The sequence below is a fragment of the Aquarana catesbeiana genome, linkage group LG05, assembly GCF_042186555.1.
Source record: "Aquarana catesbeiana isolate 2022-GZ linkage group LG05, ASM4218655v1, whole genome shotgun sequence".
Lineage (NCBI taxonomy): Eukaryota > Metazoa > Chordata > Amphibia > Anura > Ranidae > Aquarana > Aquarana catesbeiana.
This window is the reverse complement of record NC_133328.1, coordinates 457261434-457405612: the sequence shown is the minus strand read 5'-3', so window position 1 is coordinate 457405612 and position 144179 is coordinate 457261434. Positions and strand designations below refer to the sequence as shown.

Genomic DNA, 144179 nt, shown 5'->3' with positions numbered 1-144179 from the left:
CTTGAATCTTTAGTGAAATGAGTGGTGAAAGAATCCTTACAGGAGAGGGAGGCTTGTGAACCCCCAAAGGAGCCATTATGCTCCCCAACTGGAGAAGGGTTGGTACAAGATACATGGGAATCTTCCCAGCCAAGCGGTTCATCCACTCCTCCCTTGGACAGCGAGTCGGAGGTGGAAGACCCGGGAATGGGCTTTGAGTAAGCCCTGGTCCCCTCTTTTTGGTGTAAGCAGTAAGGGAAGCCCTGAATTAGGAAGATTCTGTAAATTCTCCTCCGAAGCAGAGGAAGTTCTTCAAGCAGCTCAATAAGGAGTGTCAATATTTTCCCTTTCTCAATGAAGTGGGTGACATCATCTCTGATTGGGGTAAAATGGACAAGAAGAGTTCCATGCAGTCTAAAATTCTGAAGCTGAATCCCTTCAAGGAGGAAGAGGTTAAGCATCTCGAGTCGGCTCCTTTGGTGGACACAGCTCTGATGAGGCTGGTTAGATATGTGACCCTTCCCCTGGAAGACAAGGTCTCCTTTAAAGATCCCTTGAAAAGGCAGATCGATTCTGACCTGAAGCAGATCTACCTGATGGCGGGCATGGCCTGCAAGCCGGTCCTAGCCTTAGCCATAGTATCTAAAGCCATATAAACCTGGTCGGACAGCATTGACGGAGTGCTTACAGAGCCAGAGACACACCTTCTCAGGAAGACAGAATAACGATTGGGCCGGAGAGGTGCGCAGCTACAGGCCTGGCCGGGAGTTTACAAGATCCTGGAAAGCCAGGCAGTCTTCATTCAAGATACCCGCGAAGGACAGTTCTTCAGGCAACCGGGAATCCACAAAGTCTTTTTGAGATTGGGCCCACTCAGGCATGCCAGGTGGGGGTTCATTTTCTCCGCTTTTGGCATTTCTGGGCAGCCTCAATCCAGGACTTCTGGACCGTCAAAACGGTCTCCTCAGGTCACACTTGGGTCTTCAGCAGCACCACCAGACACAGATTCATCCCTACGACTCTTCCACAGTCAGAAGGAAAAAAGCAGATCCTATTAACTTATGTAAACTCTTTGTTGGAGCAAGGCGCAGCCATTCCTATTCCAGAGGGCGAACAAGGCCAAGGCATGTATTCTCCCCTGTTCATGGTACAAAAGAAGAATGGCACACGGAGACCGGTCATATATTTGACCCATCTCAATTGCTTCATCAGGAAAAAAAATTCAAAATGGAATCTTTATACACGATCCAGCAGTCGGTCCAACTGGGAGACTGGTTGGTGTCGATCGACCTAAAAGACGCCTATTTCCACGTCCCAGTGGCAATGGATTTCAAACCATTTCTTCGCTTTGCAGTAGGCCAGCGGGACTTACAATTCACCTGTCTCCCCTTCGGTCTAGCAACATCACCTTGTGTCTTCTCCTTGTTAGCTGTTGTGGCTTTTCTCCGGGTCAGGGGGGTTCATCTTCATCACTACCTAGACGACCTCCTTCTCCTAGCACAAGACAAAGGTCAACTCCTAGAACACAGGAGTCTGGTCATCTCCACCCTTCGAAAGTTCGGGTGACTCCTGAATCTAGAGAAGAGTCACCTGGAAGTCTCAAAGTCCCTTTTTTTTTCTCGGAGCCCACTTCAACACGGTAAAGGACACCATCTTGCTGCCCGAGGAAAAGATCGTAGTGGTCAGGGACAGAATCCGCTCAGCCCTCACTTCATCGCAACTCTCCACTATCCAGTGTCTAAAGGTGATTGGCACCATGGCGGCCACAATCCCCATGGTGAAGTGGGCACAGTGGTACTCACGACCCTCCCAGAAATGGTTCCTCCAAAAATGGAGGTCTGACAGCAGGAGCCAGCGCATCTGCCTTACTCCAGCTATGACAGTGTCCCTTTTTTGGTGGCTCCAGCGGAAAAGTCTTTGCAATTGCCATTCGACCGTTCCCATCGCACGGGTCACGATAACATCAGATGCCAGCAACAAGGCCTGGAGCGCTCATTGCCTATCAAAAGTAGCACAGGGCAACTCCCCTTCTCTCTGCATCGGTGTCCAACACACTTGAACTATGGGCCGCATTTCAGGGGCTTCTAGTGTTCCATCATTAACAAACAAATCCTCAGTTATGCTCAGGTTGGACAATCCAACCTCGGTGGCCTACATAAGGAGGCAGGGTGGAACCCACAGCTGGTGTTTGCTACAGGAAGTGGAGCCAATCATGAGCTGGGCTCAGAAGAACTTGTGAAACATCTCAGCAGTCTACATACCCGGGATCCAGAATGTATAGGCGGACTTCCTTCCTACAGATGAACAACGAGTGGTCTTTCCACAAAGGTGTGTTCAAGTGCCTCTTGACCCTGGGAGTTTCACCAGAACTTGACCTCTTTGCATCCCCATGCAACAACAATGTGGCCAAGTATTACTCAAGGTTCCGAGACCCTCTATGGGGTAGATGCCCTCACGGACCAGTGGAGGTTCTGCAAAGCTTTTGCCTTTCCACCAGTACCTGTAATACTCCAGTTTCTCCGGAGACTCAGAACAGAGAAGGTGGAAATGATAGTGGTAATTCCTTACTGGCTCAACAGGCCATGGTTTCCTCTCCTGACACTCCTCAGTTATTGGGACCCAGTTCCCTTGGCACTCAGGCCGGATCTATTGTCTCAGGGCACAACCCTGCATCCTTGTCCTCATCTGCACCTCAGGGCTTGGTTCTTGAGAGGGGAAGGCTCGAAGCCCTAGGTTGCCCAGAAGAGGTCACCCCTATCCTTCTGAACGCCAGAAGGAAAAGCACCAACAGGGTCTATGAACAGTTATGGTCCAGGTTCATGGATCACATGTCCTCCAGGTTCAACCCTTGTAGTACTCCGGCAGTCCAGGACATTATTAGCTTCCTGCAATCAGGTATAGTCCTATCCCTATCAGTTAGCTCACTTCGAGTACAGGTATCAGCTGTCTCGGCATTCACAGGTGCTTCATGGGCCAAACACTCCCTTGTTCACCAGTTCTTCAAAGGAGCTATCAGGCTTAGGCATCAGAGGAAGCCAAGGTTCCCCAAGTGGGACCTCCCTCTTGTTCTGAATTTTTTTTCCCAGTTTGGATCAGATCCTGGCAAGCCACTCTCAGTGAAGGGTCTTACACTCAAGACCACCTTCCTGGTGGCTGTTGCCTCAGCAAAAAGTGTCTGAAATCAGAAACCTGGGTTTGAAGGAGCCTTTTCTGACTTTCTTTCCAGACAGCAGTGTTAATTCCCATGATGGGGTCAAATCCTAAAGTGACCACAGTTTTCCACGAAAATCAGGAAATTGTGCTTCCACCTTCAGCTCAACAGAAAATTAAGATGTCCATCCCCTTGATGTGGCACATCACCTGGAGATCATGGCTCCCTCCTCCCTTGAGGAGATGCACACTATACCTTCACGAAAAATATCATACTTGCCATGTTTAGAGCGGTGCACTGACGCACCTATATATTGTGAGTACCCCTTTTGGGGAGAGTATCTATATCTTTTAATAAATTTTAAAAAGGTATTATACTATGTAGTTTTTTTCTTCCCATCCATATACTCTTTACTGCACTGGAGCCTGGGATCCTGTGATCTACTTAGAACCCAGGGTGGTTCACAAGCGTGGTTTGACTTTGTCTATCGACTTGGTCACATGCTCTGAGGTGAGTGCATTGCCTTTGGGGTCACCGAATCGCACCATTGCATGGTCTGTGGCACTTTGAGAGTTACTAGCAAGTTGATTGTATCACCAGTGTACATCACGTTTAGGCACCTTTATACCTTTTTATGGGACTTCATAGTGAACTATTTTTTGGTTCCATTGAGGACTTTTTTACACATGAACTGTGTGACACCAAATTATTTTTTGTTTTGTGTTTTTTGCACTTACCACTTTTTACATGCTTTTATATATATATATATATATATATATATATATATATATATATATATATATATATATATATATATATATATATATATATATATATATATATATAGCATTAAGTATGTTTATTTGCACATTTGCACTTTATGCGTTTTATATTTTGCACATTTGAGCAATATTGTCATTTAGTTATGCATATTGGCACATTTGCACTTTGATGCGTTTATATTCATTTATTCACTGCACTATCTAGTAATGCTGTGATTCAGTTATGCTTATTGGTACATGTGCACTTTGATGCGTTAATCTGTCTTATTTCACATTTGAATTTGCATTTATACTTTGATGCGTTTATATGCATTTGTCATTTTTCACATTTGTATTCAGAGTATTTATCTATTATTAGGTCCGCTTACCTTGTAGAGGTATTGTGTTTCCCACATCCACATGCGTTTATTTAGACGCAGTTGTTCTATCATGCTATAATTTAGTAGCATGTCTAACACACTCTACCGCAGCGTAATCATTTTTACACGCCGATGTACGCCAGCAGAATGGCACGGCTGGGCAAATGGACTTACAGGTACGTCCATTTGAATTTCCCGCCGTGCCATTGCGCGCGCGCCACCCGGAAGTTCCGTGAGTCGGATCGCGGGTCCCGCGGACTCGCTCGCCGCGGGGATACCCACGATCGCCTCACGGAGAGGAAGGACGGGGAGATGCTGATGTAAACAGTATCTCCCCGTTCTGCCTAGTGACAAGTGTCACTGATCACAGCTCCCTGTAATCGGGAGCAGTGATCAGTGTAATGACACTGCTAGCCCATCCCCCTACAGTTAGTAATCACTCCCCTAGGACATACTTAACCCCTCCCCGCCCCCTAGTGGTTAATCCCTTCACTGCCAGTGTCATTTACACAGGAATCAGTGCATTTTTATAGCACTGATTGCTGTATAATAATGGTCCCAAAAATGTGTCAAAAATGTCCGACATGTCCGCCATAATGTCGCAGTCACAATAAAAATCGCTGATCGCCGCCATTACTAGTAAAAAAAAAAAATGATTAATAAAAATGCCATAAAACTATCCCCTATTTTGTAAACGCTATAACTTTTACGCAAACCAATCAATAAACGCTTATTGAGATTTTTTTTTTTTTTTTTTTTACCAAAAATATGTAGAAGAATACGATTGGCCTAAACTGAGGAAAAACATTTTTTTAAATATATTTTTGGGGGATATTTATTATAGCAAAATGTAAAAAATAATGCATTTTTTTTCAAAATTGTCGCTCTTATTTTGTTTATAGCGCAAAAAAAAAATCGCAGAGGCGATCAAATACCACCAAAAGAAAGCTCTATTTGAGGGGAAAAAGGACGTCTATTTTGTTTAGGAGACACGTCGCACAACCGCGCAATTGTCAGTTAAAGCGATGCAGTGCCGAATCGCAAAAAACGCTCTGGTCAGGAAGGAGGTAAAATCTTCCGGGGCTGAAGCGATAATAGCGCAAAAAATAAAAACCACAGAGGTGATCAAATACCACCAAAAGAAAGCTCTATTTGTGGGGAAAAAAGGACGTCAATTTTGTTTGGGAGCCATGTCGCACGACCATGCAATTGTCAGTTAAAGCGACGCATCGCAAAAAGTGCTCTGGACAGGAAGGGGTAAATTCTTCCGGGGCTGAAGTGGTTAAATAGACCACCATCTTTTGTATCCTGTGCCTCTTAACAGGCTCCCGTGCCCTCCGGGGTGGGTCATCCTTTCCTGGGCTCCTAGAAATCCGACGCTCTTGGTAAGACAATTGATCATTGGGGGGGACTAACAGCAGACACTTTACTTACATAAAATGCTAGTATATGTACATATAAAGAATTTTTTTGTTTACTGTATCTTGTGATTAATATGTATTTTCTTTATTTTCATAGTTATGTGATCATCTTTTAATCGCCATCTAATTGTATAATAAAGCTCCTGAAGAAGCAGCTAATGTAAATCCGCGAAACATGTAGAGCAACCAATATACAGATGGTATCTATGTTCCAGTTGTCACAATGTGGTGCGACTATAGAATTTAATGTTCTATTTTGATTATCACTATTGGTTTTAATCTGTAAAAGACCATCATCATATGTATTTTTTGTAATAAATCTTTTCATGTATTTTACCTCTGACTATCTAGCATCAGTTGATATACGGTACCATTAAAGTCCAATATAGCTTCTTCCTTCCTATTTACACATTTTGTCGGGACAAAGGTACCATAAATAAAAAAATAAAAAAAACCTTATTGTCATGGAACTTCTCTATAATTCTTTAATAGAAGGCCAATTATTCCAATCTGCACAACTGTTTCAGGCTTATTAGTCTTCTTCAGGGCAGTGTATGAAAGTCATGGCTTGTATGGAGAAGGGCTTTCCAACCGCATTGAAAGTACAATCCAATATGTTATGATGCTATGGGTCTAAACTGTATGTCCAGATAAAATTGTGTTATTTTGGATAGATTGGGGAAGGATTAGAACCTGTGGATGGAACTGACAGATGTGTGCATACAGCTGCAGGCAAAAGGGGTTTATTTACTAAGACTGGAGAGTGCAAAATCTGGCACAGCTATGCATGGTAGCCAATTAGGTTCTAACTTCAGCTTGTTCAGTTAAGCTCTGGGAATAAAACCTGGAAGCTGATTGGTTTCTATGCAGAGCTGTACCAGATTTTGCACACTCTAGTTTTAGTAAATCAACCCCAAAGTGTGTCCAGCCACAATTACTACAGGTAATCAATGCCTGTGTGAACAGTCACCAATAGCTACAACCGCTGTCACTGCATTGTACAGACTCAGCAACTGAATTCTGTCACTGGAAGCGCAGTGTGTGTAATCTCCTGTGCAATGGATTTGTGCACAGAATACAGGAGAACTAGAAGAAAAACAACTTACAATCAACAAATTGTATAGATTGCGTCCTACTGATGGGTTTGGCCAGAAGAGGGCAGTACAATACAGAACTAAAAGCCACCAGGAAGATCTACAACAACCTAGCAGAAAAAGTCACTTACTGCAGTGAAATTTGCGAACCAGTGTCAGGATAGAACTGCATTTATAACAAATGGAAGTCTCCTTTGCTTATTACTATTATTATTATTACTATTCATCCTGATAAACATATACAACTTTCAAAGATCCCACAACCTAATAGCTAGTATGTAGTAATGAGCACCTATTTGGACCAGCACCCCCTAGTACCATGGGATAGCTTTACTTCTGGGCTGCACATGTGCAATGGGTACTCTCTTCTGCTGCAGCTGCTGAGCTCATCATAGGTAACAGGAAGGAGTACACATTGCACAGGACAGCAAAGTAAAATAACAAAAGGTCAACAAAAAGTGCCCTATGCAGTTCTTCTATCCTTTATAGTCCCCACTATAGTTTTCTGTAACATCTCTTATATATGATATCAATAAATTGAGGTGTATGCAGTACCTGTATCCAGCCTTGTATTGCCCTCCTGTGCAGTCTTCTGTAGGTAGAGCACTATCCTTGTCACAGACATTGGAGAACTTCTGGGCAAGAGGAGACACCGAAACCGTGTTCTAAAGATACATATTTACTACAGGTTATAGAGGTAAACATTAAAGTATTGATAAAACCCTCACAAGGTCTCTTTATTCTCTAAAATCAATGAACTGAGGGACATGGAGGACCTTACGGCCACTTTCCACAACCGGGAGGAGTCCTTCCGTGATACATGGGGACTGTGACAAAACTGGATGTGTTTTATAGCAGAAAGTAAAAAAAAATTTTTTTTTTTTTTTTCAAAATTGTCGGTCTTTTTATGTTTATAGCACAAAAAAATAAAACTGCAGAGATGATCAAATATCACCAAAAGAAAGCTCTATTTGTGGGGAAAAAAATGACATAAATTGTATGTGTGTACAGCGTTGGGGGTAAACCTTCTGGGACTGAAGTGGTTAAAAAAGTGTTAAAAGTGTGGTGCCTCAAGCATGTAAATGGATTCCATTGGCCAGAATAATAATCTATTCTTGCCATGGGAATGCATTCATGCCCAAATGCTAGATGCATCTAGCCAGCGTTTAGGCACGTTTAAACATGTTTAGGTGCATCTAGCATTTTTTTCTTCTCTTCAGCTCCTCTCCTTAACAAACCTTTGATATTTTGTGTGTTTTTTTCAGCCTGTAAACACTCCTCTTCGAATATGTCTGTAAAAGCCTACGTGTGCGTGGAGACATTGACTTGAACAGAAATGCTTTTACAAGCTAAAAAAAAAAAAAGAATGCCGAACACCTGTAAAAGCATTTTGTAAGTCCTGTGCTTGAGGCCTAAAACCTCGTACACACGGTCAGACTTTCCGACAACAAAACCGTGGAATTTTGTTTGAAGGGTGTTGGCTCCAACTTGTCTTGCATACACACGGTCACACAAATGTTGGCCAACAATTACGAACGTAGTGACGTACAAGGAGCCGATAAAAAGGAAATTCAATAGTTATGCACCACCCTTTGGGCTCCTTCTGCTAATCTCGTGTTTATCTCGTGTTAGTAGAAGTTTGGTGAGTGACGATTCACGCTTTTCAGCCTAGTGCTTTATAGTTCGTTTCTGCTTTTTAGGTTGTGCTTGTCAGTTCGTATCTGTTTTTCAGTGCGTGCTTGTCAGGTTGTTTCTGTTTTTCAGTGCGTTCTATTTATAGTTCGCTTCTGATTTTTAGTGCGTGCTTGTCCGGTTGTTTCTGATTTTCAGGTCATAATTGTCAGCGTTCTATCAGTTTGTTCTGAGAAGCCGTTCGTGGCGTTCTCGTGGGAGAGATCATGCTATTGTTGGGCTTGGAGTTATTGCTTTGACCCAAGTCCAGTCCATGAACAGGGGGAGGAGGAGTTCTTGGACCAAGAATTGGTTGCTTAATCTTGACCAATTCTGTCATATGCCTTTGCTGCGGGAGCTCCAGGAGAATAATCCTGATGATTTCAGGAATTATCTCCGGATGACGGACCCCGTCTTTCACCGTATATTGGCTTTGCTGTCCCCTTATATTACTAGAAAAAACACCTGAATCGTGCTAATGAATGAAAATTATTAAGTGATCAGTGATAAATGAAACCAATAAGTGTGGCCTTAATGAAATATACTCTATGCTCGTTATTAATAAACCTTGAGTGCACATATAAACAATAAGTAATAAAAAGAAAAAAAGTCTCTCAATAGGTAATAAATAATCCACCCGTGCAAAACACAAATTGCAAAAGTCCATCCATAAGAAATTCTTCAACTGTTGTGTAGCAAGAGATGTGAGCCACCACCAGTATAGAAGGGGTTACTTCTTACCGGACATAAATGATCCCCCATTACAGAGGATCATAGCAGGCATGTCAGCTGTATAACTCCCGTGCTGGGCTCCTGCGGCGGTGCCTCAGATCATCAAAGGGACCCGATCAGTGCAGTGGTAAGTATTGCATGTAACACAAAGTGGGAAACTCTGATCGTGTAAAACCTTTTATAATTTATTTGTATAAAAGTCAAAGACACACTTACATAGAACATCCGAAAAACAACCTTGAAGTCCGTTGTGTCGGCCGAACACACACGGACAAACCCGTCCTACTGGAAGAGAACACAGTCTGGAGGTGACGTCAACGCGTTGTCCAGCTCCGCCCTACGCGTTTTGTGATAGGTCACGTCATCCAGGGGCACGGGCGGCGAGCTGCATCACCTCCCTATATGTCAACAACATCGTACCAAGCCTCGTTCTGAGCCACGGACCACCAATGAGCATCCAAAACACCCAAAATAGACCGCAGGACCAGACGAGGGAGGTCGATGAATGACAACACATAATATCACTCCTAACAAACATGGAGTGTACGATGTTGTTGACATATAGGGAGGTGATGCAGCTCGCCGCCCGTGCCCCTGGATGACGTGACCTATCACAAAACGCGTAGGGCGGAGCTGGACGACGCGTTGACGTCACCTCCAGACTGTGTTCTCTGAGTTTCCCACTTTGTGTTACATGCAATACTTACCACTGCACTGATCGGGTCCCTTTGATGATCTGAGGCACCGCCGCAGGAGCCCAGCATGGGAGTTATACAGCTGACATACCTGCTATGATCCTCTGTAATGGGGGATCATTTATGTCCGGTAAGAAGTAACCCCTTCTATACTGGTGGTGGCTCACATCTCTTGCTGCACAACAGTTGAAGAATTTCTTATGGATGGACTTTTGCAATTTGTGTTTTGCACGGGTGGATTATTTATTACCTATTGAGAGACTTTTTTTCTTTTTATTACTTATTGTTTATATGTGCACTCAAGGTTTATTAAAGCGGGGTTCCACCCAAATTTTGAACAATATCTGTATGTATTCTCTTCCTTGCCTAGATGCTGACATGCCGTTTAAAAAAATTTAAATCGCTGTAATTACCTTTTATTCTTCTATTCTTCTTTGCACTTCCTGGTTCTCCTCCTGTGGGAGTAGGCGTGTTTCTAGCCTCTCCCAGACTCCTGGGAGCTAGTCTCAGGCTTCCCAGGATGCCACTGAGCATGTGCGGGAATGAGCGGTGAATGCTGGGAGCACAGCATTCACCACATCCAGGAAATAAATGCTTGTGGGCTTCAAATGCCCACAATGAAGATGGAAACCGCCTGCAGTGAATAATATAAGTTATTCTTTCCGACGAAATCTGACACAGGCGGACATATTACACACAATATGTGAGTATGTAATGCTAAGAAGAAAAGTTTGTGAATGAACTAAAAAAAAAAAAAAAATGATAGATAGGTGGACCCCCGCTTTAATAACGAGCATAGAGTATATATCAATAAGGCCACACTTATTGGCTTCATTTATCACCGATCACTTAATCATTTTCATTCATTAGCGTGATTCAGGTGTTTTTTCTATTTTGATTGGGTATATGTGTGTCATATATTTTGAATTGCAGCTCTTACGATTATTGGTTCACGGTATATGTTTTTGAATTTCTTTAGCGCAGTTTTATTTTTTCTTTCCCTTATATTACTAAGCAGGACACCTGCATGCGGCAAGCCATCTCTCCCAAGCAAAGGCTCGTCACCACCTAGCGATACTTGGCGACGAGAAGAAGTCTCCAGGACATCAAGTTCACGACTGGGATCTCCTCCCAGACTCTGGGAATCATTATTCCAGAGACTTGTTCTGCCATCATTCAAGTCCTACAGAAGGACTATATTCGGGTAAGTTTTATCCTTTAACATCACATTCTATGTATTTAATGTTTGCTAATGTATTGTATTAATTTCTTCATTCCATAATTCCCATGATTGTAATATGCTGTGAATGTCCTCTTTGTCTTCGTGCATGCTGTAAGCTTTTAACCACTTGCCGACCGCCTAACGTAGATATACGTCGGCAGAATGGCACGGGCAGGCAGAATCACGTATATATACGTGATCTGCCTCCCGCGGGCGGGGGGTCCGATCGGACCCCCCCCCCCGGTGCCAGCGGCGGTCGGCATCTGACTGGGAGCGTCGGGAGGCGAGGGGGAGACCATCCGATCGTGGCCCCCCCCTCGCGATCGCTCCCAGCCAATGGGAATCCTCCTCTGCCTGTGTGTAGTTTCACACAGGCAGAGGATGTGATGTCATCTCTCCTCGGTCTGGCAGTTTCCGTCCAGCGCCGAGGAGAGAAGACATGTAAGTGCACACAACACAAACACACACAGTAGAATATGCCAGGCATACCTTACACCCCCGATCCCCCCCCGATCGCCCCCCGACCCCCCCCCCAATCACCCCCCCCCCTGTCACAAACTGACATTAGCAGTATTTTTTTTTTTTTTTTTCTGATTACTGCATAGTGTCAGTTTGTGACAGTTACAGTGTTAGGGCAGTGAGTGTTACCCCCCTTTAGGTCTAGGATACCCCCCTAACCCCCCCTAATAAAGTTTTAACCCCTTGATCACCCCCTGTCACCAGTGTCACTAAGCGATCATTTTTCTGATCGCTGTATTAGTGTCGCTGGTGACGCTAGTTAGTGAGGTAAATATTTAGGTTCGCCGTCAGCGTTTTATAGCGACAGGGACCCCCATATACTACCTAATAAATGTTTTAACCCCTTGATTGCCCCCTAGTTAACCCTTTCACCACTGATCACCGTATAACTGTTACGAGTGACGCTGGTTAGTTCGTTTATTTTTTATAGTGTCAGGGCACCCGCCGTTTATTACCGAATAAAAGTTTAGCCCCCTGATCGCCCGGCGGTGATATGCGTCGCCCCAGGCAGCGTCAGATTAGCGCCAGTACCGCTAACACCCACGCACGCAGCATACGCCTCCCTTAGTGGTATAGTATCTGTACGGATCAATATCTGATCCGATCAGATCTATACTAGCGTCCCCAGCAGTTTAGGGTTCCCAAAAACGCAGTGTTAGCGGGATCAGCCCAGATACCCGCTAGCACCTGCGTTTTGCCCCTCTGCCCGGCCCACCCAAGTGCAGTATCGATCGATCACTGTCACTTACAAAACACTAAACGCATAACTGCAGCGTTCGCATAGTCAGGCCTGATCCCTGCGATCGCTAACAGTTGTTTTGGTAGTGTTTTGGTGAACTGGCAAGCACCAGCCCCAAGCAGTGTCAGGTTAGCGCCAGTACCGCTAACACCCACGCACGCAGCATACGCCTCCCTTAGTGGTATAGTATCTGATCGGATCAATATCTGATCCGATCAGATCTATACTGGCGTCCCCAGCAGTTTAGGGTTCCCACAAACGCAGTGTTAGCGGGATCAGCCCAGATACCTGCTAGCACCTGCGTTTTGCCCCTCCGCCCGGCCCAGCCCAGCCCACCCAAGTGCAGTATCGATCGATCACTGACACTTACAAAACACTAAACGCATAACTGCAGCGTTCGCAGAGTCAGGCCTGATCCTTGCGATCGCTAACAGTTTTTTTGGTAGCGTTTTGGTGAACTGGCAAGCACCAGCGGCCTAGTACACCCCGGTCGTAGTCAAACCAGCACTGCAGTAACACTTGGTGACGTGGCGAGTCCCATAAGTGCAGTTCAAGCTGGTGAGGTGGCAAGCACAAGTAGTGTCCCGCTGCCACCAAGAAGACAAACACAGGCCCGTCGTGCCCATAGTGCCCTTCCTGCTGCATTCGCCAATCCTAATTGGGAACCCACCACTTCTGCAGCGCCCGTACTTCCCCCATTCACATCCCCAACCAAATGCAGTCGGCTGCATGAGAGGCATTTTCTTTATGTCCTCCCGAGTACCCCTACCCAACGAACCCCCCCAAAAAAGATGTCGTGTCTGCAGCAAGCGCGGATATAGGCGTGACACCCGCTATTATTGTCCCTCCTGTCCTGACAATCCTGGTCTTTGCATTGGTGAATGTTTTGAACGCTACCATTCACTAGTTGAGTATTAGCGTAGGGTACAGCATTGCACAGACTAGGCACACTTTCACAGGGTCTCCCAAGATGCCATCGCATTTTGAGAGACCCGAACCTGGAACCGGTTACAGTTATAAAAGTTAGTTACAAAAAAAAGTGTAAAAAAAAAAAAAAACACATACAAAAATATAAAATAAAAAAAAATAGTTGTCGTTTTATTGTTCTCTCTCTCTCTATTCTCTCTCTATTGTTCTGCTCTTTTTTACTGTATTCTATTCTGCAATGTTTTATTGTTATTATGTTTTATCATGTTTGCTTTTCAGGTATGCAATTTTTTATACCTTACCGTTTACTGTGCTTTATTGTTAACCATTTTTTTGTCTTCAGGTACGCCATTCACGACTTTGAGTGGTTATACCAGAATGATGCCTGCAGGTTTAGGTATCATCTTGGTATCATTCTTTTCAGCCAGCGGTCGGCTTTCATGTAAAAGCAATCCTAGCGGCTAATTAGCCTCTAGACTGCTTTTACAAACAGTGGGAGGGAATGCCCCTCCCCCCCCAACGTCTTCCGTGTTTTTCTCTGGCTCTCCTGTCTCAACAGGGAACCTGAAAATGCAGCCGGTGATTCAGCCAGCTGACCATAGAGCTGATCAGAGACCAGAGTGGCTCCAAACATCTCTATGGCCTAAGAAACCGGAAGCTACGAGCATTTTATGACTTAGATTTCGCCGGATGTAAACAGCGCCATTGGGAAATTGGGAAAGCATTTTATCACACCGATCTTGGTGTGGTCAGATGCTTTGAGGGCAGAGGAGAAATCTAGGGTCTAATAGACCCCAATTTTTGCAAAAAAGAGTACCTGTCACTACCTATTGCTATGATAGGGGATATTTACATTCCCTGAGATAACAATAAAAATGATTAAAAAAAAAAAAAATGAAAGGAACAGTTTAAAAATAAGATAAAAAAATAATAATAATAAAGAAAAAAAAAAAAAAAAAAAAAAAAAAGCACCCCTGTCCCCCCTGCTCTCGCGCTAAGGCGAACGCAAGCGTCGGTCTGGCGTCAAATGTAAACAGCAATTGCACCATGCATGTGAGGTATCGCCGCGAAGGTCAGATCGAGGGCAGTAAGTTTAGCAGTAGACCTCCTCTGTAAATCTAAAGTGGTAACCTGTAAAGGCTTTTAAAGGCTTTTAAAAATGTATTTAGTTTGTCGCCACTGCACGTTTGTGCGCAATTTTAAAGCATGTCATGTTTGGTATCCATGTACTCGGCCTAAGATCATCTTTTTTATTTCATCAAACATTTGGGCAATATAGTGTGTTTTAGTGCATTAAAATGTAAAAAAGTGTGTTTTTTCCCCAAAAAATGCGTTTGAAAAATCGCTGCGCAAATACTGTGTGAAAAAAAAAAATGAAACACCCACCATTTTAATCTGTAGGGCATTTGCTTTAAAAAAAATATATAATGTTTGGGGGTTCAAAGTAATTTTCTTGCAAAAAAAAATTATTTTTTTATGTAAACAATAAGTGTCAGAAAGGGCTTTGTCTTCAAGTGGTTAGAAGTGTGGGTGATGTGTGACATAAGCTTCTAGATGTTGTGCATAAAATGCCAGGACAGTTCAAAACCCCCCCAAATGACCCCATTTTGGAAAGTAGACACCCCAAGCTATTTGCTGAGAGTCATGTTGAGTCCATGGAATAATTTATATTGTGACACAAGTTGCGGGAAAGAGACAATTTTTTATTTTTTTTATTTTTTTTTGCGCAAAGTTGTCACTAAATGATATATTGCTCAAACATGCCATGGGAATATGTGAAATTACACCCCAAAATACATTCTGCTGCTTCTCCTGAGTATGGGGATACCACATGTGTGAGACTTTTTGGGAGCCTAGCCGCGTACGGGACCCCGAAAACCAAGCACCGCCTTCAGGCTTTCTAAGGCCGTAAATTTTTGATTTCACTCTTCACTGCCTATCACAGTTTCGGAGGCCATGGAATGCCCAGGTGGCAAAAAAAACCCCCAAATCACCCCATTTTGGAAAGTAGACACCCCAAGCTATTTGATGAGAGGTATAGTGAGTATTTTGCAGACCTCACTTTTTGTCACAAAGTTTTGAAAATTGAAAAAAGAAAAAAAAAAAATTTTTTTTCTCGTCTTTCTTTATTTTCAAAAACAAATGAGAGCTGCAAAATACTCACCATGCCTCTCAGCAAATAGCTTGGGGTGTCTACTTTCCAAAATGGGGTCATTTGGGGGGGGTTTGTGCCACCTGGGCATTCCATGGCCTCCGAAACTGTGATAGGCAGTGAGGAGTAAAATCAAAAATGTACGCCCTTAGAAATCCTGAAGGCAGTGATTGGTTTTCGGGGTCCCGTACGCGGCTAGGCTCCCAAAAAGTCCCACACATGTGGTATCCCCATACTCAGGAGAAGCAGCTAAATGTATTTTGGGGTGCAATTCCACATATGCCCATGGCCTGTGTGAGCAATATATCATTTAGTGACAACTTTGTGCAAAAAAAAAAAAAAAAATTTGTCACTTTCCCGCAACTTGTGTCAAAATATAAAACATTCCATGGACTCAACATGCCTCAAAGCAAATAGCTTGGGGTGTCTACTTTCCAAAATGGGGTCATTTGGGGGGGTTTTATGTCATCTGGGCATTTTATGGCCTTCAAAACTGTGATAGGTAGTGAGGAGTAAAATCAAAAATGTACGCCCTTAGAAATCCTGAAGGCAGTGATTGGTTTTCGGGGCCCCGTACGCGGCTAGGCTCCCAAAAAGTCCCACACATGTGGTATCCCCATACTCAGGAGAAGCAGCTAAATGTATTTTGGGGTGCAATTCCACATATGCCCATGGCCTGTGTGAGCAATATATCATTTAGTGACAACTTTTTGTAATTTTTTTTTTTTTTTTTTGTCATTGTTCAATCACTTGGGACAAAAAAAATGAATATTCAATGGGCTCAACATGCCTCTCAGCAAATTCCTTGGGGTGTCTACTTTCCAAAATGGGGTCATTTGTGGGGGTTTTGTACTGCCCTGCCATTTTAGCACCTCAAGAAACGACATAGGCAGTCATAAATTAAAGGCTGTGTAAATTCCAGAAAATGTACCCTAGTTTGTAGACGCTATAACTTTTGCGCAAACCAATAAATATACACTTATTGACATTTTTTTTACCAAAGACATGTGGCCGAATACATTTTGGCCTAAATGTATGACTAAAATTGAGTTTATTGGATTTTTTTTAGAACAAAAAGTAGAAAATATCATTTTTTTTCAAAATTTTCGGTCTTTTTCCGTGTATAGCGCAAAAAATAAAAACGGCAGAGGTGATCAAATACTATCAAAAGAAAGCTCTATTTGTGGGAAGAAAAGGACGCAAATTTCGTTTGGGTACAGCATTGCATGACCGCGCAATTAGCAGTTAAAGCGACGCAGTGCCGAATTGTAAAAAGTGCTCTGGTCAGGAAGGGGGTAAAACCTTCCGGGGCTGAAGTGGTTAATGCACCTTTTTTGTCCTTCATGCATATTTGCCTTCACTAACATCTCCAGCATGCTATCCTGGGCCCAGACACACCGAGCCTAGTAACTTAACCACTTCAGCCCCGGAAGAATTTACCCCCTTCCTGACCAGAGCACTTTTTGCGATTCGACACTGCGTCGTTTTAACTGACAATTGCGCGGTCGTGCGACGTGGCTCCCAAACAAAATTGACGTCCTTTTTTTTCCCACAAATAGAGCTTTCTTTTGGTGGTATTTGATCACCTCTTCCTTTTTCCATTTTTTGCGCTATATATGCTTCAGCCCCAGAAGAATTTACCCCCTTCCTGACCAGAGCACTTTTTGCGATTCGGCACTGCGTCGTTTTAACTGACAATTATGCGGTCGTGCGACGTGTGTCCCAAACAAAATTGGCGTCCTTTTTTCCCCACAAATAGAGCTTTCTTTTGGTGGTATTTGATCACCTCTGCAGTTTTTATTTTTTGCGTTATAAACAAAAAAATAGGGACAATTTAAAAAAAAAGGAATTTTTTTTTACTTTATGCTATAATAAATATCCCCAAAAAATATTTAAAAAAACATTTTTTTCCTCAGTTTAGGCCGATACGTATTCTTCTACATATTTTTGGTAAAAAAAAAATTGCAATAAGCATTTATTGATTGGTTTGTGCAAAAGTTATAGCGTTTACAAAATAATTGTATTTTATGCAATTGCAATTTTATTATTATTTTTTTTTACTAGTAATGGCGGCGATCATCGATTTTTATCGTGACTGCGACATTATGGCAGGCACATCGGACATTTTTGACACATTTTTGGGACCGTTGTCATTTAAACAGCAATCAGTGCTGTACAAATGCACTGATTCCTGTGTAAATGACACTGGCAGTGAAGGGGTTAACCACTAGGGGGCAGTGTAAGGGTTAAGTATGTCCTGGGGAGTGTTTCTAAATGTGGGGGGGCGTGGCTACGTGTGAAACGTCACTGATCTCTGCTCCCGATCACAAGGAGCAGAGATCAGTGACACTGTTACTAGGCAGAACGGGGAGATGCTTGTTTACATTAGCATCTCCCTGTTCGACCTGCGACCCGACTCACAGAGCTCCCGGCCGATGCGCGCGCCACCGGCGGCGCACACGCAATGGCAGGGTGGCAAATTTAAAGGGACGTACGGGTACACCCATTTGCCCAGCCGTGCCATTCTGCCGACGTACATCGGCGTGCGCCAGTCGGGAACCAGTTAACAATGTTTTTTGTCAGCTACATTTTAGTGCTTACCCTGAACACCCCCTAAATGTGTCCAAATGTTATTGTTGCCCTTAAATTCAGGCAGAGTGCAAGAGGCTATTTTTTTGGGGCCCAAACTCATTTGGAACACCCCCCCCCAACCACTAAGTTAACCGATACCAATACTCTATCTGCTGACTTTGCCAAATACATACACACTATACCTACCTCTTTTGTGGTCATATTTATGGATGAATTTACCAAAGCATGTAGTGCAAGGTCCTGCCTGAATACTTTCAAATGGTACTGTTTAAAGTTTTGTTCTCCTATTATCTTGAGTTAATTGCAGAATGTAAAAATGTGCTTAAATTTGGACAGTGTGTATTCATATTTTTGGATTATGACACTTCTTACCTGTCCAGTGGGCTGCCAATAGTGTAAGTAAAGAGGGGCTGGCCAAAGAAACACACATTATTTATGCATTCAGCTCTCAATGAAGTGGAGAGGGTTACCTGTCCAAAACATCTACCCATCCCCCCTCCCCCCATAAAATGTTTCCAATGAGCCACCAGAGGGGGTGAGGAATCTGATAAGTTGACCTTATACTTTTGTCTTTAAATACTCATTTCAATAAATGTTATACTTATGTTGGGCAAGAATGTTTGTGTCTAATCTGCTTGCAATGTTATGTGCAAAAGTACTAATTATTATTTTCTTGTTTGACTCCACAGTTTCCTTCCAACCCACAGGAATGGCAGACTGTGGCTTCCCAGTTTCATCACCAGTGGGATTTTCCCAATTGTGGTGGTGCTATAGATGGGAAGCACATAAGGATTGTATCACCACCCAACTCGGGGTCTTACTACTATAATTATAAGGGGTTTAGTAGTATTGTGATGTTGGCGGTGGTGTCGGCCAATTATGAGTTACTCTACCTGGATGTTAGGAAGAACGGCAGAAACTCTGACGGAGGAATGATCGCCCACACCGTGTTCTACAGGCATCTTCAAAATGGCACATTGCAGTTGCTACCTCCAGAGGAGAATGTCGAGGGCCTCAATTTCGTATTTGACTGAGGCCGACTTTGCATTGGATACAGCAGCGATGACGGCTATTGAAAGTGGCCCTCCTGGCTTACCCCCCCCAGAGTGCCCGCGAAGTCAGGCAAAAATATGTAGAGTACTTCATGGGTAGAGGGGGCAATTGCTTTACAACAAAACGTTGCGGATGTGCAATAATTTATTTTTTAAATAAACTCATATTTCATTTGAATTACTGTTTGTGTTTCTTATCTGTCGCCTAGGTTCTCAAATGGCCTTTTAATTTTGGCCATTTTCTTCAATAGTGCAAACGTAACTTATTTGATACATGAGGTGACAATCTCTTCTTCAGCTAACTATTATGTTGTGCTGTGGGTCTGCTACACACACACACACACACAATGTTATTGTTGTTAATGTATGTAATGCATTAATGATAAAAATATTCATCCTTTTCAACTCCTTGAATTAATTGTTTGGAGTCCCTAAATGGCCTGATTTTGGCACATTATACAGCACATTGTCACTGTAACTACACCAACTTAACAAATACACTGGTATTGAGCATTGAAATAAGAAGCCACACATTGTTGAGTATAACATTTTTTCTCCAAGCACATTTACATACGCGTTATAAACGGTTTTTGAACAAACCAACATCTTGGTGTATAACATGTATGTTTGACATTAATTTGCCTTTTTTGGGGCTAAACAGGCATGTTTAAAAACATAACATACACATCCCCAACTCAGGAACTTACAAAGTTTGACTTTGCTAAAGTGAAGGCCTTATGAGACATTAGTAAAACTGTCAAAACTGTGTTGATCTTGCCTTCAACAGACTAAAGTAGGTGAGAGGAAGGGGTTGCACCCCTGAAACACATCCATTGATCCTCCATGATGGGAGCTAGTACATGTTGACTAAGTGGGGATTATTTCAGAAATGCCAATCCACTTTGCCCTACAAGTGCACTTGCATTGCAAAGTGGTTTTGCCTTTTTGAAATAAGCCTTAGTGTGTCAACATGTGCTAAATCCCATCATGGGGGATCAATGGACGTGTTTCGGGGGTGCAACCCCTTCCTCTCACCTACTTTAGTTAGGAGGAAGGGGTTGCACCCACAAAACACGTACATTGATATCCCATGATGGCAGATAGCACATGTTGACACACTGTGTGCATCTTCCAAATGTGGCTTTGCGATCCATTTAAAACTGTAAAACACGTACAACATAAAAACCATAAAAATTTTATTTTTGTTTAGATTTTTCCTAAAATATCTATGATGTTGCTCAGTCTTTTTTGAACATCATGGATGTTTTGTTTCATTTGTTCCAAATCACGATTGCACACCATGATCTCCCTGATCAGGATTTGTGCACTTGCACTGCTGAAGTGAGTTTCTTCTTCCACAACATCCACATCACCTAAAAATAAAAAAACACACCATGTATTATAAATATGCAGGCATCCATCTATTACCTGAAGCTGTGGTCTCAGACACTGACCTGTTGTCGACACCACTTCACCCAGCACTTCCTGAACATCTGCATCCACAGCTTCAGGGTGTGTGGTGAGTTGCCTTTCTTCATTCGGTGTTGGGTTACTGGTACAATAGGGAGCCGGAAAAGGGGATTATTGCAGTGCCAGAAAAACATCAATAAAAAGTCATAAAAAATAATGAAGTTTATTACAATTGATTAAAAGACAATTCATAGGAAACACATAAATTGAGGGAGCCTAAAACAGTATCTATACAACCAGTAGTAGATGGAGGTAGGTCAAGGTGTCCCTACTAGTTTCGCCAAGACATTGGCTTCATCAGGGTAACAAGACATGACATACAATAGTTGTAATTCCTGGGAGCCCAAAGGGGGATGGCCACCCTTCACTGCCAATAGTATGGCTGTAGGGGGCTTGGTAGGAAGGCCTTGTAAAAACAAAATGCACAGGTATAATAACTTATAGCTGGGACGCCGTAGGGATCGATAATGAGTGGTCAAACCATGTGGGGCATCTATGCTGGTAAATTCACAAAAGTCGCTCAGTGAGGGATGTTGGGAACATGCCCTTCAGCCTGAAATCAGACAGGAACAATGTAAAACTGCTGCGGACTTGAGCAAAGGACAAGGGTGAATGGGAAAGATATTCACACCAAGGAGGTGCATAAGCCTGGAGCGAACCAGTCCAACACAACAGCGTCCTGGTAAGTTATTACCAGGCATTCCTACCAAGCCCCCTACAGCCATACTTTTGGCAGTGAAGGGTGGTCATCCCCCTGACGGTGGATTGCATCCATCCTGCCCCATTGGGCTCCCAGGAATTACAACTATTGTATGTCATGTCTTGTTCCCCTGATGAAGCCAATGTCTTGGCGAAACTAGTAGGGACACCTTGACCTACCTATATCTACTACTAGTTATATAGATACTGTTTTATGCTCCCTCAATTTATGTGTTTCCTATGATTTGTCTTTTAATCAATTGTAATAAACTTAATAATTTTTTATGACTTTGTATTGATGTTTTTCTGGCACCGCAATAATCTCCATTCTCCGGCTCCCTATTGTATTCTATTATTGGGATGAGGTGCCTTATTTACTAAGGACATACCAACCACCATCTCTTCTCTTCGTCGGGTTACTGGTGTCCTCAGATGTCCCTATTCTTTCTTCCCCTATGTGAATACAAAAAAGGTATACTTAGCAGACAGGCATGTTAGGCTAGAAATAGTAATATGAAACATTGCTTGGAAATGTCTTCCAATTGTCTGTTTTGGCAGAGTTCCAAGCTGAATACATGATTTTTTCCCTTTCAAAAGCTGGAATACTTACCTGTTTTGTGCAAGTTTCACACATAGAGAGACTCCTAGTTTCCACTGGAGAACCTGCGTGGGACACCATATCAAGGGTGTTATGGTGTCCCACACTAGTGCTCCTGCATCCAGATATGTAAACAGCTTCTGAGTGTCCTTTCCTGACACTGAATAAAGTTGTCATTTCATTATAGTTTCAAACACATCTAGACAACAATGTAGTAAACTTATTTTTATCAAAATAGGCCTGAACAAATGTAGTTAACCTGCATCTACCAAAAAAGACGTATTAGTGGTCGAACGAATGATGTTTAATACAAACGATTTCTGTGTACACAAACCAAGAAGACGGAAGTTCATTCCTTTGATCTAAAAGTACCAAGTGTTACAATGTTTCTCCTTCTTAGCGATGTTGTCATAAACTTGGCAGGCTACCTGTTTTTTTTTTTTTTTTTTAGACAGCTGTCAGCAGAGGCACTGCATAGAGTCAGGAAAATGTTTTGTTAAGATTGAGAGGGGGGGAAGAATCACAATCTGATTCTTTAACGATTAATCGTACAGCTCTACTTTCCACACTACTGCATGGGGCAGAAAGATATTTTTGGGCCATTTTAGCCAGAGTTGGAAATCTCAGTTTATTAACCACAGGCCGACATTTTTACAGTAATCAATGCATTTTTAATCGCAATGATCGCTGTATTAATGCCAATGGTCCCAAAAATGTGTCAAAACTGTCCGAAGTGTCCGCCATAATGTCGCAGTCACGATAAAAATCGCAGATCGCCGCCATTACTAGTAAAAAAAAATAAAAATAAATAAATAATAAAAATTCTATAAATCTATCCCCTATTTTGTAGATGCTATAACTTTTGCGCAAACCAATCAATATTCGCTTATTGCGATTTTTTTTTTTTTTTTACCAAAAATACGTAGAAGAATACATATCGGCCTGAACTGAGAAAAAAAATAGCTCTATTTGTGGGAAAAAAAGGACGTCAATTTTGTTTGGGTGCAACGTCGCATGACCGCACAATTTTCAGTTAAAGCGACGCAGTGCCGAATCGCAAAACGTGCTTTGGTCAGGAAGGGGGTAAAATCTTCCGGGGGCTGAAGCGGTTAATTGCCCAGTACTTCAGGGGTTTCTCTGAAGGAGGTAAAGTGATCTGTACCAGATAAGCTTCCAGCTGCATAGTAGCGGCTTCTGCAAAGACACTGTCCAGACTGGTACCTGGCTGGTCACGGTGAGGCCTTTTGGAAGCTGGTTCTTCATGCTCCTCCTCAGATACAATTGCCTCTTCAGAAATTATATTATTTTGCCTCCCTGGAAGTGTCTGCGTTACAGAAAAATCGATCTTTATACCTAGAATTAACCACTTACCGACCGCCACACGAAGATGTACGTCCAAACTTTGAACGGGGATATCATTGTTATGGCAGCAGCTAGCTGCCATAACCCCGGTATCCCCGTTTTCGTGCGGCAGTCGGCTTTCAGATAAAAGTGGTCCCTGCGGCGGATTCACCACGAAATCACTTTTATCGGTGGCGGGAGAGGGCCCCCCCTCCCGCCGCAATGGCGTATGTCTACGTACTGTGTCTGGAGACGAGTGAGGCTAAGATGGCGCCCGTCCACGCCTCTTGAAGGCACATTTTTTCAAATGTCATTTTTTTAAATTACTTTTTTTTTTATTTTATTGCATTTTAGTGTAAATATGAGATCTGAGGTCTTTTTGACCCCAGATCTCATATTTAAGAGGTCCTGTCATGCTTTTTTCTATTACAAGGGATGTTTACATCCCTTGTAATAGGAATAAAAGTGACACAATTTTTTAAAAAAAAAAAAAACAGTGTAAAAATAGATAAAATAATGTAAAATAAATAATAAAAATTTTTTAAAAAATGTAAAAAAAAACTCCGTCCCGACGAGTTCGCGCGCAGAAGCGAACGCATACGCGAGTAGCGCCCGCATATGAAAACGGTGGTCAAACCACACACTTTTCTCTTCTGGCTAAAGTTTGCTGCAGAGTTGGCTACTGAGTGCTACTGCTAGCGATAGCAGTAAATTCTCTATGCTCACTTTTATGTTTTAATTTCAAATGCTTTATCAGATTACTGGCATTGTAAGAACTGATTTTTGTACCTCCTCTTGATAATTTTACAGAAAAAAGTTTGCAGTCTGCAATCCGTGGGTTGTCCTCATCAATTTTAAAATATTTACACACTGCTGACATTCTGCTGGTGTCTCTGTGCAGTGTGCAATGAAAGGCTCTGATAATTTGCTGGATTGAACTGAAATAAAAAATTACAAGTGCAAAATGTCCACTGTTTATTTAACAACTTCAATACAGGGCAGAGGGCACTTTCACCCCCTTCCTGCCCAGGCCAATTTTCAGATTTCAGTGCTATCACACTTTGATCTGCACAAACATGCTGCACTGTACCCAAATTATTACTTTTTTATAATTTTTTTTTCACACAAATAAAGCTTCTTTTGGTGGTATTTATTTAATCACTGCTGGGTTTTATTTTTTGAAAATAAGAACTTTTTCTCCTTCACTGATGTGCAGTAATGAGGCTGCACTGAGTAGCACTGATGAGGCCCTAATATGCAGCACTGATAGGATTAGGTGGCACTGATGAGGCAGGACTGAAGGGCACTGATGAGGCGGCACTGATGGGAAGGCACTATTATGCAGCACTGATAGGATTATGTGGCACTGATAAGGTGGCACTGATGAGGAAACCTTAATATGCAGCACTGATAGGATTAGGTGGCACTGATGAGGAGGCACTAATATGCAGCACTGAACTGATAGGTGGCAGTGTGCCACTGGTATGCACTGCAGCACTGACTGATGGGCACTGATGAGGAGGCACTAATATGCAGCACTGATATGCGGCACTGACTGATGGGCACTGATGAGCAGTGCACTGATTATGCAGCACTGATATGTGTAACTGACTGATGGGCACTGACTGGGCACTGATGGGCAGCACTTATGGGCCCTGTTAGGTGGCACTGATGGGTGGCAATTATGGGCGGCACTTATGGGCAGTGTTAGGTGGCACGGATAGGCAGCACGTATGGGCAATGATAGGTGGCACTGATAGGCGGCACTTATGGGCAAATATAGGTGGCACTGATGGGAATGCACTGATGGGCAATTTCTAGCATAATAATTGATGAGATGAGAGTGAGACAATAACAATTCAAACAACTTGGAAAAAGGAAGGATTTTGCAATGCTATTAGCCTAGTACAAATGCTGCGACGCCCATCTTGTTACACCCTGCACTCGGCCACAGTAAGCCTACAGTCAGAAGGCAGCAGCGGACATCTTGTTACACCCAGCCCATATAGATAGTGCACTATATGAACTGGGTGTAACGAGATGTCTGCTGCAGGCTTACTGGGGCCAAGTGCAGGGTGTACCAAGATGGGCGTCAGGGTGTTTAATCTCTGACGGAGACACGGAATGTCACTTCCGTTACCGAATGCGATGGCACGGGTCGCCGATCCTGACTGTACATGCGGCTGTGCCCCGAACCCCTGCCAGCTTACCTTCCGCTGATGGCAGCCTGTTGAGGACTCGCTCTCCTCTCCGCCCACTGACTTCTGGGAGCACCTCTTCACTCCCAGGTATAAAATTAGGCATCGGGAGCAAGTTATCGTGCAAATGCTCGGTATTGGCGCCGATACTAGTATTGGCATCGGTATAACCTTATAATACATTATGCAATTTTCTTTCCTTCACCCATGGATTGAAGGAAAGAAAATTGCTTCATTCCCCCATCAACACAGTCAATGTTGATGAGGGAATCCCTCCCACTGCAAAATTGTGTCCTTCCGACGGGGGTCTTCCCCATCGGAAGAATACAATGATCACTGCTGGTGCCTATAGATAGCCACTGGCAGTGATTGCGGAAGAAAACAACAGGCTGGTTGTACTGAATTGATTAATAAATCGACTTCAGTACAACCAGCCTGGTCATAGACGGGTTAAAAATTGGCCAGTTCCTGCTGAACTGGTTGAATTTTGATCTGTCAAAAGTATTGTCTATATATCTATCTACCTGTTATTTATCTATCAGCCAGTTCATCTACTTTGTTTAATACCTTTCTCTAAAATATCTAATCTTTCTTTGTATCTACCTCTTATCTACAGTATCTATCCATTTATCTATCTGTCATCGATCTGCCTATTATCTGTCTTTCTATCTATTATATATCCATCTGTTATCTATCTGTTATAAATCAATTTATCTGCTGGTTATCTATCTGTTATCAATCTATCTATTTATCTGCCTGTTATTTATCTATCTGTTATCTATCAGTTATTGATCTATTTTTCTGCCTGTTATCTATCTATCTGTCATTAATCAGTTTATCTGCCTGTTATCTATCAGTTATCAATCTATTTATCTGCCGGTTATCTATCTGTCATTAATCAATTTCTCTGCCTGTTATCTATCTATCTGTTATATACAGTATATATCTAACTGTTATCTATCAGTAATCAATCTATCTGTGTGTTATCTATCTATCTATCTGTTATCGATCTATTTATCTGTGTGTTCTCTATCTGTTATCAATCTATTTATCTGTGTTACAGTATAAGCTCTGTGAGAGGGAAACAGGCTATACATGTAATTTTCACATTTACGAGGGAAAAGATAGTCACGTGGAGCCCCCCGGATGCCCAGACTACATGGGGAGCAGTGGCAACATTGTTTGGGACTCGGTGTCACCCTTGTTCCGTAAGGAGTACCACGTGTACATGGACAATTTTTATACAAGTGTGACACTTTTTTAGACACCTTTTTAATTCTGGAATTGGCTCATGTGGCACCCTGCGACCTCATCACCGGGGCTTCCCCCAATGGCTTGTAAATACCCGACTTAGAAAGAAATTGCTCGCAGTGAAGTGGAAGGACAAACGGGATGTTTTTGTTCTGTCTTCCATTCATGCAGACACGACAGTCCAAATTACAATGGTGTCTGGTGTTGTTGAGAAGCCCCTCTGTGTCCGTGACTACAGCCAGATGATGAAGCTGTACTTATTTCAGGAAGAGATCATCATGGCCCTTTAGTATCCAGAAGGTGCTGTGGCCCAAACTCCCAATCCAGATGCAGTGAGCAGGCTGCATGAGAGCCATTTTCCAAATGACATTCCTGATACCCCAACCCAAAAGTCACTCCAAAAAAGATGTGTCTGTAGCGGAATAAGAAGAGACACCCACTTTTTCTGTCCCTCCTGTACTGGCCAACATGGTCTCTGCCTCAAGGACTGCTTACCTCACTACCACACACTAGTAAAGTATTAGTATAAGGTACAGCACAGTCTAGGGCACATATTCACAAAGGGTCTCGAAAGATGTTAGATAGTCAGGAAATTGGGTATCACATTTTGAGAGACCCTAGCCTGGAAAGTTTACAGTTTAGTCAAGTTACAAAAAAAGTTTAAAAAAGTAAAAAAAAAAAACATAAAGAATGACAAAGTCAGGAAAATAGTTGTTGTTTTATTGAGTTAATGTTCTGTACTTACTGTGTTTTGTTGTTAACCGTTGTTTGCTTTGCAGGAACGCCATTCAGCTGCAGCTCTCAGCATATTTATAAATCAACACACTGCAGGAGGAGATTTCTCATCAGTAGTTAAAAAAAAAGAACATATATGCACAAGCATGGGGGCTGGAGTGGTCAGTGGGTGGATCGCCCCTTTGCTTCAGCATACATTTTTTTCACTTTTTTTGGCAGAGATTTCTTCTTCAAAAAAAAAAAAAAAGGAATCTGTTAGGTTCTCTTTTTTTCATTGAGCCCACAGACTGCATGAAAAAAAGAACATTACATATATGCCCAACAAAGACCAGCCACATACTGGTAGGTTGCTGAAATTTTAGTGGTTATACCGGGATGATGCCTGTAGTATGGAAGGTTAACATGTTTCACACATTTTGTGCTAACCTTATGACTAAGCACAAAATTTGTGAAACGTGTTAACCTTCTGGTAATTTCTGTGACTGCATCTGTCTACATTACAATAAAGAAGTTTTTATTGGTATCCCGTTGGCTTGTGCGGCTGCCTATTCCAAGTTTCCAGAGAAAATGTGTATGCTGGCGTGTGGCCTAGGTGATTGGGCAATAATGGTTAAAAAGTTCCTAATGAATTTACAATAAAAGTTGGCAAACCCTGCAAATTTCTGAACATCCTTGCTGTCAGATTGTGCAGGCCAGTCCAGAATTGCAAAGACTTTCTGTGGGTCCATGGTGATTCCCTCTGTGGAGATTATTAGCCAAAAAAACTGAATAGGCTGCCTTTCAAACTCACATTTTTCTGCCTTCACATACACGCCATGTGTCTTTGGTGTAGTCAGTACTTTTCTGACATATCAATGGGATTCAAGTGAGGCAGAAAAAAATCAAGATATCATCTAGATAATTGGAAGAAGATCACAGTATTCTCTGAAAACGACATTTATGAAGCGCTGGAATGTCGCGGGGACATTACATAGTCTAATAGGACCAATGAGGTGGTAGTATATTGGCCTTTTTCTTGTTGATTACATCAAGGAACGCATGGTAAGCGGTGGAATGGATTGACTGGCATCTGATACTGGCTGAGCAGAGAGGCATACAGAAAGATAGATGGGTGTGGAGATGCAGAAATGCTGGAGGCAGTAGCTAGTATTGAAAGTAATTTCTCCCTTGGGCCAATCAATTTGCGGGTTGTGTGCCTGCAACCAGAGTATCCAGAGGATAGCCCGAAACATAGGAAACCTGATGACATTAAAACGAAGGAATTCCCAGTGATCAGTAGTAGCCAGGATAGGGATGGTCTCCTGAATAAGAAGTCCTAACTGGGAGTAGTGCCATCCGCTAGGTGCACATCAAGTCTATTTTTTCAAGTTAAGGGGAATGCCTAAGTCTGTGACAAGGTAATTGTCCAAAAAATAGATGCAGGCTCCAACATCAATGATTGCCCACAGCTTGATCTTCTTTCCAGCCACTTGTAATGAAATGGGGAGAATGACATGAGTGGACAAAGTCCCAAATAACTGGAGGTATGTAGGGTACAGCTGTCTGAACTTACTTGGTCTGACGAGGCAGTTGCATAGGAAGTGGCCCATGGCCACACAGTATAGGCAGAGGTTGACCTATTGTTGGCAAGCCCTTTCTTCAGGGGTCGGCAGTTTGGAGAAGGCCAGTTTGCATCGATTCCCCTTCAGATGTGCTGGACTGGTATGAACTGGCCTTAAGGTAGATTGAATCAGCAGAGATAAAATCACTGTTGTGTCTTTATGTAGTACAGTAGTGGGGACATGACCAATGCTTAGCTCTGTATAGCTGCTTCCTGTCTGGCCATTGTACGTAAATGGCCAGACAAGAGCAGCGCTAGTGCGGGTGGATGTGCTTGTCCTGTTTGTCCTCCTGCATCGCCCACTCATGAGCACTCGCAGGGGCAGGATTAGTGACCCACTGGGGTTGATTTACTAAAACTGAGCAGTGCAAAATCTTGTGCAGGTCTGCATAGAATCCAATCAGCTTCCAAGTTTTTGTTCTCAAAGCTTAATTGAACAAGCTGAAGTTAGAAGCTGATTGGCATGTACAGCTGAACCAGATATTGCACTCTCCAGCTTTAGTAAATCAACCCCACTGTGTCCACCAGAAACAGCAGATCACCGAACATTGTACCAGCTGCTGTGAGCGGCCAGGTATCGTGATCGCTATGACCAATGCATAGTTCACACCAGGGCAGTGAGTTCCAGTTCCAGAAAAAAAGAACATGCTGCATTTTTCCTGCACTGGACTGTAGTGAAACACATAAAAAACGCACTGGAACACATCAAAAATGCACTGGGCCCCAGTACAGCAAAAAAAAAAAAAAAAAAAACCTAGAAAAAAAGTGCATTTGGAAATGCATCAAAAATATGCATGCAGAAACGCAAAAAGACTGTATTTTTGTGGTGTGAACCAGCCCTTAAAGCAGAACTAAACCCTCATATGGTTTTCAGCCAAGGTGGCTGCCATCCTGGCCTCTGTTTGATCTGCAACTGCCATGATGATCAATTATGACACCAGCCATTTGATGGTTGACAGTTTGTGACCAATGCGACAATTTTTTTTTAAGCTGTTAAATCGATGGGTTTAGTTCTGCTGAAAGCGAAGCTCCACCCAAAAGGGCAAGCTTCGCTTGTTAGCTTCCTGCTCCCCGGGCAGAGAGCTGATGCCCGTCAATCAGCGGCCCTCCGCGACAGTGCCAATCAGAGCCCACCACAGTGCCCAGCAGTAACACCTGTCAATACCTCATCATCAGTCCTGCCCATCAGTGCCCATCACAGCTGCCTGTCAGTGCCCATCAGTGATACATATCAGTGCCACCTACTGGTGTCCATCAGTGCTACATATCAGTGCCGCCTATCAGTGTTCATTAATTGTACATATCAGTGCCTCCTCATCAGCGCCAACTCATCAGTGTCCGTCAGTGAAGGGGAAAACAAAATTTTATGACAGAAACTAAGAAAAACTTTTTTTTTTTCAAAAATGTTGGTCTTTTTTAGTTTGTTTAGCAAAAAATAAAAACCCCAGAGGTGATCAAATACTACCAAAAGAAAGCTCTATTTGTGGGAAGAAAATTATAAAAATGTAGTTTGGGTACAGTGTTGTATGACCGCTGAATTGTCATTCAAAGTGTGACAGCGCTGAAAGCTGAAAATTGTCCTGGGCAGGAAGGGTAAAAGTGCCCGGTATTGAAGTGGTTAAAGTGGGTGTAAACCCACTTTGAAAAAAAAAATAAAAATAACACCTGCCAAAGGCATAACGAGCTAGTATGCATAGCATACTAGCTCATTATGTAATACCCATCTGAGATCGAAGCCCTCGCTGCGGTGCCCATACAAAGCATCGGCCGGCGACATCACTCCCGGGGTTTACTTCCAGGTATCGCGGCTCCGGCGCTATGATTGACCGGAGCCGCGATGACGTCCCTACCGCGCATGCGTGCGGTAACACCACACTCACTGAAGCAACGGCACATACATGCCATTGCTTCAGTTTGTGTCAGTTCGCATGTGCTGATGATGTCGGGACACATGCAAATACACGGGATATCTCCTAAACCGTGCAGGTTTAAGAGATATCCAGGGTAGCTACAGGTAAGCCTAATTATAGGCTTACCTGTAGCGAAAAGTGGTCTGTAAGGGTTTACAACCACTTTAAGCTACATTTACACTCACTGTGTGTTGTGAAAGTGCACTTTCCCAACACGCACAGAAACATGCTGCCCTTTAGGCGCATGCAGACGTGCACTCCCAATGCGTCAAAACGTACAGTAAGGTGCATGCAGCAGTTTGAAATGAATGGATTTCCCTGTATGCAACATATGGAAACGCACCCCCTGCGCGGTATGAATGGAGCCTTAAGCTCCATTAACACCTGTGTGATCTGGATTGCGGGGCGGAAGTGCCGCAATTCCAGAATCGCGGCAAAATGCAGAATGTGTTTGCGATGCCATTATTTCTTAACAGCACCCGAGACATGATGCGATTTTGCCGCGATTGTTGTGCAACAAATCGTGGTAAAAAAATCGGCACCGCAAACGCTCCTGGCTCTGTGCTAGGGTTTGGTACATGAGCCATACCTCCCAACATTTTGAGATGTGAATGAGGGGCACCTATCAGCAAAAGTATGCAGGCATAGGGCACACCCCTTGCCACACCCCCTTAAAGGAGAATTATACAAAAAAAAAGAGTGGTTAAACTGACGAGTACTTTTTTTTACCACTACTATTCCTTTATATTGGCTTTCGGAATTTACAAATGCAGCCATTTAGAAATCAGATGAAAGGTTTTAGGTTTTAGCACTGGAAAACACTTTTTGATAGATAAAAATGCAATTTATATATAACTATATAGATCAGACCAAAATGAGGAGGAATGAGGGACATTGTTTCAAATCATGGACAGTCCCTCGAAATCAGGGACAGTTCATCGAAATCAGGGACAGTTCATCGAAATCAGGGACAGTCCCTCGAAATCAGGGACAGTTCATCGAAATCAGGGACAGTTCATCGAAATCAGGGACAGTCCCTCGAAATCAGGGACAGTTCATCGAAATCAGGGACAGTTCATCGAAATCAGGGACAGTCCCTCAAAATCAGGGACAGTTGGGAGGTATGACATGAGCTTCTTTTTTTGAGTGGTTTTGTAGGCCCATTCAAACGAATGGTGCTGCTTCAAAAACGCTCAACTAAAAAAACAAAGGCTAAAAAAAGCGAGCGGCTGCAGACCGCTCAGGTGTGAATGGAGCCTTGTAGTGTACAGGGGGTGTCAGCCTGAGCTGAGGTGGGGGGGTTGTCAGTGGTTGGGAGAGAGGATAATGAGCAATGCTCAGTATGTACAGAACTCCATAGGATAGTGAACTGTCTAGCTCTAATGTGTCCCCTCACTTAGCCTTATCCCTCCCCTTCCCTTCCTCTGCCACCTCATCTCCACTGCTTCTCTTCCCGCTCTGTTCCGGCGCTCACATGGCCCGGTCACATGACTGCCATGTCAGGAGGTCACATGGTACGGTCACATGGCCGTGACGTCACCTCCTCCTTCAAACCACTCCGATCTAGCATCTTCCCTGGTGTCATTTTGTGCCTGCCTCGGACTGGAGGCCTGTCGTCGCCTTTCCTTCCCCGCCGCGTCCCAGCTGTGAGGTGAATGTGTGCAGCCGGCGGGGCCAACATGTCCAAACACGAGCAGATCCTGGTCCTCGACCCGCCTCACGAGCTCAAATTCAAAGGTAAACGGTGTCCGGCAGTATGAGGAGGGAAGAAGGAGCGGGGAGTCCTGTCACAGGGGCTGTGTGTGTATTGTGAATGGCAGGAGGCCCACACCTCAGCCCTGTCACTTGCCTGTGTGCGGCTCTCCATTCCCGGTCTTCTCCCAGGGATCCCACCCCCAGAGAGAGGCCAGGACTCCTCAGACCTGGATGGCTCATTCACATGTGTGACCATTTCCAGTCTTCTCCTCCTGGGCTCTTGCTTTTCACGTGTGTTGGCCCTGAACGCCTTACCCTGTGTCGTGTTAGGGTGGCTCGTTCACATGAACGCCTGGCAACGGAGCAAAATGTCCCCCAGAAAAGTAAACCAAAGATCTGCGGCGGTTTCAGCAATGCAGCACCGTGCAACATGGAGTAAGGAGCTGCAACACAGGCACTGGAGCTGCGGTGCGCCATTTGATATGAATGGCACCGCAGTGCGCTAAAGCGGAAAACTGAATCCAATCTAAATAAGAGAAGACGTTTATAACTAGTGTGGTGTCACAATGTATGTGTGGCACGGATCTCTCCATTAAACCCCTTTCACACTGAGGCAGTTTTCAGGTGTTTTAGCGCTAGAAATATCGCCTGAAAACTGCCAGCCTGGGTGCTTTCACACGGCGGTGCACTTGTAGGATGGTAGAAAAAAGTCCTGCAAGCAGCATCTTTGGGGCGGTTTAGGAGTGTTGTATACAGCGCTCCCAGACCGCCACTGCCTATTGGAATCAATGGGCAGCGCTTCTGAAGGGGCTGAAAACCACTATAGGAGAGACGCAACAAGGGCGCTTTTAACCCCTTCTTGGGGGTTAAAAGTGCCCGAATAGTGTCGCTAAAGCGAGTTGCGATTTACCGCTAATGCTCGGGCGGCTGCAGTGTGACAGCAGCCTTACTAAACCTTTGTTTTTTTTTTTTGTCTTAGCTGTGCGCCTTCTTCCACCACAAATGTGCATGTCCTAGTGCAGGAGTGCTTGCTGTACACCGTCCCTTGCTGGCCTGTTCTCCCCTTGCTTGATTGGTTAATGTAGGAAGATGTCACTCCCGTGCTTGTGCAGGAGTCATTCATCCCAGCACGCTGGCACTGTGCTGCGCATGCGCAGCTCTGTGTACATTTTGAAAAGGACTGCGGACAGGCAGGTAAGTGTTTTTTATGACAGAAGAGACATTGCATGTCTTTTCTGCAATAACCTGTTCACTTTCTTTTTTTTTTTTTCACCCTTTTAGTTCCTCTTTTAAAGCGTCACTAAAGGCTTATGTGAATATTGGCACAAAGATAGGAGAATATGCTGCTTTCACACTGGGGCGGTGGGTCTGTTAGCGGTAAAGCACTGCTAGCAGGGCACTTTTTAACCCCTAAGGAGTTAACAAGGGGTTAAAAGGGCCCATGTTGCGGTGCTACCCATTCGTTCCAATGGGCAGGGGCGGTGTAGGAGCACTGTATATAGCACTTCTACACCGCACCAAAGATGCTGCTTGCAGGACTTTTTTTTCCCCATCCCGCCCCAGTGTGGAAGCACTTGGGCTTTCACACTGGGGAGGCACGAGAGGCAGTTTTCAGGTGCTATTTTTTTGCGCTAAAACGATGTGAAAGTAGCCTTATGTACATTGCACACACCCGACACGTGATTGGACGTTGCATGCTCCTGACACACACACACATACCCCCCGTGTGCGCGCGATTTGGACGTTGCACGCTCCCGACACCCCCCCCGTGCGCGCGCGATTTGGACGTTGCACGCTCCCGACACCCCCCCGTGCGCGCGCGATTTGGACGTTGCACGCTCCCGACACCCCCCCGTGCGCGCGCGATTTGGACATTGCACGCTCCCGACACCACCCCACGCGCGTGCGATTGGACATTGCACGCCCCCGACATCCCACCACGCGTGTGTTTGGACGTCGCACGCCCCCGACCCCCCCCCCCCCTTCCTGCGCGCGCGTGTGGACGCTGCGCTCCCCCTGATTCCCCCCACTTGCGCGTTTGGACGCTGCGCTCCCCCTGATTCCCCCCACTCGCGCGTTTGGACGCTGCGCTCCCCCTGATTCCCCCCACTCGCGCGTTTGGACGCTGCGCTCCCCCTGATTCCCCCCACTCGCGCGTTTGGACGCTGCGCTCCCCCTGATTCCCCCCACTCGCGCGTTTGGACGCTGCGCTCCCCCTGATTCCCCCCCACTCGCGCGTTTGGACGTTGCGCTCCCCCCTGATTCCCCCCACTCGCGCGTTTGGACGCTGCGCTCCCCCCTGATTCCCCCCACTCGCGCGTTTGGACGCTGCGCTCCCCCCTGATACCCCCCACTCGCGCGTTTGGACGTTGCGCTCCCCCCGATACCCCCCACTCGCGCGTTTGGACGTTGCGCTCCCCCCTGATACCCCCCACTCGCGCGTTTGGACGTTACGCTCCCCCCCCGATACCCCCCACTCGCGCGTTTGGACGTTACGCTCCCCCCCCGATACCCCCCACTCGCGCGTTTGGACGTTGCGCTTCCCCCCCCGATACCCCCCACTCGCGCGTTTGGACGTTGCGCTCCCCCCCGATACCCCCCACTCGCGCGTTTGGACGTTGCGCTCCCCCCCCCGATACCCCCCACTCGCGCGTTTGGACGTTGCGCTCCCCCCCGATACCCCCCACTCGCGCGTTTGGACGTTGCGCTCCCCCCCGATACCCCCCACTCGCGCGTTTGGACGTTGCGCTCCCCCCCCGACACCCCCCCACTCGCGCGTTTGGACGTTGCGCTCCCCCCGACACCTCCCCACTCGCGCGTTTGGACGTTGCGCTCCCCCCCGACACCTCCCCACTCGCGCGTTTGGACGTTGCGCTCCCCCCGACACCTCCCCACTCGCGCGTTTGGACGTTGCGCTCCCCCCGACACCTCCCCACTCGCGCGTTTGGACGTTGCGCTCCCCCCGACACCTCCCCACTCGCGCGTTTGGACGTTGCGCTCCCCCCGACACCTCCCCACTCGCGCGTTTGGATGTTGCGCTCCCCCCGACACCTCCCCACTCGCGCGCCTGGACGTTGCGCTCCCCCCCGCGCGCGCCTGGACGTTGCGCTCCCCCCCGCGCGCGCCTGGACGTTGCGCGGCCCCCGGCACCTCCCCCCGCGCGCGGTTGGACGCTGCGCGGCCCCCGGCACCTCCCCCCGCGCGCGGTTGGACGCTGCGCGGCCCCCGACACCTCCCCCCCGCGCGCGGTTGGAAGCTGCGCGGCCCCCGACACCTCCCCCCCCGCGCGCGGTTGGACGCTGCGCGGCCCCCGACACCTCCCCCCCCCGCGCGCGGTTGGAAGCTGCGCGGCCCCCGACACCTCCCCCCCGCGCGCGGTTGGAAGCTGCGCGGCCCCCGACACCTCCCCCCCCGCGCGCGGTTGGAAGCTGCGCGGCCCCCGACACCTCCCCCCCCGCGCGCGGTTGGAAGCTGCGCGGCCCCCGACACCTCCCCCCCCCGCGCGCGGTTGGAAGCTGCGCGGCCCCCGACACCTCCCCCCCCGCGCGCGGTTGGAAGCTGCGCGGCCCCCGACACCTCCCCCCCCCGCGCGCGGTTGGAAGCTGCGCGGCCCCCGACACCTCCCCCCCCCCGCGCGCGGTTGGAAGCTACGCGGCCCCCGACACCTCCCCCCGCGCGCGGTTGGAAGCTGCGCGGCCCCCGACACCTCCCCCCACGCGCGGTTGGAAGCTGCGCGGCCCCCGACACCTCCCCCCCGCGCGCGGTTGGAAGCTGCGCGGCCCCCGACACCTCCCCCCCGCGCGCGGTTGGAAGCTGCGCGGCCCCCGACACCTCCCCCCGCGCGCGGTTGGAAGCTGCGCGGCCCCCGACACCTCCCCCTCGCGCGCGGTTGGAAGCTGCGCGGCCCCCGACACCTCCCCCCCGCGCGCGGTTGGAAGCTGCGCGGCCCCCGACACCTCCCCCCCGCGCGCGGTTGGAAGCTGCGCGGCCCCCGACACCTCCCCCCCCGCGCGCGGTTGGAAGCTGCGCGGCCCCCGACACCTCCCCCCCCCCGCGCGCGGTTGGAAGCTGCGCGGCCCCCGACACCTCCCCCCCCGCGCGCGGTTGGAAGCTGCGCGGCCCCCGACACCTCCCCCCCGCGCGCGGTTGGAAGCTGCGCGGCCCCCGACACCTCCCCCCCGTGCGCGGTTGGAAGCTGCGCGGCCCCCGACACCTCCCCCCCCGCGCGCGGTTGGAAGCTGCGCGGCCCCCGACACCTCCCCCCCCCCCCGCGCGCGGTTGGAAGCTGCGCGGCCCCCGACACCTCCCCCCCCCGCGCGCGGTTGGAAGCTGCGCGGCCCCCGACACCTCCCCCCCGCGCGCGGTTGGAAGCTGCGCGGCCCCCGACACCTCCCCCCCGCGCGCGGTTGGAAGCTGCGCGGCCCCCGACACCTCCCCCCCCGCGCGCGGTTGGAAGCTGCGCGGCCCCCGACACCTCCCCCCCGCGCGCGGTTGGAAGCTGCGCGGCCCCCGACACCTCCCCCCCCCGCGCGCGGTTGGAAGCTGCGCGGCCCCCGACACCTCCCTCCGCGCGCGGTTGGAAGTTGAGCTGTCAAGTGTGTTTTTTTTTTTTTTGTTTTTATTCAGCTCGCTGGGTTAAACGAAATAAAGAAAAACTAGCAATGTGTAACTGGGTCCTGAAGACCACAGTGAGTGGTTGCTGATCTAAAAAAAATGTGCTATAGAGTGAATAACCAGGGCAGTTTCAATTCTACAGAGATGAGATCAGAGTGACGTAGGGATTTTGTGTTAAACTGTATAATTAAAAAAATAGACTTATTCTCATTGAAGAATTGGATATATCGGTTTAGTTTTATAATATTGTGATGGCCTATATATGGTACAGTGCTTTGATAAAGGATCTCTGCAGCTCCTCCAGAGTTACCATAGGCCTCTTGGTTTGGCTGCTTTTCTAAAAAAAATGCTCTCCTTGCCTGGCCTGTCAGTTTAGGTGGACGGCCATGTCTTGGTAGGTTTGCAGTTGTGCCATACTCTTTCCATTTTCAGGTGATGGATTGAGCAGTACTCCTCCATGAGATTGTCAAAGCTTGGGATATTTTTTTATAACCTAACCCTGCTTTAAACTTCTCCACAACTTTATCCCTGGCCTGCATGATGCTGTTTGTTCACTGAGTTTCTCTAACAAACATCTGAGGGCTTCACAGAAAAGCTGTATTTATACTGAGACTTACACACAAATGGACTCTATTTACTAATTGGGTGACTTCTGAAGGCAATTTGTTCCACTAGATTTTAGTTAGGGGTATCAGAGTAACGAGGGCATTTAACATCTGCAGTGTAGGTCCAATGCAAGCATAATGTTTTCCGCTGCCTAGAGTGGTGCTTTAAACTCTCATCACCTTTTTAGTAGTCTTCTTCACCTATTTTTAAATGCCTCAATGGTGGGCATTTAGAAGTTCTTGAATGGAATTTCAGAAAACGTCCTGTAACCTAAAATGATGTTTGCAAATGATGATTTATGTTCCCAAATTTGGCCTGTGGCCCACCTCCTTTTCTTTTACTATTGGTCCATCACAGTGACCAGTTAGACCCCATCCACACTATTAGAATTTCTGCAGATTTTTGTCTTCAGATTTACCAATACCATATAATATGAGGTCAAACCTTAAGCGTTTCAATTTTTATGCAATCAGGCAGGCCCTTGCACTACATGGTTTTGGTAAATCTGAAGACAAAAGTCTGCAGAAAATCTAATAGTGTGTATGGGGCCCAAGACACAGGAAGGAGTAGGTCAGAACATGACGTTGGGTACTCAAGCCAATATTTTTATAATTGATGACACTGGGCTTCAGGGATAGGCAGATTCACAAGTAGTATATTTCTTTACATGTTTGCATTGTGCCACATAGTGTGTCGTATAGAATGTTCTTTTTGCTTGTGGTCATATTGTTATTAGATTGATCTGTTTGGATTTTGACTGCAGGATATTTCCTATATTTTATAATTCCATTGTGTGTAAAGAGGAATAGCTTGCTGACTTCCTTCTCCAGTGTAATGGGGAATGGACAAAACAAATAGCGCACGTTAGTGCTTTAAAAGCTCCATTAACTCTGGGATGTTTGGGATCCATGGTTTGTGAAGAAGCAAATGTCATTAGTGGTTTGTGAGAAATATGTAATACGGTTTCATGCTTTTGTGTGTTCAGTTGAACATATGTTTCATCTTCAGTTAAAAAATTCAGCAGAGAATAGTAAAGTTCTAAATTGATGCTTGATGAAATGTATGGAATAAATCAAATAATAAAAAGAATAAGACTAATGCTCTATACCAGATCATTTTACAGTGTAGTGTGTGCGAAGAAGGTGTGAGAATTGTGTAATCCTTTTCCCACATCTGATATGGAAGGTTGAACTCGAGGAATATGCAGGGTGTGAGCGCCTAATGGCCACAAGCAAGGGTCAGGCTTCTAAGAATTAGAAAAAATGTTTCTAACCTGCTATTTTCTTCTCCTTGTTAAATAAATATTTGCCCTTTGACATCACACCATATTATTTATTTATATATATATATATATATATATATATATATATATATATATATATATATTTTCCCAATTTAAAAACTATGAAGTTAGTTAACATAGATCAAAATAATATGTTTTAACACGTTTTACTTTATTTTTTTTTTTTTTGTCTATTAGATTTATAATTCATTTTAGAAATTTAAGGAACTAATGCAAGGCCATATATGGGTCGAATTTCGAAAGCATTTTCTTTCAAAAATCTTATCTAAGTATTTTCGTTCGAATTTGGCACCATTAGAGGGCTGCAGAAGTAGCTGATTTTGGTACGGCCATAGAATTTGAGTAATCGGGCATGTTGGAATTTTTTTTTAAAACAAACGATTTTCTAATCAATTATGGGAAAATCGTTCGAAAAATATAATCAAAAAAGAAATGCGCGTGAGTGCAAAAAAAGAAAATTATTTTCTGTAGCAACATGAGATGAAATTGAAGGCTTGGTTGGTCGAATTTCGAAATCAATGGTGGCATCATCGGATCACAAAACGCACAAAATTTCTGATTTTCAAAAGAAAATTCTTTCTAAATTCGACCATGTATGGCCAGCCTAAAGCCTCGTACACACACTTAGATTGTCAGACGACCGAGCGTCTGTTTTTTGTAGCATGCTAGTCTCATGTCGAAAGTGAAGAGGTTACTCACAATATGAAAATTTTTGTACGACAGAACTGACGTAATGTGACAGATGTGACATTGAGTTCACATCTGCCAAATTCTATTTTCGCATGCGTGCGCGCGGGGTGTCAGGAGCGTGCAACGTTCAATTGCACGTGTGTGTGTGTGCGCGGCGCGCGCGCGCGCGCGCGTGTGTGTGTCAGGAGCGTGCAACGTTGAATTGTGTGCACGGGTGTCGGGAGCGTGCAACGTTGAATCGCGCGCAACGTCCATTTGTCTGCACATCCAGCTTTTGTCTGACGAAAAAGCAAAATCGACTGTCAAAAGCACCGTACTAACGATCTGAAAATTGCAGCTCGTCGTACAAATTTTTCCATCTGATTTTTGTATCGTGTGTATGGGCCTTAAAGCGGAATTCCACCCAGAGGTGGAACTTGCGCTCATTTGTCTCCTCTCCCTCTCCGGTGCCACAATTGGCACCTTTCGGGGGGGGGGCGACGACATATGTTACCTGTCTGACAGGTATCCTGTTTCCACGTCCGGGCTGCAGCCCCCAATTCCACCGCGGGGCTCCTCCCTCCTCCTCTCCCTGTCGCCGGGCCAGTAGGAGAGAGGAGCGGAGCCTCACACATGCACAGTAGGGTTACCAGCGTGAAGCTGTAAGGCTACACTGCCGGATACCCTTACCCACAATGGCGGCGGCAGCACCCGACAGCTGATGGAAACATCAGCTGCGGTGCCGACATCGCGGGACTCCAGGACAGGTAAGTGTCCTATTATTAAAAGCCAGCAGCTACAGTATGTGTAGCTGCTGGCTTTTAATTTTTTTTTTTTTTTTTTTTGGGCGGAACACCCATATATATATATATATATATATATATATATATATATATATATATATATATATATATATATATATATATATATATTATATGATCCGGCTGACAGCTGCCTACATGTAGCAGTAAAACTGCTATAGGGAAGTTCGGCAAGCGATTAAGCTTGACATTTTTAATCCCTTGCTTGTGTTCCTGGGTGATTGCTATGCGATTTGAGCACAGTGTGTTTTCAGCCAATTAATTTGAATGGACTCAAATCACACTGCACCACACCAAAAACAATGCATGTACTACTTTAAAAAACACTACTGCAACCAGATCACATGGTACTTCTGTGCAGGCAAACTTATTGCATTTGTGACATTGTTAGAATTGCATTGACACCTGCTGCAGACTGCAAGGGCAGTGCGTTTTGAACCTGGTGCGGGAAATACACATGGAAAATGTTAAGTTCATTGGCCAGAATAATAATTTATTCTGGCCATTGAAATGAATTGATCCATCTAGCATCTTTTTTTTCTGATAAAACGCTGCTGGTCCTGCACACACTAGCAGTAGGTGTTTTTATTTATTTATTTCTGCCCCTGCCTCTTACACATAGACTAACATGGAAAGGCATTTAGAGGAAAACAACACCAAACTCTCCTAAAAGCGGCATTTTAACACTCAGTTTGCATGAGGCCTTAATGTTTTCATATATGTTCTATATTTACAACAAAACTCACTGGGTCAGCATACAAGTAAGTATAATTTTGCATAGTTAACCTTGTGGTCATTGCACAGCAGAAAGGCATAGGAATCGGGTTGCCTCATCTGTTTATCTTGTCACCTTTGAACTTTTGCTGATCATTGCACTAAACAGGCGTGTTTTTTTTTATATTTTTTGTTAAAGCTGAACTCCAGCTTTTTATACACTTTACACACTATGTCCCTCACTAACGTGAGGCTACTGGATGTGTGGTATAAACTGTATGTAGCTATGGCTACATACAGCACTGTGTTCTGGGTTTGAGCCGAGACTTCCTGTCTCATACCTGGAACACAGTAGAGTCTTTCACAGCAGCGCTCAGCCATTCAGAGAAAGCAATGTATTCTAGCAATGAGTACAAAGCTTCCTCTGGCTGAGTCAGAGAGGTGGGCTAATGATGTCACAACTTCTGACTCAGCCAATCGAAGGAAGCTTTGTATTCATTGCTTCCTCTTAATGCTGAGCACTGCTGTGATAGACACTACTGTTTTCCGGGAATGAGACGAAGTCTCGGCTCCAACCCAGAATACATCGCTGTATGTAGCGTTTTACCTTTTTTTAGGCCCTTTTTACACTTGTGCGCTTTTGCTGTGCTTTTCAAGGGTGACAAAAGTACATGAAAGCTATTTCCCATTAAATCCTATATAACTGTTCACACTGCAGGTGCTCTGCACTTTGAAAAGTCCTGCATGCTCCATCTTTGGTGCAATGTTGCAAATGCGGACCAAAAGGCATCTTTCGTTATAAGCCAATGTGAATGCATAAAAAGCGCATCCGTGTGGAAGGGTCCTAAAATTCTTCTATGAGCTGTGGTGATCTTATTACCCGTGACTCACAGGTGCTGTCATCTGAATGCAGCACCAATTGCAGGTGAATGAATGACATCTCAAAACTGCATGTTGCCCACTAGTGTTAGGAATGTTACTTTTTACAGTGTTTCTTGCATTTAAAAAAATAACATACAGCAGTCTGCATCTACACTCGCTATGTTTTTTCTGTTTTCCCTATGTTTTCTTGCTGTAATTTCCATGCAATTTAAAGTTCGAAATTCCTTAATCTCTTACACACTTTTTTCAATTTTTATGGTGACTGCGCTTCCTTGCAGGGTCCTCTGGTGCCACCCTTCTGAGCGCACTTGTACCCAGCGTTGCAGCTTGATGTGCCAACGCTCCATGGGCCCACACAGTCGGGGGCAGCTCATAACCCTACAGATGGCTCAGTCACAAATTCTCCCTATGGGCATTCATGTACGGAAGTTTAGGGAAGTGAGACTAGGAAATTGGAAGCGGGATCCCAAATGGAATATGACTGGGGACATATTTTGGAAAACGTATTGCGGTTTACATTTGCTATATAGACATGATTATGTTGGTACTAAAAAGCAGGAAGGGTTGGTTTATTACTACTTAGTGAGTGTATGTATGTATGTATATATATATATATATATAGTGAACCAATATGTAGCGTGCTAACCTAATGCAGCAGCCAGGATACTGTATACATTGGTAAGGCTCAGTTTTTGTGCCTTGTGACCTCTGTTTAGATGGGAACAGTAAATTTTTAGTCATGTGTATTAAAATGAGGCCAACATCAGGTTGTGTTTTCCTCATGCACTTTCTCTTGTGTTAGCTTTGTACTGATCTGTCCTTTCTGAGAATGCTAAAAGTGCAGTATAAACAAAGGGCAATCAGCGCAAACTCAAAACCTAAATAATATGCAAGCTGGACACTAAAGGTAGCACCAACCTCAAAAATCAATCTTAAAACAAAATAAGTGCAGCGCAAAATATGAAAAATAATAAATACATGCAGAGTTCAATGATTATGGAGCAATACTATAATCTGAAGTCCATAAAATCCAATCTGAAAGCACACTCCTTCTGGGAACATACAGATAAAGCTCTTTCCACCCGATGTATAAGGAGAAGCAAATCAGTGTATGTGATTGCGCTTACCAGCTTCGGTGGACCCCTTAATTACAGGGGGTCAGAGACAGCATGAGTGAACCCAAGGAAGAACAGCTGGGCTAGTAGTCATCTGCTGGGGATACTCATCCAAAGGGCGGAGAATTCCGTCAGACACAGGGAGATCCGTATGTAAACTAGCAAGTTGCTCAGCGATGGTTTCACGAGGAGAAAATGAAAGTAAAAAGAATCTAAGAGCGATCCATCAATAAGTACTTCCAAAATTTATTTAAAGTTAATGCTGGGGTAAGTAATAATGAAGTTAAAAGGTGTTTCACAGTGCCAAATGATAAAACAAAGATCGAGCTGGCTAGGCAGAAGACAGGCTGTTCGCGTCCGAACAGCTGTCGGCAAGAGATGGCAGCGGGTGACGTCGGTACTGTAGCTCCGCCCCCGTATGCGGCGTTACGTCACTATGGACTTCGTCAGCGAGGGTGACAGAAAAGTGCAGTATAGGCAGAAAGCACAGGACATTAAATCAACTCACGAGATTTTTGGCAGGATCAATAGTTTTTTTTTTTTTTTTTTTTTTTTGTACTTAAAGAAATCATATAACCCTTACAATGGTATATTTTACAAACCAAAATGGAGCCAAAAAGATTGGATATACTGTACATACATTTTAAGCCTGTATGTCACTTAATTGATCTGTCTTCTCTGAACTAATGAAGGAACAGAAAGCATACCATTATAATTAAAGGAGCTTTGGCCCTACTTTTCCTGTGAGTCACACAAGTATACTTTGTTCTGCAAAGGCCCCTGGCTCTGGAGAGATTCTGGCTTTAATGTTGGGATCCACCCAGATGCTTGGCCGCCAGCTGGATCAGCTTCTTGAACCTGGATCAGCTGCTCCTTCTTCAGCCCTGTGCTCTGGTGAGTGCTGGAGGGGCAGAGCAGAGAGCTGGTGACTGACAGTCAGCAGTCTTTGCTTGGTTCTTAGTCTTGGAGGTGGTGGGGGACTGCTGTAGCATCAGTTCGATGGTGCATCCACCCCATCGAGTATGTATGTTTGTTTTCTTTATTTCTGAACTTCTCTTTTAAGAGTAGAATTGAGAGGTCTGCTATAACCTGAGATATGTTAGAGTGTGTTTTTCTGTCCTGAGTGAAAATGAAGGTAAAACTCCACATTTGGCTCATTAAAACCTGACAGTGACTTTATTCCTACCTTTTTGTTTTTAGTCTAGAACTGGGGTCTCCAAATTTTCTACACAAAGGGCCATTTTACTATCTTTCAGACTCTTCAGAGGGGTGGGACAGTGGACCCTTTGTTGGTGTCAGTGGGAGGAATATTGCACAATTTGTTGGTGTCAGTGGCAGGAATAGTACCTTGTATCCACATAGGTTGGACTTGCGTCTTTTTTCAACCTCACCTACTATGTAACTATGTAACTGTATCAGTGGGAAGAATGGTGCCCTAAGGGCCAGCTAAAGGCTAGCAAAGGGCCTCAGTTTGTGTATAGTGTAGAGCAGCAGATACATTGATGACTGTTTGAGTATTTGTATAAGATTATTTTACCTAGGCTGTCACCCCCAGTTACAGCCATAAGTAAGAAACCTTTGCTTAATTTTATGGATAACCCCTAGACATTCAGGTCATTGAAATTGGGAGGGCTCAGGAAATTTTGAAGCCTACGTAACTGATATAACTCTGTATAGTATACAATACACCAATTTCAAAAGGTGGCCATTTTAAAGTGTTACTAAACCCAGTAATATGATAATAGTTCATCTGCCCCCCACTTATAAATCTTCTTTTTACATTAAAATACTGCCACTATATACCTTTTTGGATGATCTGCATACCACAGTTACATGATAAACTGCACAGTTTCTCCAGTGCTGAGAGTTTAGGGAGGAGATTTCCACTACAACCTGTATACACTCCTACATGTCTGATGTCCATATCATGTGACCTGGCTATCTCTGAGAACATGTAAATGTTCTCTCCAGCATTAAAGACACAACTGAGCATGTGCAGGTTGGCTACCCTGCCTGTATTAGCTGGCCTTCCCCAGATAGAGCAGGAGGGGGGGGATCTGTGCATACATGATCAAACAGCCTTTTAACACAATGCAGAGGATTAACCCCTTAAGTTACACAGTGAGTATAACAAGCATGCTATGCTGCATATACAGACTGATTTTACTGTTGTGGGTTTAGTAACACTTTAATCTACTAAAGAAGTCCCCATGAGGTGTCTGGATTTTTTTCCAATTAATATTGAGGCATTCTCTGAATTGAATTATGACGTCTAGTGTATTGGTTATTGATGATCCACATTTACTAAATAAAATATTTTTTTAGTATTGTGACCAGTAGGCACTGCTTCCCAGGACGTTTAAACAGGCCGAAAGGGGCTTGATAGCTGATGCACATGCAAAGGGGGAAAGCTGGAGCTGCTCCTAAATATTTAAAGGATGCACAAGTGTATGTATAAACCTCAGGGTGTGTTTATAAGGTAAGTAGTAAGACCGCCTTTACAAATGTTATTGGTCCTTCACTAGCTTCTGGACTCCCCAATCCAAATGAATGCATTTAAAACTAAAAAAGTCTGGGGAAAATGCTCCGCTTATTTGCACCCTACCCCCCCGCCCCCCCCTGGCACATTTGCCACTTTTTGGGGGGAGGGGGAAGCTGGTACATGACTGATAGGTGCCGACTCCCACTTCCGGCTCAGATCGCCGCCCTTCATACCCCCGCAGTTTTCTAGGACACACCACAGGTCCCAGAAGACTACAGGACCATTCACAAGGTGCAACACGACTCGCGTATGTGCAGTAAACAGGCTGTGAGGCCACAAGGCTTCACTTCCTGTTCCCTTACTGGAGATTCCTGCACCTGAAGCCGATTGAAGAATTGGTTCAGGTGTGAGCATCGCAGTTAAAGTATTTGTAGCTGCTGACTTTTTTTTTTTTTTTTGGTGGAGCCTGGAGCTCCTCTTTAACCACTTAAAGACCAAGGCCAAAGACCAGAGCACTTTATGCGATTCGGCACTGCGTCGCTTTAACTGTCAATTGCGCGGTCATGCGACATGGCTCCCAAACAAAATTGACGTCCTTTTTCCCACAAATAGAGCTTTCTTTTGGTGGTATTTGATCTCCTCTGCGGTTTTTATTTTTTGCGCTATAAACAAAAAAATAGCGACAATTTTGAAAAGAACGCATTTTTTTTTACTATGATAAATATCCCCAAAAAATTTACAAAAAAAAACATATTTTTTCCTCAGTTTAGGCTGATACGTATTCTACATATTTTTGGTAAAAAAAAAATCGCTATTGATTGATTTGCACAAACGTTATAGCGTTTACAAAATAGGGGATATTTTATGGAATTTTTATTAATAATTTTTTTTAATAGTAATGGCGATCAGCGATTTTTATCGTGACTGCGACATTATGGCAGACAGATCGGACACTTTTGGTGCGATTTTTGGGAGCATTCACATTTATACAGGCGATCAGTGCAAATAAAAATGCATTGATTACTGTGTAAATGTGACTGATAGTAAAGGGGTTAACCACTAGGTGGCGCTGTAGGAGCTAAGTGTGTCCTAGGGAGTGATTCTAACTGGGGGGGGGGGTTGTGTGTGACACGACACTGATCACTGCTCCCGATTTACAGAGAGCTGTGATTAGTGACAGTGTCACTAGGCAGAATGGGGAAATGCTTGTTTACATCAGCATTTCCCCGTTCTTCCTCTCCGTGAGACGATCGCAGGTATCCCCATGGACATCGAGTCCGCGGGACCCCATGGTCCCGCGGATTTGCATGGTGAACTTGTATTTAGATTATGCTTAACTGTACAATTTATTTATGAATTGACTCATATTCATGGGAGCCACTAAAATCCTATATTTCATTTTTATGTGGCTTTCAGATGACATTCTGCCTTGAAATGTTGCTGTGATCTCCACTATACTTTTTATTATTCTTCTATCCTTCTATGTAGAAGCACACCTTAAGAAGAATTTGGCCACAGCATCTTGCTCATCTTGGTACTCTTCCATTCCTTGAACTCCATTCTTCAGCATTCTGGCTGCTGTCAGTTTTGATGAGTTGCTTAACCCTGTAGTCTACAAAGGCCCATGGAGAATTGGTCCAGTGCTTTTGGCTGCTCCTCCCTCCCTACCTGGATTTACCAAGTATTATTTTTATTTTATTTTATTTTTCTTTATTGCTTTTGCTTTCAACAGTTTCTAGGTGGGGGTGATCAAAACAAAAGTATTGCCTTGCGTGCAATGAGGCCTTAAAGTGGAACTATATTCACCTTGGATCAGCGATGCGGAGTCCAGGAGCTCCCCACTGGCCGCTGACCTCTTCGGCAGCCAGGAGTGGACAGGCAGGTAAGAAACTTTAGGGGGAATTACACTGGGGCTTTGGGGGCGTCGGCAGTAAACCGTCGTGTTAGCAGCGCATTTTGGCCACAAGTGGGGAGCTTTTAACCCCCGCTAGCGGCCGAAAAAGGGTTAAAAGTGCCGCTGCGCATTGATCTCAATGTATACACCGCTCCTAAAGCGCCTCAAAAGAAGCTGCTTCCAGGACTTTTTTTAGATTCCTTTCACACTGAGGCGCTTTACAGGCGCTATAGCGCTAAAAATAGCACCTGTAAAGCTCCTCTGCTTTCACTCCAATGTGAAAGCCCTCAGGCTTTCATACTGGAGCGGTGCGCTGGCAGGACGCTCAATGTCCTGCAAGCAGCAGCTCTAAGCAGTGGTGTATACACCATTCCTAAAGCGCCCCTGCCCATTAAAATCAATGGGCAGCTCCTCCGAAGCGCCGGCTTTGCGGGCGCTTTTAACCTTTGTTTGGCCATTAGTGAGGGTTAAAAGCACCCCACTAGCGGCCTAAAAGCGCCGCAAAAACGACGGTAAAGTGCCGCTAAAAATAGCGGTGCTTTACTGCTGATGCCCGGCATTGCACAGTGTGAAAGTGCCCTTAGCGTCCTGCCAGCACACTGCTCCAGTCTGAAAGCAAGACTGAAGTGACAGGAGAGGCTCTATTTTTAGCGCTAAGGCTCCATGTACACTAGCAGCTCCTAAACTTGAGTTTAGGAGCTTTTGGTGGTGGTTTTTTTTTTTTTTCTTTTTTTGCCAAAGCTCCTAAACACCAACTCAACGCCCATAAAAGCCTATGTGTCCATGTACATATAGGCTTTTGGGATCGTTTGGAAGCTGCTGCGGTTAGGAGAGTTTATACCTCCCTCTCTTGAAAGCGGAAGAATCGTGTTCAGGATAGGAACGGTTGACCACTGACTGTGAAATGCGCAAAATTTGCGTTTTCCAGCGGTTAAAGTAGTGTGCAAGAATCCTAATGCAGAAGGAACAAAGCATGCTGCTTCTGCATTAAAAATCCTGGCTGTTCGCCCATTTCATTTATTTATTTTTAAAGCTAAAGTTCCCCTTTAAGTCTACTTTATCATCCTTACCTAATTTTAATATGTTTGGAATTCATTGGCAAATGGACATATCTCTATTGAAGTGTTTGAATGGTTGTAGCACATCTTAGCTCATAGTATTACTGCAAACTGAGAAGGTTGCCGTGCAGCTAAAGATAGCTTACTGTAAAATGCTTCCTTGCAATCCTAGTTTGTTGCCAAAATTGGCAGAGAAATTTCCCTCACTAGAAGTGTGTCTACAAGTGAGTCCTTTTAAGTGATGGGGATCTGTTGCTCTCATACAAATCATAAGACACATTAGGCTTGCATTACTTTTAGCCTAGGTTTTTCCCAATGCTGTATTTGCATGCTAAATTACAGTGAATATTTCGAATTTATTGACAAAAGTGTTTACAACAGTATAATTATGTAAAGGGGAACCATTATGTGCGTGGTGTTGTGGTGGTTTTTTTTTTTCTTCCTCTTTCTTCGTACATGTTCAAGAGATGGGGCTGCACACAGATTAGCATACTTCTGTGGTGGATATCACCAGGTGTTTTTGGTCATCTGCGGACAGGAAGGCAGTATAAATCAATGACGGGTTGGCGCTGTCTGCAGCTGTTTGCATGTAATTGCTCATGGACTGATTATTTGAAATTGGGGACAGATGAACCCCCTGGATGCAAAAGGTTCACATCTAGGGGCACATATCTATCTCTAACCGTAGGTAGTCGATTTGTGTGTGACTTGTCATGTCACGTTTAGGAGATAGGCTTATACCTACAAATAAGCCTTATTATAGGCTTACCTGTAGGTAAAAATCACCAAGCGGGCTTTACTACCACTTAAGTAATGACTAATTTATCGGGACAAACTAGGCTTTTTGGCAATAGACTCTTGAAAAAATTATTTCGTTTTCAATGTAATTGACAGACTGAAAACCAGTGTTAATTTTGTCGACTAAAATATGTTAGTCGACTAAATGAATACTATTTTATTCGACTAAAATACGACTAAAATTAAAACAATTGAGATGACTAAAATATGACTAAAACTAAAATGGCACTTTAGTCAAAAGACTAAGACTAAAACTAAATTGAAATTTGACTTCAAAGTTAACACTGGTCTGTAGTGCAAGTTCAATACCTCAATACCTTAAATAATAACATATGAGATTTTTCACTCCAGCAGTATATAATGAGTTTGGAAATTGTAGATAAATGTTAACCAATGGATTATAATTTAATTACACCCATTAAATTTTAGACGCCTAAAATGAGTTTTAGTCGACTAAAATGTACTGGAGATTTAGTCGACTAAATACGACTAAAACTAAAACAATTGCAGAAGACTTTTTTTGTTTTTCTTTTCTTTCTCAATATTTTTTTCCGAAAATTTTGAAAAAGTACAAAATCAGCATTTGCCATTGTAACAAAGATCAGTTGCTTGTTATAAACCCGGATGATATTTGTTTGCGTCGCAGAAGTGTACATGTTGATATTAAACTTAGTATATCATCATCCACATATTTAGACTTATGTTAGAAAAAAAGTGAACATTAAAGAAACACTGTATAACATGTAAAAGAAGCATCAAACAATGAGATTACACAATTTTCCATTCCATCCCTGCACGTCTCACTAGAGAGATATTCATAACTGGAGGGGGAATGCACACATAATATAGTCTTAATTCCGGAATAACCCTTCTCTCTGTCAGTAATCCGCGGATGTACCATATTTAAATACAGAACAGGGGAAACATTGAGAGGTGAACTCCCCCTCTACTACATTTTGCTTGATACAAGATTCAAACTTAACTCCTGTGTAGTCCCAAAGACTACAACTGGCCGGAGGGCCCTTTGAGAGGTAAATTCAGACAGAAGGAAGAGAGAAAGAAAAAAGAGATAATAGAAGGAAGAAATAGAAAGCAGTGAAAAGAGAAAAAAGTGAAAAGAGAGGTGCACCCTTGCCCTGAAGAAGAGCACTCCAGAGTCGATCCCATCTCATAATACATCCAAAAGGTATTTAATCTAAGGGTCCCAAGTTTTGTCAAACAAAGCATTTTCCATGATGGCTTAGATTTCAGCAGGTGGAAAGGGACCATAGGGGACTTCCAAGACCTGGCTATGGATATTCTTGCTGCTACAAATATAAAGGCTATAATATAAGTCTCTTCATGTGTCTCGAAATGACGATTGTTGCAATATTTTATGACACTGTATTTGTGCAGCGGTCTTTCAAACGCATTTGTTTGGGTAAAATACACTTTAACTGCTTCCCGACCACCTCACGCAGATATACTGCGGCAGAAGGGCACGTACAGGCAGATTAATATACTTGTACGTTGCCCTTTAAGAGGCGACGCGCGCGCGCCGGAAACTCCGTGACCGCGGGTCCCGCGGACCCGATGTCTGCGAGGATACCCGCGATCATCTCGCGGTGAAGAAGAACGCGGAGACGCTAATGTAAACAAGCATCTCCCCATTCTGCCTAGTGACACTGTCACTGATCTCTGCTCCCTGTGATCGAGAGCGGTGATCAGTGTAGTGTAACACACAGCCCCTCCCTCCCACAGTTAGAAACACTCCCTAGGACACACTTAACCCTTACAGCGCCACCTAGTGGTTAACCCCTTCACTGCCAGTTAAATTTTTACAGTAATCAATGCAATTTTTTATCATTGATCGCTGTATTAATGCCAATGGTCCCAAGAATGTGTAAAAATTGTCCGATGTGTCCGCCATAATGTCGCAGTCACAATAAAAATCGCTGATCTCTGCCATTACTAGTTTAAAAAAAAATTATCAATAAAAATGCCATAAAACTATCCCCTACTTTGTAGACACTATAACTTTTGCGCAAACCAATAACCTTAATTGCGTTATTTTTGGTAAAAAAAAAAAAAAAAATGTAGAAGAATACGTATTGGCCTAAACTGAGGAAAAAAAAAAAAATTTAAAATATTTTTTGGGGATATTTATTATAGCAAAAAGTAAAAAAATAATGCATTTTTTTCAAAATTGTCGCTATTTTTTTGTTTATAGCGCAAAAAATAAACACCACAGAGGTCTTCAAATACCACCAAAAGAAAGCTCTATTTGTGGGAGAAAAAATGACATAAATTGTATGTGTGTACAGCTTTGCACGACTGCGCAATTGTCAGTTAAAGTAACACATTGCCGAATCGCAAAAAGTGCTCTGGTCAGGAAGGGGGTAAATTCTTCCATCAGCTGAAGTGGTTAATTAATTAAAAAACTAAACCGTAAACTAAGCCCATTTTTTTTGTATAATATAAAAGTTGATGTTATTCTGTGAGAATCGTGATCTTTATTCTAAGCAAGAAAAATCGTGATTCTCATTTTAGCCAGAATCGTGCAGCTCTAGCTAATCGCTGTATTAGAATATAGGGAGACTCCAGCGACATCCAGAGTGGTCTGGACTGTTTATGGACATGGATCAACTGGGCCAGCTGCGCTGTATGATAGTATTTAATAAAATCAGGTACTCCCAGACCTCCCCATATTTTCGTTGTGTACAATGTTTCGCTTGTTTACTCTGGGTCTTTTCTCTCCCCATATAAATTTCAACAATTTTGCTTGAAGCTTCCTCAAATCAGACATAACTATTGATATTGGAAGGGTTCTAAATAAGTATGTTCACTCTAGGCAAAATGGTCATTTTGATGGAGTATAATCAACCGAACCATGATGCGGGATTATTTGACCATCTTTTGAGATCCTCCAATAATTTTTTAAACATGGGAAGATAATTTTGTCTATAAAGTGATGGAGGGGGTGAAAAAGATACCTAAATACGGAAAAGGGCCTCAGGTTGCCATTTAAAGGAAAATGAGCTTTGTAAAGCTCTGACTATGTGTGTATGTAAGGATACGTTCAGTGCTTGAGATTTGAAATGGTTCACGCACAAGCCTGTAATAGCAGTAAATTGTCGTAGCACCAAATGTAAGTTGGGTAATAAGGTGACCGGGGAAGAAAGAAGTAGTAGTATGTCATTTGTGAACAAGGCGCACTTGTGCTCACGATTTCCACAGTAAACCCCCTGTATATGCGGATGACCCCAAGATTTTGATAGCCAATGGTTCCAACGCCATAATAAACAATAAGGGGGACACTTTGTGACTTCTAGCCTTCGACTATAAGGTGAGGTTCGCTATAGATCGTTCTAAGCATTGTAAAAAATTTCGAACCAAACCCGTAGCGCTCTAAAGTGAAGAAGAGATGATCCCAAGACAGGGAGTCAAAGGCCTTGTGAAGATCTAGTGATAACAATAGCGCTCCCTTTTTCCCCCTACCATCCCAGCCTGAGTTCAGAGCAGATATATCAATAACCCGTCTGATCTGGGGCTTGCCTATTGGGAACGAATCCTACCTGATCCGGATAGATATATTTTGATATGTGAAAAAGCGTTCATGCGAGTAGCCAAAATCTTTCATTATTTTGAGGTCAGCGTTGTGTGAATTATCGCCCAATTTCATAATTCCTATGATCTTTATTTGGTTTGGAAATAACATGGATAAAAGCGTTGTTTTCGTGTGGTGGCAAAGGGGAACCCTTTCTCAATTTGTTGTAAAAAGAGCATAAATGGGGAGTCAAAATCTCTGCATATTTTCGATAGTATTGACCAAAGAATCCGTCTGGGCCCGGCACTGTCGACGGATTTAAACCGTTGATGGCAGCTACTAATTTTTATTTCAGAAGAAAAAAAAAAAAAAAAAATCATGACAATCCTCCAAACATCATCAAAATAACATGGTGACAATACCCCAACAACAGGGCATAAAATCCTTTTCAAAGCTTAAGTTAATTTCGTTCACGTGCTAGACCCATATCAACCTATTTCTCGATATAGTCATCTCCCCTTGGTCATGAACTTAAAAACTCAACCTCAAATACAAAAATCTCAATTATCCCATCGCATGGGGAACCCCCATACAAGTAGTAAGATATCTACCCATTCCTCCTTCCATTTTAACCAACCCAACCAAAAACACAAAACAAGATCAAGAAAAGACAAAAGGGGAAAAATCCCCCCAATGTACCCCTCCTTCTTCTGAATTAATGATGAGATTCCATAGAGACCATGTTTTCAAATATGTCTCTCGTTTCTGTCGGGCTGTCCATATCAAGTCTTCCATTCGGTTCAGTTCCTCCACCTTCTTAAGCCAAAATCCCTCTGATGGGGGTTGTTTGCTTCTGGGTAAGAGGAATACATACTTTAGCCGCATTCAGAAGATGACATACTATAGATTCCTTATACTTCTTAACTGAAATTTTGAAATCGTGTAGTAGGAAGAGGGCCGGATCTTCAGGGATCTCATCTTCACAAAATTTCTGGGTAATTCTCTGAACCTCCCTCCAAAAACCCTCAATTTTGGAGCAGGACCAAAAGATATGCGATAGCGTCCCGCGCTCCTCACAGCATCGCCAGCAACTATCAGAAATATCTGGAAAATTTTAATGAAGAAGAACCAGGGTTCGATACCATTGAGACACAATCTTAAAATCAGTTTCCTGTATCTTCGTACAAATTCTTCAAATATAGTTAACTTACGCACAAAATTGCCAGGAGGTGGTAAGGTATGGAAAAAATGCCTCAGTTTTGTCGCCCGCCAAAAATTTAGTTGGTAGGGGTTTGGAACTGGATGTAAATATTTGCAAAGTAGGCCAAGATCCTGTTACATAACGGGAGGCCTGATATAGCCCCTGTTCTAGTAATGCCCCAAAGGTCTCCTTCCTCAGGCCTGGTGCAAATTGTGGGTTCCCCAAAATGGGGAATAATGGGGACTCTAATGATTAGAGCCTCCCTTTGGAAATTAGTCTGTAACACATACTTTAACACATACTGAAACACCAGGGTGCTCTATGTAATAGGGCACTACTCTGTGCTTGCTCCAAGCTCGGCCAGGTCTTTAGGTCCCCACATCGACACCAGTCAATTATACGACTCAATAGGGCTGCTTGATAGTATTTATACAGATCAGGTATTGCCAGTCCACCGTATTGTTTAGGAATGGTCAGCGAGGATCTTCTTATCCTTGGATGTTTCTGTGCCCAGATAAATCCGGTGAGGGGTGTGTCAATCTGTTTCAAATAATGCCTAGGAATAGCAATGGGTAATGCCTGAAATAAATATAGGCAAAATATTCATTTTGACTATATTACCTCCTCCAAACCCGGAATGGAACACCCTATGCCACCTCTCCAGGAGGCTCCGTACCTTTTGTAAAAGTGGTGGAAAATGAAGCTCGAATGTATGAGAGGTCTGCTAGGATACGGGTACCTAAAAAATTCAGAGCTTGATCAGTCCATTTAAATTTATAGCTGTATTTCAATAGTCTCAAAATTTCTTTAGGTATTTTTATTTCCATGGCCTCTGACTTAGGTTGATCTTAAAGTACGATAGAGAGCCATATCTCTCCATTTCATAGAGATTAGGAAGGGATATAATTGGGTTAGTCAGTGAAAAGAGCATCTCATGAGCATAAGCCAAAATCTTATACTGAGTTCTTTCAACTGTCAATCCCTGAATGTCTGGATTTGATTGAATCTTACAAAGGAAAGGCAAAAAGAAGGGTTTGATAGTGGGAAAAAAGAAACGAAAAAGAACAGCGCCCTCTAAGTGCAGTAAACAGGCTGGTTTAATCGATAGGTTTAAAAACACTCACAAAAGTGAAGAAACAGTAGGCATGAATTGTCATCCGCTCCCGATGGCTGGGTGAGAGTGGGAGAGGTCCGTAAGATGTGGCTGTGTCTCCTGGATCCGATCCTATGCTGGTCACACCGCTGGTTCACTGTGACCGGCATAGGATCGAATCCAGGAGACACAGCCACCGCCACATCTCACGGACCTCCCCCACTCTCACGCGGCCATCGGGAGCGGATGACAATTCATGCCTACTGTTTCTTCACTTTTGTGATTGGTTTTTAAACCTTTCTATCGATTAAACCAGCCTGTTTACTGCACTTAGAGGGCGCTGTTCTTTTTCGTTTCGTTCATTCCAGAGTTCTTGTTCATTCTCACTCCGAACTGGCAGCCCTCTGTGGACAGTTTCATCCCACTACATTTATTCTTTGTAATTCTTTGTATTTCTACATCTGGTTTTAACTGTTTTTATATCATTTTATAATATCTTTTATATCGCTTTCTACCATTGTGTTTTGTCGCTGTTCACCATACAGTGACAAAACACTGTCCGTAAATCACTGACACATTGCTTAATGGTTCTATTTTGGATCAATAGATATTTGATTGTTGTAACCAGAGAGCACCGTATTATCCTATTCCATTTATGCGATAGTGGGAAACCCTGCCTAGTCCCGTTGGTGTTCCTGAAGGAGGAAGACAGAACTCCATTTACCTTGACCTGAGTACTTGGTAAGGCATAAATGCTTAGAATCCATCGAAGCATATTGTCTCCTACCCCTACATTTCACAGGACCGAAAAAATAAACTGCCAGTTGACCCAATCAAGAGCCTTCTCTGCATCCGTCCCAAGAAACAGACACGGATCTTGGATAGATTAGCTACCTGTATTAAATTCAATGCCTTAATAGTATTGTCCCTTGCTTCCAGCGTCGGGACAAACCCTACTTGGTCCGGATGAATCAGAGAAGACAGTTGTCGCTGAAGCCTGGTCGCAAGGATTTTTAGCAAAAACATTCAGATCTGCATTTAGAAGGGATATTGGCATAAAGCTTCCACATTGCATGGGATCTTTTCCTTCTTTAGGAATTACCATGATAAGGGCCTTAAAGTGGTTGTAAACCCTTACAGACCACTTTTAACCTACAGGTAAGCCTAGATTAAGGCTTACCTGTAGGTGCAAGAAATATCTCCTAAACCTACACGGCTTAGGAGATATTTGCAAAAGACAGGCACCGATGTCAACGGCGCACTGAGCGTGCCGTTTCTAACGGCGATCATGCTGTTAATGGCGGCTCCCGCACGCATGCGTGGGAGTGATGTCATCACAGCTCCGGCCAATCACAGCGCCGGAGCCCCGATACCCGGAAGAAAGATGGACGCTTTGTGGAAGAGGGGACAGCGTTGACATCACAGGCTCCTGTGTCAGGTAAGTGACACATAATGGGTTACTATGCGATGCATAGTAGCCCATTATGCTTTACCTTTGCAGGGAGACAAAGAGGAAGTAAAACCCATCAGGGTTTACTTCCTCTTTAAGTGATTCCATATGGCGGGGACTCCGGTTGCCAAGACCATTACAAGATAAGGTCCAAGTATAGGCATGAAGTGTTTATAATATTGAACTGTAAAACCATCTGGGCCAGGTGTTTTACCCGTTTTAGCCCCATTCACTGCCTCCTGCACCTCCTCTAATGTAATTGGTACTTCCAATTCCTGTTGTGCAATAGACATTAGGCCGGACATTCCGGATGATGCTAAATAATCGTCTATCCCTGAATGTGTAGGGGGGTCTGACTTTAAATTATAAAGGAAAAAATAGTAATCTCCAAATCTTTGAGCAATTTGTCTAGGTAATGTGAGCTTTTCACCTTCAGCCCCTGTAATCAATGGTATGTAGGTCATTGATTGTTCCTTTAAGGTTTTAGCAAGTAATTTGCCACATTTGTTGCCAGACTCATAAACGTGTTCACGTCCAATCATTATTGCCCTTTTAGTTTTAAACATGAGTAAATCAGTGACCTGTCTACGAGCGGTCAAGAGGTCCCGTTCCACGTCTGAGGGGGGAGCATGTTTATGAAGCGATTCTAATAGCTGTATATCTCTTAGCAAGGATGTTAACTTTGCCTCTCTCTCTCGTTTGATATTAGCACCATGTTTTATCAGTACTCCCTGAATCACTGCTTTATGGGCTTCCCAGATCACTCCGGGAGCACATTCTGAGGTATCGTTGGCCTGAAAATAACATGTCACTTCCCCAAGAACATCTTCCGTCACAATAGGGTCTTGTAACAGACTTTCATTGAATCTCCATATTGCTGGATCAGGGCCTCGGCTTCCCGACATATTATACCTCAGGAGAATTGGCGCATAGTCCGACCAGATGATCGCTCCAATAGTGGCTTTCGCCACTAAATGTAGTAGAGGTCGACCGATATGGGTTTTTCTCTGGCCGATGCCGATATTTAGAAATCGCGGTGGCCGATGGCCGATATGTGATGCCGATTTTTTATTTTTTTATTTTTTCCCTTCATCTCATAAAATCTAACAGTTAGACCCCTTTCACACTGGGGCATTTTTCAGGCGCTTTTGGGCTAAAAATAGCGCCTGTAAAGTGCCTGTAAAACGGCTCCCCTGCAGTCTCAGTGTGATATCCCGAGTGCTTTCACACTGAGGCGATGCACTGGCAGGATGTAAAAAAAAGTCCTGCAAATGGCATCTTTGGAGCGGTGTATACCACTCCTCCACCACTCCTGCCCATTGAAATTAATGCGCACCACTGCCGAAGCGCCTGCAAAGCGTTTTGGCAGCGGCGCTTCAGGGGCGCATTTAACCCCTTCCTCGGCCACTAGCTGGGTTATAAGCGCCCCCGCTAGCAGCCGAATAGCGCCTCTAAAATGACGGTAAAGCGCCGCTAAAACTAGCAGCGTTTTACCATCAACGCAAGCCCGCTCCAGTGTGAAAGCAGCCTTAAGTAATACAGAATTTTTTTTCATTTAAACATTAAACAAAACAAACCTCCAATCAGTTCACTTGTATGTATAATTTAGAAAAAAAAAAAAAAAACTATCTTAAATATTAAATACACAAAAACAGGTAATCAAAACTTTTGGACGAAAAAAAATGGGCTAACTTTACTGCTTATGTTTTTTTTTAATTCATTACTGTATTTTTTTTTTTTTTAAATTGCGTTTGAAAGACCGCTGCGCAAATACCGTGTGACATAAAATATTGCAACAACCACCATTTTATTCCCTAGGGTCTCTGCTAAAAAATATATATATATAATGTTTGGGGGTTCTAAGTGATTTTCTAGCAGAAAATACAGGATTTTTACTTGTAAGCAACAAGTGTCAGAAAAGATTTAGTCTTTAAATGGTTAAACTGAGAGCTTCTACACGCAGAGTTCAGTCTATTGATAAAAAGAACCTAAAAGATACAATGTATCTTCTTATCAGACTTGGCAGGCTGCCCAGAGGAGGAGAGAATCCTCTCCACAGATAACCTCAGGAAACTTGCATTAACTTCTATTACAGAAGTCATTTGCAAGTCACTGCTGAAGTTACAATCGGCCTTTTTTATCAGCACAATCGGCCGATGCCGATTAAGTAAAAAACGCCAAATATCAGCCGATATATCGGTCGACCTCTAAAATGTAGTTGGCAATGAGGAAGAAAAAAAGGTCAATACGGGAATATGACTTATGCGATGGCAAATTATCTCTTTCCTCAGAATATAAAAGACTCCACACATCTACCAGTCTTGCTCCTTAAAGTGCCCGTGTGATCCGTTTCCATGAACCTGGCAGAACTGACGAGGTACCTATGAAAGTATCTTCCTGAGGTAGGACATATTAAGATCTTCTCCCAAGATCAACTGGCCCTCCCTGCACTCAAGTTTATCCAAGGTGTTTGTGTAAAAAAAAAAAAATCCTGTTGTGCATTGAGGGCATAGAAAGATGCCACAGTTACCCCCACCCTGCCAATCCTACCTTTTAAGAAATAAATATTGGCCCCCAGTGTCCACAAAAGAGTCTGTATAAGACCATGGGATCTTACTAGAAATCAAAATCGATACCCCCCTCGACTTGGCAGAATTGGTGGCATGATAAGCCAACGGGAAGTCCTTATTTCTAAGCAGGGGGAGGCTATTGTCCTTAAAGTGTGTTTCCTGTAAGAATGCTATATCCACTCGTGACCTTTTCAGATCCTGGAGTAGTATACATCGCTTCTCAGGTGTATTCAGCCCCCTAACTTTAAGGGACAATATAGATAAAGGTATCCATCCCAGTCTTATTTCACCGGCACCAGGGGGAGGGGGGGAGAGGAGAGCAGACAAACCAAACAAAAAAAGGGGGGGGGGCAAAACTCCCCAATATACTTCACACTACAATTCCGACAACTAACTATAGCCTCTTGGAGTGGGTGCTATATTGTAGACTCTCCAAGGGATATCAAAGCAATTTACTTTATGCACTCAACTTATTATCTCTATACTCAATGAGTGCTGGCCTAATTGGGGGAAGTGTTTAAGCATGACCAAGAGGAGGGAGTCCCTGGCTGTCCCCTCCAAGAGCAAAACAGCAGCGCTGCCTTTAAATATCTACATCAAATCTATCTATCGATCAAATCAACGTATCTATTATGAAAATCAAAAAATAAAGAATTATTATACTTATTATCTAATATAAGAGATTTAATGTTCTATTCAGATAAATAACTTTAACCTGAAATTAGGGGAAAGGTGCGATTGTTTTAATTCTTCTCGTATATATCTCAGAATGATTATTTCCGATTCTAGTTCTAGGTATGGGGGGGTGGAGAAGGAAAGAGAAAAAAAAGGGGGGGGCGTCCTTACCCTCTGTCCTGTCTTCTTCTTACCTATTGTGCATAGTGTATTAAATATGAACCTCTGTTAATCTTGCAATCTCAATTCAGATAAGCCATAGTGAAGAAAAAAAAAATAAAACAAAACCCGTCAAAATAAAAAGCGGAACCCCCCCCCATCCTTACCAAACCCAATAGTATCACTCTCCTAAATGTAATTTGTTACCTCACCATCCTGCCCATCCGTCCCAGTATTGTCCCATACCGTATAATCAAGTGACCCTCTGTAGTTCCATATGTGGTGTGTTTAGTGCAAACAAAATCTGTGTCCAAAAAAAAAGGGGGGGGGGGGGCCACTATTCCTCCTCCCCTCCTATCCCCCATTACTTTACTTCTCGCTGATTCAGGAGAATCCATAGAAGTACTTACTGATCTTTTTTAACCACTTGAGGTCCGGGCCATAGCCGAATGACGGCTACAGCGCGGACCTCAATCTCCGGGAGGACATCATATGACGTTCTCCCCTATGCACGCGCACCGCGCGCACCCTGCAGGGCGCGCGGTGTGCGCGCTGTGATCACCGAGTCACGGAGACTCGGATGATCACAGATCCGAGTAAGGGGCCGGTCCCGGCCCCTTACCATGTGATCAGCTGTCAGCCAATGACAGCTGGTCACATGATGTAAACAAAAGCTCGGTGATCGGTTTCGTTTTCTCCTCACGCTGACAGCGTGAGGAGGAAAAAAAAGCCGATCACCGGCTTATGTCAAAGGGACATCGGTCCCGAAGAGGAAGGAGGCACAGATGCCTCATCTGTGCCTCCAAGTGCCATCTGCCAGTGCCCACAGTGCCCAAAAGTGCCACCTATCAATGCCCACAAGTGCCACCTATCAATGCCCACAAGTGCCACCTATTAGTGCCACCTAGCAGTGCTGCCATCAATCAGTGCCCAACACTGCCACCCTTCAGTGCCCAACACTGCCACCCTTCAGTGCCCAACACTGCCACCCTTCAGTGCCCAACACTGCCACCCTTCAGTGCCCATAACCGCCACCCTTCAGTGCCCATAACCGCCACCCATCGGTGCCCATCACTGCCACCTATCGGTGCCCATCAGTGCCGCCTCATCAGCGTACATCAACGAAGGAGAAAAATTAACTGTTTGCAAAAATTGATAACAAAATATAAAAAAAATATAATTTTTTTTTTTAAATTCTGTCTTTTTCAATTTTTTTAACAAAAAATAAAAACCGTAGAGGTGATCAAATACCATCAAAAGAAAGCTCTATTTGTGGGAAAAAAATGATAAAAATTTCATTTGGGTACCGTGTTGTATGACCGCGCAATTGTCATTCAAAGTGCGACAGCGCTGAAAGCTGAAAATTGGTCTGGACAGGAGGGGGGTTTAAGTGCCCAGTAAGCAAGTGGTTAATTAGCCCTTCCGCTATGTTTGTTTTTATTGTTCCATTAGGTTTTGCATCCTATTTGGTCTTAAGAGTGATATCCAGTAACTCGACTCCTCATTTCTCACCTCTCCCATCCAAACTCACTCATTTATCATCTCCCTCCCAGGTTATGTCATTTTTCTACTTCATTTTCTCATCTAATTTCCACTCACCCCACACAATACATCCTTGAGGGGGCTGCCTTTCCATTCTCCCATAGTGAAAAACATTGCATGTTCAAACTATAGTGAGAAACAAACAAAATTAAAGAAGAAAAACATTTTTAAGAGGGGGAACAAGCCCCCCAGGAGGCCGGCCTGTTTCCCCAGGGGGGGGGGGGAAACCCAGCCCCCAACCTCACCGTCGCTTATCCATCTCCCTCACCATCCCAAACCCCCTAACTCCACCCATCCACCTCAGCTCTCACTCTCACCCCTCTACCCCCTCCCACGACAACCACCACCACCACCCGTAGCAACCCACTCTCCAGCCACTCTCTTACAATTTCTCCCAAATATCTTCTTGAAACTAAAGGGCCCATCTCCAATTGCCTCTGTCTTTCAGAATACAAACCAAGTAAACAAGCTTAAACTTAGGTTGGGAAAAAAAAAAACATCAGTAATTCTAGATTTCCTAAAGTACAGAGAGTAAGCAAGTTCATCCGTCTCTACTTAAATTAGGGAATCCCCCTAAGACCCAGAAAATATCTATTGTATTTCTCTTATCCTTTTAAATCCCTTCTGTGTAAAATCAAAAGACTTCATCTAATACTCGTAGACCAGCTATAACACCTTATGCCCTGTACACATGATATGATTTTCCGACAAACAAAATTTGAGATCTGGATCTCAAATTTTCCGACCAAAAAAAATCCGTTGTCGGAAATTCCGATCGTGTACACAATTCTGACGCACAAAATTCCACACATGCTCGGAATCAAGCAGAAGAGCCGCACTGGCTATTGAACTTCATTTTTCTCAGCACGTCGTACGTGTTGTACGTCACCGCGTTCTTGACGTTCAGAATTTCTGACAACATTTGTTTGACCGTGTGTATGCAAGACAAGATTGAGCCAACATCTGTCGGAAATAAATCCAGGATTTTGTTGTCGGAAAATCCTATCGCGTGTACAGGGCATTATAGTTTATCTTCTGTAAACACGCCAGTCTTTTAGCGGGCCTCTATTTGCTGTATAGTGAGAGCTGTCTGTTGATGTGTTGCACGTATGCGACTTGGTGGCTGTGAAAGCAACTGAAGCCAATTCAGGACCTTAAAAGGCTCAATGTCAAGAAAAGAATAGAATTCTGGCAAATCAGCCTGTGTACATAGAAAAAATACAAAAGAGCCCTTCTGTGTTAGGATCGAGATTGGAAACCTCCAGCGATAGGTATAACCCAGCTGTCGTGCCTGGTCTAAAACTGGACGGAGCATAGTTCTGTGTTGCAGCGTGGCTCTTGACAAGTCAGGTAATATTTTTAATTGTGCTCCTCCAAAATCTATTGTGCCTACTTTCCAAGCCTTCTGGAGTATAGCCTCTCTGTGTGAATAGTAATGCAGGCGGCACATCACGGGGACGATTAGAGTCCAGGGGCCTAGGTCCTAATGCTCTATGTACCCTGTCCAACTCCATTTTAGGGGGGTACATTTCCAATATGCGTTTTTTGAAAAATTGACTTTACCATATTCCGGAGGCTCTCCTGATCTGTAGTTTCTTGGAGACCCTGGAGCCGCAAGTTGTTCCGGCGGCTCCGGTCGTCCAGGTCTTCCATCTGCACTTGTAGTGCCGATGCTACCATCTGTCTTTGAGATCCTACCACTCTCTAGTTCGGACACCCGTTGTTCCAGTCTCATCTACTGTAAGACATTCCATTAATGTCTGCTATTCAGTATGCACAAGCTGTAATTCCTTATGGTGGGCGTCTTCCACTCTATGGATCAGTGCTTCAATGTCAGCCTTCATTGAAAGCGCTTGTATTAGTGATCTCAGATCTCCCTCCTCTGAGCGGGATGGCGTCTCGCCACCACATTGCCGTCCCTCTGACGTTGGCGTCCGCGAGGCATCATGGGAGACATCCGCGTTCACCGCAGCAGTCACTGGGACCTGCGCCGCCTGCACAGGTAAGATCCTGACATCCTGTACGTTCGCCATCCTACTCCCTGGCCCTCGTCCCCGTGTGCTGCTGTATCTCTGATTTCCACTGTTGTTAGCTGCTTTGTGGGAGGTTCTGGACTCTCGCTGTTTGCTCGAGTGCGCTATCCTCTAAGAACTACATTCAGTCTGGGGCTGGAGGAGAGCCGGGAGCTCGTGTGCTGTGTGTTCTCACCCGGCCATGCTCAAACCACACCCTCCTCCTCGTCACTCGGCAGCTACTATTTCCCCTGTTGTTAATTCTGCTTCCATTAACTCCACATGATCTCAAGCCACTTTAGGAAGTGGGATATCATGGAAGTAATCCTCTGCCTTATCTTTGGGGAACTGATTAGGGGAATCCTATAGTTCGGAATAAAAAGTGAAAATTCCTGTAAAATTAACTGAGGATTTGGGGTCTTTTTGCTGTTACTTAATTGTAATTTTAGCAAAGTTGGGAGTAAATAGCCAAGGGGTTATTTTTCTTGCTAATAAAGTATTAGGTTTATCCACCATGACATGGTGTCTAGACCATCTAAGGTATTTTTCTGCTTTTGTGGTAAGGCTCGGTTTCAGGGCCATTCGTGCTGCATTGATCTGATTTCCATGATCGAGATGCTGGTTGGTTCATTCTCGCATGAGATGCCGCAGCTCCTCATCCTGTTGCCAGATCGTTTGTTTTCGTGCCCTTTTGACTCTGGAAGTTATTTGTATTAATTTGCTGCGAATGGTTGCCTTATGGGCCACCCATACCGAGGAGAATGGTCTGTCCATGCCATGGGGAGAATCTTAGCCGATGAAATAAATGGAAGCAATGGGGATAATGTAAATAAGTGATCAATTTGCGAATGCAACTTGTGTACATGGGAATAAAATGTGTAATCCCCTAGTGGTGGGATGAGCATCTCCATATATTAATCAAATCGTGCTATTCTACCACTCTGTTTGGGGGTATGTATTAGAATTACCTTACTAGGATTAGATTTGTCTAAAACTTGGTCAAAGGAGGTATTGTTACCCACCAAAAATGACATGTCCCATCACATGAGGCATAACCACTTCAAGCATCAAGCGAAGAAAGTGTGCTTGGCCCATGTTAGGAGCATAGTGGGAAAGTGGGGTTGCTGCATGTTTGTTGTTTCTCCATGCTACCATAACATAGCGGCCTTCCTTATCTTTTATTACTGTGGTAGGTGTGAAAGAAAATTTTTTAGTAATACATATAGCGCCCCCCCAGTTTTTATCTGTTTGGCTGTTTGACAGAAAAACCGTAAGGTATCTTGTGTTCAAATATTTAGGGGCGTAAGTTCGTGAGAATTGTGTCTCCTGTAATAGCAACATATCCGCACCCATTTTGTGATATTGTTGAAAGGCCTTGGCCCGCTTAGTAGGGAAGTTAAGAACCTGCACATTGTGTGTTTAAAATAGTGGTTCATGGAGGATCTGCTAGACATACTGGTTCAGAGGATTGTACTCTGCTGTAAGAAGCGTCAAGGTCTTCATTCGGGGATCGCTCGACCTGTCGGATTGGACGCATTCCTGGAGAGGGGGGGGGGGGGGTGCACACCAAGGGAGAGAGACTCGAAAAGAAGAACAAAGTTAACAAGATAAGACTGTACGCCTTTGGCTAGCTTGTAAAATAACATCTCAAGTGGTACAATTAAATAAAAATAACCCATACACTGCGTTACAATGACTTGTTGGGGGTGCCAAGCCCCCCTATCGGGTGGCATATGCTTCTGGTCCAGCCCATCTCTCACAGCAACTGAAAGGGATGGGAGGGGCCAGCTGACCGAACTTAACATAGATAATACAAAATAGGTCCACAATCAGGAACATATTTTCCTGGAGGAGGAAAACCCCTTTAAAAAAAGCAAGAAACTAAAACAAAATAGGAAGCATAACATAACGGGAACTATCAAAGGTCTTCAATGCTGAACAACGTCCAAGTGTAGGAAGACTGGTCTCAAAAAGAGAGATGTAGAGCATCGATGACCATCTTGGGAATGATCAGGTGACTGGGACTTCTTGGTGTTGGATCTCCTGGGCTGGGACCATAAAGGAGAGACAGGGCGACCATGTACATTGTGAGCACTGGAGACAGGAGAGTCTCTTGAAATCGGTCCCGAGTCCAGGAGCATTGCCTTGCCAGATTGGAAGTTGGTAAAGGAATGGTATTTGCCCCTATATGAAAACGATAACCAGAAGGGAAACTACCAATGATACTTAATTAGGCAGTTGATCAGGTGAGCTAGCAACAGATTCAGCAATCTCCTCTTCTGGATCGTCACTTGAGAGATATCTGCAAAGTTCTGGACCATACGTCCCAGGAGGGATATATCGCCTTTTGGTTCTAGCCTCCATCATGATCTTCTCCTTGATCGGTAGACATGGGGTTTAACGATCACATCTCTCAGTAAGCCATCTGGCCTAGGGGCCGTCAGGGCCCGATGTACTCTGTCGATTTCCAGCTGATGAGGAGAGCTATCTAGTATCAGATTTTTCATCAAGGATTGTATAGTGACCTCTAAATCCACCGCCGATTCTGGAAGGCCCCAAACACGAAAGTTGTACCTCCTAGATCTATTTTCCAGGTCGTCTATCTTTGCATTCACCTGATCTAGTTGGTCTTGCAGATCATTTTTTAATTTTGTTTTACTCTCTTCACAGTACCGTTTTAAACTCGGTGTCCAGCCTTTGTCCAATATTTAGAAAATGATCTTTCAAATCAGTAGTAATAAGAGTACAGGCTTTATACAGTTTCTGTTGCAGGAGAGCAGAAAATCTAGCCAGAAGAACTGCATTTCCTGAATAAGAAGTTGTAGGAATAGGTGGCTGAGACTGCATAGAAATGTTTTGTCTCAAAGTCAGCTCAGCTAGTTTGGCCATATGCCTGTCTGTGAAGGAGGCCGGGGATTCTGCATATTCTAATGCTCTTTCTGGGGAGATAGATGAGGGAGAAGGCTGTGAATGCTCACCTCGTGGCGTGGTTGGCAGCTCCTTCTGAGATTGGGAGGAGAAAGGATCTCTTCCAGCACTGTCTTATGAAGCTGCCTCCAGACGAGGTGAGGCTGGCTTCTGAGTCTGAGGGCTGCCGCGTGCCGTATCTCCCTTTCCTGATGCCATTTTAACCGGGGGGCTGCTTCTGGGCTTGGTAGGGCCGCGACGATCAGAGCTGCTGTGGACTCCGCTGCATAATCTGTTCCCGAGCTGTGGATGGCCGATTGAATGCTTGTCCGGGCACCCCTGATGGCAAATTATAAGCTTTTGTGGGCTGGAGGCATGCAGAGCTCCGTCAGTACATGACTGTTCCTGGCGCCGTGCGTGCTTTCGCACAAACTGTAATTTTTTTAAGCCCCCCCCTTTTTTTCCCCCCTCAATTATTGAGGACCCTGTCATCTGCCGTTGGTTAATACTGCTGCCTACAGGAATGGATTGGCAAACAAAAAATTTGTAGGCCAGGACAGGATTATTCCTCCTACTCCCTGCATATGCCTCAGTTTTTTTGCTTATGTTCTAGGAGGATGGTTTTGACAGGTACCCTAGGCGATTCAAGCACAAGTTCTCTCCCCCTCCCTCCCTCCAGTCTTCTGGGAAACATCACAGTTCCCAGAAGACTGCCAGACCATTTAGGAGATGCAGCGGGCACCCGGCTGTGAAGCTGTAAGCTGCCAAAGCCGGGTGCCCATAGTTGAGATGACGGGGAGAAGGGACGGCTCGAGTGAGCACATTACTGGATTGTGGAACAGGTGAGTATGTGTTGATCAAAAGTCAGCGGCTACAGTTTTCATAACTGCTGACTTTTAATAAACACAAAAACGCTGAAAGGCTAATTGAGGTTAACAAAGGGTTACTAGGGGATTAAATACTTTTATTAAAATATTGCGGATTGCGTGTTAAACTGGTACCATATGATTTGGTTGTTGTGTGTTTTTGGTGCAGTCCAGTGCAATTTCAGCTTATTTAAATGAACTGGCTGAAATCGTACTGCACCCGGATTGCGTGTGAATCACACAGTAACGCACAGCGCATTCCTGTGTAATCCGACCCTAAATCCACATAGGAATAAAATAGTAACTACAATGAAACAATGTCATTTTGCGCAGGAGTGGCTGCACTTTGACACACTTGCTGTATAATGCAGATCACTTCATAGTTTTGTTTTTTTTTTTGTTTTTTTTTTGTTTTTTGTCAGCCGGTAAAGTAAAGGCCCGTACACACGATCTGACTTTTTGACAACAAACATGCAAATTAGCTGTTTTGGAGCAACATCCGACCGTGTGTACGCTCCATCGGACAAACTTTTTCTGTTTCCATCGGACTTTTGTTGGCTGTGCTAACGGACAAACTTTCCGGCAACAAAAGTCCAATGGAGCAAAGTCCGATCGTGTGTACACAAAAGCATCGGACTTTTGTACAAACTACAGTACGCGGCCGTGAGAATGTTTCCAGCGCGAACCCATCTCGCTGGTTCTCGGCTACAGAGTACTGTACATCTCGCGCTGGCTGCAATAGGAAAAACACATTTTCCCACTGCGGCAAGCGCGAGAGGGAATTCCCCTCTGGGGGCATGCCAGGCCCTTAGGCCTTATATCGATTTTAGGGGGAACCCCCTACGCCGAAAAAACGGCGTAGGGGTCCCCCCAAAATCCATACCAGACCCTTATCCGAGCACGCAGCCCGGCCGGTCAGGAAAGGGGGTGGGGACGAGCTAACCCCCCCCTCCTGAGCCGCACCAGGCCGCATGCCCTCAACATGGGAGATGGGTGCTTTGGGGGAGGGGGGCGCCCTGCGGCCCCCCCCTCCCCCAAAGCACCTTGTCCCAATGTTGATGAGGACAAGGGCCTCTTCCCGACAACCCTGGCTGCTGGTTGTCTGGGTCTGCGGGCGGGGGGGCTTATCGGAATCCGGGAGCCCCCTTTAATAAGGGGGCCCCCAGATCCCGGCCCCCCATTCTATGTGAATGAGTATGGGGTACAGCATACCCCTACCCATTCACCTAGGAAAAAAGTGTCAATTAAAAAAAACACACTACACAGGTTTTAAAATTAATTTATTAGGCAGCCCTGAGGTCTTCTTCCGTCTTTGGGGGTCTTCTTCCGACTTCGGGCGTCTCTCCGGCGTCTTCTCCCTCTCTCCGCTGTCGTCTCCGCGCTCTCTGGTTCTTCTCCGGTGCCTTCTTCTTTCTGCCGGGCTCCTCTGCTATCTTCTGCTCTTTTGCCGCTCTTTTGCTAGCAGAGGAGCCCAGACATCTGGATCGTCTTCTTCCCTCTTCTCTTCCAGAGATGTTGACACGACGCTCTCTCCGGCTGTAATGCTGTCTGTGCGTTCTGCTATGACTTATATAGGTGGTGACTCTGCCCCCCCCATGACATCACAGTCCCGGGGCATGCTGGGACTGTGAGGTCATAAGGGGGCGTGGTCATAGGATGACCCCCAAAGACGGAAGAAGACCCCGGAGCTGCCTAATAAATTAATTTTAAAACCTGTGTAGTGTGTTTTTTTTTTAATTGACACTTTTTTCCTAGGTGAATGGGTAGGGGTACGCTGTACCCCATACTCATTCACATAGGGTGGGGGGCCGGGATCTGGGGGCCCCCTTATTAAAGGGGGCTCCCGGATTCCGATAAGCCCCCCACCCGCAGACCCAGACAACCAACGGCCAGGGTTGTCGGGAAGAGGCCCTTGTCCTCATCAACATGGGGACAAGGTGCTTTGGGGTGGGGGGGCTGCAGGGCGCTAGATGTTGTGGCTAAATTTATTTGTTTTAGGTAATTTTTTTTTCCCCCTGGTGATCTGGCCAGTAACACTGTATTAGAGTGCCCCCACTCTGGATGAGGGCACATTATTATAGTAGCATTGTCTGTCTGTGGGGAGCAGAGTGTTAATATACAAGCAGATTTAAATACACTAACAAATTGAAACTGAACTCAAGGTAAAGCGTTTGTGCACCCGGCTTTGTGATTTTTACCTACAGGTAAGCCTATAATAGGGCACGGTTTAGGAGATATTCACCCTGCATGCAGCCGCTGACATCAGTGGTGCATGCGTTTTGAAGGTTCGCCTTTACCGTGTTGTAACTTCAGAGCTTCTTGCTGAAACCGAGCGCACTCCTCTCCTACATGTAAAAATCATGATTGTTTTGCTAGAAAATTACTCAGAACCCACAAACATTATATATGTGTTTTTAGCAGACACGCTAGGGAATAAAATAGCAGGAGCGGTGCGCAGCTTGTCTGTTGCTGCAGGCTGGAATACCTTTCATCTCAGCCCCTGCTCTCCTACGATCTGAAGGATCACTGTCCGTATGCTCTCCATGGTTTTCCTGCGGGAATGCTCTGTTTGATATAACCTGTGTGAGTGCAACTTATTTTTAAATTCTGTTCATTGATTTAATAATCTGTATTGCACCAGGAGCCGCTGCGCTCTGCCTCTCCTTTTTGTTTTTTATGCATTAAGATGAAAAGCCTTCTGTGTGCAGCAGCCCCCCTAATACTTAACTGAGCCCCCTCTCAATCCAGCAATGTCCACGAGTGCCTCGGCCGTCTGGGACTTTCCCTCCTGATTGGCTGAGACAGCAGCGCCATTGGACTGTCGAAGAGGGACTCGAGAAGAGGAGAATCCGGGCTGCTCTGCAAATCCATCCATAATATGTTTGTTATTTTTAGACCCCTTTCACACTGGGGTGGTTTGCAGGCGATGTTGCGCTAAAAATAGCGCCTGCAAACCGACCTGAAAGTGCCGCTGCTTTGTCTCCAATGTGAAAGCCCCGAGGGCTTTCACATTGGAGGGTGCGCTGGCAGGACGGTAAAAAAAGTCCTGCTAGCAGAATCTTTGGAGTGGTGAAGGAGCAGTGTATATACCACTCCTGCCCATTAAAATCAATGGGACACCGTGGGCAAAGCGCCTCTGCAGAGGCGCTTTGCGGTGTTTTTTAACCCTTTCTCGGCCGCTAGCGGGGGGGTAAAACCCCCCCCCGCTAGCGGCCAAATACCAACGGTAAAGCACTGGCTAACAGCAGTATTTTGCCCTTGCCCCAGTGTGTTTAACTGTGCAAATGGCGGGGTGCTCTCATTTTATCACTTTGTGAACAAATATATTCTAAATATATAAACTCACGCTAAAATAAAAATGAAGATGGAATATCGGGTGCAGCTGCTGTACACAGTGCTATTCACCTGACCAAATACAATACAAATATACATTACAGCGCTAGCAAAAACAACATTAATGAAAGTGAAAAAATTAATTCATTATTAATAAAAAGTGAAAGTCCATATAAAGTGACTGATGTGCTCCAATCCAACAAAAGTGCAAAGTGCTCCAGAGTTTTCAAGGTGTACCACAACACCCTCTCCTGTGTTCCCACTCACCAGATGGAATGGACCCCCAGCTTTTCAGTCTAGGGGTCACGTCAGGCTTATTAATGGTGACCAGGAATGGCAGCTTTAACATCAGATCATCAGGCAGCCCATTTCCTCCCCTTCTGTGCTCCTAGCCCCTCCCTCCTGTTGAGTGCCCCCACAGCAAGCAGCTTGCTATGGGGGCACCCGAGCCGCAGCTCTGTGTCTATTCAGACACGGAGTTGCGGGTTCGGACCCGCCCCCACTCTCTCCTGATTGGCTAACTGACTTTGACAGCAGTGGGAGACAATGGCCCCACTGCTGTGTCTCCGCTAATCAGGAGGGAGTGTCCCGGACGGCTGAGGCACTTGTGTACATCGCTGGATAGAAAGGGGGCTCAGGTAAGTATTAGGGGGGCTGCTGCACACAGAAGGTTTTTTTATATTATTGTATAGCAGGGCTCGACAAACCCCGGGCGCCAGGTCGCATTTGCGACTAGAATTAGCGACCTGGCGCCTGGGGCGGCACAGCTGGGGTATCCTGTGTCCGTTCGACACCCCCCCCCCCCCCCTCCCGGCGCGATCGCGTTGGGCCACGCCGGTAATTGAGGCCCCGGCTTTGCGGCCTACTGCAGTCCTTGTCCTATGGTTCCTTCTGCAATCGGGTGCCCTCTGGTGGTGGCCGTTGGTATGACAAGACATCCACCAATGCTAATGGAGCTTTCCCTACCTGTTTTCACTGCCTGCTCATCTCCTTCCCTTTACTTAGAACCCCAAAACATTATATATATTTTTTATTCTAACACCCTAGAGAATAAAATGGCGGTCATTGCAATACTTTCTGTCACACCGTATTTGCGCAGCGGACTTACAAGCGCACTTTTTTGGGAAAAAATACTTTTTTTAATGAAAAAATAAGAAAACAGTAAAGTTAGCCCAATTTTTTTTATATTGTGAAAGATAATGTTACGCCGAGTAAATTGATTCCCAACATGTCACACTTCAAAATTTCGTCCGCTCGTGGAATGGCGACAAACTTTTACCCTTTAAAATCTCCATAGGCGACGTTTAAAAAATTCTACAGGTTGCATGTTTTGAGTTACAGAGGAGGTCTAGGGCTAGAATTATTGCTCTCGCTCTAACGATCGTGGTGATACCTCACATGTGTGGTTTGAACACTTTTATTTCTATTACAAGGGATGGGGCACATTTAATTTTTTTTTTTTCTTATTATTTTTTCATTTTAACGTTTATTTTTTCACTGTTCTTTTAGAAAAAAAAAAAGGGTCACTTTTATTCCTATTACAAGGAATGTAAAAATCACTTGTAATAGAAAAAAAGCATGACAGGACCTCTTAAATATGAGATCTGGGGTCAAAAAGACCTCAGATCTCATATTTACACTAAAATGCATTAAAAAAAAAAAAAAAAAAAAAATGCCTGCCGCCGATAAAAGTGATCTCGCTGCGAATCTACTGCAGAGACCACTTTTATCTGAAAGAGAACCGCCGGCTCTTGAAGAAGATACTGGGGTTATGGTAGCTAGCTGCTATCATAACAACGGTATTTCTCTTCAAAGACAGGACGTATATAGTCGTCCTGCGGGAAGGAAGTGGTTAATTAAAATGAATTTATTATTTGTCATCTCCCTGCTTGGCCCCTTTCACACGGGCTGTCTGATCAGGTTCGCCTGTCAGTTTTTCAGGCGGACCTGATTGGACCCTTAGCGGGGATATGGCGGTCTTGCGTCCCTGCATGGCAGGAAATAAAAGCAGTCACATTCGTTCTAGTCGTCTCTGTGTAAATTTAAGATAGCTTTATTTTCAATATAAAAATTAACCATTGTCGGTCGTTTAAAAAAAAAAACCTGGCTCCTAACTTTTTTAGCTGGCTCCTAGATTCCAAGCAAATTTGTCAAGCCCTGTTGTATAGAATGCATTCAGTTAAAGAAAAACTTCTGTCTTTACAACCACTTTAAAGGGGTTGATTGACTAAAACTGGAAAATGCTAAATCTGGTGCAGCTCTGCATAGAAACCAGTCTGCTTCCAGGTTATTTTTTTTTTGTTAAAATGTAGTCTAGTTCAAGCTGAAGTTAGAAGCGTATTGGCTACCATGCACAGATGCATCAGATTTTGTACTCTCCAGTTTTAGTAAAACAACCCAACCCAACATTCCAAAAATCCCCCTATACGATTCTATATCCAATGAATAGTTCATGATGGTGAAGGGGGTCTCCCCATTAGATTCAACTATTGAGGGTCCACTCCAGAAAAACTGCTGGCCCCTCATTCCCTCTATATCCTGCTCTTTGCCCGGTGCGCTGAATATCACAAAAAATATGCTTCCCAGCGGCTGTTCCGAGCCATTCAAACTACATGTGTGTGCAGTGCATCCTCTCCTGGCTCTAGCTGAGCTTTGTAGCAGTTCTAGTAAGCCATTCATGTGTTGGAAGATGGAGTAGCACTTGAAGGAATTAATTGCTGCTTATTTGGTGGACTTTATTTCATTTGATCACATTATTATTATTCACCTTGCCTAATTGCTATCATACTATGATTTGATTACTTTTTAAAGAGCCACGTGAAATTGGTGTCCAGTAGTTTTGTATGATAATTTGCACTTGTGAATATTATTATTGATTTTAAAGGGACAGCACAACATATTTCGCATTTCTGTGTTTTAGATGTATTGTGTTTCAGTGAGCATTGCTGTCTGCACTATTTGAATTATTGGGTATGTACTAAGCGCCGCAGTTTTTTATAATTGTGATAGTATGTAAAGGACCCTCCTTCTTTTTTTTTTTTTTTTTTTTTAATATTATATTTATTTCAGTTTTCAAAGAGAGGTTTGGCATACAATAGATAAATAAAAGGGGGGGCATATAACAAAGGGTAGTGAACCATGCATCACCGGTCTGCAATATTAGATTCAGAAAAGCCTTTGGTACATACAGACATAAGCAACAGATTATTCCTACTTTTGTAAACCATATAACATGGGGGGGTGAATAATAAAACCAGAGTACCATATCAAGGTTACGTACCCATGAGCAGCTCTAAACGGTGTGTGTCGGCTATGACATTGGGAAATGGAATATAGAAGATGTAAGGAGAAGGCAAGAAAAGTGAAATAGAGGTGATAAAAAACAGGGAGTGGAGGGCAAGGGCCCTAAAAACACTGAAAGAAGGGGAAGAAACCTCTAGCACCTTATCTAGATTTATGAATAGTGCTAAAACAAAAATTTTGGTTGTCCGTAACATGCAGGCCTCTGCCTCTAACTGAATTATGTGAGAACATTACCGTTTAGATCTCCAGTACTACCAGGGCATAAAGAATCTAGAGGTAGTTGGCTATGACACTGATGACTTGTTAGAGTTGTAATGTATCCAAGTGGCCCATATACTATAAAATTTTTCATACCTATCCTCGCACTTTGCCATCCATTCCTCCGCTACCATTATATTATTAACGTCAGATCTTCCAGGTACATGAGGCGACTTTCAATGTACTGAAATCAGGTGCCTGGCAGCATTTAAAAGCTGTGGCAAAACCGATTTATGGTATACGCTAAGAGGCATGAATGGCACGTGAAGTAGAAACTCCAATGGGGAGTCATTCTTATCTATGTCCAGTATAACCTTCACCTGAGCTCTGATATCCTGCCAAAAAGGCCTAAGCCGTGGGCACTCCCAGCATATATGTAGGGGTAGGTACCCCAAAGCCCACAGCCTCTCCAACAGGCATCAGAAACTGCTGGGTAAATTCTAGCCAACGCAGCCGGAACTCTGTACCACCTGGTCAACAACTTAAAGCTATTTTCTTGCATCTTCGAGTCCACAGAGCTTTTGTGGGTAAGGCTATACAGGTGTCCCAGTTGGGGTACCGTGAACGTATGCCGCAGGTCTCTCTCCCACTCCCGTATATAAACTGGCCTACTCTGAGACTCAGCCGACTGCAGCATCCCATAAACCACTGAGATAGAATGGGGAACAGGTTCCGCAGCCATGCATAATTTCTCGAATGAAGTCAGGGAGGACGGTGGCCGAATGGTATGAGGTAAGCTTTGAACAAAGTGATGCAGCTGTCTGTAGCGCCACTCGTCCATCGGGAAGTGGCCAACTGAGAGTGAAGCCAGTCCAGAGAGACCAGGCCTTGCTCCTGTATGAACCTTCTGCATCGTGCCTCAATGTCCCTTGCCCATGTGCGAAAATAGGAGAGGTGTTACCCTGGAATGAATCATGGGAAGCCTCCTAAGGGTGCCAGCGGGGACACAGGCAGCGACAGCTTCCCCTGAGCATGTCATTTGTCCCACACCCGTAGCACATGAGCAGAGATAGGAGACACAAAGTCTGAAAGGCCTCGACAATCCCGGGGGGAGCCGTGAAGCATGAGACAGGTTACGGCCAGCCACAAAATTTCTCAAGGGGAACCCAAGATTTGGTGACCGTGTGCTGCTGCCAGTCTAAGATCCACTGCAAAGCAGTCGCCTCATAATATCTCTGCATGGAAGGGACCCCAAGGCCTCTCAATCGCTTGGGGCACTGCAGTGCGTAAGGCGAGACGGGGACTCCGACCATGCCAGGTGAACTTTAAAAACAGGCTTTTGAGGGTTGAGAAAAATGACCTGGGTACAGAATTAGGCACCATCTGAAGATAGAAGAGGACTCTTGGCAGGGTAAAGGACCCTATTGAACTTAGATTGTTGTCCCAGAAACGTTAAAATCTGTGTGTGGGGTGGAACTGAACATGTGTACATGAAAATTTTATGTAATTCTGTACATCCAGTTTGTGGTGCTGCCCCTTCTGCCACTTGACACAGCCAAGTCATCAACCTCTACTGGTGCAGCAGCACAGCAAAGACTGGGACAGACTACTCTTTCTTCCAGTCAGCGGACTTCAGAAGAATCTGGTTGACTGGCCCTCCCACTTTCTAAATGCTGCTGTTCAGCAGATTACTGAAGGCAGATGATACAAATTTCAAATATTTACACTATTTGAATTGAAAGTACATAACTGCTTTAACATTTTTTATATCTTTCAGCTTTAATTCTGTTTTTTCTAAAGCCACTCGCAAGCTGTTATATTTTTTTCTTTTCTTAATTTTTAGGTCCGTTTACTGATGTTGTCACCACAAACCTCAAACTTCGTAATCCGTCTGACAAGAAAGTATGCTTCAAGGTGAAAACTACAGCCCCAAGGCGCTACTGCGTGAGGCCAAACAGTGGCATTATAGATCCTGGAGCCACAGTAACAGTTTCTGGTAATAATAGCAGATGTTTTAAAACATGAATTTTATTGATGCAGTTTTAAAAAGTAATTTAAGTGTGTGTATACTGTATGTTTGTAATATAAGCATATACTGTATATAGTCTATATTGGGAGTTTTACCTGCTTAAAGAACTTGTATTTCTGTCTCTCTAGTTCTGAAAGTTACACCTTCCTTGCAGACAGAACAGCTAGGCAGATGACACCACTTTCTCTGTTTTCAGTTGTAGAATTGATAGAATGGTGTCCTCTTCCACAGCCTGCTGATTGGACAGTAAAAAAAAAACAGCAGCAGACTAATGACCTCATCTCTCTGCTCCTCTTATTGACATACCCTGTCAGTACATTTCTATGCAACACAACTGATTGGCTTCCAGCCCTGCTCCCAAATGTTAATATATAGGGCAGTGCTTCCCAACCTCAGTCCTCAAGTATTCCCAACAGGCCATGTTTTAGAATTTCCTTCACCTTGGAAAGGTGCTTTAACCACTTCAGCCCCAGAAGGATTTTCCCCCCTTAATGACCAGGCCATTTTTTGCGATACTGCACTGCGTCGCTATGAGTGACAATTGCGCGGTCATGCGAGGACAGGAGCAGCCCTATTGGACCATGGCAACAGCCAAGAGAGGGGTCAGGATTTCCAAAAGATTATGCATGTGAAGTGAATGATTTGGGGACACATCTGACCTGCACCAATCTGAAAAAATGCATGACAGTGTATAAGTATAACTAAATAAATATATGAATAAATCGAGAAAAGGTGAGGATGTTGTGAAAAATGTGCCCAAAAATCTAGAAAAACATTAGTGTGTGGGGAAAAAAATAGGAGGGGGGGGGGGTGGAGAGAGGCATGAGTAAGCCACCCTCCACTACACGTCATTAAAAAAGAAAAAGTAAAAAGCACAGAAACAAAAAACGTGAATGAAACCAAAACTATAACAGTGAAAGGCGTTTTATAAACCCTTGGACTTATTGGTGCAAAGAAATAACAGTGTGCTGGGGTAAACGTGACTCTCGTTTGAAGAAAGCAGAGGAAATGCCACTGGCTCATCAGAGGTTATATGCCGAGATCCAGGACGGATACCCCGCCAACATCATACAATAGATGCCAATAGGAGGAAAAAGGAAGGGAACAGAGCCAACATCCGGCATGTACGCCGGACGTTAGTCTAGACCCATACATCCTCTGGCGCCAAGATGGGTAAATGCCACACTCGCATTGTGACGAGGTGATGTCAAGGGCAAGACGTGCATGCGTGTATGACGCCAATGCAAGGGAGAACACGACCTGCCCACATCCCAATTCCAGGGACGGAGCGGGAAGACGCTGCCATGCATCGCAGCCCTGGAGATAACCCTGCCCACTAGCTGAGCTCACAACTGATGGAACAAATGCTAAAACTGATGAATCTGTCAGCACGATATAGAGAAACAATCTGATAGTATAAAAAATATGTACAATATATAAAATAAGGATAGTAATCTGGTTACTAATTGCGGTGTGGCAGATCAGTGGAGACCAGGGTGTCTTCCACCCAATATAGTGGATCTATGGGCAGCCGAGTGAAAAGGGACTTGCGTCTATTTACGTTAGACTACCTCCAATGGTGTTTAGGTCCAGAAAAATGGAAATGGTCACAGACTTTTTAATTTTCCAGTTTGAGATGATTTGAGCTTTGTGACACGGTGCATTATCCTGCTGGAAGTAGCCATCAGAAGATGGGTACACTGGTAGTCCTAAAGGGGGATGGACTATATAAAATATATATATATATATTGTATGTGTGTGTGTGTGTATATATATATATATATATATATATATATATTTTAGCAGAGACCCTATGGAATAAAATGGCGATTGTTTGCAATATTTTGTCACACTGTATTTGCGCAGCGGTCTTTCAAACACAATTTGTTGGGAAAAAATACACTTCAATGAATTGAAAAAAAACTAAACAGTAAAGTTAGCCCAATTTTTTGTATAATGTGAAAGATGTTACTCCGCGAGAATCGTGAGAGAATCATGATCTTTATTCTAAGCAAAAAAAATGTGATTCTCATTTTAGCCAGAATCGTGCAGCTCTAGTAGGACAGCAATATCCTCCATATTTATCTGAATAAGAGCTTGCTTCTGCTCCAGCATTCTTTGCAGCATGTGAAGTTTTGAGTTCCATCGTTTTGCAACTTCCGCTTATCTGATTCCCCCCCCCCGGTGCCACATTTGGCACCTTTTGGGGGGGGGGGGGGGGGGACACCTGTTTTTTTTTACAGGTACCCTATCTCCACTTCTGGGAGACTGGGCCGTGGCAAAGTATGTCAGCAGTTCCTCCTCCCTCCTTCCCCTTCTGCTGCGCCAGTGAGACAGTATGGGGAAAGGCTACACTGCCAGGTTCCCTTACCAGCAGTGACGGCGGCAACACCCGACCAGCCGACGTAACATCGACTGTGGTGCCGACATCAGCAGTATGTGTAGCTGCTGATTTTTAAAGAAGTTTTTGGGTGAGCTAAGGTCTGCCTGAATGCAGCTCAGTCGCTGCTTGGCAAGGACTGAATGGTGGAAATGGCCTGTGCACCTCTACAGCATGCCAATTCTATTAATCAAAGCTCTCTGGCTTGACAGACCCTCATTTACCACATTTACCGCAGGGTGTGTGCAATGCAACTGAGGTCTGACACTTTAGCAAGCCTCATTCCTTTCACCATGTTTGCTCCTGTGTCTCAAAGCACAAGCATCACTCGGTCTTTGTTTATTCCCCAGTCTTAAAGCATGCCTAGAAACTTTTCTCTAATGTACTCTCCAGTGCAGGATCCTTGCATCACTTTTGTATTCAACACCAATTGCCTTTTTGTCAATGAAGTGGCATGTAAGACTCATTAGTGACTCTGTTAGTCCTGACCTGCAGTCAATCATGAATGAGAGTTGCCAGCATTCTCTGGTTGCAGCATAGCCTTTACCTTCTCAGCTAGCTTTTTGGGAATCTTTTTCAGCATTTTGGATCAGTAATACTTTTCACTCTTCAGTTGGGTACCTTGGATCAGCTATGGACATCAACCGCTTAAAGCGGAGTTCCACCGAAAAGTTGAACTTACGCTTTAAGTACTCCTCACCCCCTACCATGCCATAATTGGTATGTCATTTTTTTTGGGGGGGGGGGGGGGGGGGGGAGTGGGTATCTGGTTTTGGGAGGGGACTTTCTGTCCCACTTCCTCCTTGCGTCTTCTGGCCACAAGTCCATCTAGTTCAACCATAAAAAAAATAAATAAATAAAATAAAAATTATTATACAATCCCATATACCCAATCCTAGACCCACAGTTGATCCAGAGGAAGGCGAAAAAACCCCCAGAAAAGCAGGATCCAATTTGCTACAGTAGGGAAACAAATTCCTTCCTGATCCCAGAGAGGCTTTTCCCTGGATCAACTTTACCTATAAATGTTAGTACCCAGTTATATTATGTACATTTAGGAAAGAATCCAGGCCTTCCTTAAAGCAATCTACTGAGCTGGCCAGAACCACCTCTGGAGGGAGTCTATTCCACATTTTCACAGCTCTTACTGTGAAGAAACCTTTCCATATACTTTTCCTCTAGATGTACAGATTGCCCCCTTGACCTCAGTATTGATCGTAAAGTGAATAACTCAATACCAAGTTCACTATATGGACACCTTATATATTTATACATGGTGATCATATCCCCCATTAATCTCCTCTTCTCAAGAGTGAATAAATTCAGTTCCTCTAATACAGGGCTCGACAAACCCCGGGCGCCAGGTCGCATTTGCGACTAGAATTAGCGACCTGGCGCCTGGGGCGGCACAGCTTTGGTATCCTGTGTCCGTTCGCCTCCCCCCCCCCCCTCCCGCCGCGATCGCGCTGGGCCGCGCCGGTAATTGAGGCCCCGGCTTTGCGGCCTACTGCAGTCCTATGGTTCCTGGTTCCTTCTGCAATCGGGCGCCCTCTGGTGGTGGCCGTTGGTATGACAAGACATCCACCAATGCTAATGGAGCAGCTTTCCCTACCTGTTTTCACTGCCTGCTCATCTCCTTCCCTTTACTTAGAACCCCCAAACATTATATATATATTTTTTATTCTAACACCCTAGAGAATAAAATGGCGGTCATTGCAATACTTTCTGTCACACCGTATTTGCGCAGCGGACTTACAAGCGCACTTTTTTGGGAAAAAATACTTTTTTTAATTAAAAAATAAGAAAACAGTAAAGTTAGCCCAATTTTTTTTATATTTTGAAAGATGATGTTACGCCGAGTAAATTGATTCCCAACATGTCACGCTTCAAAATTTCATCCGCTCGTGGAATGGCGACAAACTTTTACCCTTTAAAATCTCCATAGGTGTCGTTTAAAAAATTCTACATGTTGCATGTTTTGAGTTACAGAGGAGGTCTAGGACTAGAATTATTGCTCTCACTCTAACGATCGTGGCGATACCTCACGTGTGGTTTGAACACCGCTTTCATATGCGGGTGCTACTCACATATGCGTTTGCTTCTGCAAGCGAGCTCGGCGGGACGGGGCGCATTTAAAAAAATTATTATTTTTTCTTATATATTTTATTTTTTATTTTTACACTGTTTTTTAAAAAAATAAAAATTGTGTCACTTTTATTTCTATTACAAGGGATGGGGCACATTTAAATTTTTTTTTTTCTTATTTATTTTAACTTTTATTTTTTCACTGTTCTTTTAAAAAAAAAAAAAAAAGTCACTTTTATTCCTATTAGAAGGAGTGTAAAAATCCCTTGTAATAGAAAAAAAGCATGACAGGTCCTCTTAAATATGAGATGTGGGGTCAAAAAGACCTCAGATCTCATATTTACACTAAAATGCATTAAAAAAAAAATTGTCATTTGAAAAAAAAAAAAAAAATGTCCCTTCAAGAGCTATGGGTGGAAGTGACGATTTGACGTCGCTTTCGCCCTGCAATGACTTGGAGATGGGCGGGGGGCCATCTTCCTCTCACTCGTCTCCATGTCAGGCCAGGGACAGATCCGGATCGCCTCCGCCGTTACCGACGGCCACGATAAGCGGTGAAGGGCACCGGAGAGCGGCGGTAGGGGGGCCCTCTCCTGCCGCCGATAAAAGTGATCTCGCTGCTAATCTGCTGCAGAGACCACTTTTATCTGAAAGAGAACCGCCGGCTCTTGAAGAAGATACCGGGGTTATGGTAGCTAGCTGCTACCATAACAACGGTATTTCTCTTCAAAGACAGGACGTATATAGTCGTCCTGCGGGAAGGAAGTGGTTAATTAAAATGAATTTATTATTTGTCATCTCCCTGCTTGGCCCCTTTCACAGGGGCTGTCTGATCAGGTTCGCATGTCAGTTTTTCAGGCGGACCTGATTGGATCCTTAGCGAGAATATGGTGGTCTTGTGTACCTGCATGGCAGGAAATAAAAGCAGTCACATTAGTTCTAGTCGTCTCTGTGTAAATTTAAGATTGGTTAATTTTTATATTGAAAATAAAGCTTTGTCGGTCGTTTTAAAAAAAAAAAAACCTGGCTCCTAACTTTTTTAGCTGGCTCCTAGATTCCAAGCAAATTTGTCAAGCCCTGCTCTAATATTTCCTCACAGCTGAGCTCCTCCATGCCTCTTATCAGTTTGGTTGCTCTTCTCTGCACTTTCTCCAGTTCCCCGATATGCTTTTAGAGAACTGGTGCCCAAAACTGAACTGCATACTCCAGATGAGGTCTTACTAATTTATTTGTAGAGGGGCAAAATACCATCTCTCTCTCTGGAGTCCAAACCTCTCTTAATACAAGAAAGGACTTTGCTCGCTTTGGAACCCGCAGCTTGGCATTGCATGCTATTATTGAGCTTACGATCTACCAAAACCCCCAGATCCTTCTTCCTCTCCCCCTAGGTGACCCCTTCCTCCCTACAATCTTCTGGGACACGTCACAGGTCCCAGAAGATTACCTGGCCTCTGACAGAGCGCAGCGCAACTCGTGCATGCGTAGTGTGAAGCCGCAAGCTGTCACAGCCGGGCACCCACACTTACAATGCAGAGAGGCGTGGGAGAGGAACGAGGCATAGGGCGACCGCGTCGCTGGACTGTGGGACAGGTGAGTGCCTGTTTATTAAGCTATACATTTTGTAGCTGCTGACTTTTAAGAAACGTAACCAGTGGAACTCCGCTTTAAATCCAGAGTCAGACACCATTGTAAATGGCTGGTTATCATCTCTGATTGCTTTGTCCAGCAGTTGGGATCTTCCATCCGAATTTAGCCACTTCACTTTTTTTCTGCAACAGATCTCTTATTGTTGTCTGGGATAGTGGTATTTCACTTTGTGATTCAGTTTATTTTCTCCTGCTGTGTGTGGGTGGCTGCCTGGCACCCTGCTGTGTGTGGGTGGCTTGCTGACTGGCTGGCACCCTGCTGTGTGTGGGTGGCTTGCTGACTGGCTGGCACCCTGCTGTGTGTGGGTGGCTTGCTGACTGGCTGGCACCCTGCTGTGTGTGGGTGGCTTGCTGACTGGCTGGCATCCTGCTGTGGGTGGGTGGCTTGCTGACTGGCTGGCACCCTGCTGTGGGTGGGTGGCTTGCTGACTGGCTGGCACCCTGCTGTGGGTGGGTGGCTTGCTGACTGGCTGGCACCCTGCTGTGGGTGGGTGGCTTGCTGACTGGCTGGCACCCTGCTGTGGGTGGGTGGCTTGCTGACTGGCTGGCACCCTGCTGTGGGTGGGTGGCTTGCTGACTGGCTGGCACCCTGCTGTGTGTGGGTGGCTTGCTGACTGGCTGGCACCCTGCTGTGTGTGGGTGGCTTGCTGACTGGCTGGCATCCTGCTGTGGGTGGGTGGCTTGCTGACTGGCTGGCACCCTGCTGTGGGTGGGTGGCTTGCTGACTGGCTGGCACCCTGCTGTGGGTGGGTGGCTTGCTGACTGGCTGGCACCCTGCTGTGGGTGGGTGGCTTGCTGACTGGCTGGCACCCTGCTGTGGGTGGGTGGCTTGCTGACTGGCTGGCACCCTGCTGTGGGTGGGTGGCTTGCTGACTGGCTGGCACCCTGCTGTGGGTGGGTGGGTGGCTTGCTGACTGAATGGCACCCTGCTGTGGGTGGGTGGCTTGCTGACTGAATGGCACCCTGCTGTGGGTGGGTGGCTGCCTGGCACCCTGCTGTGAGTGGCTTGCTGACTGGCTGGCACCCTGCTGTGGGTGGCTGGCTTGCTGGCTGGCACCCTGCTATGGGTGGGCGGCCTGGCACCTTGCTGTGGGTGGAGGCTGGCTGGCCTTGAACCTTGCTATGGGTGGCTGCTGGCTGACTGGCCGTCTGACTCCTCTCGTAGCATGCACTGGCGAGGTGAGGGAGGCCAGGACTCACTGTCAGACTCAGAGCACGGAGGTGTAATGATGTCGTGTGCTGCGTGCCCCTGCTTTACTGCCGATTCCTGGGCGCTAGCAGTGTGAAAGTGCTCTGAAGTCTGCAACTAGCTGTTCACACCTGTCAAACGCAGCAGCAGGCATCAGTAGATTCCTGCCACTGTGACTAGCACCATGGCAGAGCGCCTGTGTGAATGTAGTCTAAAGCTTTGTATGCACAGAGAGTGGTTGAATCCAAAAGTGATGTGGCTATAAGAATTCCCCCCGTGCTATTTTGTTCTGACAGCGAGGATTATCCCATCAAAATACACAAATCAGTGCTGCAGGTCTAAAGACAGTATTCAATTGAACAGAGAGGGATACACACATATTAAAATTTGGCCGGTTCCTGCAGTGTACCGTTGCCACCACACACTGGAGCTACATCCTATGCACTGCCATGGTTAAACATCCTACGTGGGTGAGGGGGGGGCTTTTACCTAAGCTTCAGCATTTATCATTCTGTATAGCATCCAACTGCCCTACTAAGTCCTGCTTTCCGCTGCTGGTGTAAAGGGGCTAAGCCCAATGGGGAATCTGACAGGGGCATTGCTCTTTGGGTCATGCTGTACCTTTTTTTTAAAAGGGGTACAGTATCTCAGACACCTATAGACCATATTGGAAATAACCCCTATGATTATAGTGGGTGACTCCGGCGTTTTGGGGGGGGTTCCGGGGTTGGGATATGCCTGGGCTCCGGTGGGTGCCTCTCTGAAAGGACCTATCCCTTATTGGCCAGGTTATGGCATCAGCTCTACTCCTGCGACATATTTCTTTAGTAGTAATAGCAACCTTACTAGCTTGTAGCCCTACCTTGCCTACGAAGAGACAATAGGATTATTGTTACATGTACTATACCCCTGCTACTCTATACATCTTTATCATGGGTGCCATGTGCTGTATGTGTTCTTTGGATCCTTGCACCAGTTTGTCAAATGTTACAAACATTAAATGTTTGTAATAGCCATTGTAGAGTTGATAAGACACTGATCTTTGAGATCTACAGCCCTTTTTATCTATTTATTTATTTTTATTCTTTTTCTTAAATTTTTTCTTCAAATCCACTGAAAACGGACAGATAGCGATACGTACACCATCTGTACAGCAGGTCGAATCAAATGAAAACAGACATACTGTCAATTTTTTTTCTTCTGATCTCCCCATAGAGAAGAGTGGGACTTTGACAAGTCCGTCTCTGCACAGTGAACGGAGACGGACCTGTCACCCGCCTGCTCAGTGGGGATCAACGACGCGATCCCCGCTGAGCAAGTGGAGTCCGTCAAAACGGATCTGCCCTGTGTGAAAGGGGCCTTAGGCCCTGGGACCAGATGGATATTCTCATTTGTATTAAACGTTCACTGTTTTATAAAAGAGTACAACGCAGCGGGCTCTGGGTCCTTTTTCCCAGTTGACATGCTTAGAGCACATATTACTGTGCTTGCAAAAGAGAAGACCTGTTATTATGCCAGAAGTATAGACCCAGCTCACTTCCAAACATAGATCTCAAGCTATTTGCCAAGATTGCTGGATTATATACCTAAAATTATGCACAATTATGCACAAGTCTGCTTCATGCCCACAGTGGAGGCATGCGCAGCTCAGTGTACATTTACAAACCCTGACCTGTGCCATGGGGATGTGACCCCTGTGCGCTTGTGCAGGAGTGACATCACCACGGCTCAGCCATCCAAGTGGCTGAAAAAACGGAACCTAGAAGGAAACCTTCAAGCGCCCAGGACCTGCCAGATCAGTGACACCGCATTGCTGGAGGGCTTGTTTGGAAGGCAAGTCTGCCTTAATGTGCTAATATGTGGTGCCCCTTTTTAAAAAGAAAAAAAATGCATATAATCATTTACACACACACACACACACACACACACACACACACACACACACACACACACACACACACACACACACACACACACACACACACACACACACACACACACACACACACACACACACACACACCTTTTTAAGATTTCATGTAACTGTGAAACGATAAACTTCACCTATAGGTTAAGGTTTAAATCTTAAAAAAATTCTATAGGCTGAACTTAGGCATGGGTTTATGTTTGTGCATCGTTTTTTTATTTTTAATTCACTGTAATCATTTTTTAAAAACTATTTTTAAACGGGCACAGCAACCCGGGTAATGATAGCTCTGAAACCAAAAGAGAAGAGAAGCTCTTACAGTACAGTGGTAATAAGAAAATGTATGTTTGCCCTCTGCTCTTCCTCTGACATCCACCACAAACACATAGGATACCAAGGAGGATCGGAGGAACCTGTTCGGAAAGGTGACCCCTTGCTACACATGAGGAGGTCATCAGGTGACTTTAAAGTGGAATTTCAGTCATATTTTTGTTTATTAAAAGTCAGCAGCTACAAAAAGTGTAGCTGCTGACTTTCTATAAACAGCCACTCACCTGTCCCATGGTGCAGCAGTGCACTCACCTGCGCCGTTTTCTCCCCGTGTCCTCTCTCGGCGGCGCCTGCATTTCTACTATGGGCACCCGGCTGTGACAGCTTGCGACTTCACAGCCAGGTGCTGTGCTCCGTAACTGATCCCGAAGCCTTCTAGGAGGTGTCCTATGTCCCAAAGAACTTCTGGAGGGGGAGCTTCTGTTTCTGGTCGCCTAGGCGTCCGGAACGGAAGTGGGAGCAGGTGCCTATCAGATTCGGGTACCTGCTCTCCCCCTCCTCCTCCCTCCCCCTCCTCCTCCCTAAAAGCTCAGTTTCACAAACAGGAGCTGGGAAGGAGGCCTTAAAGAGGAAGTTCCACTTTTGGGTGGCACTCCGCTTTGAAGCTTCACTTTCACTACAAAGGCCACAGTTTGCCTAACATATGTAAACAGACTCCTGGTTGCAGGGCTGTAAATGGAGGAGTGTGAGAGTAAGAAACCGTACAAGAAGCCAGTCAGTTTGTGTTGACACGGCGCTGCTTCTCCTTTTTACTGTCCAATCACATGCTGGTGTGGGTTCAGAATGATCTGGGCTTAAAGAAAGTAGGTTAAATGAATGCTGGCCAGACTGCGATCATCTAGCAGAATCAAAAAAGGTCTCTAAAGCAAATCTCTGTATTGAAGCTGAATATTGCAGTAATTGTTTTTATTTTATCCTCTGAGCTATTCATTTTTTTTATCTCGTTTTTGGCTAGACTTGTGTTTTATCTGTTAGCATAATAAAACTTGAATATCCCAGATGGGCACCTTATAGGCATGAGATTAAAGATCAAAATGGACAGTGCTGAGCCAAGTCCTTATAGTCGCACTAACCTCTTACTAAAGCCTATTGTTTGTGTGCATACTATAGTGGTCAAGTAGACTGCAAAAAAAAAAACCCTGTTCTTCTTTCAGTATATTCTGTACTGAAGTAGTTCCTTTCTAGGATTGCCTTCTCTTTTAGAATGTTAAATAAGTTTCAAGCTTAATGAGATGGAAATAAAATGTTACACAATTTTGTATTTGGTAACCATGCAGGAGAAGGCCAACTCTTTTTTTTTTTTTTTTCTTCTACCACCGATGGTCAGGGGCTTACCATACATGATGGTAAACCTGTCCCTGGTGGGTGCTCTTATTGCTTGTGCTAATAACAGATAATGTGTATTTCTTTTTTTTTTTGTATTTCTTTTTTTTCACAGTAATGTTGCAACCTTTTGACTATGATCCAAATGAAAAGAGTAAGCACAAATTCATGGTGCAGACAATATTTGCTCCATCTAATATAGCAGACATGGAAGTTATGGTAAGTGTTTTTTTTTTTTTTCCTCTAACCAATGAAGCATGTTTATCTCTCTACTCAATTCATATTAAAATGACTTGTCTATCTTGTTCTTGCAATTTTTTTGTGTTTCACCTGTGGTTGTCTACACCCTTGCTTGCCTGTAAAGGAGACCGCTCTATTGTTTACATTCAGCTGTCAGCAGGGAACCCCCGCTGACAGCTGATGAGTCATCCGTTAAGGACGTGGTAGCTGGCTTGCCGGCCTGTTCCTTCACAACCAGTTATTCACTGGTTGTTAAGGATGCTGGCGGCCACCCGCTTATAGAAAAAAAAAAACGGTGCTTAGCAGTGTTTAGGAGCTTGTTGAAGCTGCCTTTTTTTTTTTCTTTTTTTTTTTTTTTTTTTTTCAGCCAGCAAATCGCTCCTAAGAACAGTTTTTTTCTCTTTTTCTATTCCTAAAAGCTGAAGCTTCAAAAAACGCTTCTAGGCTAAAATAGTGTGTGTGGACACATAGGATAACAGTATTTGCTTCTGGAAGCATAAAAAAATAGATCAAAAGCTGCTGCTAGGAGCGTTTTTTTAAGCTAGTGTTCATAGAGCCTTAAAAAAATTAATGTAAAAGGGCTAATATAAGGAAAAACACTCTTTTTAACAGGGGTGTAGTTGCACACCATTGAGGCCTGCTTTAGTACTAACGCAAACCTGTGGCCAGACAGGTAGTAGTGTCGGCTGGCTTTAATTCTCCTTCTGGCACTCTGTCTGCTTTGAGGGCATACTGTATAAAGGCGTTGTCAGGTGTATAGGTTGGAAAAGAATAGAAGTCTGGGCCAAAAATTGTATTGTGCCCTCCATCATGAAAAACAACCCTCTAGGATTGGGACTATTTAGGCACTATCCAAAAATGTCGTCAAGTATTAATTAAAAATATATAACATTGATACAAAAGGGATTAAAAAACAAGTCTGAAAATGCCTTAGGTGTCATGCTTGAACAACTTTTATGTATTGTTAGCATATTTTTTGTATGTCTATTGCTGCAGTATTTGTATTTTCAGACATCTTTTTTAATCCCTTGTGTATCATTAAATGTTATATTTTTTAAATTAATACTTGACAAAATGTTTGGAACGTGCCTCCATAGTCCCAATCCTAGAGGGTTATTCATTTGTAGCTGTATAGATTGGGACTGCTTAACTCATGATTGGCTTGGCCACTACCAGTCTGCACAACTGGCATACTCTCCCACCTCTTGGGGTGAACAGACCGATGAAGGTAGGAGGTATTGCCCCCGAGCCCCAGATGGACAATGTCAATGCCACTGCCGTAGCCTTAGGTAATCGCTAAAGTCCCCGTTGCCAGCTAGACTAAACTAAAGCGAATCCGTTAAAGGATAGGTTCACCTTTCATAACATGTTACATTCATATTCAGGAAGTAAAGTGTTATGAACGAACTGGCCCCCGCTTTGACAGATAGTGGGGGATCTTCTGCCCCCCTGCTAGCTGTCACAATTGAACTAAAATATGGACGTGGCCGCATTACTCATTCACATTGTTCTGTGAATGGAAAACTACAAGTCCCAGCAGCCTTAGCGGCTGTTGGCTTGTACTTCTTATTGAACTACCATGGCACTGTGGTAGTTCACGGATTTTTCCTGTCAGTGCATTGGCTTGCTTGTGCAAGGTACGAGCAAGCAGATACACTGACAGGTCTGCATGGCATCAGCGATCTGCTGATGCAATGCTTTAGGCCCCTTTCACACTGGGACGGTTTGCAGGCGCAATTGCACTAAAAATAGCACTTGCAAACCGACCTGAAAGTGCCGCTGCTTTGTCTCCAATGTGAAAGCCCTGAGGGCTTTCACATTGGAGCGGTGCGCTGGCAGGACGGTAAAAAAAGTCTTGCTAGCAGCATCTTTGGAGCGGCGAAGGAGCGGTGTGTGTACCGCTCCTCCACCGCTACTGCCCATTGAAATCAGTGGGACACCGTGGCAATACCGCCAGCAAAGCGCCTCTGCAGAGGCGCTTTGTGGTAGTTTTTAACCCTTTCTCGGCTGCTAGCGGGGGGTAAAACTGCCCCACTAATGGCCGAATACCGATGGTAAAGCGCCGATAACAATAGCGCCGTTTTACTGCCAACACTGCCCCCGCCCCAGTATGAAAGGGGCCTTACAGGTTCCTGCAGCAAAAAATAATAAATGCACATTTTTTTTTTTTACCTGCAAAATATGTGCATGTATTATTTTTTTGTCAAAAGGTGAACTTATTCTTTAACCACTTCGCCCCCCGTAGGACGTTCAGGAACGTCCTTGAATTGTGCAGTGATATCTGAATGATGTCTGCAGCTACAGACATCATTCTGATATTGCTGTTTTCAGCCGGCGATTCCCTGCACCATAAGAACAATCATAGCGGTTGTTCCGCCGCTTTATTGTTCTTATGTGCGGCATGAGGGAACGCCCTCCCGCCGCCCTCCGTTTCTTCTACCGACTCATCGCTTCCATCGGTGAGTCGGAGAACAGATCTGCCGGCCCCGGATGGTGACCAACTGGTTTGTCGGAGTCTCCTATGATCGTTCGGAGGCTGGGCGCGATGTTAAACCGGTGCCGCCACGGCTGGGAAGCCGTGATCGTTTTTTTTTTTTTTTTTTTATTTTAGGCTTCCCAGCCTAGAGGTGAGATGTGGGGTCTTATTGACCCCATCTCTCACTGTAAAAAGAACAGATTGTGCTATGTTCCTATGACAAGGGATGATTACATTCCTTGTCATAGGAATAAAAGTGATCAAAAATTTTTTTTTTTTTTTTTTTTTTTTTATAGTGTCAAATTAACAATAAAAAAAATTTTTAAGTGCCCCTGTCCCCGTGAGCTCGCACGTAGAGGCGAACGCATACGTATGTCCCGCCCACATATGAAAACGGTGTTGAAACCACGCATGTGAGGTATCGCCGCAAACGCTAGAGCGAGATAATTCTAGCCCTAGACCTCCTCTGTAACTCAAAACATGTAACCAGTAAAACATTTTAAAGCGTCGCCTATGGGGATTTTTAAGTACCAAAGTTTGGCGCAATTCCACGAGCGTGTGCAATTTTGAAGCGTGACATGTTGGGTATCTATTTACTCTGCGTAACTTCATCTTTCGCATTAAGAAAAAAAAATTGGGCTAACTTTTTAATGTCTTGTTTTTTTTTTTTTTAAAGTATGAAAACCAAAAAAAGTGTTCGGAAAAATGGCCGCGCAAATGCCGTGCAAGATAAAAAGTTGCAACGACCGCCACTGTATTCTCTGGGGTCTTTGCTAAAAAAAAAAAAAATATATAATGTTTGGGGTTCTATGTAATTTTCTAGCAAAAAAATTATTAATTTTACATGTAGGAGAGAAATGTCAGAATTGGCCTGGGTACGAAGTGGTTAAAAGACTGTTTATTTGTTTTATTAAAATAGATGTATTGTGAGATGAAAATGTGTTGAGTGAATATGATTTTTTTTTTCTGACTTGTTAGTGTCTGCCCACACAGCCTCTTCATCCATTCACAGGATCTGTGAATAGAAAAACTACAGGTTTCATCTGGCAGCACAGAAGAGAGTCTCGTAGATCTCAGTGGAGTATGAGTGCAGAGATGTTGCCGTTCTTATAGTCCACTGTTTACTTGCTCCATCCCATAATGTACCATGGATCTTCATACAAACCTGTGGCTGGGTGAAGAGTCTGCCTACGGTTGCAATGCTCTGCAATCCCCATGCAAAAATGTAATTTTATTTTATTTTTTTTTAATAGGCATAGGTGGGCTATGCCTATAAATGTAAACGGTTAAATTTTATGCTTACTTGCTATTTTCTTTGTGCAGTGTTCTGTATTGATTTATACAGCAGTAATAACAGCTAATTTGTTGTGATCTTGCATTACCTAATGTGATAGTTTTGTGATTTGTAGTGGAAGGAAGCAAAACCTGATGATCTAATGGATTCTAAGTTAAAGTGTGTGTTTGACATGCCACATGAACATGAAAAGCCGGTAAGTTAGCATTTATTCATTATAATGTCATAACATTGTAAGGATTCTATGATAAGGTTTTTTTCTATAGTACTGCAGAGTATTCTTTTTGACTGTAGCTATGTGAAAGGTTTTCTAGAGCAGTGCACACTTCACAAACACAATGATCTTGTAACCAACACAATGGTCTTATAACAGAAACTTAAAGGAGAAGTCCAACCAAAGCTCTTTTGGCTGGGCTTCTTCTATGGATCATAGGAGTGCAATTCATTTTGCACTCTTGTGACCTGGATCAGTCCAGGCATCATGACAAAGTCTGAATCCGCCAGGTGCCTAGACTGACACCCGTCTCAGCCTCTCAGCGAACTGCTGAGAGCCTGAGACGGCTGCTCCCTGCCCCTCCCACAGCTCAGCGCTCCAGTTGGCGTAGAGTAGCAGAGCGGAGAGCTGCTGATTAACAGTCTGCAGCTCTCTGCTTGGGAAGCTGTGAGAACCGAGCTGTCGACTATGTTCGATGACTCAGTGTCGAGGCGCTGGGGGACAGACGCAGCATCGTACCAATGCTGCATACACCTAGTTAAGTATGATGGACTTAACCCATACTTCTTTTTTAACACAGCAGATGCATTCCACAAGCTATTAATGCATATACCTGTTAGTTGTATTATAGAACAGCAAGTAAGGGGGGGGGAGTTTTGGCAAAAAAAAATTAAAAATACAGTACTGCAGTACATGCCATGCAAATTTCAACATACATTGTTGCAAGTACAGAAAAGGACCTGATGATCTGCCAGAAATCTAATTTGTTTTTGAACAATACTTCTGTTGCACTAAAATTAGAAACCGTGTTGTCGATCCAGCTCAGTTCTCTACTACTGAATTACATCCTTGGGGAAGCATATCCAAACCCTGCCTGATGGAAGATGTGAGCTGGCCTCTAATGTTGCTCTGCACTGGGTCCTGCTGTGGGTGCTCCCCTTGGCACATAGTGCGATGTGTGGAATTAGCCGCAGTGTGCTTTACAGGTCCATAGCCAAGGGCTGCCTGTTACAGAGCCCAGTCTCTGAAGACCCTTAAGAGGGTATTCCCGCCATGGAAAGGGTGAAGACAGTAAAGGGTTAACTTCCCCTTATTCCTTTTCCTCTAATTAAGCCATCATGTGAAACATGTCAGAAAGGTGGTCTTTGGGCCTGGACCATGTGCTCAAGATTGTAGGTTTTGCCTGTGAAGACTTTGTCGGCTTTTATTTTGGATTATGTATATACCGCCTTATTCCTGCCACTGATGTGGTATGTACACAGGGCAGAAGCCCTTTAAACATTGAGTCCCAGGGTGCCTATTACTATTCCCCTTTGGGGGGGGGGGACAATTATGCCTTCCACCTTCTTGGTGACAGTTTTACTGTCCAGGATTTCTGAGGTTAAGGGTGTTTTTGTGCCATTTGGATGTCCCTTTGGAGGGCAACTGTAGTAGCGTTGTTGCACTGCCCTTATGATGCTGTGCTACCTTGCTTTGAGTAAGAATTTTGCATATATATGCCATTCACTTTGTATTCAGAACACCAGTCCAGCGATATCTCCTCCTGGTTCTTGATCCTAAAGGCATACTAATGTTTTTGATCCTGGGTTACAGTGACCTGCAGGTGTTTGCAACTAGACATCATCTCCTTGCACTACTGTTGTGGAAGATGCAAGCACCCTAATGAGTACTCTGAGGTTTGTAGTATATTGGTAACCATACCAATGATGGGGTGCACCCACTTCTCGAAGTAGGGGAATGTTTGTTGGCCTTATTGGCTTTCTTGACCAGAATGTCTTCAACACTAGGGTCCAGAGTGTTGTTTCCAGAAGCTAAAAACTGGAGTTTCACACTCTTCCTCCTCCCTGCTTCATACTCTCCACTTTGTCTATTTTCTGTCACAGTGGGCATATATGCTTTCAGTGGTCCAACAGTGGGCCATGACCCCTGTGCTACTAGGAGAACACCATTAAGGTTTCTACTCAAAAACTCTTTACAGTTCCGGATTCACATAGATTAGTCTGTCCATTCTGCGACCCTCCAACACTGTAGTTATGGAATCATTCCTTTTATGCTCTTGGATGGTTCTTATGACAGAAAACCTATCTGGCTGGGGAGCAGTCTTGAATACCACATTGGTGTAGGGGATTTGGTCATCAGAGGAGGCTTGTTTTCCTATTAACATTCTGGAACTCTGGGTTTTTTGGTTGTCCCTTCAGGACTGGACTCCTCTATTGTGGGGACACCTGACAAGAATACAGTCTGACGATGCCATGGCTTACATCAATCATTAACCTCCTCCCACCCAGCCACTGTTCATAAACGGCCAGGTGGGCCTTTCCTCGTTCTGAGTGGGCCTTTCCTCGTTCTGAGTGGAGGTTCAGGGACGTCCCCAGAATGAGTGCCCGCAGAGCAGGCTCTTCCTGTGATGGCTGTGATCACATGACACAGCCAAGACAGGATTGGGATATGGGCGAGGTGATTGGCCCTCCCGATCATGTGACGGCTGTGTCCCATCACAGCCTTCACAATGTGAACAGAGAGGCGTGTCTCTGTAACAGTTCTCCACGCTGAGCTCAGTGAGAGCTCAGTGAGGCGGCGGGGTGGTAAATCTGCGAGCTCTGTGACAGCTGTGTGTAAGGATGATTTTACACACAGAGCTGTCGCAGATCCTCCCCCCACAAACAGTACACCAATCACCACTGTCCCCATACACATCTGTACCAGTGCACAAAACATCTGCAGTAGTGTACCATTATCACTTCAACATCTGTCAGTGTCCGCTGGTGGCCGATCAACAAATGTCAGTGTACCAGTGTCCCACCAATAAATAAAACATTTAAAGCGCTCGCATGCAAAGGCCAACGCACACGTTGGTCCCATACACATTTGTAAACCACGATCACACCACACATGTGAGGTATCACCACAAACGTCAGAACAAGAGCAATAATTCTAGCACCAGACCTCCTGTGTAACTCTAAACTGGTAACCAATAGAGGCTTATAAAATGTCGCCTATGGAGATTTTTAAATACCAAAGTTTGGTGCCATTTCACGAGCAAAAACCACCATTTTATTCTCTAGGGTCTCTGCTACAAAAATATAATGTTTGGGGGTTCTAAGTCATTTTCTAGCAAAAATACAGATTTTTACTTGTAAACAAAAAGTGTCAGAAGAAGGCCTGGTCTTAAGACCAGGATAATGACTAATAGTAGTAGATGGTGGACAATGGCTGAAGGTGCTATTTGGATGTTGCACCTCTCTATGTGGCATCGCCATATTCAGGAGGAGTAGAAGAATGTGTTTTGGGGTGTAGTTGCAAGTATGCCTATGCCGTGTGTTAAAAACAACTTGTTGATATGACATTTTTGTGAAAAAAAAAAATATTCCTTGGTTTTCCAAAGAATTGTGGGAAAGTTACTACAACTTCAAAAAACTTGTCATGCTTCTTACTAAATATTTTGGACTGTCTACTTTCCAAAAAGTGGTCATTTGGGAAATATGTACTGTCTTGACATGTTGGGCCCTCAAGAAATGAGATAGGCCATCGGTACATCAGGTGTGATCAATTTTCAATGATTGCTACCATAGCTTGTGGACTTACACTTTCACACATACCAAATTTTGGTAAAAATTTATGAAAAGAAATTGCTTATTTGCATCTGGATCCAGGTTAACAGGCTTGCCATCCAGGGGTCTTTCAAGCAGTGTTCCATGGGTAGTGGACATAACATATGGACCTTCTGCTGTCCAGATTCAGAAACCAACTTGACAGGTTTTGTCAGCTTTCGCAGTAGACGCTCTGGCGATGCTGCGGGATCAGTTCAATCTGCCCTAAAGTATCTGTCTCCTCCCTTTCAGCTGCTCCCTTTTCTACTTTACAAGATTGGGCATGAGGACCTCATGGTGGTCCTCATTGCACTGAATTTGTGATATTTCAATATACTCAAGTTCCTGGCAGACACACTCTGTATGCTCTTCTGGATTGTCTGGACCTCTTTTCTCAAGGGCCAGTGTTTCATCCTGCTTCTTGGTCGCTGGCATTAGCGGCATGGCTGTTGAAGCCACATTCTTGAGGGACCAGGACCTTTTGGACTCTGTCATCTCTACCTGCTTGAAAGGCTAGGAAGTCTACTTTTTGTAAAATCTACCATTGCGCCTCGAGCACCTACTTTGGTGCGAGCCGAGAAACTTTGATCCTAGAAAGTACACAGCAAGACATATTCTGTCCTTTCTCCAGTATGGTCTAGACCAGTGGTCGCCAAACTGCGGCCCTTTGCTTGCCTTTATCCGGCCCTTGAGGTACTATTCTTGCCACTGACACCAACAGTTGGGGCACTATTCTTTCCACTGACACTAATGATGGGGCATAACTTCTTTCACTGACAACAAAAATGTGTCTCTATTCCTCCCTGCTGACACCAACTATTTCTCCCCCTAATACCAAAGATCAAGCATTGTTTACTCCTGCTGAGCACAGTCAGGCCCCCTAAAGTCTGAAGGACAGTAAACTGGACCTTTCTTTAGAAAGTATGGAGACCCCTGGTCTACACCAAAACTGACCTCAAGTACTCACAAAATATAAAGAAAAAGAATTGCGCTAGGTGCATAAACAATATATGAAAAATATAGAAATTATTTGAATAAAAAAAACGTGAAGGGAGTCCTGCTGCTGAACACTATAACCCGATATGAGGGCACAAAAGATAGATATAAAAAGAACAGTGCAGCGCTGGACATATGTCACAAATGTGAAATGTGTTATGTCAATGAATGAAGTAACCAACAGCAGTGAATAACAAGCAATAAAATAATATCGGCTGATATATAAATCAATTACGTGCTCATAAATAGTTGCAAAGACATAATAAAATATGTACTATAGTTAAAAAAACAGTTCAAATGATAAAGTGAAGGTGAAAATAAAGTCCAAAAGTTATGGTATTCAATGCAGAATCCTGGATCAATGTTCCACCGCTAGTGCTGCCCACCACCTGGTGATAAAGTAATGGAGGCTTACCAGTAAGTCTGGGACCACCCTTATTCAGAGGGGTCAAAAGCAGGCTTAGTAGAGACATATGGACCACAGGGAATGCCCTGCAGGAGGCTCTGCTGAAGTCTCACCAACCTCTTTCCTGGACAGCTAATCAGCGACAACAAGGAGCACTTCGGAAGATGTAGTCCCAGGGGTACTTCCTATATAGCAATCATTGTTTGCTCTTCTGGTAGAATGCTCTTCTCCCTTAGTGTTAGGCTATTTTCTCAATTTGTTGAATCTTCTTTAACTCTTCTGGTTGAACGTTCTAAAGGCCATTTCTTCCAACTGCATTCAACAGGTGGCCTGTAGCAGACCAAACATGAAGAACCTCAAGTACTATTGAGTGAGAAATCTAGGCCTTAGCTGTTATGTTTTTCAGAGGCCCCTGGCTTTTCACTTTCTTGGTAGGGCCTTTGTACAGGTAGTTTATCACATCTCGCCCCCCTGTTCATTCCCCTGTCAGGGATGTTTTCTTATCTGTCTTTACCTGTAAGGTGGCCCATCTTGTCACCATGACCTCTGCAAGGAGAGTCTCTGAGTTGGTGGCCTTATCTTGCAAGGAGCCCTATCTTAGTGTTGCACAGGGACAAGGCTATCCTGAGTGCTAAGGCTGCTTTTCTCTCCAAGGTGGTCTTTGTTTTTCATCGTAATAAAGATATTGTCCTTATGTCCTGTTCTGAAACATCCTAAGGAAATTCTCTTCCATTTGGACATGGTATGTACAGTGAGCGTTTTATCTCTCTGCTAATGTCACTTTTAGGTAATCTGATTTATTCTTTGTGTTTCCTGACAATTCCCACAAGGGTCTCCTAGCCCCTCGCTCCACCATTGATGGACAGATCAGACATGTTATCGTTAGCTCTGTTGCCTAAAGGATAGGGTTCCTCCCTTCACTGTTGAAGGTTTCAAATTTTTTATTTACCAGGCAAATCTGTTTCTTGGAGTGCAGTACACACAAGACGCTCCCCTCTGATCGTATGATCTACCTATTGCTTGCTACAAATCTGAGGCTAGCTGGAAGTGGGTGGGATTATATAGGGGACTCTCCCTGCAACCTTTTCTATTTATGAGGGTCTAATCACCAGATGATGGCTGCATATAAACTAGTCATAATGATTCAGATTCAAGCGCAAGAAGTCTTATATTTCTGAATTGCAGCATTCTTATAGGGGTTCATAGTGGGAAATGTGCATGTATTGCAGAGATGTATTCGCTTTTTTTTTCCCCCGGACATATTTAGGAATATGCATGTTTGATCAGTTCCTGAGATGTTAAAATATCTATATGTAAATATTATCCGTTCCTATTTAACAGCTTCCCATCCGGCCTAGAGCAAAATGACGGCCGGGTGAGAGATTCGTTGATCCGAATTTACGTCATATGACGTCTCGCATGCAACTGCGTGGCCACGTTGAGGCTTGATATTTCATCGACTGTGTCCATCGAACGCAGCCGATGACTGATCAGTGTACCGGCCCGCTGCCGTTACCATGTGACCGATGAGACCAATAGCAGCAGATCACATGACAGTTGTAAACAATGGATGGTTTCCTTTCATGCCATCTGTTGTGTACAATTATGTTGCTGGTGGTGATTGGTCACAGTGCTCACTTGATACAGACAGGCTCAATAACAGCCCATCTGTACCATGTAATTAGCTGTGGCCAATCACAGCTAATCACAACAAAACAATCAATTTCATTCAGTAAAATACTTTGCTTATAGCAATGAAATCCATTGCTATAAGCAATTTATAATGTGTGTAAAAAAAAAAAAAAAATTACTGATCCTTTTCCCGGAGTAGTACAATGTTACTATGGTAAAAACTGTATTGCTCTAGTGACAGTGTGTTTAAAAAAAAAAAAAAAAAAATCATAAAGGAAAAAAGTAACTTTTTTTTTTTTTTTTTAAATAGGATGAAAAAAGTTTACTTTCTGTCACCAGTGTCCCTGATCACTGGCATACCAATTATTTGATGCCGCTGTACTGTGCTGGTGACGGTGTGTAAAAAAAATAATAAATTGCAAATTTTTTAGTGTCTTCATTTAAAAAAAAAAAAGACAACTTCATAAAACTTGCCATATATCTTACGTAATACCTTGTACTGTCTGCTATGCACGGAGGGGCTATTTGGGGGATATTTGTACTGTCCTGACGTTTTTGGGCATCAAGAAATGAGGTACATCAGGATTGATCGATTTTTTTCAGATATATACCATAGTTTGTGGACTCTATAACATTCCTACAGACTAAATATTATACACTGATTTTGGGTTATTTTCATCAAAGAAATGTACCAGAATACATTCTGGCCTAAATTTCATGAATTATTTATTTGCATAATTGTATATCAAAGAAAAACGCAGGTTTTTTTTTAACTTTTTGGCCTTTTTTTGTTTAGCAACAAAATAAAAAAAACCCAGTAGTGAATAATACCACCAAAAAAAGCTCTAGTGTGAACAAAATGCTAAAAATGTAGTTTGGGTACAGTGTTGTGTGACTGCGCAATTGTCACTCTAAATGTGACAGCTCTGAAAATCAGCCTGGGCATGAAGGGGGTAAAAGTGCCCATATTGAGTGGTTAATGAAACTAAAAAGGTTTTATTTTTTAGTACTTGAAAAAGACCCTACTAACTTTTATTATCACATAGCTAGGCATACACTTCGTTGTCAAAGACTGCAAGAGTTAAGCCAGCCATACGTTGATTGAAATTTGGCCAGGGACCGGCCAAATTTTGATCCATGTATGGACAGCCTGGTTGTACAGAAGTCGGTTTACTGATTGACTTCTGTACAACCAACCTGTTGGAAAATTTCCAAACGATCAGTTTAAAAGAAAATCAACATCCATATTCTCCTCTGTGCTGTATCATCGTTGTGATATTGTAGCTGTCCTACATAAGCTTTAGATAGCTATTTTAGATGGCTGAATAAACCTTTTTATTAGAATCTTTAATTGTCTGCAGTGTAGCACTGGAAGAGGAAGCAGTGTATGGTTATGTTTCTTTATTTTGCAGCCAGCAGATTGGGAGCAGGTTGCTATCCAAGCTTTTTTTGTTAACTGTTGCACAACTTCCTATTGCTTGGTAAGGATGTCTGGATTTAAAAAAAACGTCTGAATAGATATACAAATCTTTTGGCAGATAAGATGGACAAATGTGTGTATCTTTTCAGTCTTGTCATCCAGGCACCTACGGTATGCCAGACAGTTCTAATACTGTCAAAATGGAGGGGGTGTGGCCTACAGCTGTTTGGGAATGGCCACACTGTGGTGCAGTTTTGGCACACAGTGGCTCTCTGGGGCTCACAGCCAGGGTGTAGACCACGCTCGTCTAGGCGATCACACCTCATCGATACTAATATTGTCTAAACTAATTTCATGACTGTATCCACTGAGATGTATGAGCTATAGAGCAGTGCAATAAGAAGAGATCATTTTTGTCATTTTTTGCAATTTCACAAATGAAAACAACCAGCCTTCTTTTAATTGTTCTGATAAGTTGGTATTGGTTTGAACATGGTGCCACTTACTCTACTAAATAAGCCTGGTAACAGAAGGATATGATGACAAGGATTTAAGAAAATTGAAATCTAAAAATGAGTTACCTACTGCAAAAAGACTTAAGGTTTAATTCTTTAAACTGCTTTAAAAAGTGATTGTGGTTGCTGTAGACAGTGGGTCCGCTTTCCCTTGCCTTGACTTTAAAAACGTTCTAATTTGCCACTAAATCTATTTTGTTTTTTCAGACACATGAAGCCACAAAACTGTTTGCATCTCTACCAGTGAAAGGTAGTTCTTCAATGGATGATACTGAAACTAGGAAACTTGTGGAAGAATGCAAGAAACTTCAGTCTGAGATTATAAAACTGTCAGATGAAAATCAGCTACTGAAAGTGAGAAAATGAATCATCATATTTGTCTTACTTTTATATACTGTTCATGTGGTAATTAGTTTGGCTGTTATATACACAAGAACCAGAGGGCATGTCGTCCATTGTTAACACATTTTTGTATGTCATTTTAGCATGCAAACAGAGTGAGAAACTTCCAAACTTCCGAGTGCTAAAAATCATTATATTATTGGTCATGGTGTTATTTTCTCAGTTGCTTGCAAAGTGAGCTGCTGTAACCAATGTCGCTAAAACATACAAATATAGTCAATAAATTACCAGCATGATTGTTCTTGGAGCTGTAATATATTAATCGTAGAGGACAGAGTATGTGTAGTCACAAACCATGGGTTTTATTGCCACCACCTTCAGGTGAATGGACACCGGCAGAAAAAGCTTTGCTAGGAATGCCCTGCATTGCATGCTCAATGAACGCCTTATTCTCCAGTTTTTTGTTTGTGTCCATAGCTGAGGGATCTTCTCTTCTGGAGAAGTTTGTACATCAATTCCTTTAGTCAATTGACATTTCTGTCAAGATACAACTTGCCTAATGCCTCAGGGCACACTAGCAGTTTCCAGGTAGGTTCCCCATGATGTTGATCTTGGGACTGGTAACTGAACCCTGCATTAGCAGTGCTGACCTGTAATTTTTGCATCGGTTACTGGATCCTACATTCAATGCTTAACTTAGCACGTGGTGCCAGGAGTGTAGTGTAGCTGCAGGGTCCTAAATCTTGAAGCCCCCAAATCCTGAAGGCCCCTTCGGTGGCATGCCCACCCTGATGAATGAAGTTTGATGTCCTTCAGGCACATGCAGCATGAAAAAGGTAAGCTAGGATTTCCCTGCAATTGTAACCATGTGTTGTATTGCATGAGATGTGTTATTTCACATGTGTTATTCCTGTACTACATTATTGGAAGGTAAAATGTTACCTTTTTTTAAAATTTGGTGGGTTTTTCACGTGCAACATTGCTGTTAGAGTGGTGATGTAGTTTCTAAGAATGTTAAAAGCAAGTTTGCTGTGCGCAGGACATTGGTCAGCACCTGGGTTATTGCAGCTGTCTTCTTTAGCACAAAAATACCTTCTGATGGCACCAAGGAAAACCAGCATAACGCTAAAGGTGATAGCTGTTCCCCTGAACTGAAGCAGGGTCCTATATTAACAAGCTCCCTTTCAGGCGCACAAGAAACGGCCTATCCGAGTAAGGCACATTTTACTGCAAGTGTGATTGATTTATTTATTTTTTGGGGGGGAAACACTCTGCCCCTCTAAAGCCTTTGGTCTCCAAGGCCCAAAAGCGCCCTTCTGCCTCTCTACCACCCCAATCCATTGAAGAGTGTGACATCGATCCTCCAGACCCCTATGAGGAAGATATTGAGGAGGGTGAGGTAGATGCAGAAGAGGATCCTGCAGAGGGGTTGTCCTGCACTTTTTGAGACACAAGCTAAAGCTAGCATTTTATTTATTTATTTTTTTGTTTAACCAGTAGGTTTATCAACACTGACCCAATTCCCCAAGCTGCACATTCATTGTGGTTGGGGGAACCCTCCCTGCTGTGTCTTTGTATTCTGACAGCGTGGAGACTTTCCTGCTGTTAGAATACGCTGATCAGCATTGCAGGCTATAGCTTGCAGTGCTGATTGAGCAGATTTTTTTTTCCAACAGGCTAGTTGAACTGAAGTCAATCAGTAGATCGACTTCAGTTGACCCACAGTGGCCATACATGGATCGAAATTTGGCTGGTTCAGCTTGGATTTAATTTCTATCCATGTATGGCCAGCTCAAAGCTTCACATCATATGCTGTCTACAGCAAGCGCACTGTTTTGATGCGACACATACTAGCTTTTGTCTAACAGCACCGGAATTTCCAGCTTTCCTCTGCGCACACAAAGTTAAAGTGGAGTTCCACCCAAATTTTGAACAATATCTGTATGTATTCTCTTCCTTGCCTAGATGCTGACATGCCGTTTAAAAAAATTTAAATCGCCGTAATTACCTTTTATTTTTCTATTCTTCTTTGCACTTCCTGGTTCTCCTCCCGTGGGAGTAGGCGTGTTTCTAGCCTCTCCCAGACTCCTGGGAGCTAGTCTCAGGCTTCCCAGGATGCCACTGAGCATGTGCGGGAACGAGCGGTGAATGCTGGGAGCACAGCATTCACCACATCCAGGAAATAAATGCTTGTGGGCTTCAAATGCCCACAATGAAGATGGAAACCGCCTGCAGTGAATAATATAAGTTATTCTTTCCGACGAAATCTGACACAGGCGGACATATTACACACAATATGTGAGTATGTAATGCTGAGAAGAAAAGTTTGTGAATGACCTCAAAAAAAAAAAAAAAAAAAAAAAACGATAGATAGGTGGACCCCCGCTTTAACTGTGCCTTACAGGAGAATTGGCCAAGTCCTGACAAGGTATTTATTCCTCAAACTCTTTCCTGAGTTATGTCCTATGGAAATGGAATCTATTTTTAAAAAAATGTAAGGTCTGTTCTGGTAGTGGATCATATATTGGTTCTCAACAAGTATCTAACTGTTCAGTTTACAGGCATTTTGAAACCTTATTGAAAAATGTTTTGCTTACGCTGGTCTCGCCTTGCAACCTTGGCCATTGCTGCCATATCCACTTGTCGGACTATCTAGACAGGACAAATTAATTTATATATTAATAACACAATCCTTCCTTTGAGGACCCTGTTCTTCTAAAACAATTGCAACTTGTGCTTTTGGCACTGCTATTTTATGTTGATGCCCTAGAGCAGTGATGGCGATGATGCTCAGCTACACTGCAGAGTGCATGAGCATCATATGAAATGTAGTTCCAAAACATCTGGGGTGCCAAGGTTCACCATCATTGCTTTAGAGAATATAATTTGTCAGGTCTTTAGAACGACACTGCTGCCTGTGCATATGCACTGAACTTTGTGATGTGTGCCTTGGTCTGCTTTTGGTGAACCCATTGACTGATTTATGGGTGGAGGGAATACTTCTACCCCACAACAAAGCCTACTACCTCTTCTCAAAGAAAGCTCTTGTTTCACTTCTTTTAGGTATCCTCCTCTAAGTCAAAGGCAAGTGCTTTTGTCGCAAGCTGTGGACCCAAAGTCTACTCAGAAGCTCTCTTTGCAGTGGGGGATGTTTTTTGGTTTTTGTACCAATCTGGATAGGAGATGTCCCAAACCTCTAGGTTCACTTAGTAGTTACCCACAAACTAAAATGTCTTTCCCTGCCAGCTGCACCTCAAAAACAGGCTTTTCTTTTACAGGATAGTAAAGGTGTCCAGCAAATCATTAATTTTTGGGTAGACTTTGACCAGTTTGGTACAAGCTTGCTCTTGTATACTGAGAATAACCTCTTCCCCTAAGAACGACCATGTCAAGAAATGGTTGGCACCTTGACCAGTACCCTGCTGTACTGATTGCTGTACTTTGGGTGTATGCACATAGTGCTCATGGGGGGAAAAAAATAAATGTATCTCTATTAGGAAAAATGTAAGTTAGAAGTATAAGACAGACCATTGCTAGACATTCATAATATCCTGCTTTGTGTTTTCTAGGAAGATCGAAGGAAGAGCAGAGGACTTGTGAAAGAGCAGGGAAGCCCCATCCCATCCCTCGTTGTTGTTATTGCAGCAATTTTCATTGGGTTCTTTTTAGGAAAGTTCATCTTGTAAATTAAGGCATGAAGTGCTATCACTTTATTTTCGTTTCCTTCCTGGCCAGAAAGTTGTTTAGCTGCCTGTTTATGTACAGCAGCATTTTGGCATCACCGTTAACCGATCTCAATTCTCTAAACAGAGTAAAAACAAACTGTCTGTGGGACAAAATGTGTGTTCATGCATCTACATCAGGAGCTCATCACACATCCAGTCCCTTCTGGGGAGAGATGTATTCTACAGACCTTTATTTCCTGTGGTTTTAATGGGTTTCAGAAAAAAATGTTTTTGTACATGTTATTTTAATCATTTTAAAAATTGTCTGTTAACTTTTTTGCAAAACGGTTTCCTTAGATTGCTAATCTAAATCAGGTATAAGAGTTGAGGTATTTTGGGATTGTCTCTTCTGTGTAAAAGCTAAATTTGTTTATTTTGCAATGTATATCTGTAATGGCAGATTCTCTGTGAGGCAGATGTGGCATTTTTTTTTCCTGCATTCATGTCCCTTTACATTGGAGATTAAAAGGAATTAAACCAGAAAAAAACCTTTATAGATATATATTTTTTTCCTGCTGGATAGAAATTCTGTGTCCATATGGTAGAAAGGGCCTCAAAGTGCATTTGGCTGCTTATTTTGGTATATATAGCATCCTGTTTCCTATATGTTTAAACAAAAATTAACACGAAGTACATGGACAATTTTTTTTTTAACTACTTGATGGCATCCCTTTATTTAGCAGCACTTTGATATCCGTGTGTTGTAAGAAAGCTGAGATTTAATTACTCGGTATTAAGATATTTAAAGTGTAGATAAAGCCAGAACTTTTTTTTACTTTCTGATAGAATGCGAACAGGTTAGGACCTCTTTCAGGTTTTTATTGCGGTCTGTCTCTCAGTTTGGGAGATCCACACCCAAGACTGGACCGGTTCATTGAAGAAAAAGTGTTAAGAAATCGAAAATTTTTGAGTTGTCGCAAGGAACAAGAAGGTAGGGATAATATTCCAGTGGCAAATCTTTTTCTGCTTACTACTTTGTAAAAGGAGATATCTACTATCTCTGTAGAGATCTTCTCTTACTTTTTGCTGGGTCTCTGAGAGAAGGAAATAGACACAGAAAAAAAACTTGGCAGGGGTCTTGAGGTGCCATTCCCTACTCCTATCCAAAATAAACAAAAGAAATGTGGCTTTTACATTCTTTATAAGAGATGTGGCAAAAGCTCATAAATATCTTATCAGTATTAAGTAAAGTAACATCCACCTTTCCAGCAAATATTGAGCATCCCTAAGTTACCTTAAAGTGGTTCTAAAAACAGAAGGATTTTTTTACCCTAATGCATTCTATGATTAAGGGACAAAACCTTTTGGGTGCAGTACCCCCCTTATATTTAGCTGAGCCCCATCTCAATGCAGTGATGTGCATGAGAGCAGAAGCTCTCCCAGGTCTCTCTCTTCATTGGTTCACACAACAGCAGGAACCATTGGCTTCTGCTGCTGTCATTCACAGGCCGTGAGCCATTAAGCAGATAGAGGGGGCCGAGCCTGTGTGTGTTTGTGTGTGAACAATGTCTGTTCACAGTGGCATGGCTCGAAAGCAAGCCTGCTCGAGTACCACCGTAGCAAGAGGCTTGCAATTGAGGGCAGAGGGCAGGAGCCAGGACTGCCGGCGGGGGCCCCAAAAAAAGAGGACAGAGGTTGCTCTGTGCAAAACTGTTGCACAGAACAGGTAAATATAACATGTTTGTTATTAGAAAAAAATACAACCTGTAGAATCACTTTAATCTTATCCTGCATGTAAGTTTGCCATAGATTATAGTTGTTTGTTTTTTTTTTTTTCAGCCTGCAGGCTGAATGGAGGGGGGTAAAAAAACCCCCAAAAAGATTCCTCCATCCATGCTATACAGAGTGGATGAATGAATCTCCTATTTTGGAAATTGCATTTTAACCCATACAGGGTCTGCATCTGATTAGATAGAGCCGCTGTTGGGCTGAAAACTTTCCAGCAGGATCCTTTGACAAAAGTTGATCAAACGCTCAATTTTTTTCAATCAATTGTCAATTTCAGGAACCAACAAAATTCCCAATTCCCGCAGTATATGACCAACTTTAGTAGAAAAGCAGCCCAGCAGAGACTACATCCAAAATCAAAGGGTTACTTTTAACTGATTTTTGATGTTTGTTTTATGTTTCAAACTCCGAACATTTTTACTAATGAGAATCGCACCTAGTTTTTTTTTTACAAGAACTCAGTGCTGTAACTTCCATCATTTCATGTATTTAGCCAACCTGCTACCAGCAAGCACGGTCCTGAAATGTGGATGTTCTTTTTGAAAACGGCTGTATTTTCATCTGCAGTACACCAGGCACTGCAGGCAACAGCAAGATTGAGGATTCCACTGTTTACAAAGTGTTTGTGAAGAAGTGGGGACCCATCTGTGTTAATACAGGAGGTACTCCCTGATACCTAGGGGATTTTTATTTTGCTTGAAAATAGATTAACCAGTTAAGCTGCTAAACCATTTCCACATTTCAGCTGTGCGGCAATTACTTTATGGCCTCATTCACATAGCTGGTCAAGGCCGTATGCTGCTAAAAATCGGTGTAAATCTCCAGCTGCGATCACAGGTGTTTGTGGTCAGGTGGAAAAGCCTGTATAAAACAATGACCGGCTGGCAGGAGCTGCGGCCGTTTGCATCGACACCAATCTTATAGGTGTTAAATTTGATTAGCGATAGATGAGCTGCTCTGGGTGTCCAGCGATGTTCCTCTGTCCCTAATTACTTGCAACACCGGGGTTGTCCTTTTACATGTGAACAGCCATGGGTCATTGATGGCTGCAGCTGATCGAAAACACCTGTGATCCCCACTGGAAATTTTGTGCTGATTCTTGGGTGGTGTATAGCCTTGATAACCTGTGTGAGTGGAGTATTTTTTAATTCAAAAGTAAGGCGTGTGTGTGTGTGTGTGTGTGTGTATATATAATGTGTGTGTGTGTGTATATATACACAAACAAGGCTTTCTGATAAATATTCCAAGCATTATTCAGTCTTTATTCAGGCAGCTTTTACCCCTCAAATTGAATAATAATTTCAAAACCATTTATGCAAAATGTTATTCTTACACTACAAGAAAATGCAAGACTGCAAAATAGTTTTATACAAACCGTATAAAAATGCTTTTTAAATAATTGGAGCAAAAGGCTAGGGAAAGCAGGTGGAGAGAGGACATAATTGAAGGAAAAGTAAAGGAAAAGCTTATTTGGCTCTACTTCTCCTATGGATGACAAGAATGCCTGTTCTGCACTCCTGTGACCCGTTTTCAGCAGATAGCAGGCTAAAAGCCAGTCCAAGCTGGGAAAATTATGCGACCATATAGTTGGGATCCACCCAGATGCCTGGACCGGCACCTGGCTCAGCCTCTCAGTGAGCCACTGAGAGTCTGAGCCAGCCGCTCCTGCCCCCTCCACAGCCCAGCACTCCAGTGAGCATGGGGGGGCTGCAGGACAGAGAGCCAGTGACTGACAGTCACCGACTCTCTGCTCACAGAGCACTGAGAACCGAATGATCAGCAGTGTTTGATCGCTCAGTTCGCAGCCTTAGAGCTGATGAAGGACAGATGCAGCTTCAAACTGCTGCTGCATCCACCTAGGTAAGTATGATTTCTCAAAAAATAGTAAAGCAGTGTTAAACCCAAAATAAAAAAAAATGTAATGGCTGCATTCGTTTTTATTTAGGCTTTTTTCACTCTGTTTTCACCTGGTGATCTGGCCAGTAACCCATCTCCTGTTATTGTGTGCCCCCACTTGGATGAAGGATCACATGGGCACAGCAGTATTATTAGTTTGGGGGGGAGGAGAGTGTTAGATGTACTAGCAGGCTTGGGTACACAAACAAATTGAAGCCAAACAGCAGTTCACACTTTATAAATCAGTTACAAGTTTTTTTTTTTTTCATTTTGGGGCAAATGTTTTACATGAATAAATAAAAGCTGATCATTGTAAGCACCCTGTCTGTTGTAAATGGTTTGTCTAAACCATGTCAACTGATACATCTGGAAGAGAGCTTGGTCTTTTGAAAAACAGACTTACTGGCTAGATCACAGATTAAAAAAAAAAGAAAAAAGCCTAAAGAAAACAAATGCAGCCGACACATCTATGACTTGGTAAACTGCAATATAATATATGTTTGCTTTTGGTTTTTAATACTGCTTTCGTCGAAAGTGGTAACCATAGGTTAGAAAGTAAACACTTACTATTAAAAAATAGCGTGTTAGTTTTTTATTCAAAGTTTCTTCAGCAACTTATTTGAGGGGGGGGGGAAATACTGTAATTAGTTGCTCCTGAGAGCTGCAGCTAATTACGTGCATCGCCAAGGCCTCCTTCACATAAGATGTGTACCAGTCCATACACCTGTGGGGGCGCGTCTTCACCTGCGTGGGATGCAAAGGTCTTCTGTGTGGACAAACTGTTCAAATGGCTGCACAGATCTGCATGTGCATCAGTATGGATCCATTGCATGAATCAGAACATAGCCTGTCTGTGTCCTGATCTGTACAACGGACTTGAACCCCCTGAGGTTCGATTTTGCAGGCTGCTTACACAAATCTGCATGGAAACACATTCATTCCACGTGGGTGTGTGGATCGGTAGACCTGTGTCAATGAGGCCTAACAGTACCTTATGTTCCTGCCAGTCAATGCTAAAAAGCTGCAGAAAAACAATAGCCACGCTAATGCAAAAATTATTCAAATAAAGTCCACGTAAAAAAAAAAAAAAAATTGAGCAAATATGAAATAATAAAAATAAAATAAAGTCCATGTGAATCTGTGAGTGAAAAAAATCCCCTTAGTGATATCAAAGAATCCAACACCTTCAGTGAACAGAGCTCCTCCAGTGAATACCTCCACCTCTGGGTAGGGGGGCTTAGTGGATCTTATTGACCCTCCATCTCTGGAGAAGTCAAACAAGCAGTATTCCTTGTCATCTATGGGACATTGCAAATACAGATGCACTCATATGGAGAATGGTTGCCTCTATTATCTCCCGACCAACCACACCAGATATTGTGGATCATAGTATGTAAGGGAAAGGAAGCTTCATTAGTGTAAAATGATTGATTTATTAAAATTGCACTTACATTGGGCGGTGTTGCATGCTGACATCATCGTGTCCATACAGATCCCGGAAGCGCGGGCTGATTGCTTTTGCGGGCAAAGACACTACCGTTTGAAGTGTTTTACATTGACTTATGTGAGTGCAATTTTAACTATTTTAATAAATTATTTGAGGATTTTACACTAATGAAGCTTTTTTCCCTTGCATACTGCGATCTACGGTATTGGTCAGGAGATAATAGAGGCAATCATTCTCCATATGAGTGCACCTGTGTCTGCAATGTTCCACAGATAACAATGACTACTGGTGGTTTGACTTCTCCAGAAATGGAGGGTCAATAATATCTGGTAAGCGCCCCTACTCTGAGGTGGAGGTTCTCCTTGGAGGAGCTCTGTTCACTGATGGTGTTGGGTTCCTTGATGACACTATAAGGAGATTTTTTTTCACTCAGATTCACGTGGACTTTATTTTATTTTTGTTAGTTCAGATGTTTTTTTTTTCCACATGGACTTTCTTTGTTTGAATCATTTTTGCATTAGTGCGGCTTTTGCTTTTCTGCAATTATACTTACTATGGAAATATCACATGGATATGTTGCGTTGCACACATCACTTTAATAGCAGTAGCGCGGTTTTTGAATTGTTAGTATAATGCTTAAAAGCTGCTAACTGCAGATCTGTGACACAGACCTAAATTGTTAAAAAGTCCTAGCAAGCAGCTTAATGGGTGAGCGTAGGTTCAACTGGTAAGGACCCCACTAACCCTGCACCCACCCATAAAGCTGTTGGGTCCTTAAATGGATAAATTTGAATGATTGGTTTCTGTGGTTGCCACTTTTAGGATAGCCTATCTTTTTATTTTTTTTATTTTACTACTTTGGGTGAAGTTTTACAGTTCATAATATGTGCTGTTTCCCTCCACCACCCAATGACTTAGAGCTACTCTGTTCCCTCGTTTCCTACTCCTATTTTTATTTTTCTTTGTAATACCAGGTCCATTTAAGCAGCAGGGATCTCCTCCATAAATAAATACAGAATGTTGATTGAATTGTAGGTTAAATAACGAAGAATCATTCCTACCTTTATAATCTTTTAAGAATCTGCCACTTAAAAAGTATCCACTGAGGTAATGAAGTCAGTTTCCTATTTTACTGCCTACCTTCAGCGGTAGCTTTGCATGACCACTTGTTTAAAAAAACAAAACAAAAAAAAGCAATAGTGTTTTGGAGGTTTGATGATTAAACTGTTATTTTTACTAGTTTTACTGATTTGGTGTTCTTTAGATGATCCATTGGTTTCTAGTTTCACCCTACTTTGTGAAATGTATAGCTTTATTCTATGAGCTGAACTTCAATATAGCATTTATCATTTTTATGTGAATGGTTCAGCACACTTGGGCTTCTTCAGGAAAAATAATACACAAAGCAATTAATATTTCCTAAGCGCTGTAAAACAGCCAGCTGAGTTTCATATTACTGACAACAGATGAGGAAGATATCGGTTTGGTTGCTATGGGTTATTGCGATTTTTTGCTTTGCACTTTACTATACTAAGTAAGTCTAATGATCTCCCTCACATTGAAGACATTGGTGCAATGGTAATTTTTAGTAATAAGATATTTTCATGTACTGCTGAGTTCTACATCTCCTGGTACACATCTGAGTAGGGGGCAAGTATGGTGACATCACCAGTTACAACACTACAGATTTTTTTTTGTTTGTGTTCAATGCTTTGTCCTGGTAATGTTACTGCAAATGCGTCTAATTATAGATCAGTAGCATGGCTTAGTTCAAATTTATTGTTAATCATTTGTTGTGCCTTTATTTTTTTTTAAACCTATTTTCTTCCATGTTTTCCATTTTTCCTCTTAAATGTCTTGTTAAAAATTGCATTGTTATATTGTATTTTAAAAAGTGCACATTTGCATCATTGTACAGATACAATTATTGATCTAAAGGGTACGCTAACTTGTTGCAGTAAAGTTCTTATGTTACATTTAAATTAAATGTGTATTTACTGGGGAGCTTTTCACTTTTACACTGCTTTTTCAAAAGAGGTGTTTTGCATCCTTTCAAGTGTGTGCTCTGTACAAAAGCTGTCACTCATGGGTTTAGCATGCAAAAGAATACGGCTGTGCTGGCAGTTATTTTTAATTTTCACAACTGTTTTGCACTGTGGAAAAATGCTGTTAAAGCTAAACTCCAGGCAGATCTATAAACACTAGTAAATGCAGTTACGTACTTAAAATAAATAATGAAATGTTTTTTTTTAAATTCAGCTAGTGTAAGTATCTGAATTTGACTTTTATCAGTCAGCCTATGCTGCATGCACATGTAATGACCAGAACAGGAAGGGAGATCAAAGGGTTGAACAACTAATGACCCTTTCTGTCCAATCACAGGCTGGGAGAAGGGAGGTGACTTACTGTTTATTACTTAACAGCAGAGAAAATCGGGGTCACAAGTCTTTCCTTACAGTCTGGCAGAGCTGTGTAAATCTCAAAACTGGATGGACAGAAATTGTTTGCAGGTGAAAACATGTCCATACATTTATTTCAAGTGTATATTTAGCTGGTTGCCTGAAATTCAGCTTTAAAATGAACTTGACCTGGCCTATACAGTGCTTAATAAAACCATGTATGCACCTGCCTGTTTTTAGTCTTCCAGTCAATCCCATTGACCCTAGTGCTGTGCAGGGTCTTGTCTTCTGTATTGAATGTCAGCATTACTCCCTATTGGCTGCTAACACTGACCCCTCCTGACATAAGGCTCTATGCCATGTTGTTCAACTATCAAATGTCGAAGCAGCAGGCTGTGTTTGCCACCTGAGTGACAGAGTGCAGGTCTGAATGCCAAAGAAACACGACTCCACCTAAATATTGTACAGAATTCAAGATTGCGTTTACAACATGGACTTAGGTTCCAAGGGGCTCCACAAGGATACTGGTATTGATTTGAAAATTTTGTGCTTGTCCACACTGCGATGCGCTGACTGGCATTTTTCTGCACTGGATAAACGCCAGTCACCCAGAGGGCACATAGAACACAAATGTCCCATTCACATCAAATACCCCATTCACATGATAAGACTGGTACAATGCAGAAAAAGGCTGACATGCTGCATGATTCTTCAGCACACTGGATGTCACCGCATGCCATTGCACTGCTGTGTGAAGACGTGAATGAAGTGTCACTATGTGACACTTCAAATAAAGTTTTAAAGGGGAAAAAATTTGAAACACACTTTGCACCACTAACGGATGGACCCCATGCTGACAGCTGCCTGTATGGTAAAATGCTGGTTTACCACGTGGGCCAGTGTGAACAAGCCACTGGTGCTTCTAGGTATGGATTCCCCTACTCCTTGTAGCCAGCCAGATAAGTTTACTTTAATGTTCTTGTGGACATCAGACACATTTATTCCATTTATCCTATATTTCCCCTTTGGTCCATCTCTGCGATACGTATTGACTTCCTGGCATGATTCATTTATTGGGTACTGTTCACTTATGTCAACACCTATAAAAGTTTTGGCAGTCTTTATAATGTTTTTTTTTTTTGGGGGGGGGTGTCTGGGAAAAATTGGTATTACAGTTATTATTGAGCTATTGTGGGCTTAATCACCCACTGCCTTCCTATCTCTCTAGACCTCAAATAGTGAGATTTCCGGTCCTTCCCTCTTCAGCCAGTTCTTCCTGCTCATTTTCCATAATGCAAAGCAAATTAAGAATTGAGCAAATTAAGACCGATGAAATGCCTCAAGCAGGTGAGCTAAGATTGGGGACTCAAGTGCAGAGATCTTACTACCACAGTTGTTTTGGGTGGACAGATCCTTAGATTGCCAGGATCCACAAACCTGTAATCAAATTTAATATTTAAAAATGTACATATCAATCTATGCAAAATGCCAAAGATTTTGGTAATTTTTGCATACTAGAAAAGCAAGTTACATTGTGGGCTTTTTTCTATGGACTCCTTGTCACAAGATGGTGGTTGTTTGGTCTTCCAGGTACCAAGAAACATTTTCATTTATCAGGGTGGATAAGGAGTAGTTACCAAATTACTCCTTTACTATGTTTTGTAATGCAGTGGTTGAAGTGTGCTACTTAACAGCCATAAAATGTCTGATGCCGAATATGAAATGTGAGGTGCTGTCACTAGTTCACAAAATTAATGTTGGTAGTTTTGGCATAGTGGATTTTATTTCTTACATTTAATTCTCAACAGGGCACAATATGAATATATTATAATCATTATTTATCTACCTTGTATGTACAGTTTAAAATCTGCTTTGCTTGGAAAAGTGCAGTGACTGATTCAGTGATGTATTTCAACTTTCTCTCTCTCTCTCTCGAGATGATAGATATATATATCTATCTATATATATAGATAGATATATATTATAGATACAGTATATATATATATATATATATATATATATATATATATATATAACAGAGGGATGACTGTCACGTCTTTGTGTTTTTCCTATAAATACTAGCTTATTAACTGAGATTTTAACTCTTTAGAATACTATCTCAGCTTTGACATTTTATACCATTGTTTCATCTATAAATTATATTTTCATATTTTTGATATATTTGTTGATATCACATCATCTTGTTTTTAAAACATATGAAGAACAGACCAGCTGAAGATTGGATAGCACATGGGACCATAAATGGTATTCCCTACTGTTATATATAGACCAGTGTAAGATGTCTGAGAAACGGCAAATAAAAATAATTTACATATCTTATTTTATAACTACTTTGTGAAGTTATGAATTGTTTCACAGTTTTAGCTTGTGATATTTTATCTATTTTCCATATGTAAACAATAGTATCTAAACATGTAATTTTACAAATGTAGTGTACAGATCATTTCAAGAATTGGTTAAAAGGGTTTTTACTGCTTTTACAGTGAAGTGTAGAATATGCCTATGTCATTAACTGGCTCATAAGCCCCAACAAAGTGCATGGTACCAAGAGAAAAAAGGGGTAAATCGTTTAAAAGGTTATTGTAACTCTGGGGAAATTTCAATGATCCACTGAGGGAACTGTATTAAAACTGAAGCAGATTTGCATGGCAACCAATCTGCTTCTATGTTCAGTTTGTTCAGGTAAGCTTTGAATCTGTAAGATGGAATCTGATTATTTGCCGTACATGGTAGGTACAGATTCTCTCTGATCCGGTTTTGATACATTTCCCTCAGTCTTGCATTACAAAACTCTGATAGCATGATTCCTTCTTCCAAGTACTTTTCCTTATCCACTTGTAGTAGCCATTTTATGGGGAGCATGCTCTGTTGAAATTTCCTTAGATTTTACATTCTGGGCAATGCAATAGGAGAAATAATTTTATGGTGCATCGGGAGATGGATTTTGTGGCAGTTCACTAGCATCCACTCATATTTGGACTACTTATATTCCTTCTGCCTTTTATTTTGGTATTTGCATAATACCATGATTTTATCTTTTAGTTTACATTTCCTTATTTAACAACCTCACATATAACATCCTGAGTGGGCATTTATTTAAAACTTCTGCTAACATGCATCATACTTTGGGTGCTGTAAGATTTAGACTGCTCCTTGATTCATAGTGATTCAATGTTGTATATAGAATGTAATGCACAGAATTTTTTGCTATCTGCAATGTCTTTTGGAAAAAAAAATCACCATTACTAAGTTATGAAGTATGGATTAAATTGTCTTTGTTCCTTCAATATTTTTGCCGCCTGTCTGTTTTTATCAACATTTTTATTTAGAGCATAATCGTTCCTCTTTCATGCATTTTTATCAATATCTTTGCGTAGGATACGGACAGTCTCATGCATACTTTAATTGAACACATTGATCATTATCTGCTCAAAATTACTTTAGGCATGGATAGAAGCAGTCCAGTTAACCTATTTAAAGGAGATTTTATAGCCATAGCTATTCTGGCTATAGTTCTGCTGGGCATCACAGGATTGTAGTTTGTACTGCACTCCTGTGACCTGTTTGCTGCCGACAGCAGGCTAAAGCTTATGTTACGGAACCAGTCCAGGCTTTACAGTCAGGATCCATCCAGATGCCTGGATCGGTAAGCTGCTGAGAGCCTGAGCCAGCTGCTCCCACCCTCCCCCCCCACCCCACCCCCCACCCCACCCCCCACAGACCAGCGCTCCAGTTAGCGCTGGAGGGGCAGAGCAGACAGCTGGTGACTGACAGTCACTGGCTCTCTGCTCAGTAAATACTGAAACCTGAGCTATCAGTGGTCTTTGATCGTTCTTCAGTGTCGGGGGGGGGGCTGATGCTTCATCCTCCTAGGTGAATATCAATGTTTGGTTGTAAAGCCATACTTCTCTTTTAAAATAAAGCTGAATTGTTTATAATTATTTATGTCTCATATTGAGGTAAGCTCCCGTTTGACATTGAGCATAAAAATCAAGGCAAAGCTAGTTTTATAGTTGTTTTACAGACAATGTCTAGGAATATATAGTGCTACTCCAAGCAAAATATGAACTACTTCAGGCCTAGTCCACAAATTTTCAGCTTAAAAAATTGTTGTTTTAAAGGAAAATAATCTTAGAAAGCATCTCCTAATGCTTTCAGCAAGATTCAAGCAGCTTTTTTGAAACCTCACAAAAATACTTAATTTTTTATGCTGGCTGTGTTGAATACAGAACTTAATGTGGAAATACTGGGTGCAGAGGTGAACTGTAAAAGGTACTTGTTGAGAGGTGGTGTCATTGGGAACTAGTTCTTGAAGATGCATATTGTTCTTTCAGGATATGGTTATAAGCAAACGTGGGTTTTAGGCAAATTTCCCAGTTCTTTGGTTTGGTGAAATTCTGAATCTTTGGCTAAAAATTTGCACCCAAACTCATAATGCACAGCCTTTGCCCCTAATAAAATGAGTCTCAAACTGCCAATAATCTTAAAGGGCTGACCTTTACTTTCCTTAAAAATAAAAGGGTGGGCTCCCTGCATCCATTTGTCAGTGTGTTAGAGTATTATAGGTAGTGATTCGGTGAGCACTACATACCCTTGCGTACCTCCATTGCTATGGTCAGTTTCATAGACCCAACAGTTTTTCTTATGACTGTTTATCTTAAAGTGATTGTAAACCTAATTAACTTTCCAAAATAAGAAGTGTTACACTTACCTGCTCTGTGCAATGGTTTTGCACCCGATCCTCTACTTAGGTCCTCAGCTGGTGTTCCTGGCTTCTCTTTTTGGTGAGCCACCATAGGAAGTGTCTTCTGATCAGTGGGAGCCATTAGCTCCTGTTGTCAATCAATTTATGATATTCAATGACAGGAAAGCGGGGGGTGGGCCCGGGGGTCTATCAATGGTTGCAGACTGCATAGCTTAGGATCGAACCCACAGGTTTGCCACCATGTGCATGGCATTGTAAGTTGTTAGTATTTTGATTTTAATTCATTGGGTGAGTGTAAGCCACTGGAGGGACTGGCAGAGAGAGGTAGCAGACACTTAACGGTGGGTAACATGGATAAGTATGGCAGCAGCATTTATGATGGACTGAAGGGGGGAGATAGAGCCTATGTAAAGGTAAGCCAATGAGGATGGAGTTGCACTAGCAAGGTGAGAGATGACCAGGGAGTGAATTAGAAGCTTTGTGGTGTCATTGGCTAGGAAGAGAGGTAATTTGGAGAAGTTAAGAGTTTTAGGAGAGCAGTTTCTGTGGAGTATTGAGGGTGAAATCCAGACTGAAGGGGATCAAGAAGGTTGTTCTCATTAAGGTGGTTGCTCAGTCTGTTGTAGGCGTGACGGTTATACATTTTTGAGGTAAAGGGCAAGGAGATGGGGGTATAGGTTATGATTAGTGGGGCCCAATGAGGGCTTTTTAAGTATGGGGGTGCATGCTTTAGAGAGTTGGGGAAGATGCCAGAAGATAGGACGAGATTAAAGGTTTGAGTTGGAAAGTGTAGGATAGAGCCACATCGTGACCATAGTATTTGCAAGGGAACAGGGTCCAGGGGGCTGGTGGTTAGGTGGGAGTTAGAGAAAAGTTTAGCAACCTCGTCCAAAGAAGTGGAGGTTGAATGAGGGAAGTAATGAGTGTACCTATGGACATAGAGTGTTAAGTGGGGGAGGCATAGGCGTGTGCATGGGCTATGCCTGGATACACTCTAATCACCCCGTGAGCCTGGGCTGTCTTAACACACCTGCAGATGCCACCCCCCTCGCCCTGTCACTGAGTGTAGAAGCAGCAAGGAGGAACCAGCAGTCTCAAATTGTATAGGAATGGCTGCCAACCAGAAATTGCAGCGTTAACTACATAGCTACAGCTAATCCACCTCCTGCTTCTTACTGAGCCAGTAGGCACTGCTGCAGTCTACCCTGTTCCCAAGCCCACAATATTTGGTTGATACAGAATATTGGAGCTAAGCTAGAGAAAGAAACTAGCTGCCTTGGGGAGGGGAAGAAAGAGAGTGGAGCTGAACAGGAAAAGCAGCGCCATTGCATTAAGCGAAGGTAATCTGGAGAATGTGCACAGGGAAAAGATGTTTATTGCAAAGACCCCCCCTCTTTTCTCATCTTTCTGTACTCTCTACTGCCTCTCTTTCTGATTGGAGACTGTTTTTGGGAGAAAGAGGAAAAGAATCTAAATTGTGTGATTTGCGGCTGCTGCCAGAGGGCGTGGGGCGATGGATGTGTTGGCCACAGTTTAATGATGGAGGCTCAGGGTTTGGGGATATATCTCCAGAGGTTGAGAGTAGCAAAGGGCCTATCTCGGTGTAACTGATGGTTTTATTTTTACGCCACACAGACATCACGCAGCCAACCCACACAGTACACCAAGCACCATCTGTGTCTGTCCACAGTGCACATCAACATCTGTCACAGTGCACAAAACATCTGTCAGTGTAAAATTTGAAGAAACAGTCAGTGCAATATTTTACAAAATAAATTGGCTATTATATTGTGTTTGTGTGCATTAAAACTCAAAGTATATTTTTACCCCAAAAAATTGTGCAAAAAACTGCTGCGCAAATACAGTGTGATCATATACTGTATATTTATTTTTTACTTGCAAAACAGTGTCAGAAGGCCTGGTCTTAAAGTGGATAATGCCTGAAGGTACTCCTTGGATGTTGGGCATCCCTATCTGGCTAGGCTTTGAGTAAGTCTCATGTGGTATCACCATCCTCAGGAGGAATAGCAGAATGTGTTTTGGGGTGTAGTTGCATGTAGTTGCATGTATGCATATGTCATGTGTGAGAAATAACATGTTAATATGAAAAAAAAAATTCTAAAGAATTGTGGGAAAAATTTAAACTTCAAAAAACTCACCATGACTCTTACTAAATACCTTGGAATGTCTACTTTAAAAAAAAAACAAAGGGGGTCTTTGGGGGGTATTTGTACTGTCCAGGCATATTGGGGCCTCAAGAACTGAGGGAGACCGTCCGTACATCAGGATTGATCAATTTTCAATGATGGGTACCATAGCTTGTATACTCTAACTTTCACACAGACCAAATAATATGAATTGAGTTGGGTTTTTTTTTTTTTTACCAAAGTAAGTTTTGGTCAAAATTTATGAAGAAAAATGTATAAAATTTTGCAAATAAGCAACAGGGACTAAGAGGGGGTGGTAATTTGTCAATTAGTCAATCAGGAGTTAGAGAACACCTGGATCTCAAAGCAAACTTTTTACCTCAAAATGAGACTTGCAAGAAGAGGGCAGAGTTGTAAAAATGTTAGATCAGCCCAAAATTTAGGTAAGACATTAAAGAACAACATAAACATCATAATAATGTAAGCAGGGTTACAGATGATAAAAAGAAGCAGCATACCATATAGACCTATAGACTCAATGAGAGCAGTCAGTTTTAGGTGGGTGTGAAAAGCAGCAGCATACCATAGACCAGTGTTTCTCAACTCCAGTTGCAGGAGCGACTTACGTATGCGTTCACTTCTGCATGCAAGCATAAAGGGATGGGGCGCTTTAACCCCTTCCCGCCGACCGAACGCACATATGCGTCCTCGGCTTTCCGGGGTTATACCGGGATGATGCCCGCAGCTGCAGGCATCATCCCGGTACCGTTGTTTTCAGCGGGCGATCGGCTACCCGAATATAACAACCGATGCGGCTAAAAGCCGCTCGGCTGTTATACTGGAGGAGCGGGAGGGGACATCCCCCCCTCCCGCCGCCTCCCGCCGCTGTTACCGGGCCTCCCGTGCGATCGGGAGGCCCGGTGTCCATTCGGGAATCTCCGGCGGCTGGGGGCGGGCTGGAACGAAGCTGTGAGCGGCTTCGTTCCAGCCTTCTAATTGTAAACACGGAAGCGACGTCATGACGTCACTTCCCGTTTACTCGGCTGCCAATGGCGCCGAATTTAAAAAAGTACACAGTATTCAGAATCGCCGTTTTCGGCGATCTGAATACTTTGAAGTGTAAAGGAGGGATGGGGGGTCTTTTAGACCCCCCATCCCTCCATAAAGAGTACCTGTCACCACATATTACTGTCACAAGGGATGTTTACATTGCTTGTGACAGCAATAAAAGTAAAAAAAAAAAAAAAAAATTTAAACACAATTTATAAAAGTACAAAAATAAATAAAATAAATAAATAAAAAAAAAAAAAAATTTTTTAAAGCGCCCCCCGTCCCCGCGAGCTCGCGCAGCGAAGAAAACGCATACGGAAGTCGCGCCCGCATATGTAAACGGTGTTCAAACCACACATGTGAGGTATCGCCGCGATCGTCAGAGCGAGAGCAATAATTCTAGCCCTAGACCTCCTCTGTAGCTCAAACCTGGTAACCGTAAAAAATTTTTAAAGCGTCGCCTATGGAAATTCATAGGTACCGTAGTTCGTCGCCATTCCACGAGTGCGTGCAATTATAAAGGGTGACATGTTTGGTATCTATTTACTCGGCGTAACATCATCTTTCACATTATACAAAAAAATTGGGGTAACTTTACTGTTTGGATTTTTTAAAGTTCATGAAAGTGTCACTTTTCCAAAAATTTGCGTTTAAAACACCGCTGCACAAATACCGTGTGATAAAAAATATTGCAACAATCGCCATTTTATTCTTTAGACTCTCTTCTAAAAAAATATATATAATGTTTGGGGGTTCTAAGTAATTTTCTAGCAAAAAATACGGATTTTAACTTGTAAACACCAAATTTCAAAAATAGGCTTAGTCATGAAAGGGTTAAAAAAAAAAAAAAAAAAAAAAAGTATTTCCTTACATTTTTTTTATTTTTTACACTGTCCCTTTTAAAATTTTTTATTTTTGATCACTTTTATTGCTGTCACAAGGCATGTACACATGCCTTGTGACAGTAATGGGCAATGACAGGTACTCTTTATGGAGAGATCTCCCAAATCCCTCCTTTGCACTTGAAAGAATTCAAAACGTCAAGTTTGGCTGTTCTAAATGTCATTTTTTTTTTTTTAAAGCTTGGCGCCTTTAAGTCTTCAGTTAACCGGAAGTGATATCATGACATCACTTCCGGGTTACTAGATCCAAGACCCGATCAAAGCCAATTCTGGCATTGTTCAGGTCTCCATCCAGTCAGCAGACGTGGCAGCTGGTCGCTCGGGCCTCCCGATGGGACAGGAGAGCCTGGGCGAACAGTGGAATGCGTAGAGTTGCCACCTGTATGGGTTTTACCTGGACAGTCCCGTTTTTGAATGATGTGTTCGGGTTTTCATCTGCCCCAGACCTGGACACATCATTCAGATCAGACTGCACCGAGAGTGACAAGTCAGCTTGGTGGATGATATGTTTCTCCCCTCCGCCGCTGTCTCATTCCTAGCTGCGCAATGTGAGCCTACCCCGCACTAATGCTGTGTGCAGGGGGATCCGGACTTTGGCTGGGGACCCAGCCTAGCCTGGGTACTAAGTACAGTGAGCTTGCACTGCCTGCCACTGCTTGCATGTAGGAGGGAGCCACGGGCGGGCCCAGACAAGGGGGTGGCAGCTGAAGAATCTGTACAAAATACAGAGACTGCACCATCACGCTATGCCTCAGTCTGTGTTGATAATAAAGCCTGCCCAAAAGCAGTGAGGATGTACACATATCTATTGCCAGCCGGTGTCTTGCCGAATAAGTTCCCTTGGCGGATAAGTTCCCCCTGTACTGCGCAGGCGCAGCGCCTGCGCAGTACGAACTACTAACAGCCGCCGGAGATAGCCGAAGCTCAAAATCCACAATCAGCTGTACACGGCGCCTGCGCTCTGGGTCCAGGTTCCTTCCCTACCATCCAAGTGGACCTAGAGGGGGAATCTAAAAGAGCCGAGCGCAGAGTGGCGAGCGGCCCTCTTACAGGCGCCGTGTACAGCTCATTTGGACCTATTTCCGCTGGTTCCTACTGGGGGGTCCTTATCCGCCGAGCGGAACTTATTCGGCAGAACACCGGCAGCAGTACACACCCTTTCCATACAAGCTTACATATTATGCCATCATGGCCAGTTCTTAGCAAGTTGTACCTGCTGTCATTTACTTTTAAGAAATCACCGTTCTATGGCTTTAAGAGGTCTATTGCTTCTGCCTCTTCCATCGGTCCACACAGACTTTGTAACGCTTGATGAAAAAGCATGTTGCTGCTAAAACTACCTCTTAGAATTGGAAGTATAATCTGTTTTCTGGAGTACAGTACAGGTTACAGGCTTCGATAAAACATTGACAGGGTATACCTTCAGGTGATTAGGCAATGGCAAAAAGCTTCAGCTGACATTAATTTTTTTTTTATAGAAAGCACATCATGAGATGATAGGGGACCTGTACTGCAGCGGTCCCCAACATTTTTGGCACCAGGGACCGGTTGCATGGAGAAAATTTTAAGGGGGGAGAGGTAATGCATTTCCATTATAATATAAAATGAAATAGTTCAACTCGCCATAATGCAGAATCAGTGAGAGCTCTGAGCATGTCACTTGCCACCATTGCCTGCCACCAGATGTAGCTTGCCACATTGCCTACCTTCAGATGCAGCTTGTCACTTGTCATGTCACCTGCCTTCAGATGTGGCTTGTCATGTGCCATATCACCTGCCACCATATGCAGCTTGTCACTTGCCACGTCGCCTGCTTTCAGATGCAGCTTGTCACTTGCCACGTCGCCTGCCACCAGATGCAGATTGTCACTTGCCACACTGTCTGCCACCAGATGTGTATTTTCACTTGCCACGTTGCCTGCTACCAGATGTGGATCGCCACTGCATTGGTGGCAACAGTGGTCCATTGAGCACAGAGGCAGGCCTTGGTGCAGTGGTGGGTTCTGAGTGAGGGCGGAACAGCGGTGATGCAAACAGGCCGTGGACCGGTATCGGTCCATGGCCCAGGGGTTGGGACCCCCACTGTACTGTACTTGAAACAGATTTTACTGAAGCATCAAAAGCGCTATGTTCCTGATTGTTCTGGAGAGGACACAGACTTCTTTAAATCATTATGCCTGGGATGTCCAAAAGCAATCCAAAACTTCAAACTAAGCTAACTGACCCACTAACAAAAAAATGGCCCAGAAGGGCTCAGCAGGCTCCAAGAGTAGCTTGGAGCCCCTTATGCCCAAAACTGGCATCAGATGAGACATTAACATTACCCTGATCTTAATTGTGTGAACAGAAGCCTAGGTGGCAGCTTTGCAAATCTGAGAAACAGATGCCTAATGCTGAAAAGTCTATGAAGCTCTAAGAAATCTAGTAGTGTTCCTTAACAGGGAAAGGAGGACTTTCAGACTACAGGCCTTAATGATAAATGGTCTAGTCCACCTAGCAAAAGTGGTGTGAGAGGCAGGGAGACCCTTACGGGAACCTTCAGGGAGCACAAAGAGTGACTCTGGTTTCCTAAGGGTGATAGTAGCTGAGACAAACTCTTACCTTGTGAATAACCCCCAGACAGTGGACAGAAATTTCCCTGGGATGTTTCAAAGTAGGGCATAGGGAAGGAAGGACGACATCCTGCTTTTGATGGAAGGCAGAGACAACCTTTAGGAGGAAGGTCTTAGCCCTAAATGTAACCTTATCCTTGTACAACACCAAGAAAATCGCCTTACAATATAAGGCTATTAACTGAGCATCTCCTTAAACAGGTGATAGCTACAAGAAAGGCAACCTTAAAGGTAAGGTTATAAAAGGTAAGTTGCTTAAAAATCCACACTAGGCAAAATAATTGAGTGGCAAGCAACTACTTAAAGCGGAGTTCCAGCCATTTAAAAGTAGCTACAAAAAGTGTAGCTGCTGACTTTTAATAATCAGACACTCACCTGCCCCACAGTCCAGCACTGCGGGTGCAGGAAGCCTCACTTCTCTCCCCCTCGCCGGCATTCTAACAGCCAAGCGCGCACGGCGCATGCGCAAGCTGTGAATGGCCAGGCAACCTCTGGGACCTGTGACGTGTCCCAGAAGATTGAAGGGAGGGGGAGAGGTGATCTTCCTTCTGGCGTGGCATAGAAAGTGGGAGCTGGGTGCCTATAAAAACAGGGTACCCGCCCCCCCCCAAAAAAGTGACATGCCAAATGTTGCATGTCAGGGGGTCACCAGCACTTAAAGCGGAAGTTGCATTTTTAGGTGGAACTCCGCTTTAACTAAAGTGGTTATAAACTTCAGTCATGGAAATTGAGCAAAGCACATATAGCTGCAGTGTTTACTTATCTCTCTCCAAAGCTCTAAGTGTTGTTACTCTTTGGTGCTTCGTCCCTCTTATCAGCATGAGTCGCTTCTGAGCAATTTTCCCAACACAAGTCAGGAGAAGGGGGGGAGAGCTCAGAACAGAGCTTGTCTATTCATAACACAGTTCTGCTGTGTGGAGAGGGGTGTGTGCCTTTCCTCCAATCAGCTCTCACACACTGTAACTGCAGTCTCTCTGCCCCCTTCTCTGTGCTCCTGCCAGATGAAGAAATATTTTTAACGTGATCTGTCCTTTTGAAGGGGTGCAGAGAAGAGGAGACTGCAGATAAACAAGTAAAACCTATGTAGGAGGATTTGTTAAATCTCTGTGTGTCATCTGAGGTTGTTCACTTCACTGGGGCGGTGCAGGCGTTAGCGGTAAAGTGCCGCTAGTTTTAGCGGTGCTTTTCGGCCACTAGCTGGGAGCTTTTAACCCCGGCTAGCAGCCGAATAAAGGGTTAATAGCGCCGTGTTGCAGTGCTGGTGCTTTAGCAGCGCTGCCCATTCATTTCAATGGGCAGGGACGTTGTATACACCACTCTTGCACCGCCCCACAGATGCTGCTTGAAGGACTTTTTTTTTCCTGTCCTGCAAGCGCACCACCAGAAGAGGCAGTTTACAGGTGCTATTTTTATTGCAAAAACGCCTGTAAAATGCCTGGGTGTGAAAGGGGTCTAACTGTGATACCAGATGTAAATAACAATAACCAGCGCTAAATAATAAATGCAATTAAATAATATCTATTAAAGTTATTAAACACAGTGCGAGTGCAACAAAATTAGTGCATAGAAGGTAAGCTCACAAACATACAGACCCAAATTAATATAAAATCCATGAAGTTGCTAGCAGTAGTGATCCAGAAAGTGCAATCGTGCAATGGAGATAAGGGGAAATCCACCACCGGGCTTTAGCAATTGACAGATGCCTCTTACCAGATAGGTTGGTCCAAAAATTATAATGGTCAAACACACGTGCCACAGTGTAAAAGAACTGGCATCCAGTGGAGATGATTTCAGCCCAGCAGCGGATTGTGATATAAAACCGAAGGCATAAGAAACAGACCACCATAGTGAAGCCCATTTAAATCTCACCTTTTATTAGCAAAGTTCATACCTAATGATCTCCAAGTGGTCACAATTCAATACAACAGAGATACGCCAGCAGGCTGATGGCTCACGAGTCCAAAACATTCGGTGGTGGCGGTAGAACGTGCATGATCGCGTTTCGTCACCAATGACGTCTTCGGGGAAGGGCTTAGGTTCAAAGAGAGGCTTCTGAGGAGACGAGAACCAGATGAACATCCCAAGGGGATACTAAGGAACGAACTGTGAGTGCTCTCCCTATACAAAAGCCTTAACTAGAGATTGAGAGACAAAAGCCTAATTTACACTGGTAGTTGGGGGTGGTGTAAAAATGTTAATTTGAGCTGTGTTTTTACTGCCCTTCAAACTCTCCCCCCTAAGCTGCAAAACCAACAGTGGGGGGGCTTAAGCTGGCTATACATTATACCGTTTTCTTAATAAATTTCCTTTAGATTTACCTTCAATTATGGAGTGAGGCCAACTGATTGCATACAAATGTCTGATTGCATACAAATTGAAAGTGTTTAGGTTTGACCTCATATTATATGGTTTTGGTAAATATAAAGGAAAACTGTACAAGAAGACTAATGAATGGGAATGTCCACTTGCCCAGCAACTGTGTGCAATGTTTAAACAAAATTATCATAAAAGCCAGTGCTTTTATACACTATTGCTCCTTATGTGTCCAAAAATAAATAAAGTGCGCACAATTCCACATGAAAAAAGTGCTCAGTGAATAAAATAGTCCAAAAAAGTAGCAGTGCTTCTTAACAGAACATGCTTTTTCCTCCGTACCCCTAGTGTACACACCCCACTGTGTGCAATGTACTTGGTTGCAGTACATTGGTTTGAGGTTTAGGAAGTTAAAACAGGCACTGAGGATACGATCTTGCCACCTGTAAAGTGCCCTCTGAAAAGTGATCCAACACGGATTGCTCTTCAGAGGGCTTAGCAAGCATAAACAGGGCCTTGATTGTCTACCAATGTTTTTTTCATTTTTACACACTTTAAACTTCACATTTTAGCTCTTCAATTAGATTAAAGATTAGTTAAAACCTGTTTCTGAAACCAAGACCCTGGAGAATAAAACCGTGGTAGTTGCAAATTGCAATGTTTCATGATAACTGCACACTTGGTTATCAGACCCATATATTCGGTAAAAAAAATACACTAACTTTATATATTGCATTGTGTGTACTAAAATTAACCAATTTATTGGTAAATAAAGATGAGGTTGCATCAAGTACATAGATAGCACATACATGTTGCACACACTTGTGAAAGGGGCAAAATTTTAATGGCCCTGGAATATTTGCACTCACTCCAAAATTTGCAGTGATACTCAATATGTGTGGTGCAATCGTCGTTTTCATATGTAGGCCCACTAATGAGCGCATTTAGATTTGTTGGGGTTGTGGTTTTATTTTTTTTATTTACTATTATTATCATTTTTACATGTAAAGTGGTAATAAACCAAAAAGCAAACGTGTTATATTGCAGCTTATTAATTTGTAGATGAAGGGAATCTGGTTACCAAGGATGGAGTGATGACAAAGGTATTGAATTTAGTCTTCTCCTCAGTCCTCACGGGGTAATTGGGGGGACTTCAATAACCAAAAACTGCAATGTTTATCCTCATGACACATCACAGGAAGAACCCTCATGGGTAACAGAGGACAGAATTAAAAATAGACTTGAAAAACTTAACATTAATAAGTCACTGAGACCAGATGGTTTGCACCTGAGGGTGATTAAGAAACTCAGTCAAGTAATTGCCAGACCATTGTTCCTAATTTTTATGAACAGTCTACTGACTGGAATGGGACCAGCTGATTGGAGAAAAGCCAATGTAGCAACAATATTTAAAAAAGGGCCAAAATACATCCCTGGAAATTACAGACCAGTTAGCCTAACATCAATTGTATGCAAGCTTTTGGAGGGTATGATAAGGGACTATATACAAGATTTTAACCGCTAGCAGACCAGCCGCTGCAGTTATACTGCGACAGGTTGGCACGGCTGTGCAAATCACTGTAGGTGTACGTTGTTTCTTTAGGATGTCAAAGCAGGCATGCGCGCGCCGTGTGTCCCTGGAACCGATGTGTGTGCCCGGCGGTCGTTAGTGACAGAGTGAGAACCGGGATCTGTGTGTGTAAACACACAAATCCCAGTTCTCTCAGGGGTGAGGAGAGAGATCGTGTGTTCATACTAAGTATGAACACCGATCTCTCTCCTCCCCTAGTCCCATCCCCCCTACTGTTAGGACACACCTAGGGAACACAGTTAACCCCTTGATTGCCCCCTAGTGTTAACCCCTTCCCTGCCAGTGACATTTATACAGTAATCAATGGCTATTTTGAGCTCTATAAATGTCAATGGTCCCAAAATAGTGTCAAAAGTGTCCGATCTGTCCACCGCAATATTGCAGTCCTGATAAAAATCGCAGATCGTCTAGTAAAAAAATAATAATATAAATGACATAAATCTATCCCCAATTTTGTAGATCCTATAACTTTTGCACAAACCAATCAATATACGCTTATTGTGATTTTTTTTTTTCCCAAAAATATGTAGAAGAATACATTTCGGCCTAAACTAAGGAAAACATTTGGGGATATTTATTATAGCAAAAACTACAAAATATTGTGTTTTTTTTTCAAAATTGTCACTGTTTTTTTTGTTTATAGCACAAAAAATAAAAACCGCAGAGGTGATCAAATACCACCAAAAAGAAAGAACATAAATTTTGTTTAGGTACAATGTCGCACGACCGCGCAATTTTCAGTTAAAGTGAGGCAGTGCCGTATCGCAAAAAATGACCTGGTCAGGACCTGGGCAAATCCTTCCAGGGCTGAAGTGGTTAATAATGACAATGGTATCATTAGCAGTAATCAGCATGGATTTATGAAGAATCATTCTTGCCAAACCAATCTACTAACCTTCTGTGAGGAGGTGAGCTGTCATTTAAATAAAGGAAGGCCCATAGACTTGGTGTATTTGGATTTTGCAAAAGCATTTGATACAGTTCCCCATGAATGTTTACTGTACAAAGTAAGGTCCGTTGGCATGGACCATAGGGTGAGTACATGGATTGAAAAGTGGCTACAGGGGCGAGTTCAGAAGGTAGTGATAAATGGGAAGTACTTGGAATGGTCAGGGTTTGGAAGTGGGGTCCCCCAGGGTTCTGTGCTGGGACCAATCCTATTTAATGTATTCATAAACAACCTGGAGGATGGGGTAAACAGCTCAATCTCTGTATTTGCGAACTATACTAAGCTAAGCAGAGCAATAACTTCTCTGCGGGATGTGGAAACCTTGCAAGCAGCAGCCTTTGCACCCACCTGTATGTTATATTAGGACACCTCGAATGTGCTTGTGCAGCCATGTGTCCCAATAGAACAACTGCCTAGTACATCGGCACGGGGATGCATGCAACAACCGTGTAAGCATGAGCTGATGAAGAAGAAAAAGTTCAGGTGTTAAGCCCCATACACACTATCAGATTTTTTGCTTATTTTTGTCTTCAGATTTACCAAAACCATATAATATGAGGTCAAACCTTAGGAGTTTCAATTTGTATGCAATCAGGCAGGCCCTTGCACTGCATGGTTTTGGTAAATCTGAAGACAAAAATCAGCAGAAAATCTGATAGTGTGTATGGGGCTTTAGAGAGGAGTGTGATAGGCTTCCCCGAAGAGATGAATTTTCAGGGATCACCTAAAAGTGAGTAGAGTAGGAAATAGCTGGACAAGTTGAGGTAAAGAATTCCAGAGGATTGGAGAGGCTCAGGAGAAGTACTAAATGTGACCATGGGAGAAGGAAGCAAGGGAGCTAGAGAGGATGGTTTGGGTGATATTTTCAGATAAAGCTAGGGGCAGAGATGTGAATGTTGGTATTTAAATGTTATTTGTTGGGCAATTGGACGCTATTGGAGAGATTGGCAGAGTGGGGTGGGGGACGCTAATTGGTAAGGCAGACAGGTCTGCCAACAGCATTTATGATAGATTAAAGGGTTTTTTTCCTAAGTAGCAACAACCAGTTCAGTTTTTAAAAAAGGATTTCCTGAGGGCTTCTCTAAATCATTACAGCTGGGTTATGTGCAGGTGATTGAACGCTGGCAAAATGAAAGACTGCAACAACATCCCCCATTCTCAGTCGAGAGGGCACAGTACTCTCTCTGACCCTGGGTTACAGTGGCATACAGTAAGGTGACCAGATTTTTAAAATGAAATCCGGGGACATGTTTTTTTTTTTTTTTATTGGTAAATGGTAAAATATTATAAGCAGATTTTCCTCAAGTTGTATATGCAGTGTATGTGGTATGGTTGAGTGCAGCATTCAGGAGTGCATTACATAAAGAATGCAGGGCTAAGGAGCATGCTACATAAAGAATGCAGGGCTAAGGAGTGTGCTACATAAAGAATGCAGGGCTCAGGAGCGCAGCTACATAAAGAATGCAGGGCTAAGGAGCGCACTACATAAAGAATGCAGGGCTCAGGAGCGCGCTACATAAAGAATGCAGGGTTCAGGAGCGCATTACATAAAGAATGCAGAGCTCAGGAGCCCGCTACATAAAGAATGCAGGGCTCAGGAGCGCGCTACATAAAGAATGCAGGGTTCAGGAACGCATTACATAAAGAATGCAGGGCTAAGGAGAGCGCTACATAAAGAATGCAGGGCTAAGGAGCGTGATACATAAAGAATTCAGGGCTCAGGAGTGCGCTACATGAGGAATGCAGGGCTCAGGAACTCGCTACATAAAAAATGCGGAGCTCAGGAGTGCGTTACATAGAGAATGCAGGGCTCAGGAGCGCGCTACATAAAGAATGCAGGGCTCGGCAGTGCATTACCTACAGAACGCAGGACTCGGCAGTGCATTGCACACAAAGTGCAGAGTGTGTTTAAAGACACGTACTGTACATGTCAGCACCCAACAGCAGTAATACATAATATCTCCTTGCTTGCAAAGTCCACACAGGGGAAACTACAGAGCAAACCAGGTTGTAGTATTAAACTGAAATGAGTGCAGAGCAAACTTCTAAGCTGCAGGATCAGCAACAGTTTACCTCAATCCATCTCTGTACACTGGGGAATTCAATAGGAATGTGAGCCTCTCTCCTCGCTCCCCAGCTCTTGGTATATGCAGTGGTTAGGGATGAGCTTCGAGTTCGAGTTGAACTCATGTTCGACTCGAACATTGGCTGTTCGCAAGTTCACCGAACAGCGAACAATTTGGGGTGTTCGCGGCAAATTCGAATGCCGCGGAACACCCTTTAAAAGTCTATATGAGAAATCAAAAGTGCTAATTTTAAAGGCTTATATGCAAGTTATTATCATAAAAAGTGTTTGGGGACCTGGGTCCTGCCCCAGGGGACATGGATCAATGCAAAAAAAAAGTTTTAAAAACGGCCGTTTTTTCAGGAGCAGTGATTTTAATAATGCTTAAAGTCAAACAATAAGTGTAATATCCCTTTACATTTCGTAGCTGGGGGGTGTCTATAGTATGCCTGTAAAGGGGCGCATGTTTCCCGTGTTTAGAACAGTCTGACAGCAAAATGACATTTCAAAGGAAAATAGTAATTTAAAACTACTCGCGGCTATTGCATTGCCAGTCCGACAATACACATAAAAGTTCATTGATAAAAACGGCATGGGAATTCCCCACAGGGGAACCCCGAACCAAAATTAAAAAAAAAAATGACGTGGGGGTCCCCCTAAATTCCATACCAGGCCCTTCAGGTCTGGTATGGATATTAAGGGGAACCCCGGCCAAAATTAAAAAAAAAAATGACGTGGGGGTCCCCCTAAATTCCATACCAGACCCTTCAGGTCTGGTATGGATTTTAAGGGGAACCCCGCACCAAAATTAAAAAACAAAACGGCGTGGGGTCCCCCAAAAATCCATACCAGACCCTTATCCGAGCACGCAACCTGGCAGGCCGCAGGAAAAGAGGGGGGTACGAGAGAGCACCCCCCCTCTTAAACCGTACCAGGCCACATGCCCTCAACATTGGGAGGTGCTTTGGGGTAGCCCCCCATAACACCTTGTCCCCATGTTGATGAGGACAAGGGCTTCATCCCCACAACCCTGGCCGGCGGTTGTGGGGGTCTGCGGGCGGGGGGCTTATCGGAATCTGGAAGCCCCCTTTAACAAGGGGACCCCCAGATCCCGCCCCCCCGTGCGAAATGGTCAAGGGGTACCATTTCACTAAAAAACTGTCAAAAATGTTAAAAATGACAAGAGACAGTTTTTGACAATTCCTTTATTTAAATGCTTCTTCTTTCTTCTATCTTCCTTCATCTTCTTCTTCTGGTTCTTGTGGCTCTTCTGGTTCTTCCTCCGGCGTTCTCGTCCAGCATCTCCTCCGCGGGGTCTTCTATCTTCTTCTCCTTGGGCCGCTCCGCACCCATGGCATGGGGGGAGGCTCCCGCTCTTCTCTTCATCTTCTTCTCTTCTTCATCTTTTCTTCTCTTCTTCATTTTCATCTCCGGGCTGCTCCGCATCCATGCTGGCATGGAGGGAGGCTCCCGCTGTGTGACGCGTCTCCTCTTCTGACGGTTCTTAAATAACAGGGGGCAGGGCCCCCCTGTGACCCCACCCCCTCTGACGCACGGGCAATGACGGGACTTCCCTGTGGCATTCCCCGTGACATCACAGGGAAGTCCCGTCAAGTCACCGTGCGTCAGAGGGGGGCAGGGTCACCAGGTGGCCCCGCCCCCCATTATTTAAGAACCGTCAGAAGAGGAGACGCATCACACAGTGGGAGCCTCCCTCCATGCCAGCATGGGAGCGGAGCGGCCCGGAGAAGAAAATGAAGAAGAGAAGAAGATGAAGAAGAGAAGAAGATGAAGAGAAGAGCGGGAGCCTCCCCCCATGCCATGGGTGCGTAGCGGCCCGAGGAGAAGAAGATAGAAGACGCCGCAGAGGAGATGCTGGACGAGAACACCGGAGGAAAAACCAGAAGAGCCAGAAGAACCAGAAGAAGAAGATAAAGGAAGATAGAAGAAAGAAGAAGCATTTAAATAAAGGAATTGTCAAAAACTGTCTCTTGTAATTTTTAACATTTTTGACAGTGTTTTAGTGAAATGGTAGGGGTACTTTTGTACCCCCTTACCATTTCACACAGGGGGGGGCCGGGATCTGGGGGTCCCCTTGTTAAAAGGGGCTTCCAGATTCCGATAAGACCCCCACAACCACCGGCCAGGGTTGTGGGGATGAGGCCCTTGTCCTCATCAACATGGGGACTACCCCAAAGCACCCTCCCAATGTTGAGGGCATGTGGCCTGGTACGGTTCAGGAGGGGGGGGCTGCTCTCTCGTCCCCCCCTCTTTTCCTGCGGCCTGCCAGGTTGCGTGCTCGGATAAGGGTCTGGTATGGATTTTTGGGGGGACCCCACGCCATTTTTAAAAAAAAATTTTGGCGTGGGTTCCCCTTAAAATCCATACCAGACCTGAAGGGTGTGGTACGGAATTTAGGGGGACCCCCACGTCATTTTTTTTTTTTTTTTGTCCAGGGTTCCCCTTAATATCCATACCAGACCTGAAGGGCCTGGTATGGAATTTAGGGGGACCCCCCACGTCATTTTTTTTTTTTTTAATTTTGGTTTTTTGGGGTTCCCCTGTGGGGAATTCCCATGCCGTTTTTATCAATAGCCGCGAGTAGTTTTAAATGACTTTTTTCCTTTGAAATGTAATTTTGCTGTCAGACTGTTCTAAACACGGGAAACATGCGCCCCTTTACAGGCATACTATAGACACCCCCCAGCTACGAAATTTAAAGGAATATTACACTTTTATTGTTTGACTTTAAGCATTATTAAAATCACTGCTCCTGAAAAAACTGCTGTTTTTAAAACTTTTTTTGCATTGATCCATGTCCCCTGAGGCAGGACCCAGGTCCCCAAACACTTTTTATGACAATAACTTGCATATAAGCCTTTAAAATTAGCACTTTCGATTATTCATGTTCGTGTCCCATAGACTTTAACGGTGTTCGCGTGTTCGAACGAACTTTTTTCCTGTTCGCATGTTCTGGTGCGAACCGAACAGGGGGGTGTTCGGCTCATACCTAGCAGTGGTATATTTTAGGTTTTTGTGCTGCCCTAGGCCTGACTAAACTTGTGCACCCCCTAATTTAAATATGGTACACCCCTTCCTGTCAAGGCCACACCCCTTCCTGCTTAAGACCCACTCTGCCATCTGTAAATCACAACCCTTCCTCTTTAGGCCCCACCTTTTCCTCCTAAAGCTCACCCTCCAGTCTATTGGAATGCAAACTCTGCATGAAGAACAGGTAAATGCAGGACAGAAGGAGGTCAAGTGCATTCAGTCAGTGGATTCTGAATGATCATTGAAACATCTCAAACTGATGTCAGAACAAATGTCAGTGCTAAGTGTTGTGTTGGAAGTGCTCATATTCACCTGTTAAAATACCCCCAAATTACATCACATTGGGCCAGCAGATAGGGTTGGGCTAAATCCATATTTGTGGATTATTGGACATACAATGGTGATCTGACCACACAGGTACCGCTCTTGGCTGTCGGTGCCACTTATCCCAGGAGGAACACTGGGGATGGGGACCTGCCCAACTAATCTTCCATTTGATGGTGGTCATGTAAAATTCACAAACCAGTTTCATAGTCAAAGAATTAGGACTCAGGCCAAAAATAACCCCAAAATATGTCAACACACAGACTGAAAGATCTTTAACCTGTGTATGTTTAATTGCAATACATTTTGCTAAATAAAACAGGAGTAACTGGCACAAAGATGTTCCTATAGACAAATCAGCAGGTTGCAAAAACCGTGAGCAAAAAAAAGTACACTAAAAGTGTAGCGTAAGCCAGTGGGGACTCTTTTCATGTGGGGGAGGAGGCAGCTTTTTTGCTGCCCCCCTGCAAAATGCTGCCCTAGGCCTGGGCCTTGTTGGCCTAGGCCAGGATACAGCATTGGGTATATGTGAGGGTTTACATCCACTTTAAGTTAACAAAAGTTCATAGGTGATACTTCACATGTGAAAATCCAAATGAAGAATTAATTCCTATGGTGAACTATGGTGAATATTCAGTGCATAACAGTGTCATAAACAGGACGTGAAAGACGGTGCTCAGATGGAAGCCTTCACCACAATAACAGCATGCCTTATACCAGACATGTATGAACTCAAATCGCTTGAAGTAGATCTAAGAATTTCAGCAGCAAGAGAGCGACTCTGTCTGTTCAACTCCCAATCGGTGTGACAATCCCAGGTGTCAGGTGGATGGATTTTGCCTGATACTCCCAACATGTGCAGAAAAAGAAGACTTCATAGTGTAATACATTTTAAAAGATATTTATTAAAAGCATAGATTACACTTACATTTGTGAAGTTTAAACCCAGCATAGCAAACACAGTACTAAGCACAGTGGCGGTCAGTACCAGCCTGCAGAATGACGTCACAGAATTGGCTCCACCCGACGCGTTTACCCATAACAGTCGACAAATGGGAAAGGAGACTGTTGTTTTAAACACTAAATGTACCTAGCACCCTAACTAGGAGGGTGCTACATAAAGAAGGACAACAAATGTAAAATTGTAAACAAGTGACATCAGATACATGCATAGAGCATACTAGTGCACAGCTCCCTGTATTAGCAAGATGGGTGTGCTCTTACCCTGACAGGGACTACATACTTGTGATCGGGAGTTTTTCGATCATGTGACAGCCAATCATAGCGGTCACATGATCAGAATACCAATCCTCCTTCTCCTGGCATTTAGAGCTACTTAAATGCCTAGGAGGCGGCGGTGGGAAGGGGTTAATGTTTTTTTCCCGGCCAAAATAATAGGTTAGACACATACGCACACCTACCTATTTAAAAAATACGATTTTGGTAGATCATTGAAAGTAAGGCCTCTTTCACACGGGGCAGATCAGTCATGATCCGCCCCGTGAACACACGCTGGCTCAGCGGGGATCGCTCCGCCGATCCCCGCTGAGCAGGAAGATGACAGGTGCATCGCTGCACGCTGTGCAGCGACGGACCTGTCAGAGCGCCGCTCTCCCCTATGGGGGGATCGGATGATGACGGTCCGTAGTGTCCGTCGTCATCCGATCCGATCCGAAAACGGAGGGAAAAGTAGGTTTTTCCTCCGTTACACTTTTCGGATCGGAGCGGGGTCGGATGTCAGCGGACATGTCACCGCTGACATCCGACGCTCCATAGGGATGACTGTATGTCCGTTTTTCATCCGAAAACGGATGGATGAAAAACGGACATACGGATCATCCGTGTGAAAGAGGCCTAAGAGTAAAACAACATAATCGCGCTGTGGTTCCCAAAAATGTCCTCAAGCTGCAACAAATTAAACAAATTAGTATTTTTAGACAGGGAGGTCAACCATGGCAGACGCCATACTTCATTAGTATATGTTTTCTCAAATAATTTTGGTGTATGAACCAGGGGAAATGGGGACATGCTGAGGCTCGATGCACATCTATGCATGTTGCTTTTGAGTGTTTCTGCAGTGCTTTTTGCGGTGCTTGTTGCGTTTTTGGTCACGTGTTTTTACCACGATTTTACCGAGATTTTGGCGCGATTTGTGTTGTGCAGGGTTTTTTTTACACTGTATATAGTTATGCAGTACATAACTTCAGCTCTCTGTCCCCTGTTTTCTGACAACTCAGACAAGCTTTATAAATTCTGGACTTTGAACAGATGAAGAGAAAAGAAGACTGAAGATAAACAGGTAAACTCATCTCTGTGTATAACCTGAGGTCAATCACTTCATAGGTTATATGGGAGGGGTTACAATCACTTTAAAGCTCACTGTGCTAAAGAGTTTTTAAAGGTGTCATCCTGTCTACTCATCATGTTTTCTGTCATCTTCGGCAGCTGTCAATTACACCTACTGGGAGCTCACCACATCACTCATTACTGTATAGCTACAATTCAGTGAACATGTACAGATTCTGCTGTGGTGTGGAGTAGAGGAGAGTGTATTTGTATGACTGCCCAAAAAAAAACATTTAAATGTTCATAACACTCATACTTCATTATTCACCTACATGGGGGGATTAGAAGCTGATCTACCAAAATCCTGAATAATTTAAACATAATTTTTTGGTGGATGAAATATCAAGGCACATGTTGATGACCTCCTAAAAACTCTAGTTGCTTGGCTGTGTGTGGCTTTAATATTTCTAAAACACATACCTAGAACTGGGGGAAGGGGTGGGCAGAAGGGACAGCTGCCCCGGGCACAGAGAAGCAAAGAATAGGGTACACCCATTCTATGGCATGTATTAAGAGAGGAAGAGGGGGTGCAATTTAGGAACCATGCCCTGGGCACTGGATGACCTTGTCCCAGGACTGCCTAGAGCAAATGTAGTGCAGCAGTGTTAAAAACCCTGCATATTTGTTAATAAAGATGCATACAGTGGGGACGGAAAGTATTCAGACCCCCTTACATTTTTCACTCTTTGTTATATTGCAGCCATTTGTTAAAATCATTTAAGTTCATTTATATAAAAAATATATATATATTTTTTTATATTTTGTTATAAAAAATTTAAAACAGGCCATTTTTCTCCTTCATTGATGGATGCTGATGAGGCGGCAGTGATGGGCACTGATAGGCAGCAGTGATGGGCACTGATGGGTGGCAGTGATGGGCAATGATGGGTGGCAGTGATGGGCAGCACTGCTAGGTGGCACTGATTGGCACTACAGGTGGTCATTGATAGGTGGCACTTGTGGGCACTGTTAGGTGGCACTGTGGGCACTGTTAGGTGGCACTGTGGGCACTGTTAGCTGGCACTATTAGGTGGCACTGATGAGGCAGATGTGCCTCTTCCACTTTGGGACCGATGTCCCTCACATCCCAGCCGGTGATCGGCTTTTATTTCTACTCACGCTGTCAGTGTGAGTAGAAAAAAAAATGATTACTGATCTTTTGTTTACATCATGTGATCAGCTGTCATTGGCTGACAGCTGATCACATGGTAAGGGGCCGGGACCGGCCCCTTACTTAGATCGGTGATCACCCGAGTCTCAGTGACTCGGTGATCACAGTGCGCTCGGCGTGCGCCCTGCAGGGATTCAGGTCCGCCCTGTGGCCGTCATTCAGCCATAGCGCGGATGTGAAGTGGTTAAAAAAGAGAAACTGAAATATCACATGGTCCTAAGTATTCAGACCCTTTGCTGTGACACTCATATATTTAACTCAGGTGCTGTCCATTCGGACCAAAGTCGTGTAGGACCCTTTTTTTGGTCAGCACCAAAATCAGATTGCATGGGTGTTCACACCCACATGATCCGATTCATGTCTGAACTGACAGTTCGCACTGCGATATGCAAACCGATCTGGGAGTGTTATTAACTTTGTTTTGACACTGCCGGCGGTTTGCATATGGCAGTGTGAACTGCCTGCGAGTTGGGCGTGATGAGGGAACCCGTGCTGGATTTGCACGGGTTCTCGCATTGCACCAATGTGAACCAAGCCCTAAAGTGTATTGTATCATATTCAGAATTTGCTTCTTAACTCAATGTGTCTTAATGCCTGAAAATGAATATGTTGCAGTGCACTGTGTTATAATGTGAAGGGCCATGAGATGTTTAACTCCTTGTTAATGATCCTTTTAGCAACACATTGATTTATGTGTGTTAGATTTATGTGTGTGTCTACTATGGTAGACCTAGTCTAAAAAGATTTTACTATAACATATATGGTAGTAAACCACAGGATGGCAGTATTGTCCTAAATTTACATTCATCTTTTTTGGAAGCTGGTGAATGCTGATTAAATTCAGAAAATCCTGGAAAAAGTAACTGGAGCTAACTCATAACAGACAACTAAAACATTTTTATTAAACATCATGTATTACTTTTCTATACACTGACCCGTGTAAAGCTTGCTGTATGTGCCCTTTGTATTGTATTTTTTTTACCTACTTGAGAGACAGGTTACAGTTGACTCACTTACATTTGGGTACTATGAAGTATGATGTAACAGAACTTTCTTCTGCTTTTTAAATTCATTTTGGACACAGCACATAATTTGCAACATCGTTGTGCATAGGAAATGGTGTTAATTACATTGTAGCATTACTTCCATGCACATGGAGTATTGAACGCATCACCATTTGTCTAGGTAAATATATTTCTAAAGTTGCTATTGACATGAAATTTTCACATGTCAGTAACAACCCATGCATTTCATACATACAAAGAAACCAAAACAAATAAGTTCAGAAGTTCAGTTATGTGTAATAAAATGGAATGACACAGGGAAAAAGTATTAAACACATGAAGAAAGGGAGGTGCAAAAAGGCATGGAAAGTCAATACACCAGCTGAAATCTATCAGTAATTAGAAAGCAATCCTGCCCCTTGTCAGTGCAAATGAATATCAGCTGGTTCAGTCTCAACTGATGGCCTATAAAAAGGTGTTTCATTACCAAGGTGTAGCAAAACATACTGATGTCATTGGTTACAGAAGGAATTCTAAACTTCTGAATGTTCCAGAAGTGGGGCCATAACCTGGAAGTGGAAAGAACATAACCTGGTAGTGGAAAGAACATAACCTGGGGTTATGGGGCCATAACCTGGAAGTGGAAAGAACATAACCTGGGGTTATGGAGCCATAACCTGGAAGTTGAAAGAACATAACCTGGGGTTATGGGGCCATAACCTGGAAGTGGAAAGAACATAACCTGGGGTTATGGAGCCATAACCTGGAAGTTGAAAGAACATAACCTGGGGTTATGGGGCCATAACCTTGAAGTGAAAAGAACATAATTTCACCATAAACCGACCAGGTGCTCCATACAAGGTTTCTAAAAGAGGAGCGAATAGAATTATCAGAAGAATTGTCCAAGAGCCAAGACTTGTGGAGAGCTTCAGAAAGACCTAGAATTAGCAGGTGCAATTGTTTCAAAGAAAACAAAAAGTAATGTACTCAACCGCCATGGCCTGTATGCACACTCACCGCGCAAGACTCCACTGCTGAAGAAAAAGCATGTTGAAGCTCATTTAGTCTTGCTTCACATCTATGTGGTTGTGGTTGATGCGTCGTTTGTTTTTTTTTGGGTTCACGGTAGCGTTGTCATGATTGGCGATGGATCTACATCAGGGGACTTTGTTTTTTATTTTATAATAAAGGAATTGTCAAAAACTCTTGCACTGTCTTTATTCACTTTTACACTTTTTTTGGTAAATGGTAAACAGGGTTTTGGTAAACCCCATACTCAATTACATAGGGATGGTGGGATCTGGGGGCCCCCTTGTTAAAGAGGGCTTCCAGATTCCGATAAGCGCCCCCCCCCCCCCCCCCCCCCCGCCTACAGACCCCTACAGCCCAGGGTTGTGGGGAAGAGGCTCTTATCCCCATCAACATTGAGGCAAGGTACTTTGGGGTGGGGTAGGGGGAACAGAGCCAAAAGCACCCTCCCATGTTGAGGGCATGTGCCCTGGTATGGTTTTGGGGGGCACTTGCTCATGCCCTCCCTTTCCTGACCTGGCCGGGCTGCATGCACAGATAAGGGTCTGGTATGGATTTTGGGGGGGCCCATGCCATTTTTTAAAGGGGAAAACCCTTTCCAAAAACGCACCGGCTGAAAAACACATAGATGTGAATGTGTACCATGGGAAACCGTGTTAAATGGACTGTAGTGCGTTTCTGCTAAATGAAAAATGCACAAAAAAGCACATAGGTGTGAACGTAGGGTTAAAGTTTGTTGCAGAACATTTACACAAGCCTGTGATACTTGTGATAATACTGGGAGAATATAGTCTGGTCAAATGAGACCAAAAATTTAACTCTTTGGATGCCATAACACACACCATGTTTGGAGGTCAAATGGGGCACTGCACATCACCCCAAAAACACCCCCATACCAACAGTGAAGTTTGCAGGTGGAAACATCATGATGTGGGGCTGTTTTACAGCATATGGTACTGGCAAACTTCATATCACTGGAAGGAAGGATGAATGGAAAAATGTACCAAGACATTCTTGATAAAAATCTGCTGCCATCTACCAGGATGATGAAGATTAATCACTTCCCTATCTGCCCATTGTCATATGATGTCCACAGATGGGATCTCCCATCCTGGGCGGGTGTCATATGACGTCCTCAGCTTCCCGACAGTATAGGGGGCGTGCCTGCCGCGTCCTCGAGGAGCCGATGCGCGTGCCTGGTGACCGCGTTGTCCACCAGGCACTCGCGATCACTCGTTACAGAGCAGGACCGTGGATCTGTGTGTGTAAACACACAGATCCACGTCCTGTCATGGGAGAGGAGACAGATCGCATGTTCCTAGTATATAGAAACACCGATCGGTCTTCTCCCCTAGTCAGTCCCCTCCCCCTACAGTTAGAATCACTCCCTAGGTAACACATTTAAACCCTTGATCGCCCCCTAGTGTTAACTCCTTCCCTGCCTGTTACATTTATACAGTAATCAGTGCATATTTATAGCACTGATCGTATTACTGTCAGTGGTCCCAAAATAATGTTAAAAGTGTTCGATTTGTCCGCCGCAATGTCAGTCATGATAAAAATCTTAGATCGCTGCCATTACTAGTAAAAAAAAAAAAATAATAAAAATGCTATAAATCTATCCCATATTTTGTATGTGCTATAACTTTTGCGCAAACCAATCAATATATACGCTTATTGCATTTTTTTTTACCAAAAATATGTAGAAGAATATATATCAGCCTAAACTGAGGAAAAAATGTGGGTTTTTAAAAAAAAATTGGGGATATTATAGCAAAAAGTAAAAAATATTGTGTTTTTTTCAAACTTGTCGATCTTCTTTTGTTTATAGCACAAAAAAAAAAATAAAAACCACAGAGCTGATCAAATACCACCAGAAAGAAAGCTCTATTTGTGGGGAAAAAAATGTATTTTGGTACAGTGTAGTATGACCGCGCAATTGTCATTCAAAATGTTACAGCGCTGAAAACTGAAAATTGGCCTGGGCAGGAAGGGGGTGAAAATGTCCTGTATTGAAGTGGTTAAACGAGGGTGGACATTTCAGACAATTTCATGTCAATAGCACCTTTAGAAATATATTTAATTATAAAATTGTGATGTGTTCAATACTTATTTGACCCGCTGTATATTACTGTGTATATTGCTAAATTGCTGCTGTTGTGGAATTCAGCCATGACTAGTTGTCTAAGAGCTTGTTTACACTTGTGCCACCCTCTGAAGAGTGAACTGCAGTGGATCACTTTTCAGAGGGTGTTTGACAGGTGGCTGGTAGGCCAATATGTTGAATCCTCACCACATATTTTAACCCTGTAAATCCCACACCCCTGCGCCATAATGACGTGGTATAATTTTTAATTTATTTTTTGTTACCATCCCTTGAATGCAAGTGTAAACTAGGGCTTATGGTGAAAAGTCAACGAAGTTCATATATGGACATTTGTGCCAGAAGAGTACTGGATACACGTTTTGTAACATGAGCATGCTACACCATGCAATGTAGCAAAAACATTTGGTTAATGATATTTAAGAGTATTAGGAAAGTTTGGCAGTACAATTACAAAGTTTGGCAGCCCACCCATGTCCTGTTTGCAGAGTGAGGTCATAGGCTCCTCGCATAGGGAAGTGTGCAGGTCGCCATCTTGTGTGACCCATTTCTAATGTACTTCTTCATATATACATCCACTGAAGGATTCCTGTGGATGGCGGTGGATTGAGTGACATCTGTATACAGCAGAGAGGAACAACATTTTTGGTATATCATACCCTGTTTAAAGGTATTCCACCTGATTTTTACTAGGTCAAACCACAAGGTGAGAGTATTGGAATGTTGGTGGTGGGTTTTGCACAATATAAGTTGGAGTGATTCACAAAAACATTGCAGAAAGAATACAGTATTTATGGCACAAGTGGAAGAAAATGATAACGGACTTAATTCTACATAGACTATCCCCCCTTCAGTCCATTATGAATGCTGCTGCCAGACTCATCCACCTTACCAAGCGCTCAATGGGGGGGATTTACTAACACTGAAGAGTGCAAAATCTGGTGAATTTCTGCATATAAACCAATTAGCTTCTGGTCACTCAATTCAAAATACAAACAATTTACAAAGCCAATCACGCCTCTGCCCCCAGCTACATCACTAGCCTAGTCTCAACATACCAACCAAATTGCTCTCTTTGTTCCTCCTAAGACCTCCTGCTTTCTAGCTCCCTTGTCACCTCCCAACAAGCTCGCCTATAGGACTTCTCCGGAGCCTCTCTGTCAGGGATGTGCTGGCCATAACCCAGCTGAAGCTCCAAGGCAAGGGCAAATGTGCGCCCGTCTTGCACAGGGGCACAGATGCACGAATATGCGCATGTGTACAAATATTTGCACACAGATGTGAACACCTATGAGTGCACATGTTCGCCATTATCGCTGGCACCAAATGGCCTATATAAGTGCAGCAGCTGCACTAGTACATTGCTGTCTGATCAGCTTTACCTGTGTTTCTGTTCCTGTGCCCTCTGTTTGACTCGGCTCATCCAGACCATGCTTGCACCTCAACTGTCCATACCTCGACTTGCCTTAAGACTTTGTTTATCTCTACACATCTGCCTGATATCCTGTTGCCAATATCTGCCTGCCCTAGACCATTCTCTGCCTGCCGTTTATGCTCATACCTGATCATCCGTTGCTGACCTGGCTTGTCTGACCATGCATCCAGTCATCCGTCTGTACTGTATAGTGCCTGGTGACGCTGGTCCTCCATCTGCTGCATTCCTGCATCTGCTACCACCTTCTGACTTCCCAGCCTGGGGTCTGCTGTTCCTGCTGTCATCCGCTGCTTCGACTATCCAGTCAAACTCTAGTGACACACCTGCCACACAACTCTGCGACCAATGGAAGATCTTACAGGCACTCTTACCTCACCACGCTCTTGTGGCCACTGTCACAACACAAGTGGCCCTTGAGCCAGGGCTGTACGAGAGGTCTCACTCTACACGTCAGGCTCTGCCACAAGGCACGTGACACTCTCCCATCCTCTGAAACTCCCTAACCCAATCTGTCCAACTATCCCCTACGCTGTCCACTTTTAGATGATCCGTGAAAACTCATCTCTTTAGAGAAGCCTGTCCCATCTCCATTTTATTTTCTGCATCAGCTCATCCCTCACAGTTATAACCTTTTGTATCTATTGACCCGCCCTCTTAAATTATAAGCTCTAACAAGCAGGGTCCTCTGATTCCTCCTATATTAAATTATATTGTAATTGTACCGTCTGCCCTCATGCCAAAAGTGCTGCTTAAACTGTTGGTGCTTTTTAAATCCTGTATTTTAATAATAATAATAATTTATTGTTTACTTATCACAAGTGGGAACACATAGAGTGTATGCAGCAGTATCTGGGTGTATAATCAGATACACCTTGTTTGAGACAATTGTACTTTCATATTCATATATACAGTGGGTAAAATAAGTATGGAACACGTCACCATTTTTCTAGGTAAATGTATTTCTAATGGTGCTGTTGACATGAAATTTTCAACACATGTCGGTAACAACACATGCAATTTGTATATACAAAGAAACCAAAACAAATAAGTTCAGAAATTAAGTTATGTGTAATAAAATGGAATGACCTAGGGAAAAAGTATTGAAAGTATTTCCCTTGGTCCAGGCTGTGATGGCTGAGGTAATTTGCCTGCCAATTGTCTACTCCTGGGATCTGGGCAACAAGGATTGCTGGACAGTGAGTCTCTGTACATGAGATGATCCTTCAAGGTTGCATGACTCCTTGTGCACCCTTGGTGGTTTATGTAGGCTACAGCCATGGCTTTGTCTGATTGCACCCTAATTGGGTGCCTTTTTAAAAAGGGGGTCAAGTGTTAAAGCTATCCTTATCGCTCAGAGATTCAGGATTTTGTTGGGGAACTTGGCTTCCACTGAGGACCATGTTCCATGAACTCTGAGGGATTGAAACACTCCTTCCCGGTGATACGGAAGAAATGACTTCCCCATTGTTAAACCTGAGCTGGAGATCCACCATGCTAGGGATTTCCTTCCTTGGCTGGACAATAGCATGGGTTGGTAGAGAGAAAGAGCCTGCTTGTTTCATGCCACCAAGATGTGGTGTTGGAAATTTCTCAAATGAAATTGGGCAAATGGATCAGCCAGCCTTGAAGTCTTGAATCTCATTGAGAGGTGTCTCTTTAGTCTTAATTCCCTGGCATGAGTTCTGTCAAAGAGCAGTTTCTTCTCTGGAATGGTTATTTTGCTCGGAATGTATCCAAGATGAAGCACAAGTATTCC

At 43.7% G+C, this 144179-nt stretch overlaps 1 protein-coding gene across 1 annotated transcript; it reads left to right on the top strand.

The window, feature by feature from the left end:
- Positions 1 to 32397: 32397 nt before the first annotated feature.
- Positions 32398 to 114912, top strand: VAPA (VAMP associated protein A). Its single transcript, XM_073631338.1, has 6 exons — positions 32398 to 32626; positions 76219 to 76371; positions 87400 to 87503; positions 91410 to 91490; positions 100275 to 100421; positions 103979 to 114912. The coding sequence occupies exons 1-6, from the start codon at positions 32545 to 32547 to the stop codon at positions 104093 to 104095; spliced, it is 684 nt and encodes a 227-aa protein (XP_073487439.1). The 5' UTR covers positions 32398 to 32544; the 3' UTR covers positions 104096 to 114912.
- The last annotated feature ends 29267 nt before the right edge of the window (positions 114913 to 144179 follow it).

Excerpts from the sequence above, each read along its gene's own strand:
- VAPA (XM_073631338.1), top strand. The coding sequence starts at position 32,545 with ATGTGTGCAGCCGGCGGGGCCAACATGTCCAAACACGAGCAGATCCTG. Across the intron at positions 87,504-91,409 it reads TAGCAGACATGGAAGTTATG|TGGAAGGAAGCAAAACCTGA; the intron begins GTAAGTGTTTTT and ends TGTGATTTGTAG. Across the intron at positions 91,491-100,274 it reads CACATGAACATGAAAAGCCG|ACACATGAAGCCACAAAACT; the intron begins GTAAGTTAGCAT and ends TTGTTTTTTCAG.